The sequence below is a fragment of the Bufo bufo genome, chromosome 1, assembly GCF_905171765.1.
Source record: "Bufo bufo chromosome 1, aBufBuf1.1, whole genome shotgun sequence".
Taxonomy (NCBI): Eukaryota; Metazoa; Chordata; class Amphibia; order Anura; family Bufonidae; genus Bufo; species Bufo bufo.
The window spans coordinates 47,397,034-47,541,212 of NC_053389.1; the positions used below are offsets into that span (position 1 = coordinate 47,397,034).

The 144,179-nt window shown below is 47.0% G+C and overlaps 1 protein-coding gene across 6 annotated transcripts; it reads left to right on the forward strand.

The window, feature by feature from the left end:
* The first annotated feature begins 6,289 nt into the window (after positions 1-6,289).
* ARHGEF10L (Rho guanine nucleotide exchange factor 10 like) lies at positions 6,290-110,226 on the forward strand. 6 transcript variants are annotated; one of them, XM_040423074.1, is made up of 28 exons: positions 9,210-9,322; positions 40,328-40,384; positions 44,952-45,146; positions 51,587-51,614; positions 62,515-62,606; positions 70,196-70,276; positions 71,213-71,385; positions 77,644-77,760; positions 81,816-81,924; positions 83,146-83,258; positions 83,333-83,410; positions 83,828-84,007; positions 84,830-84,946; positions 85,079-85,171; positions 85,253-85,426; positions 88,553-88,698; positions 88,805-88,983; positions 89,054-89,169; positions 91,264-91,397; positions 92,237-92,337; positions 95,768-95,889; positions 99,422-99,508; positions 100,685-100,899; positions 101,347-101,501; positions 102,798-102,940; positions 105,472-105,640; positions 106,713-106,835; positions 108,318-110,226. In XM_040423074.1, exons 2-28 carry the CDS (start codon positions 40,345-40,347, stop codon positions 108,848-108,850), a joined length of 3,813 nt encoding a protein of 1,270 aa, XP_040279008.1. In that variant the 5' UTR covers positions 9,210-9,322; positions 40,328-40,344; the 3' UTR covers positions 108,851-110,226. The 6 variants fall into 6 exon arrangements, with proteins under 6 accessions (XP_040278962.1, XP_040278979.1, XP_040279008.1 ...); XM_040423028.1 differs by lacking the exons at positions 9,210-9,322; positions 77,644-77,760 and adding an exon at positions 6,290-6,414 and having other exon boundaries at positions 108,318-108,850; XM_040423045.1 differs by lacking the exon at positions 77,644-77,760 and having other exon boundaries at positions 9,209-9,326; positions 108,318-108,850.
* Positions 110,227-144,179: the final 33,953 nt, after the last annotated feature.

The window sequence follows — 144,179 nt, forward strand, 5'->3', positions numbered from 1 at the left end:
TACTATAATACTGCCTCCTATATACAAGAATATAACTACTATAATACTGCTCCTATTTACAAGAATATAACTACTATAATACTGCCTCCTATGTACAAGAATATAACTACTATAATACTGCCTCCTATATACAAGGATATAACTACTATAATACTGCTCCTATGTACAAGAATATAACTACTATAATACTGCTCCTGTGTACAAGAATATAACTACTATAATACTGCCTCCTACGTACAAGAATATAACTACTATAATACTGCTCCTATGTACAAGAATATAACTACTATAATACTGCCTCCTATGTACAAGAATATAACTACTATAATACCGCTCCTATGTACAAGAATATAACTACTATAATACAGCTCCTATGTACAAGAATATAACTACTATAATACTGCCTCCTGTGTACAAGAATATAACTACTATAATACTGCCTCCTATGTACAAGAATATAACTACTATAATACTGCCTCCTATGTACAAGAATATTACTACTATAATACTGCCTCCTATGTACAAGAATATAACTACTATAATACTGCCTCCTATGTACAAGAATATAACTACTATAATACTGTCTCCTATGTACAAGAATATAACTACTATAATATTGCTCCTATATACAAGAATATAACTACTATAATACTGCCCTCCTATGTACAAGAATATAACTACTATAATATTGCTCCTATGTACAAGAATATTGTAACGGACCGTTTCAGCAGACAAGGGGTTTAAAATCCGTTTAGGCGATATGCCCCTTTCTGAGAGACAGGCACAGCTACTGCAGGATACACCAAACTCCTGAACTGGATACAAAGTAGCACTCCAAACTGGAACCTCACGAATAGCTGCTAGCAGACGAACAGGAAAAGCATACAATCCTGGCAATCGGTCCTCTAACAGCATACAGTGAATCCCCCCAATAACGAGACAAGGCTCCGTGTTGAGGGTCAAACAGTGGTCTGACTGTACTTCACGTACAGCCTCTTTTATTCACAAAAAACAAACATAGTACTGCCCACAGGGGTTTGAAATACAACCAATCAGTATATTACAAGACATACAATGTAACTACAGCAACCAATCGTTCACGCCCCCAGAGGACCAGAATGAAGACTGTGACATAGGACAACATATCCCCACAATGCATCATGGTTTCCTCCTCTCTGTCCCGGAGACAACCTGAGGAGCAATCCAATTATCTCTGAGGACAAAGGGAGATCGCCAATACACATGTGAGGACAACAGAACAGACATCACCATTTTAAACACACAATGGGACAATAGAAACACACCCAGCATATTCCCTCCCCTTATCCTGAGAGGAGACTCAATTATACATACAGTTAAACATACTTTCTACCCAACTTTCATAACTCTAAAACCATACATCACATTCACATAAAAATTACATATTCACAATCAATCCATTCAGGGGAACAACATATTAAAAAATGGCATGAATCAGACCAGGGGTTCAAAAGTTAGTATATGGCCCATAATCCAGGGGCAAGAGGCCAGCAGCCAGTCCTCTCCAAAGCCCAGTGGCGAGGTTGGTTTCGCCACACATCTCCCCCCCCCCTAGGGAAGACTAACCAGGTACCTCACCTCACGCCGGTCGGTACCTGAGTTAGTCTGGCAGCCCACCCACAACCCAATACTGGACCTGTTGCATTTAGTAGCCTGTCTCTGTCCAGTGAGTCCACCAAGGTTATGTTGGAAGCTGGTACTCCCGGTCTCTGTGTTGCTCCCTGGCTTGGAATGGAGGTTGCTTTGTGGGCAGGGATCAGCGGTACTCTGCCCTGGTGCCAGCGCTACCACGGAAGAAGCCTGGTTGGAGCCTGGTTGTTGGAGGGGGAGACCGACCGTCTCCCCTTTGGATACCCAGCTCTGCTGCTGGAGGGGGAGACCGACTATCTCTACCCCCTGTGCTGTAAGTGCAGAGACCACGGTCCCATCTGCACTGTTGTGGGGCTTACTGTCTCCCCCTGGTGCGTTAAGCTGCCGCTGGGGAGAGGGGCTAACGAGCTCCTCTCCTATACATACTTCCAGCCGCTGGGGAGGGCGACTGACCGTCTCCGCTCCCAATAAAGTGTCCTGTTGCTGGGGAAAGGAGACTGGGCTCTCTATTCCCTGCTGGACACTCTGCCGCTGGGGGACAGGACCAACTGTCTCTGCCCCCTGTAACTCCGCCTGCCGCTGGGGAATGGAGACTGGGCTCCCAATTCCCAATAATTCATACGGCCTCTGGGAAATGGAGACTGGGCTCTCTATTCCCTGCTGGACACTCTGCCGCTGGGGAATGGAGACTGGGCTCCCAATTCCCAAAAAAATCATGCTGCTGCTGGGGGATGGGGACTGGATCTAGGTCCGTCACCTTAATGTTCTGCTGAGCCTTCTCACTGGCGTGGAACAGCTGCTGGTAGCCCTGTTCTAGCTCCATCTCCCGGGTCACCAGGTGGACCAGGTCCTGCTCAATCTCATGAGTGTCGTCCCAGTCATACCTGCTCTCCCTCCATTCCAAGAGATCATGGAACCGGGCTTGTGTAGGGCTCCCAAACTCCAGCTCTGAAAAAGTCTCCCATAACAAGCCAGGACCATCAAACTCCTCTCCCTCCGGCTTGTCATGCTCAGCTGTCCTGGGTAGGTACTGTGCCCCATACCACCAGAGCGCCTGGTAGGCATCTTCCAGCCACAGCTCCTGCCATGCTAGGAGTTCCAATTCCTTTACCCATTCCTCCCGGGGCTGCTCTCCCAGGAAGGGCATCCGCAGGGCTACTCGCTTCTGCAACCGCTGGTCTTCCGTGGGGAGTCTCTCGTCCCACATATACTCCACAATACCCAGTACCTGGTACCAGATGCCTTTGCGGACTGCATCTCGGTTATCCATGACACCCTCATCGTACTCCACTGCTGTTTCCATTCTGGTGCTGTCAGGGTCGCTGTACTGGGACATGCGTTGCCCTCAAATTGTAATTCCAGGGAATGATGTTTCTTTGTAGCTGTCCTTCTGGGCTGTGGGAACGATCCCGCTGCTTGCCACCAATGTAACGGACCGTTTCAGCAGACAAGGGGTTTAAAATCCGTTTAGGCGATATCCCCTTTCTGAGAGACAGGCACAGCTACTGCAGGATACACCAAACTCCTGAACTGGATACAAAGTAGCACTCCAAACTGGAACCTCACGAATAGCTGCTAGCAGACGAACAGGAAAAGCATACAATCCTGGCAATCGGTCCTCTAACAGCATACAGTGAATCCCCCCAATAACGAGACAAGGCTCCGTGTTGAGGGTCAAACAGTGGTCTGACTGTACTTCAAGTACAGCCTCTTTTATTCACAAAAAACAAACATAGTACTGCCCACAGGGGTTTGAAATACAACCAATCAGTATATTACAAGACATACAATGTAACTACAGCAACCAATCGTTCACGCCCCCAGAGGACCAGAATGAAGACTGTGACATAGGACAACATATCCCCACAATGCATCATGGTCTCCTCCTCTCTGTCCCGGAGACAACCTGAGGAGCAATCCAATTATCTCCGAGGACAAAGGGAGATCGCCAATACACATGTGAGGACAACAGAACAGACATCACCATTTTAAACACACAATGGGACAATAGAAACACACCCAGCATATTCCCTCCCCTTATCCTGAGAGGAGACTCAATTATACATACAGTTAAACATACTTTCTACCCAACTTTCATAACTCTAAAACCATACATCACATTCACATAAAAAATTACATATTCGCAATCAATCCATTCAGGGGAACAACATATTTAAAAATGGCATGAATCAGACCAGGGGTTCAAAAGTTAGTATATGGCCCATAATCCAGGGGCAAGAGGCCAGCAGCCAGTCCTCTCCAAAGCCCAGTGGCGAGGTTGGTTTCGCCACAAATATAACTACTATAATACTGCTCCTATGTACAAGAATATAACTACTATAATACTGCTCCTATGTACAAGAATATAACTACTATAATACTGCTCCTATGTACAGGAATATAACTACTATAATACTGCCTCTTCTATGTACAAGAATATAACTACTATAATACTGCTCCTATATACAAGAATTCAACTACTATAATACTGCCCTCCTATGTACAAGAATATAACTACTATAATATTGCTCCTATGTACAAGAATATAACTACTATAATACTGCTCCTGTGTACAAGAATATAACTACTATAATACTGCTCCTATGTACAAGAATATAACTACTATAATACTGCTCCTATGTACAAGAATATAACTACTATAATACTGCCTCCTACGTACAAGAATATAACTACTATAATACTGCTCCTATGTAGAAGAATATAACTACTATAATACTGCTCCTATGTACAAGAATATAACTACTATAATACTGCCTCCTATGTACAAGAATATAACTACTATAATACTGCTCCTATGTACAAGAATATAACTACTATAATACTGCTCCTATGTACAAGAATATAACTACTATAATACTGCTCCTATGTACAAGAATATAACTACTATAATACTGCCTCCTATGTACAAGAATATAACTACTATAATACTGCTCCTATGTACAAGAATATAACTACTATAATACTGCTCCTATGTACAAGAATATAACTATTATAATACTGCTCCTATGTACAAGAATATAACTACTATAATACTGCCTCCTATATACAAGAATATAACTACTATAATAATGCCTCCTATGTACAAGAATAAAACTACTATAATACTGCTTCTATATACAAGAATATAACTACTATAATACTGCCTCCTATGTACAAGAATATAGCTACTATAATACTGCTCCTATGTACAAGAATATAACTACTATAATACTGCTCCTATGTACAAGAATATAACTACTATAATACCGCTCCTATGTACAAGAATATAACTACTATAATACTGCCTCCTATGTACAAGAATATAACTACTATAATACTGCCCCCTATGTACAAGAATATAACTACTATAATACTGCCTCCTATGTACAAGAATATAACTACTATAATACTGCCTCCTATATACAAGAATATAACTACTATAATACTGCTCCTATGTACAAGAATATAACTACTATAATACTGCTCCTATGTACAAGAATATAACTATTATAATACTGCTCCTATGTACAAGAATATAACTACTATAATACTGCCTCCTATGTACAAGAATATAACTACTATAATAATGCCTCCTATGTACAAGAATATAACTACTATAATACTGCTTCTATATACAAGAATATAGCTACTATAATACTGCTCCTATGTACAAGAATATAACTACTATAATACTGCTCCTATGTACAAGAATATAACTACTATAATACCGCTCCTATGTACAAGAATATAACTACTATAATACTGCCTCCTATGTACAAGAATATAACTACTATAATACTGCCCCCTATGTACAAGAATATAACTACTATAATACTGCCTCCTATGTACAAGAATATAACTACTATAATACTGCCTCCTATGTACAAGAATATAACTACTATAATACTGCTCCTATGTACAAGAATATAACTACTATAATACTGCTCATATGTACAAGAATATAACTACTATAATACTGCTCCTATGTAGAAGAATATAACTACTATAATACTGCCTCCTGTGTACAAGAATACAACTACTATAATACTGCCTCCTATATACAAGAATATAACTACTATAATACTGCTCCTATGTACAAGAATATAACTACTATAATACTGCTCCTATGTACAAGAATATAACTACTATAATACTGCTCCTATGTACAGGAATATAACTACTATAATACTGCTCCTATGTACAAGAATATAACTACTATAATACTGCCTCCTATGTACAAGAATATAACTACTATAATACTACTCCTATGTACAAGAATATAACTACTATAATACTGCTCCTATGTACAAGAATATAACTACTATAATACTGCTCCTATGTACAAGAATATAACTACTATAATACTGCTCCTGAGTACAAGAATATAACTACTATAATACTGCTCCTATGTACAAGAATATAACTACTATAGTACTGCCTCCTATGTACAAGAATACAACTACTATAATACTGCTCCTATGTACAAGAATATAACTACTATAATACTGCCTCCTGTGTACAAGAATATAACTGCGTCTATGGATTTCCTCTTTCATTATTATAGGTTCAGTTCTCTTTTCAGGGTTTCATAACCGGTTTTCGTTGCCAGGATGAGTAAATCATCTGAACCTGCTGTCAGCGGATCTCAGGTGGTGACAGGCGCTGCGGCTGTCAGTTCCTGCCTGGTCTTGTCCTGTGTACAGTCAGGTAGTAGATCTGTGATCTGGAATCATCGCCTCTCTGGATTGTGTGACGAATTCTGATGGTGGGAAACACACCAGGACTGTGAGTAGGGGGCTGCCGGCATGTTGGGGGGCGGCACGGCAATCTGCTGGGTGGTCACTGATGGGTAACTTTGCTTCCATGGATAATAACAGGAAATGAGTATTGGAAATGAAATATTTTCTGTAATTTCGCATGCTGAAATCTATAATTTTTGGCCGTGCACACAAGCAGGCTTCTATGGTTTCTGCGCAGCCCTGGGATACATTCAGTGTACATGTCAGGCCTCGTGCACACAGCCTTGTCCGTAGTGCGGTCCTAAAAAAAAAACGGATCTGTGAAATACAGATACCTTCAACATGCATGCCGTATCACTCTTACTTCCATCCATAGAAAGAGATATTCTCATCTGCAATACGGACAGGAGTGGGACACGTCCTGTAATCTGTGGAACAGATAAAAATCACTAGTGTGTGCATAGTCCCGTAGAAATGAGTCAGTGCGCCGTCCGCAAAATGAGCAGAAATGAAAAGTATATGACAAGGACAAAGGTGGCATCCAACAATACTAAACTGGTGTATCTAAGCTTATCATATGTCATACTATCTTCTGAGCCGCTGTATCTAATTCTGTCTTGTGTGATATCTTGTGTGATCCTGTATGTTGAGCTGCTGTATCTAATCCTATCGTTTGCAAGAGTGTCTTCTGAGCTCCTTTATCTAATTCTATCATGTGTGATACTGTATGCTGAGATGCTGTATCTAATCCTATTATGTGTGATACTGTCTTCTGAACTCCTTTATCTAATTCTATCATGTGTGATACTGTCTGCCGAGGTATCTAATCCTACAATGTGTGATACTGTCTGCTGAGGTATCTAATCCTATCATGTGTGATACTGTCTGCTGAGCTCCTTTATCTAATTCTATCATGTGTGATACTGTCTGCTGAGGTATCTAATCTTATCATGTGTGATACTGTGCTGAGATGCTGTATCTAATTCTATCATGTGTGATACTGTCTGCTGAGGTATCTAATCCTATCATGTGTGATACTGTCTGCTGAGGTATCTAATCTTATCATGTGTGATACTGTGCTGAGATGCTGTATCTAATTCTATCATGTGTGATACTGTCTGCTGAGGTATCTAATCCTATCATGTGTGATACTGTCTGCTGAGATGCTGTATCTAATTCTATCATGTGTGATACTGTCTGCCGAGGTATCTAATCCTATCATGTGTGATACTGTCTGCTGAGGTATCTAATCCTATCATGTGTGATACTGTCTGCTGAGCTGCTGTATCTAATCATATCATGTGTGATACTGTCTGCTGAGCTCTGTATCTAATCCTATCATGTGTGATACTGTCTGCTGAGCTGCTGTATCTAATTCTATCACGTGTGATACAGTCTGCTGAGATGCTGTATCTAATTCTATCACGTGTGATACTGTCTTCTGAGGTATCTAATCCTATCATGTGTGATACTGTGTTCTGAGCTCCTGTATCTAATTCTATCATGTGTGATACTGTTTGCTGAGGTATCTAATTCTACCATGTGTGATACTGTCTGCCGAGGTATCTAATCCTATCATGTGTGATACTGTCTGCTGAGGTATCTAATCCTATCATGTGTGATACTGTCTGCTGAGATGCTGTATCTAATTCTATCATGTGTGATACTGTCTGCTGAGCTCCTTTATCTAATTATATCATGTGTGATACTGTCTGCCGAGGTATCTAATCCTATCATGTGTGATACTGTATGCTGTATCTAATTCTATCATGTGTGATACTGTATGCTGAGATGCTGTATCTAAGCCTATCACGTGTGATACTGTCTACTACCCTGGCCCAATAATTCCCCAACTTCAAGCCGATTGAGCACATGAGCGACCACCTCCATCCTCCCCCACGCCCCCTCCAGCAGCTGTGGGACAACCTACCAGGACCTTATGGAGTCACTCCCGGCCCGTCTAGCTGCGAACGGCGGGTAATAAAAAAAAATATTCACGTTTTCTGCCATCCTTCTGCGCTCCATCCCCCATAATGACTGTGAGAACAGATTGTTAGAAATCTTTGCTAATTTATTGAAAAGGAAAGGCTATAATCTTGCACCGACATAAGTATTCACACCCTTTACCCAGGACTCAGTTGAAGCCCCTTTGGCAGTGATTACAGCCTCCAGTCTTCTAGGCGATGATGCCACAAGGTCTGCACCCCTGGATTTGGGGATTTTCTGCCATTCTTCTCTGTAGACCCTCTCAAGCTCTGTCAGGTTGGATGAGGACCGTCGGTGGACAGACATTTTCAGGTGTCTCCAGAGATGATTGGTTGGGCCACTCATGGACATTCACAGAGTTGTCTCTAAGCCGCTCTTGTGTTGTCTTGGCCGTGTGCTGAGGGCCACTGTCTTGTTAGAAGGTGAACCTTCTGAAGACTTTCGGAATGCATTGTATCTAAGCCTTTCATATGTGATACTGTCTGGTGAGTTGCTCTATCCAATCCTCTCATGTGCGATACAATCTGCTGAGCTGCTGTATCTAATCCTCTCATGTGCGATACTGTCTGCCGAGCCACTGTATCTCAGCCTGATATGTCATACAGTTTCAGAGAACCACATGGCACTACTTCCCCCATCATGGACTGTCCCTTGAGATCTGTAACAGCTGGTTGAATGAGCGCAGCTCTGGACAGACAGACTGGTGACGTCTGGCTGGGCAACCTGAGCTGCGGATATTTGCAGGGCAGACCCTGGACGTGCGGGGTGGGCGGCCGGGGTGGTGTGATTGGTCACCCTGGATGCTGAGAATAGAAGAGGCCGCCTCGCTGTCATTGATCGTGCACAGTCAGGAGGGCGGCCCGGGGCAGGCGTGCTCCGTGTCTGACACTGGCAGGTGCGTAGTCCATGCGAGAGCGAGAACACGATGGGCGGCAGGAGAGCCAGGGCTGGATATAACAAAGGCTGAGGTAGGTAAGTGCCCGCGTGGAGTGTCTGCTGCTATCAGCTTGCCTTTCAATTAGCTTCTCCCCCCCCCCCCCCACCCCCATAAATCCCATCCCATGCCATAATAGAGCGGGCTCCGTATCCTGGTAACGGGGGTCCGGCTACACAATAGTCAGCGCCAGGGACAGCAGAAGGGGGGTGAGCAGGACCGACAAATCCCCTTCTTCACACATTGTGCGGAACTGCAGAGCTTTGTTCTGTTCACAGTCCCTTTGTTTTGAGTTTTGTGTAGCTGCTGAAAGGTAAACTGCTCTGCGCACACCCGGCACTGCTACAGCGCCATACAGAAGTGTGCAGATGGAAGTGGCACTAGAAGGTGATGTCACTATGAGTTGTCGTATGGTTGTCACTGTGTCTCCCAGGCTCTTTAGAGAGGTTTATACAGGAGGTTACAGCTTTATATAGGGTTCATGACATTCACAGTCTGTAATATTGCTGCGGACCGGTGTAAATAAACACCGCCATCCTCCCTGCATGTTAGTACATGTGGAGGTTTTGTCAGGGTCACAAAATCTAACCCAGAATGGCTTCTGTGGCATAATGTAAATAGGATACGGCCAGCATGTAACACGTGATCATGGGAGCATCTGGAAAGTTGTGACTACATTTCCCCTTTATCTGCTTTTCAGGCTCCTATATAACCAAATCTCCTACATAATGTTTGGGTTTGTGTGTTGTTTGCCATTTGCATGTCAATAAAGTTTATTGAACAGAGCACAGGAAGTGCTGAAATACGGATCATAGGCTGGGTATCGTGGCAACCAATCAGATTTCAGATTTCATTCACTGTAGAGCTGGTTGGAAAGTGGAAGCAGTGATCTGATTGGTTGCTATGGGCAACTTTCTGTTTGAGGCCTTGTGTGTGATTCCATAGTTACCAATACTATAGTTTTTGGTAAATAGGGCCCACCTCAAATTGGACCAAGCACCCACTTCTGAGTGGGACTTATATATCTTCACCTATTTTTGGCCGCCGACAGCCTGAATTTGCCGGGACAGTCTCTGCAAATTTGGGACTGTTGACTCATGTTAGAGGCCACAGCTACAGGGGCCAGTGTGTTTGCTCTTATTGTGTGTGTTATTGTAAATAAAAGAGCCCTTGCGATTCAGCGAAGGGCAAGAGAGCGCATCGGAGCATGAAATGCTCCGATGCTAACGTCAGGGGGGCTGCCTGGGTGAAAATATGGATATGTCCGGGTTAAGCTCTGAACCCGGACAACCCTCTTAAAGGGAGTCTGTCACCACGTTTGTCCGTAGTATTACATGAGTAGTACTGCAGATAAAGGTAGGTTCACACTTGTGTTAAATGGATCTGGCAGGCTGTACAGCCTGCGAGAGTTCACCGGATCCAGCCCAGCTGGATACTGCCCTTCGCCACTAGACCCCATTGACTATTATGGGATCCGGAAACTGTCCGGATCCCATTATATTCAAGAGGGTCGGTCGGTGAACAGCAGTATCCAGCTCGACCGGATCCAGTGAAATCCCACAGGCTCTTTTGTGCCAGACCAGCCTGCCAGATCCATTTAACACAAGTGTGAACCTGCCCTAAGGAGTCCATTTGCCATTTTTTATTTTTGTACTGATACCTATTCCCCGCTGACACTGCTTAAAGAAACACTGAAATACACAGTCCAGACTGCTGTGCCGTGCTAACATATCAGAGAGGACTCTTGTGCGCAGCAGTCCTGACAATGTATTTCAGCACAGCTTTAAATGCTGACAGCAGGGGAATGTGGGGCAGTAGGAAAATAAAATATTGTGACCTAGAATCCTTATCCGCAGCACTACTCATGTATTGCAGCAGATACTAGTGACAGATTCCCTTTAGGACTCATTTATTAGCCTATTGCGCCATTTTTCCTATCACTAACTGACGCCACATATTTATACATACAGTCAGGTCCATAAATATTGGGACATCGACACAATTCTAAAATTTTTGCCTCTATACACCACCACAATGGATTTGAAATGAAACAAACAAGATGTGCTTTAACTGCAGACTGTCAGCTTTAGGCCTCATGCACACGGCCGTGTTCCGCAGCTGAGAGCGGTCCGTGGTAACCCGGCCGGGATTCCTTCTGACAGCAGGAGCGCACGGCGTCATTGGTTGCTATGACGCCGTGCGCTTCATGCCGCCGCTGCTGTACAGTGATACACTCGTGTGATCTATACGAGTGTATCACTGTACAGCAGCGGCGGCATGAAGCGCACAGCGTCATAGCAACCAATGACGCCGTGCGCTCCTGCTGTCAGAAGGAATCCCGGCCGGGTTACCACGGACCGCTCTGCATGTGCATGAGGCCTTAATTTGAGGGTATTTACATCCAAATCCGGTGAACGGTGTAGGAATTACAACAATTTGCATATGTGCCTCCCACTTGTTAAGGGACCAAAAGTAATGGGACAATTGGCTGCTCAGCTGTTCCATGGCCAGGTGTGTGTTATTCCCTCATTATACCAATTACAATAAGCAGATAAAAGGTCCAGAGGTCATTTCCAGTCTTCTATTTGCATTTGGAATCTGTTGCTGTCAACTCTCAAGATGAGATCCAAAGAGCTGTGACTATCAGTGAAGCAAGCCATCATTAGGCTGAAAAAACACAACAAACCCATCAGAGAAATAGCAAAAACATTAGGTGTGGTCAAAACAACTGTTTGGAACATTCTTAAAAAGAAGGAACGCGCCAGTGAGCTCAGCAACACCGGAAGACCAGGGAATACAACTGTGGTAGATGACCGAAGAAAACACCCTTCAGAACAGTTGTCCAGATCAAGAACACTCTCCAGGAGGTAGGTGTATGTGTGTCAAAGTCAACAATCAAGAGAAGACTTCACCAGAGTGAATACAGAGGGTTCACCACAAGATGTAAACCATTGGTGAGCCTCAAAAACAGGAAGGCCAGATTAGAGTTTGCCAAACGACATCTAAAAAAGCCTTCACAGTTCTGGAACAACATCCTATGGACAGATGAGACCAAGATCAACTTGTACCAGAGTGATGGGAAGAGAAGAGTATGGAGAAGGAAAGGAACTGCTCATGATCCTAATCATACCACCTCATCAGTGAAGCATGGTGGTGGTAGTGTCATGGCGTGGGCATGTATGGCTGCCAATGGAACTGGTTCTCTTGTATTTATTGATGATGTGACTGCTGACAAAAGCAGCAGGATGAATTCTGAAGTGTTTCGGGCAATATTATCTGCTCAAATTCAGCCAAATGCTTCAGAACTCATTGGACGGCGCTTCACAGTGCAGATGGACAATGACCCAAAGCATACTGCAAAAGCAACCAAAGAGTTTTTTTAGGGAAAGAAGTGGAATATTATGCAATGGCCAAGTCCATCTCCTGACCTGAATCCGATTGAGCATGCATTTCACTTGCTGAAGACAAAACTGAAGGAAAAATGCCCCAAGAACAAGCAGGAACTGAAGACAGTTGCAGTAGAGGCCTGGCAGAGCATCACCAGTGATGAAGCCCAGCGTCTGGTGATGTCTATGCGTTCCAGACTTCAGGCTGTAATTGACTGCAAAGGATTTGCAACCAAGTATTAAAAAGTGAAAGTTTGATTTATAATTATTATTCTGTCCCATTACTTTTGGTCCCATAACAAGTGGGAGGCACATATGCAAACTGTTGTAATTCCTGCACCGTTCACCTAATTTGGATGTAAATACCCTCAAATTAAAGCTACTGTCCGCAGTTAAAGCACATCTTGTTCGTTTAATTTCCAATCCATTCTGGTGGTGTATAGAGGCAAAAATGTTAGAATTGTGTCGATGTCCCAATATTTATGGACCTGACTGTATAAGGCAAAAATGGCGCAACGTGAGATTGTAACTTGCGCAGCCACACTGCTTTTTAAAGGGAGAAACGCTGCAGTGTCTGTAAACATGGAGCGCTCTAAAAGTCTTGATTGCAGTCCTGCGAGCACTGCCGTCTATAACTGTCAGCCGCCTCGGGATCTGGCGCTATATTTAAGCATCGGTTATTTTCATCTAGGACATTGAGATCTGCAGAAAATTTCTATTATTCATGCAGAAAACTAAAATACCTCACGAGAAGCGCAGAGTCCTGTGTACAGTGAGGATAGGCCATCATCATCAAAATCCTGGATGACCCCTTTAAACCTATCCACAGGATAGGGGATAAGTGGGGATCTGACCGTTGGGACTGCCAGCGATCATGAGAAAGTGGGTATGTCCCCTCCTATGAATGATGCAGCCGTTTATCAAGATCACTGCTGCCCCATTCATCTCTATGGGAATGCCAAAGAGAAGCCAAGTACAGCGCTCCTATCTCCGGCAGTCCCATAAAGAAGAAAGGAGCAATGGCATGCATGCTTAACACGAGGGCACAGAAGACCCCGTTCAACTAATTGGTGAGGGTACTAGTGGTCGGACCCCTACTGATCACACATTTATTCCCTATCCTGGGGATATGGGGCAAGTCTAAATCTTGGGACAACCCTTTAAGTAGCTTTCCATCCCGTCCAGCTCCTCTTGCTGATGTCCTGCCTGTGTGTCAGTCTCTACTGTAGCGCTGGCATTTGTTGATGAATCGGGAAGCTCAGGATGAACACAACTTTAGGTTCCTGTGCATTATTGAGTCCCTGCTGTTGTATTTTTGCAGCGGTTTTATGTTGAGAGTAGAAACAATGTACCTCTGTGTGTTAGAGGACTTGCCAACTCTCCTGGAACATCCGTGAGGCTCCTGTTAAAAGGAAAGACCTCCTGGACGAGGTGGCACATTTCTGAGGTATAGCGTGGCGGGACGCTTTCTCCCATAAAGCAGCCCTTCATGTTCAGTAAATGTATGTGCCGCCATCTTTGGGGGGAGGCATCATAACAAAGTGGGGCAGGGCATTGCACAAAAAGGGGTGGGGTACTATACAAAGTTTGGCGGGGTGACATGCAAAAGGGGCACGGTTCCTTGCAAAGGGGGCATGTCTACACCTGGAAAATGTCTGACAGCGTGCTTTTCACGCCGCACTATTCACTCTCCCACAAACCAACTTTCAACTGTTGGCAAGTATGTTTCTTAGAATTCTGTGTTGTTTCGTTCCTCTATTATTCCTTCCAGAAATGTATTTCTTCATTGACAACTGGGCATTACCAATACGATGTCCGACATAACCGGTAATTATGACATGTGCAGATAACCTGTGGATGACTGCTATCAGAGATTTTGATAATTGACTGAGAATGATATTTGCATCGCGTTAAATTATTATCATAGCGAAATACGTGTGCAAATAACAGGACGCTCCCGGGGTCTCGGCATCAGGGGGCCTGTACATGGTGCGGTCTGGCCACAGGGTCCTTATGCGGATTATCCCTCATTGCCAGGCTAGACCTTTACGTCAGCTGGCAAGTACCGTATTAGCAATAAGTCACATGCGGATCCGGTGATCGGGCTGCGCCGTCTACACAGTGTCACATTTCATTTTCTGCACAGTATGTATCTGGGCCTGAGGCAGCGCTGACACTTTACACCCCCCCACTCCTGGTACGATTCGTAGTAATGAATTTCATCGAAACCATTCAGCCCCCAGGACGCTGTGCATGAAAAAGAAAGTGCATGAGCTGCGCAGTACCTGACACAGGGTTTGTCAGACGAGTCTGTGGGGTTAGCGGCTCCACAGACAGAACAAAACCTGATCTCACGTTCAGAGACATAGGCAGACACAGGGGTCCGAGATCTCGAGACAGGGGGCTTCACACACTCACTGTAAGGTAAGTGTATAGGAGTAAATATAGGAATGTATATACTGTACACTGACAGGTATGATCTGCCTCACCCGGTCGTGTAGATAGATATGTGTATACCGTACACTGTTACTAGGGAAGTGGATTACAGATATACCATAACCTACCTCCACTGGTCACAACCTTGGAGGTGCGTAGAACAGGTTAAAAGAGCCAGACTTGATTTTCGGGAGCGGGTGATCCACCACGACAGAGAAGATCCTCAGACAGCACGCTGACATGTATCATACCCCGCACTCACCACACTACCTGCATGCAGCTGTTCTTCCACACTACTTTCACGCTACCTGCATACACTAAGCGCGCTTGGCTATTTTCGGAAGTCCCACAGCAAAGAATAGAGAAAGCCGCGCATGAGCGGTGTGCTCTCCATTCACAGTGGAGTCCCATTCGTGAGATCGAAGGTGGGACCTGCACCTATTGATGGTGTTAAATGCTATTTACCTTATTTTTAGTAAGTGGATCATTGGTATGATTATTCGTCCCCATACAGGTTGCATTGGCATTTATAAGTACCTGGGTGCACTCCTCAATAATAAGCTGGACTGGGCAGATAACATGGACGCACTACACAGAATAGGCTTTACCTGCTTAGGAGGCTGAGAGATTTTGGGGTGCAGAGGGCACTTCTTAAGGCCTTTTTTTTCAACTCTGTGGTGGCATCAGCCATCTTCTTCGGAGTGGCTTGCTGGAGTAGCAGCATCTCAACCAGGGTGAGGAAGAGACTTGACAGTGCAGGTGGTAGGTGAGAGAAGGATACTATCTACGTTGATCGCCATGCTGGAGAATAACTTCCATCCCATGCATGAGACAGTGATAGCATTGGGCAGTACCGTCAGCAACCGACTGCCTCACCCTATGGGCTCATGCACACCAACATATTTTCTTTCCCGTGTCTGTTCTGTATTTTTTTTTTCACGGACCGTATGCAGAACCATTCATTTCAATGGGTTTGCAAAAAAAAAAAAAAAAACGGTTACCCTGAGTGCATTCCATTTCCATATGTCCTATTATTACCCACATTATGGACTGTTCTATTAGGGGCCAGCTGTTCCGTTCTGCAAAATACGGAATGCAGGGATGCCCAACCTGCGGCCCTCCAGCTGTTGCAAAACTACAATTACCAGCATGCCTGGATAGCCTACAGCAAGGCATGATGGGAGTTGTAGTTTTACAACAGCTGGATGCCCGCAGGTTGAGCATGCCTGGCCTAGGCCATCAATATTTGATCGGAGGGGGCCTGACACCTAGGACCCCTGCCTATCAGCTGTTTAAAGAGGACGTAGTGCTCCGCTGAGTGTTGTGGCCTCCTCACAGCTTAAGCACACCGTATAGTGGCTGTGTTTGGTATTGCAGCTCAGGTCCATTCTTTTGAATGGGTATGAGCAGCACGTTGGCCACGTGGCTGACGAACGTGACATCTCTGGCCTAGGGAGAGGCTGCAGCACTCACCGGAGCATCGCGGCCTCTTTAAACAGCTGATCGTCAGGGGTGCCGGGTGTCGGACACTAACCAATTAGATGCTGATGGCCTATCCCGAGCCTTAAGTTTATAGGGACAAATTTTGTGGTGTTAGGGCCCTAGGGGCAAAGATGCACCTTTTATATACCTGTAGGTGTTCTGTGATTATACTTGTGTGAAATTGGCCTTGTTAGGAATAGAACAGGCAGACCGCCTTGTAAGGCAGTGTGTAGCAACAATATATGTATAGAGAAGTTTGAAAACTTGGAGGAATCTTGCTAATCTTTTAAAGTTGCATGCTAGACACCACAATCAGTCGTGTATGTAAAGCCGCAGCCATCTTCCCTAGATCCTGGAGGGCCCCAAAATGCAGAAGAGGGGCTACCCTTTTCTTGTAGTAACAGCAGATTGGTGAATGTGAATTACTAGATTCCCTTCATCAGGTACAGTGTGACATATCTATTTAGCATATTTGTAGCATATGGATTTCATATACAGTAGCTCCTCTTGTGTATACAAGTAATAATACAAAGGAAAGGGGGGAAACTGAGAAAATTCTAAACCCTTAATGACTAAAGGTTCTATTACACGTTTGCTCATTCATCGGGTAATCGGCAGCAGTATTACACTGTAAGGTGATCACTAACAAGCGCTGCAACGAACACTCGTTAGCGATCATTTTAGCGATTATCTGTTGGTGTAATAGGGCTATGTACACCTTTGGGGGCATTTTTTTACTATTGCATTGTACTTATTTTGAGCTGTTCTGGTCTTTATTAAAAATATGGAGTCCTTTTTTGTGTACAGAACTGAGATGCTCTAGTAGCTGCCTGTGGATTTTCTGTCTTCAGTCATCTGGGGAGCTGACGGGCTCCTTATCTCTGCTCTCTGACATTATAAACTCTCATTATAGCTCAGTTCTTATCTTACTGATAAGAATGTGGGTTATATAAGTGTTTATGACCTTTTAGTAGTTTAGAGATAAGGGTTATTAGATGACAGGCACAAAGTTGAAAGTAGGATGCACATAGCTAGAAAAACAGTTAACCCTTTGTGACAGAATGGCTCAATATTTTTAATAAAGGCCAATTGAAAATTTTATTTTTTAGCTAAAAATGAGTAAAATGCAATCATAAACAAAAATTGCCTCCAAAAGTGTACACAAATAGCCTTTAAGAATTGGCTCAGGTACATGATACAAGAGCAAAACGAGTATGTGTCATGTCACATCACTACTTCACTTGTAATCTGTGTTAGGGCTCATTCAGACGGCCGTATGCTGTCCGCAAAAATACTGAATGCTATCCGTTTTTTTGCGGATCCGCAAAAAAACGGATCTGCAAAAGAACGGATAGCATTCAGTATTTTTGCGGACCCATAGACTTCAATGGGGCCATGTCCTGATTTTCACGGACAAGTATAGGACATGTTTCATTTTTTTTGCGGATCCGCAAAAAAACGGATAGCATTCAGTATTTTTGCGGACAGCATACGGCCGTCTGAATGAGCCCTTAGAGTAATGTGATGTCATAGCTCTCCTGATAGAACATATATTTTAATCATGCAATGTCCCAGCTCTCCAGATGAAAAAAAATTATATGCGGAGTGAAAAAAACAAAAAAAAAACAATTCCACCATTTTTTATTTATTTATCATTTTAGGATTCATATGATTTTTTGATCACTTTCAATTCAATTTTTATTTTGGAGGGGAGGGGTGAAAAGTGACTATAAAAAACTGCAAATTGTTACAGTGTAAAATTCTGATGAGGTATCCTTAGGAGAGGGCATCAGATCACATCATCGGGATTGAAGGGCACGAGATGAGCTGCAGCCTCTTCATTACCAGGCATAACGCAATTTTTCAGTGGCTGTGAGTGGTACTGATCGGTGGGGGTGTCAGGTGTCGGACTCTCATCAATCGGATATTAATGAACTATCCCCAGGATAGGTCATCAATATCAGCAGCTTGGAAACCCCTTTAAGAAAGAATTTTGACATCCACGGTCAGCTGTGAAAATGTAAGGGAATGCTGGAGGTTATACTCTCTCTATTACAGAAGCCAGACAATCTTTCCTTTCTTACTAGCCAAAGTCTGTACCACAGGACATTTCCCAATTTAGAAAGTTAGTCATAAACTGGCTGGGCAAGCAATGGGGCGTACCAGTATCTGTTACACCCTGCAGCATTAACCCTGAGCCAAGAGGGGGCAGGGAGCACCGTACAGAATTATATGTCATTTCTGTGACCGTCATGTATGACAAAGCAGCTTCGCTGGGCAAAGGTGACGTCACTGGACAATCAGTATTTATAGATGTGAGAACTCGAAGCAGCAACATTCCTGACTGTCCTGCCTAGATAATTCATAAATTAATTGTACTGCACAGTACCACTTCTCCTGTCCTGTATACTGGGTGCAATCCTCAGTATCTGCTCTTATTCTGTACAGTACAGACCAAAAGTTTGGACACACCTTCTCATTCAAAGAGTTTTCTTTATTTTCATGACTATGAAGGCATCAAAACTATGAATTAACACATGTGGAATTATATACATAACAAACAAGTGTGAAACAACTGAAATTATGTCATATTCTAGGTTCTTCAAAGTAGCCACCTTTTGCTTTGATTACTGCTTTGCACACTCTTGGCATTCTCTTGATGAGCTTCAAGAGGTAGTCCCTTGAAATGGTCTTCCAACAGTCTTGAAGGAGTTCCCAGAGATGCTTAGCACTTGTTGGCCCTTTTGCCTTCACTCTGCGGTCCAGCTCACTCCAAACCATCTCGATTGGGTTCAGGTCGGGTGACTGTGGAGGCCAGGTCATCTGGCGCAGCACCCCATCACTCTCCTTCATGGTCAAATAGCCCTTACTTTCAAAGTTTTCCCAATTTTTGGGCAGACTGACTGACCTTCATTTCTTAAAGTAATGATGGCCACTCGTTTTTCTTCACTTAGCTGCTTTTTTCTTGCCATAATACAAATTCTAACAGTCTATTCAGTAGGACTATCAGCTGTGTATCCACCTGACTTCTCCTCAACGCAACTGATGGTCCCAACCCCATTTATAAGGCAAAAAATCCCACTTATTAAACCTGACAGGGCACACCTGTGAAGTGAAAACCATTTCAGGGGACTACCTCTTGAAGCTCATCAAGAGAATGCCAAGAGTGTGTGTAACGGACCGTTCAGCACACAACTCCGTTCCGACGATATTCCCCTTTCCATGCACAGGCAGCTACTGCAAGCACCAGTCTGCCGAACTGCAAACTACACGAATCCTGGAAACCGCGGAACAGGAAAAGCATACAATCGGCTTACACTCCTGGCAATCAGCATACAATCCAATTCCCCCAAGAACGAGACGACACTTCGCTTGAGGGTTAAGCAGAGCTCTTTAATGGGTTATTTTCCAGCCTTTTATGCAGGTCTCCTAGCAAGGGACACTTTGAAGGAGAAGGTAGACCGGCCGCACAGCCTAAATCTGTGGAACTGTTTTGGGCAGGAAAGCCATGCTTGCGGTGGGTCAAATGTGACTTCTATGGAATTTAGGAACCCCTGCTTGGATCTGGGTGATTTCTGGATATGTTGTTCACCTAGATCAGAGCTATCCAGGGATGTATAATTTATGTGGATATGTGGGGCTTCGGGGTGTTTTCTGTGTTTTGGGGAAAAATGTGTGTTTTTCTGCCTGTGAGTGATTAAGTTAGCCCATTGTGTTTGGTAATTGTATCACAGGCAGAGCCCATTGTGTTGATTGATTGTATCAAATGTGTGTGTTTTCTGCCTGTAACTGCATGTGATTGGTTTATGTATAAACTGTCTCAGTCTTCCACAAGGTCCCCATGGGGAGTGTCTCTTGCTGGAAGACCTGCATAAAAGGCTGGCATGTAGCCTCATTAAAGTGTCCTGTTCTACCCTTCAGGAAGTCTGGCCTCATGTTTGGGGGATTGGAGAACTACACTGGGGATTGCTATAATCATTATACTCTCCAGAGTATAATCCCTAGCTCTTGTAAGAGCTTGTTCCTGCATCGCTCTCTGAAAGAAGTGAGGGTCACCCACTGGAACCTGGAAACCTTGTCGTAGGTCCAGGGTCCAGAAGACAACAAGATCCCAACCAAGCTACAGTGGTTCGTGGGGTCGGCAGTGCTTACGGTGTCGAGCGGAGTGCTTGGAGCCGATGTGGAAGCACTAGGAACATCGATCAATGGAGGTACCCAGTCTGGGTGCTAGGAGATCCGTTACAGTAGTCCTTGGTATTAAGGACTACTATTACACCGCCTTTGTCCGCCAGTTTGATAGTGATGTCTTGATTGTTCTGGAGATTCTTTATTGCTTGTCTTTCAATCACCGTAAGGTTATTCCGAGTGGGATAGTAACTGCGTTTGTAGTCGGTGACAATTTTATTAATGTCTCTGTGCATAAGTTCAACCACGGTTTCTGTGGCATGATAGGTTTTAGGTGGAATAAAGTTACTTGGTTTGCAGAGCCCAAGTGTAACGGTCACGTACACACACAAACACACACACACACACAGGGGGGAGGATAGTGACCACTGCGCTCCACCCTCACCCCTGGCCCTGCCTACTTGCCTCATGAGTCCTGATGACAGGGGACAACTGGACTGCAGTCTCTAACTTAGGATACGTGCGGGAAGGACAGACAAGACAAATAACGGATAGTGAACGGACCTGGTCAAAACCAAGAGGACAACGCAGTACAGAGGGATAAGCAAAGAATGGTCAGGAGAAGCCGGGTCATAAATACCAGGAGAGTCAAGAAGTACCAAAGGAGTCTGCAAAGAATAGTCAGGTGGAAGCCGAGGTCAAAATACCAGGAGGGATGCGCAGTACAGGAGGAGCAGGCAAAGGATCGTCAGGGAACAGGATCAGGTAAGTATACAGGTATCCAACAAACGCCAGGAACCTAAATTAACAGGCAACCTGTGGCCAGCAGGCTGCCTGTATTTATAGTGGGGAGTGAGGGTCATGTGACGTGGCCAGCGTCACATGACCGACAGACCGACCAGTCGAGCACCGAGTGATCAGCTCGGCGGTCAAGGCAGACCTAGGAGCAGGGAGACTCCCAGCTAGAAAAGCCGCCCTGGGAATGAGGTCAAACACAGATCCTCGCTCCCGAAGCTAAGCAGCAGGTCTGCGGCTGATGGGAGACTGAGTGCGCCTTCGGCACCCCGTTACACCAAGTTGCTCAATGGAAATAGACGGCTGGGTGGATGTATCCGTATTGGAGGTTGAAAAATTGGCTACAGAGTTCTCCGGATTACCGAAGTATGTTTTGAGTCTTAATGTACGATAGAAATGTTGGAGTTCCTGTTCTAACAGGAAATCATTAAGTTGCGTTGTGGGGCAGAAGGTAAGACCTTTTTGTAATGTTGTAAGTTCAGTGGGTGTGAGAGTGTAAGGTGAGATGTTGATTACTAAATTGGAAGTCCTACCTGTTGTAAGGGATCGTCTCTTATTCGGGGGTCATTCTCACAAGAATAGTCTTCAGGACACCAGGTTTCATGTCCAAACAGTGCATTTATTGTGCCTCAGCAAACCAAACATAAATAATACAAAATAAACACCTGCCCGGCTGGGCTCTAACTAAACATGAAGTTCCTGACTCACCTAAGTTACAGTTCACACCCTGTGAACCCATGCGGCTTGGTCAGCCAATGTCCCACAGCCTCCTGGCTGTACAGAGCACAGTACGCCCACTGCCTCCAGACCAGTGTCTCTTGTGGGGGATTGGGGCTTAGTAGTCCGTCTGACTATAGCCCTGCGACCCTCCCAGGCGTCGCTTCGTCACCCAACTCCAGGCTATCTCCGAGCCTTGTGGTACCTCAACCTTGCCCGGCTGAGACCACACAGACAGAGCCTCCAGGCCTCTGTCCACAGGTAACACACTACCCCCTTGCTGACACCCTGGGAGGTGCTTTGTGCCAGCCTTATTACCTCCAGCTGGTCTCGCCTGTGGTGGAATAGGGGTGTGGACCGAACTATCCACCCCTTCCTTGCCTCTAACCTGTGTGAGACCTGTCACTGTCTCACACTGTGAACGGGTCTGGATCCGAGTCTCCGGATTGACGTTTTGGTTTTTTGCGGCCCCTCCTCGTCGGTTTGGTCGGCGGGCCTCATTGTCCTAAAAAACGTTGGCCGGATCTTTAAAAGGAAGCATCGCTGCGGAAGAAATGTTGACCGAAGTCCGAAAGTTTGGTTTTAGATTCAAGCCATTCAGTGGTAGAAAGTATGGATGTTAGCTAATGTTCTATAGCTGTAATCTTTGTTTTGAGGTCGTTGGTGGATTTTTGCAGAAATTTAATTGTCAGTAGTATTAGATCTAGAGAACACTTGTTTAGTATATTCTGGAATTTGCAACAATATTCTGGGTCATCATGAAAAAGAGTAGGTTTGAGGTTGCTTCTGAGGCCACGTGGAATGCTGTTAAGCCTGTGGTACTCAGCTCAGGTTGCACTATGTAGCTCATGTGCAATCTGTTTTTTGGTAATTTTTTTATATTCAAGGAGATTTAGCTCCTGGAATGGAATATGTAGAAATTCTCTTGGCGTTGTAACTTGGGACAAAATATTAGAGGCCACATTGGCGGCATTCGTGTTGGTGCAAAGAACCCAGCTGGTTATATAAACTTGATAATTTGGGGATGCACTCAGTGTCCAAAGGATGGGGTGCTTCGGTGGAGTGGATATGATCCAAACATAAATTAAAAAGACAACCACCGCACACTCAGGGATTATATTCAAGTCCTCCAAAAGATGCAAAATTACAAAGAACAATTACAATAACTAGAATGTGACTGTTTTCTTGACGTTTCGGTCACAAACGGACCTTGGTCACAAGAGTCACTGAAAGAAAAAAGAACACATTAATGATGAGGGAAGATAGTGGGATTAAAGTAGAGAGCAATAATGTGGAAAACCAATGTATAAAAACCACCAATATACTATCCATTATATTACTATCTGTATATGGCTGTTCATCACCAATATACAGGTGAAACTCGAAAAATTTGAATATCGTGCAACGTTCATTTATTTCAGTAATGCAACTTAAAAGGTGAAACTAACATATGAGACTCATTACAGGCAAAGCGAGATATTCCAAGCCTTTATTTGTTATAATTTGGAGGATTATGGTTTACAGATTATGAAACCCCAAAGTCACAATGTTGAGGTCCCCTTTGCTCAGGGGGTATGGATTAATTATCTGACTAGAGTGCGACACTTTGAGCCTAGAATATTGAACCTTTTCACAAAATTCTAATTTTAAGCTGCATTAATGCAATTCCTTTTAATTTGCATTACTGAAATAAATGGACTTTTGCACGATATTACATTTTTTCGAGTTTCACCTGTATTACTGCTCCCGTGACAGGTGCCAGGAGATCAGATAGACTGGCAAAACGTGGGTTATCTGACTGGTTCCTTGTGGATCAGTTGTGTCTGGGTTGTTTTGGTAATGACCACACCTCTGGCAGGTGTTGTTGGTTTGGTCATTTAACTTCCCCTATTTATTACTGCTTACCCCTTCTAGGGGTGCGGTTTATAGCTTTAGTTTATGGACTCTGGGCTAGCTGGTTGTTGGATCTCGGTTGAGCTCATCATTAATGTGTTCTTTTTTTCTTTCAGTGACTCTTGTGACCAAGGTCCGTTTGTGACCGAAACGTCAAGAAAACAGTCACATTCTAATTATTGGCAATTGTTCTTTGTAGTTTTGCTTCTTTTGGAGGACTTGTCAAAATAAATAACCATTTTTTTGCATATAATCCCTGAGTGTGCGGTGGTTCTCTTTTTCATTTATGAGGGCACTATAGGGGCATTATAACTGCTGATGGCACTATAGGGGCATTATAACTGCTGATGGCACTATAGGGGCATTATAACTGCTGATGGCACTATAGGGGCATTATAACTATTGAGGGCACTATAGGGACATTATAACTACTGAGGGCACTATAGGGGCATTATAACTGCTGAGGGCACTATAGGGGCATTATAACTGCTGAGGGCACTATAGGGGCATTATAACTGCTGAGGGCACTATAGGGGCATTATAACTGCTGAGGGCACTATAGGGGCATTATAACTATTGAGGGCACTATAGGGGCATTATAACTGTTGAGGGCCTATAGGTTTATTATAACTGTTGAGTGCCTATAGGTTTGTTATAACTGCTGAGGGCACTATAGGGTCATTATAACTGTTGAGGGCACTATAGGGGCATTATAACTGTTGAGGGCCTATAGGTTTATTATAACTGTTGAGGGCCTATAGGTTTATTATAACTGCTGAGGGCACTATAGGGGCATTATAACTGCTGAGGGCACTATAGGGGCATTATAACTGCTGAGGGCACTATAGGGGCATTATAACTGCTGAGGGCACTATAGGGGCATTATAACAGTTGAGGGCACTATAGGGGCATTATAACTGTTGAGGGCACTATAGGGTCATTATAACTACTGGGCACACTATAGGGATATTATAACTTCTGGGGCACTATAGGGGCATTATAACTGTTGAGGGCACTATAGGGGCATTATAACTGTTGAGGGCACTATAGGGGCATTATAACTGCTGAGGGCACTATAGGGGCATTATAACTACTGGGCGCACTATAGGGGCATTATAACTACTGGGCACACTATAGGGATATTATAACTTCTGGGGCACTATAGGGGCATTATAACTGTTGAGGGCACTATATGGGCATTATAACTGCTGAGGGCACTATAGGGGCATTATAACTGCTGAGGGCACTATAGGGGCATTATAACTACTGGGCGCACTATAGGGGCATTATAACTACTGAGCACACTATAGGGATATTATAACTTCTGGGGCACTATAGGGGCATTATAACTGCTGAGGGCATTATAGGGGCATTATAACTGCTGAGGGCACTATAGGGGCATTATAACTGTTGAGGGCACTATATGGGAATTATAACTGTTGAGGGCACTTTAAGAGCATTATAACTACTGGGCGCACTATAGGGATATTATAACTTCTGTGGCACTATAGGGGCATTATAACTGTTGAGGGCACTATAGGGGCATTATAACTGCTGAGGGCACTATAGGGGCATTATAACTACTGGGCGCACTATAGGGGCATTATAACTACTGGGCACACTATAGGGATATTATAACTTCTGGGGCACTATAGGGGCATTATAATTCCTGGGGCACTATAGGGGCATTATAACTGCTGAGGGCACTATAGGGAGGCCTGATTTTTCTGGGGGTGTTATCACTTCCAGGCGCATTATCACTACTGTGGTGAATATTATTATTATTGGGCACAGTATGGAAGGCATTACTACGAACAGGGGCAGTCTTGGGGACCATTATCACTGTAGGGGCAGTATTACTAATGAGGACACTCTGGGAGATATTTATTATTATTGGTGGGACTTTTGGGAGCAATATTTCTATGGGAAGACTGTATGGCAATATTATTTCTGCATTGTAGCATTTAGGGGCACTGGGGAGAACAGTGGGCAGAGTATTAGGGAAGGTAGCAGGGTAATAACTTCATAAATTAATCTGTACTGTAAAAAAACATTTCCCAAACTCGGGTTCGGTTATAAGCGGTACCTTGGAACCGAACCGGAGTTCGGGAAATGTTTTTTTACAGTACAAATTAATTTATGAAGTTATTATGCGAAGTCTCGCGAGACTTCGCAAAGTAATAACTTCGGTTCATCGGAGCCAATACATTCTAATACTGTACGGAGCTCCTGCTCCATACAGTAAGGGAACAAAGTTTTGTGCGAATCGACTTCGGATGCTTCATCCGAAGTCGATTCGCTCATCCCTAGCTACTTTGTTATATCTGTTACTGGGAAAGCTGGGTGACAGCCAATATGGCCTCCATTGTACCTCCAGCTGAGGCTGCCACTTAGGTTTCATGAACTCCAAATGGTAAATCTGCTGCATTATATGGTAGTAAGTGGAGGATTATGGCGAATTACTGCAGATTTGTCATTTAGGAGTTTGGAAAAGCTGGGTGACTTCAATTGTGGGAGATGTAATGCTGGCTTATCACGTGTCCTTGTTATCTTCACCCAATTTAATGCAGGAGTGAAGTGCTGGAGAGCAGATGGTTCTCGCTGAGGCTAATGTTTACCACCTGACTCAACCGGTTTAATTATTAAAAGGTAACGCCACCCAAAACTCATAATCACCGGCTGCTGGGTTCTCACCGGCATCACCTGTACTGCTGGCATAGAGGACGCCGAGGTGAATTAAATGAAGGCGTCCTTGACTGCAGAATGGAAGGGGTTAAGAAAAAAAGCAGGCTGGCAGCTTGGGGAGAGTGGTGCAGTCCGCAGGGGTGTTCGTGGCAGCAGACAAGATATCCCCACAGTTAATTACCTCCCCCCACCCCTCTATCCTGGTTGTCCAAATGGGATGGTAGGGGCCGTAGGAATAAAAGAGGTGCAGGGCCTGAGGACGGCCTCTTTCTCCGGCACCTCTTGAGATCCTTATAACTTCTACTACAGAAACCGCTACTCATTTATTCAGGTCTACCTGCCTGTATATCATGTCTGAGAGGTTGTCACAGCCCCGCCCCCTGTCACTGACATCACTGATATAATATAATTACATTGTGATCAGACATGAGATCCTCACACCTTATACTACAGGAGCAGCTATTCATCCATTACTGCTGACAACCTGCCTGTATATCATGTCTGAGAGGTTGTCACAGCCCCGCCCCCTGTCACTGACATCACTGATATAATATCATTACATTGTGATCAGACATGAGATCCTCACACCTTATACTACAGGAGCAGCTACTCATCTATTACTGCTGACAACCAGCCTCGATATCATGTCTGAGAGGTTGTCACAGCCCCGCCCCCTGTTACTGACATCACTGATATAATATAATTACATTGTGATCAGACATGAGATCCTCACACCTTATACTACAGGAACAGCTATTCATCTATTACTGCTGACAACCTGCCTGTATATCATGTCTGAGAGGTTGTCACAGCCCCGCCCCCTGTTAGTGACATCACTGATATAATATAATTACATTGTGATCAGACATGAGATCCTCACACCTTATACTACAGGAACAGCTATTCATCTATTACTGCTGACAACCTGCCCCTATATCATGTCTGAGAGGTTGTCACAGCCCCGCCCCCTGTCACTGACATCACTGATATAATATAATTACATTGTGATCAGACATGAGATCCTCACACCTTATACTACAGGAGCAGCTATTCATCCATTACTGCTGACAACCTGCCTGTATATCATGTCTGAGAGGTTGTCACAGCCCCGCCCCCTGCTACTGACATCACTGATATAATATCATTACATTGTGATCAGACATGAGATCCTCACACCTTATACTACAGGAGCAGCTATTCATCTATTACTGCTGACAACCAGCCTGTATATCATGTCTGAGAGGTTGTCACAGCCCCGCCCCTGTCACTGACATCACTGATATAATATCATTACATTGTGATCAGACATGAGATCCTCACACCTTATACTACAGGAGCAGCTATTCATCTATTACTGCTGACAACCAGCCTGTATATCATGTCTGAGAGGTTGTCACAGCCCCGCCCCCTGTCACTGACATCACTGATATAATATCATTACATTGTGATCAGACATGAGATCCTCACACCTTATACTACAGGAGCAGCTATTCATCTATTACTGCTGACAACCAGCCTGTATATCATGTCTGAGAGGTTGTCACAGCCCCGCCCCCTGTCACTGACATCACTGATATAATATCATTACATTGTGATCAGACATGAGATCCTCACACCTTATACTACAGGAGCAGCTATTCATCTATTACTGCTGACAACCTGCCTGTATATCATGTGTGAGAGGTTGTCACAGCCCCGCCCCCTGTCACTGACATCACTGATATAATATAATTACATTGTGATCAGACATGAGATCCTCACACCTTATACTACAGGAGCAGCTATTCATCTATTACTGCTGACAACCAGCCTGTATATCATGTCTGAGAGGTTGTCACAGCCCCGCCCCCTGTTAGTGACATCACTGATATAATATAATTACATTGTGATCAGACATGAGATCCTCACACCTTATACTACAGGAGCAGCTATTCATCTATTACTGCTGACAACCAGCCTGTATATCATGTCTGAGAGGTTGTCACAGCCCCGCCCCCTTTTTTGGGAACATCACTTTTTGGTTGTGTAATCTGCTGTCATCTTTATGTAACAATAAAATAATTGTATATTTAAAGGGTAACTCCACCCCTGGACTATTACATGACAGTTTACGGACACTGAACACTTGTTTTCCTGCTACTTCACATTCCGGTCAGGTCCCCGCCGCACACAGGACCCGGGAATTCCTGCAGAACCTGATTTTTCGGCTGCAGTTACATGTATTTTCGCTGTTTCACCTCCAACTGCTCAGAACGGCTGGAAACAAGTCAGTGAAATCCCATGATTCACCGGGCTACTTCTAGTGTAAATTCTCCCGCACCTCCCTGGTCACGTTCCTGCATAAGGGGCCACTGTTCTGGTTCACTCTGTATGTAATGCTGAGTAACTGTGAACTGTGGACTACATCTTATACTCCAGTCACATCAAGAGCTGCAGTCAGAATTCTGATAAAGTCTGTTTGAAATCTGTGTCGTCATTTGCTCTGATTTTGTTACAAAAGTCACAAGTCCCTTGATAAATCACCCCTATAGTATGTACTCAGTGGGGGTCATTTATCAAAGGACTTGCGACTGTTTTAGTCCATTTTTTGGCTGGTAATATTTAGTCGCACAGTCGGTCTTACACAATTTTTGACAGTTGGACGGCAAGATGGCGGCGCGGGCAATTTTTTTTACCATTTACTCCTGGGGCTGGGGTAGTTTTTATGCCAGGTGCACGGACTGGCGTAGATGGACCTAATTGATGAGGAGAAACACGCCTCCTCATAAGGGCTCATTCACACAACTGCGGACAAGAACCCGCAAAAAATGCAGTTCGGATGCGGACCAAAAACATGGTTGCGTATAAGTGAAAGTTAGCGTAGCTGGGATATCATAAATCATGGCGCTGATTACGAAACTGTGGCAGATACTGCCCTTGGCCCTACAGTTTCAGTCATTTAGCTGCCGCGTAACACAAGAATGTAGCGAGTGCTGCCGCTAGTGATCAGCAGCTCAGGGGTTAAATACCCTGTGTGTGTGTGTGTGTGTGTATATATACACGCCGGGCATACAGTATGGATAGCTTTCGTCTGAATGCATGTTTGGTTAACTGTTGACCCTTGACTCGGCTGAGTATGGATGTGCTCTAAATAGAGAAAAACAGTAGTCCCAACCAGAGCTGCATTCACACTTGTAGTTTCCTGGCAGACACATCCCTAACGTCTCAGCTAAACTCCCATGAGGCCTCTTGCACACGAACGTTGTGCATCCGTTCCGTTTCCCAATAAACAGGCAGCGGCCGGGACGGATCGAGACCCATTCAACTTGAATGGGTCGCTGATCCGTCCGCACCGCAAAAACTCTGTGACGGACTTTATCTACTGTCAAAAATAACAGATCTTAGATGGAACTGACTAAAGCGGATGCAAAATAAACATAATGGATGCTCAAAATAAGGGAGCAGATCAGAAGAACGAAAAAACTAATAGTGATATGAACCCGGCCTAAGGCCACTTGCACATGATCCGGATTACACGCGGTTATTAATCGCGGATTCTTGTGCGGGAAAAAAACGCAGTGTAGTACAATAACAGCAAAGTGTATGAGAGTACGCAAATCACATTGTATACTGTTAAAAAAAATAATTTCCGTGCGGAAATAGACTTGCCGTGGGGATTTCCAAAGTTTTAGCTGCGGATTTCACCCTTTCCATTTAGAAATTGCCAATTTTGGTGCGGATATTTTGCAGAAACGCACAGAAACCCGCACAGAGATCTTATGGGGCCTAGCAGTGTCCAGTCGGACCCTCCAGCTTGGAAGCTAGTAGAAAATAAGCAGAATTGTGATCGCTGCAGCTCTGGATGTGCATGGAGTAGTAGACATGTTGTAAAGTAGTGTTGTATGGAGATGTATCCTGCTCCCTGGTTGTAACCGCGCAGCATTATAGGCCGCATCCCTCCGCGCTCGTTACAGCGGCTGTGCCTGTTTTAGCCTTTTTATTGAGTTTAACCCTTTTTTTATTACACTTCTCTAAACACATCTGGAATGTCTGAGCCTCGCCCTCTTCTCTCTCGCCCCCTTTAGGCTAGGGCTACACGGCAACTTCTTGTCGCTGAAAAGTTGCACATTTTATGCAATGGTGTTGCACTGCGACGTTGGATTTTTGTGCGTTGCAGTGGCAGTATTTCGCAGTGCGACACCATTGACTATTATTACACAAAATGTCGCTGTGTAGCCCTAGCCTTAGGGTGCTCGACAATATATCTCATGTTGCTTCTCACTGCAATCAGGAACCTTAGATTCTCACATAAATCCTCTGTGCTGCTGTTATCCATGGAAGTTTAGTATGGGTGATGGTTTTCATTGAATACACATATAGCTGATTTTGCTAAAAATACTCTGTACTGCTGAGAATCGGATAGCGGGGATGTCTAGATCTATGCTAGAGAGTATGATTGGGGTATCCCTGCATAATATGACCGGCGGAGGAAGAACCCCCAGTCGTTTGATATTATGAAGCCTCTCAACCCTCCAGCAACCATTTGGCATTAGTAAAAAGACTGTCGACTTGCTGCCCCCCTACCTTCAGTCATCTTGAGTATTAGCTCTGCTGTCCAGCATAATCCTTGCCATGCAAAGTGACTTTAATAATGAGCCCCCTATCAGGCGCTGTACTTAAAAGCGTTAGAGGGATTTTGGCGCCCCCTATGTGTGTCTGCTGTATTGCAGGAGAGGGAGCAATGACTCTGGAGTGACTCTATATTTGCATATCTCTCTCTCTATCTCCCCTCATGTAGATATAGGATTTGGGGAGACAGAAAGCTGTCATAGTCCACAGCAGGACTCACCCCAGGACTGACCAATCCCCCTGTAGTGACCCCAAGAGCAGCAGTATCTCCTCCATAGCAGAGGTATCGCTCAGGCTCCATTACATCTGACAGCGCATTATACCCAGTATACAGTACAGGAGAAGTGGTACTGTGCAGAGTCCATATATACAGAATAAGAGCAGATACTGAGGATTACACCCAGTATACAGGACAGGAGAAGTGGTACTGTGCAGTGTATATATATACAGAATAAGATCAGATACTGAGGAACTCTTTTTAATTTTATACAAAAATACAAAAACTTTGCCATAAAATTTCCAAACAATATATAAATCAAGGTATAAAGTATATACACTTACCCTACTGGCCCAGCTACATGCATACTATCTCATTCATACCTACTAAATAGAGAAAACGAAAAGAGAAAAAGAAACCTAGCCTAAACATCCGATCCAGCTGAACCCTGACTATATACAAATAGTTTATAACTGAAAATAAATGACAACTTATTACAAAAAATAATCAACACAAATTAAATAATCATAATAGAAATATCAAATAACCTTTTTTTTTTTTTTTTTTAATACACACACACACACACACACACACATTTATGAGAAAACCTATACTATCCCTACCAATCTATCTATCCCATCACCTTCACCCAGGGCCAACCTCCGCCTCTTGTCCCTCCATGAGGCCAGCCCTTCCACCACCACCCACACCCAGCCCCTCGCCTCATGTCCTCCTATGTCCGCATAGTCCAGGGCTGGATGCAGGTCTCCCCACACAAAAATATGAACCCCCCCACCCCATCCCACCCAACCTAACTACACCCCACTTACCCTATCATACAATATATACATCTTATAACAACCATATCAATCTATACAAACCAATATTAAAATCCACCCGAAGGCCCAAGTTCAGTCATTTGCAAACCTTTCTTCAAAAACTCATCTTAAATACAAAACAAAAACCTAATGTGAAAGCCTCAGCCCAACACCAGGAAAAGTGCTACTGAGGCTAAGGCACATCAAAGGTGAAGCCTCTCCAGAGGTAAGAGACCCCATCCGTACCCACCTTCTCGCACTCAAGAGACTGAACCTTCGCCAGGTCACCTAGAATGTTCCTACACACCTCTTCCACAGGGAGGACTTTCTGCTGGGTTGAAACTAAACACCGTGCGTTCCATGTGAAGTACCTGATCACTATGCTAACTATAAAAGCTGTGCATGGGTCCCTTCTTCCCAAACCTTTGAATGCTCCATAAGCCCATTCCGCATAGGAGAGGTTGGCTAGCCTAGGCCAGCCAATGGATGCACCCACCCGTTTGTATACCTCTGTATTAAAGGGACACTGAAGCAGGAAGTGCTCCATACTTTCCAGTATGTCGCCACACTCCTCCCGGGGACAACCCCTTTCATCAGAGTTCCTGTACTTCAAGTTGTCCCTTACATACAGCTTCCCGTGAAAGCAGCGCCAAGCCAAGTCCCAAAACTTCAAGGGGATCCTTGCCGAATTTAACAACTGTAACCCCTTGTCTAGATCCCGGCTTGGGCAATCCTTAAGGGCCAGGGGCTTCCAGAAGTGGGTCAACAAGACCCTCTCGTCAAGGGATCTCCTTGACTGGGTCTTGATTTCCCTCACTCCCAAACCCCACTGGCGGATCACCTTCAGAATCGGGGTGACATAAGCCGGAAGATATCCGTGAGGTGTACGCAAATCCTTCACTTGCCCTCCTGTCTCCCACTCCTGGAAGAAAGGCCGAAACCAACCCCTGCAAGAGACTACCCACGGAGGAGCCCTCTCTTTGCAGAGGTTTGCCAGGTTGATCTTAACAAAGGTGTTCACAAGGAACACCACTGGGTTGACCATACCCAACCCCCCTAATCTCCTCGTACGGTATGTCACCTCTCTCTTGACTAGGTTCAGCCTATTCCCCCATAACAGTTGAAAGAACAGACTGTAAACCCGAGTCCAGAGAGGTTCTGGCAAGACACATACACTGGCCAAATAGATAAGCAAAGGGAGAAGGTAAGTCTTGATCAGGTTCACCCTTTCCCTGAGGGTCAAAGACCAACCCTTCCACTGGTCAACCTTCTGAGCGGCGATCGTGAGCCTGCTGTCCCAATTTTGGGTGGGATAATCCCCATGGCCGAATTGAACGCCTAGGACTTTGGCTGACGACTGGGGCTCTGGGAGGGTGTCCGGGAGACCGAAAGATGGATCACCCCCTCCCAGCCAGAGACTCTCACACTTATCCCGGTTAATCATGGACCCGGAGACTTCCGAGTAGCGTTCTACCTCCGACATCACGTATTCCGCCTCCCCTCCCGAGGACACGAAAACAGTGACGTCATCGGCATACGCCACCACCCTCAGAGTGGCTTCTGGCTCCTCCAGACTCATCCTGACTCCCGCTAACGGTCCCCGATCAATCCTCCTAATAAAAGGATCAATCGCAAACACGTATAAGAGCGGGCTCAATGGACAACCCTGGCGGACTCCAGACCCGACCTCAAAAGGGCTGCCAGACCAACCGTTCACCAGCGGGAAACTCTCTGCCCCTGCATACAAGATCTTTAACCAATCGACAAACCCTCCCGGCAGGCCATATTTCAGAAGGACTGCCCAGAGGTACTCGTGGTTAACCCGATCAAAAGCCTTTGCCTGATCTAAAGCCAGCATGTACCCCTTCCAGTTACCCGCCCTACTCTGCTCCACTGCCTCTCGGACACCGAGCACAGCACTAAACGTGCTTCGGCCTGGAACTGAGCAATGTTGGGTCTCCGAAAGGAGCCGGGGCGCAAACTGCACCAACCGTTTAAACAGTATCTTGGCCAGGATCTTTCTGTCCGTATTGAGAAGCGCTATGGGACGCCAATTCTCAATACGGCTCGGATCTTTACCCTTTGATATAAGGATCAGAGCTGACCTCCTCATTGACTTCGGCAGAGTACCTGAGGAAAGGCACTCATTGAATACCTTAGTCAAGAGGGGAACCAAGGAGTCCTTAAAGGTCTTATAAAACTCGGATGTTAAGCCATCCGGGCCTGGCGACTTCTTTAGGGCAAGCCCTTCGATCGCCAGGCTGACTTCCTCTTCTCTGATTTCTTCTATCAAAACGCCAAGAGAGAGGTCTACTCTTGACTCAGGGATGGTTTCAGCCAGGAAAGCCGAAATCCTGTCCCGATTCAGATCCTTCTTCCTCAAGAGGCACGAGTAGAAGGACTTGACGATTTCCAAGATCCCTGATCTGGACCTATCCAGAGATCCCGTACCATCGACCAGTCCCGTCACCAACTTACTTTTCACTGACATCTTACAGTTTCTGTAAGGGTCGGGCGAGCGGTACTTCCCGAAATCCCTCTCAAAAACCAAAGATGTGTGCCTATCGTACTGGCACCTCTTAAGCAAAGATTTCACCCTGGAGATATCCTCTCGGCTACCTCCAGTCGAGACCAGTTGTTCGAGTTTCCTCCTCAGACCCTGATACGAGCGGTACCTGTCCAGGGACCTGAGGCTCGAGAGCTGGCGGAAGAATTTTGCCACCCGATCTTTGAATATCTCCCACCACTCAGACTTAGTGTCACAAAGATCCAGCAACTCTACCTGACTCTGAAGGAAGTCCTTAAAGGATTGTCTCACCTCTGCTTCCTCCAGGAGGGCCGAATTTAGCTTCCAATAGCCTCTTCCCATTTGGGGGGATTCTGCAACATTCAAAGAGAACATAATTAGACAGTGATCGGAGAATTCCACCTCTAAAGGTGAAAAAGTAGTCTCCTCCTTTAAATAAAACCTGTCTATTCTAGACCTAATCTGACTACCTCTATAATAAGTGAAACCACCGTGGCCTGGGGTGTGCCTAATGTGGACATCCACCAGGCGAGCCTCGCTAGCTATGCTATTCAGGGATACACTATCATAAGCCAGCCGGTTTCTGGCGCCTCCCCGGTCTTGGGACCTTGTGACTGTATTAAAGTCCCCGCCAAAGACCACCTGCCGACTCGTAAAAAGGAAAGGTTTGATCCTCATAAAGAGACGCTTCCGATCCCACCTGGTTTGGGGACCATAGATGTTTATCAGGCGAAGCTCTTGACCCTTCATGAGGACATCTAAAATCAAACACCTCCCCATTTCTAACTCAATCACTCGTCGGCTTTCTACTGGTGCGGTAAAAAGAACCGCCACTCCGCTATACGGCTCAGCCGCAAGAAACCAATATGATGGACCACACCTCCACTCCTTTTTTGCTTTATACACAGCCGCCAAATCTGGCAGCCTGGTCTCTTGCAAAAATAAAATGTCAGCTTCAACCCGGCTGAGAAAATCAAAGGCTGCAAACCTAGCCGCATCCGATTTAATACTGGCGACATTAATGGTCGCCAGCGTCAACTGAGTGAGTGCCGCCATACAGAGTGATTAAGTTAGACGGCCTTCTTCCTTCCCTTCCCCTTCTTGTTCTTCTTCTTACCCCTCTTGGGGCTACCCCCTAAGGTGGCACGATCTCTTTTGAGAGAGACAGTGGTGTCCATCTCATTAGTCACCACCGCCTCCCCCTTCGCACCACCCTTGTCATTCCCATTCCCAGTGTCTGGACCCGCCCCACCTCCTGAGGACCTTGCATCCTCACCGGAGGGAGGCGCGGGCCCTTCCAGAGGCTCCTTCTCTTGCCCCTCCGGCTCCCCACCTTGAACCTCCTCCCCGGAAGAAGAGGAGGCGGAGATCTCATCCAAGGTGAGGTACCGGTTGGAAAGATCCAGGGGAAGAGAGTCAGGATTAGAGAGGTCCAGGGGGGAGCTGGCTTTGCCTTCCACAGGCACTCTAGATCTTTTTTTGGTCAGACGTTTCCTTCTTATTCTTTTAGACTCTGTCTCACTCCCCTCTGTTGCACTCTCGTAGCAAGAGGACAGAGTCACCTCGGAACGGTCTAGTCTCCTGAGTTCCTCATTCCCCTCGATATCCCCCAGGGTCTCAGCTCTAGGAGAGGCATTCTCTTGGGAGGGCACAGGCATCACCCCAGGACGGGGTTCCACCTGCCCCCTCTCCATCTGACGCCTCTCCCTCCGTCTCTGCTGGGACGGGCCGTCTTTTCTCTTCATCGACCCCACTGTCCTGTCGCCTTCGCCAGCACTCGCCTCGGCGGTGGGGGCCTCCCGGCTCGCCTCCGCGCGTGCACGAGCCACGTTGGCGACAGAGCGAGGGCAACGACTGAACGGGTGCCCTAGCTCACCACACAGGTTGCATCTAATCTGCCCACAAGATGCAGCTAGATGGCCTTCACCCCCGCACAACGCGCACCTCTGCACTTGGCAGCTGGCGCTGAAGTGCGAAGGGCTGCCGCACTTGTAACACAGCTTAGGCTGCCCCCTGTAGAACACCATGATCCTATCCCGACCAAGGAAAGCAGATGATGGTATGTGGGAAACCGACCCCCCTGAATGTTTCAACTTAATCTGAAACGTCCAGGCACCCGACCAGATGCCAAACTCATCCAGGTTCTTGCTAGGAAGACCCTGGACGTCCCCGTACCTGCTCAACCAGGTCAAGATGTCAACACAAGAAAGTGACTCGTTACGGGTGAGAACGGTCACCTTCTTGACCTCATTCTGGCGGGTTATCGCTTGCACAAAAAACCCCTGCCAGTCCGGCTGGTCTTTTGCCAGTTCATACCCAGACCAGAAAAGTTCAAGACCCTCTGGCCGGGCAAAACTGACATCAAACTTCCGGGTGCCATACGGATGTATCAGGGCAAAGATGTCACATGCCCTGATGCCCATCCGAAAGAGAAGCTCTGCCACCCTCTTTCTGGTAGGGCACGCTTCATTGCCTCTCCACTTCAGACAGACAACATTCCGCCTGGTTGACCCGGGGCCGGTTGTGGGTGAGGACCAGGTGGTCTCGCCCCCGCCTTGCTCTCGGAAGGCACGCAGGCCATGCCTGTCTATCCAGAAGGATAGATCCACCTGCTGCCCCCCTACTGTAATGGAATTCTCCCCTCTCCTAAGAGCCTCTAGAAGTTGCCGCTGCAAGTTACCGTCACCAGACATTGGTAATGGGGAGGACAATGGGGACCGCCCCTCCCCCCCTGCGCCGGCAACCACACCAGCATAACTTCTGCCAGGCGTAACCGACGCAGGAGGGGCAGCCGGACCGGGCCCACCCCCACCCCCCCCAGACCTATCTACAGCAGGTGCCACTCCAGACCCCTCTGAAGGGGCTACATGAGGCGCACCGGCCACTTGTACAGTGGGCGGCCGACCTCCAACATTCACCCCTCCATCAGGGCCCAGGGCAACACCAACACCACTAACAAAAACTGTATTTACACAAGTGACCACTTCTTCAGTGGCCACTACCACACTCTCCCCTCCCCCCACACACACTGCTGGGCCAGAGGGGACCGAGGTCACATTATTTGTTTTGTCCAGCATCTCCTTGCTGGACACATTTTTAACAGTCTTTTCTGATTTTTCAGTCTTTCCTGATTTTTTCGGGCCGGCGGGCTGTAGAACCACTGGTCCCAGCCACGCCGGCCTTATCCACTTGACGGACAGTGCAGGAGGGAGGGGCGGTGCGCACCACACTCGCATCAGGACCGCCCCCTCCCTCTCTGCCTACACACACACTGCTCTGAGCTCTTTTCTGGACATCCGAAGCCCCACCCCCTCCACCCCTGACCACTCCCACTGCGCCTCCACTCCCCGCCGCCACGACAATACCAGCGGAAGGGACTGAAGCGGAGCAGACCGGGGCAGAGGAGACGCACCGATCCCACAGCAGAGACCGGGCCAGGGAGGATGGTGGGGTTCGTGCCCTGAGCTGGCTTTGCAGCTGGCCCAGGGCACGCAGGGTGGGTCACATAGATATACCTCACCTCTGGCTTTAATGTCTTTGCCTTTCTCTTTTTTCCTATTGGCTCATCTTCAAGCAATTCGTCACCAAAGCAAATGTCCTCACTAATTTTGGGGGACTCCAGGTGGCGTATTTCGGCCATAAGCTGCCCCCCAACTCCGCTGTTCTCACTGTACTCACCATCCTCGTCAGAACTAGTGGGGGGCAGGCATACCTGCTCTGCGGTGATGCCAGTTTCCGCAGGCTGCCCCCCCATGTCCGACTCTTCCTCCTCACTAGAGGAGTCATCTTCCTGCTGCTTTAGGTTTCCAGCCATTTCATTAAACCTTTGATCGTTCATGAGCTTTTCCTTGAAGGGACCACTGTTTTCCAGAATGGCCCCCATTCTTTCCTGCAGCTCTTTAATGACTTCTTTTAAGATTTTTATTTTTCTTGATATTTCTGGCCTGTTTTTTCTTTCCGCTTTGTCCACCTTCCCCCTCTCAAGCTTCAGGTTCTCCCTCACCTTCTTGAGGGTCCTATTCGCTTCCTCGTACTCCCGGAGATAGGCCGTGATCCGGGAGCTGTAAACGGCGATTAGTTCCCGGGGCTTCATGTTGCCCCAGTCAGCCTCAACCGGAACCGTCCCATCCCCAGGAGCACTCCGCGTACCTCTTGGAGGGCTACTGTCCGCCCTCCTGGAACTGCCGGCGATGGACACGGCTTCACCTCCGGGGGCTGCAGGGGCCGCTGCACCACGACTCCTGCTGGATCTTCTGACCCCCGAGGCGAGAGATGGAACTGAGGCCGGTAGCTCACCTCCCCTACCTCCCGCCGGCCTACCCCGGGAAGTAGGATCCTGGGTCTTCAGTCGCTTCATTGCCCAGGACCCCACCACCTCCCTGGGGAGAGAGGCAGGGCCTGGGCTGGGATAGATGGAAAAATCCCTGGAAGCGGCTGGACAATCAGCAGGAGCTCCTCCAAACACGACCACACCCGTCCACTGACTCCTGCACACACGACCACACCCGTCCACTGGCTCCTGCACACTGAGGATTACACCCAGTATACAGGACATAAGAAGTGGTACTGTGCAGTGTCCATATATACAGAATAAGAGCAGATACTGAGGATTACACCCAGTATACAGGACAGGAGAAGTGGTACTGTGCAGTGTCCATATATACAGAATAAGAGCAGATACTGAGGATTACACCCAGTATACAGGACGGGAGAAGTGGTACTGTGCAGTGTATATATATATACAGAATAAGAGCAGATACTGAGGATTACACCCAGTATACAGGACAGGAGAAGTGGTACTGTGCAGTGTCCGTATATACAGAATAAGAGCAGATACTGAGGATTACACCCAGTATACAGAGGTGGTACTGTGCAGTGTACATATATATACAGGATAAGAGCAGATACTGAGGATTACACCCAGTATACAGGACAGAAGAAGTGGTACTGTGCAGTGTATATATATACAGGATAAGAGCAGATACTGAGGATTACACCCAGTATACAGGACAGAAGAAGTGGTACTGTGCAGTGTCCATATATACAGAATAAGAGCAGGTTGAGGAATTCGATGTACATTGTCCTTATATTCAGATACTGAGAATGACGGGATGGCTCTGGTTACAAGGTGACAGACGGTTGGTGCACAGGAAGGGGGCGGACGGGTAGGTAGTGCCGCTGTGCAGGGTGAGGTGTGTACTTTGTGGATGTTATATTGGTGATTATTATTGTTTCATGAACGGTTGTGTGCTGTAATTTGGTTACGGGGCAGGTACCTGGGGTGTGGACATCTGGGAGGTCAGGCTATGTGAGTCAGGGGGCAAGTGCTTAGTCTGTCCCTGTATTTCAGGTCCAAGCACAGGAAAAATGGATTCTGCAGAGAGCCGATTTCACTTCCAGTCATTAGGTACAGTACCTGCGCATTCCCCCTCCCCTCCCCGGCATTAATACCCTGTGTGCTGCTCCCTAACATCAAGCACAGCTACCTGCAACCCCCAGGGGTGTGACCTCCTGAACCCCCAGTGTGTGATGTGTAATAACTGTGGCCCCCAGTGTGTGATGTGTAATAACTGTGACCCCTGTGTGTGATGTGTAATAACTGTGAACCCCCAGTGTGTGATGTGTAATAACTGGGCCCCCAGTGTGTGATGTGTAATAACTGTGGCCCCCCCAGTGTGATGTGTAATAACTGTGGCCCCCCCAGTGTGTGATGTGTAATAACTGTGAACCCCCAGTGTGTGATGTGTAATAATTGTGAACCCCCAGTGTGTGATGTGTAATAACTGTGGCCCCCAGTGTGTGATGTGTAATAACTGTGAACCTCCAGTGTATGATGTGTAATAATTGTGACCCCCCCAGTGTGTGATGTGTAATTATTGTGGCCCCCAGTGTGTGATGTGTAATAACTGTGGCCCCCAGTGTGTGATGTGTAATATCTGTGAACCCCCAGTGTGTGACGTGTAATAACTGTGAACCTCCAGTGTGTGATGTGTAATAATTGTGAACCCCCAGTGTGTGATGTGTAATAACTGTGGCCCCCAGTGTGTGATGTGTAATAACTGTGAACCTCCAGTTTGTGATGTGTAATAATTGTGAACCCCCAGTGTGTGATGTGTAATAACTGTGGCCCCCAGTGTGTGATGTGTAATAACTGGGCCCCCAGTGTGTGATGTGTAATAACTGTGGCCCCCCCAGTGTGATGTGTAATAACTGTGGCCCCCCCAGTGTGTGACGTGTAATAACTGTGAACCTCCAGTGTGTGATGTGTAATAATTGTGAACCCCCAGTGTGTGATGTGTAATATCTGTGAACCCCCAGTGTGTGATGTGTAATAACTGTGAACCCCCAGTGTGTGATGTGTAATAACTGTGGCCCCCAGTGTGTGATGTGTAATAACTGGGCCCCCAGTGTGTGATGTGTAATAACTGTGGCCCCCCCAGTGTGATGTGTAATAACTGTGCCCCCCCCCCAGTGTGTGATGTGTAATAACTGTGAACCCCCAGTGTGTGATGTGTAATAATTGTGAACCCCCAGTGTGTGATGTGTAATAACTGTGGCCCCCAGTGTGTGATGTGTAATAACTGTGGCCCCCCAGTGTGTGATGTGTAATAACTGTGAACCTCCAGTGTGTGATGTGTAATAATTGTGACCCCCCCAGTGTGTGATGTGTAATAACTGTGGCCCCCAGTGTGTGATGTGTAATAACTGTGGCCCCCCCAGTGTGTGACGTGTAATAACTGTGGCCCCCCGTGTGTGACGTGCAATAATTGTGAACCCCCAGTGTGTGATGTCTAATATCTGTGAACCCCCAGTGTGTGATGTGTAATAATTGTGAACCCCCCAATGTGTGATGTGTAATAACTGTGGCCCCCAGTGTGTGATGTGTAATAACTGTGGCCCCCAGTGTGTGATGTGTAATAACTGTGAACCCCAGTGTATGATGTGTAATAACTGTGGCCCCCAGTGTGTGATGTGTAATAACTGTGGCCCCCCCAGTGTGTGATGTGTAATAACTGTGAACCCCAGTGTGTGATGTGTAATAACTGTGGCCCCCAGTGTGTGATGTGTACTAACTGTGGCCCCCAGTGTGTGACGTGTAATAATTGTGAACCCCCAGTGTGTGATGTGTAATATCTGTGAACCCCCAGTGTGTGATGTGTAATAACTGTGGCCCCCAGTGTGTGATGTGTAATAACTGTGGCCCCCCCAGTGTGTGATGTGTAATAACTGTGGCCCCCAGTGTGTGATGTGTAATAACTGTGGCCCCCAGTGTGTGATGTGTAATAACTGTGGCCCCCCCAGTGTGTGATGTGTAATAACTGTGGCCCCCCAGTGTGTGATGTGTAATAACTGTGAACCTCCAGTGTGTGATGTGTAATAATTGTGACCCCCCCAGTGTGTGATGTGTAATAACTGTGGCCCCCAGTGTGTGATGTGTAATAACTGTGCCCCCCCCAGTGTGTGACGTGTAATATCTGTGAACCCCAGTGTGTGATGTGTAATATCTGTGAACCCCCAGTGTGTGATGTGTAATATCTGTGAACCCCCAGTGTGTGATGTGTAATAACTGTGGCCCCCAGAGTGTGATGTGTAATAACTGTGGCCCCCCCAGTGTGTGATGTGTAATAACTGTGACCCCCCAGTGTGTGATGTGTAATAACTGTAACCCCCCTGTGTGTGATGTGTAATAACTGTGACCCCCAGTGTGTGATGTGTAATAACTGTGGCCCCCCCAGTGTGTGATGTGTAATAACTGTGACCCCCCCAGTGTGTGATGTGTAATAACTGTGGCCCCCCCCAGTGTGTGATGTGTAATAACTGTGGCCCCCCCAGTGTGTGATGTGTAATAACTGTGACCCCCCAGTGTGTGATGTGTAATAACTGTGGCCCCCCCAGTGTGTGATGTGTAATAACTGTGACCCCCCAGTGTGTGATGTGTAATAACTGTGACCCCGCAGTGTGTGATGTGTAATAACTGTGGCCCCCCAAGTGTGTGATGTGTAATAACTGTGGCCCCCTAGTGTGTGATGTGTAATAACTGTGACCCCCCCAGTGTGTGATGTGTAATAACTGTGGCCCCCAGTGTGTGATGTGTAATAACTGTGGCCCCCAGTGTGTGATGTGTAATAACTGTGGCCCCCCAGTGTGTGATGTGTAATAACTGTGACCCCCCAGTGTGTGATGTGTAATAACTGTGACCCCCCAGTGTGTGATGTGTAATAACTGTGGCCCCCAGTGTGTAATGTGTAATAACTGTGGCCCCCAGTGTGTAATGTGTAATAACTGTGGCCCCCAGTGTGTGATGTGTAATAACTGTGGCCCCTCCAGTGTGTGATGTGTAATAACTGTGGCCCCCAGTGTGTGATGTGTAATAACTGTGACCCCCCCAGTGTGTGATGTGTAATAACTGTGGCCCCCAGTGTGTAATAACTGTGGCCCCTCCAGTGTGTGATGTGTAATAACTGTGGCCCCCAGTGTGTGATGTGTAATAACTGTGACCCCTCCAGTGTGTGATGTGTAATAACTGTGGCCCCCAGTGTGTAATAACTGTGGCCCCCCCAGTGTGTGATGTGTAATAACTGTGAACCCCCAGTGTGTGATGTGTAATAACTGTGGCCCCCAGTGTGTGATGTGTAATAACTGTGGCCCCCAGTGTGTGATGTGTAATAACTGTGACCCCCCAGTGTGTGATGTGTAATAATTGTAACCCCCCAGTGTGTGATGTGTAATAACTGTGGCCCCCAGTGTGTAATAACTGTGGCCCCCCCAGTGTGTGATGTGTAATAACTGTGACCCCCCAGTGTGTGATGTGTAATAACTGTGGCCCCCACAGTGTGTGATGTGTAATAACTGTGGCCCCCAGTGTGTGATGAGTAATAACTGTGGCCCCCCAGTGTGTGATGTGTAATAACTGTGACCCCCCCAGTGTGTGATGTGTAATAACTGTGGCCCCCAGTGTGTGATGAGTAATAACTGTGGCCCCCCAGTGTGTGATGTGTAATAACTGTGACCCCCCCAGTGTGTGATGTGTAATAACTGTGGCCCCCAGTGTGTGATGTGTAATAACTGTGGCCCCCAGTGTGTGATGTGTAATAACTGTGGCCCCCCCAGTGTGTGATGTGTAATAACTGTGACCCCCCAGTGTGTGATGTGTAATAACTGTGACCCCCCAGTGTGTGATGTGTAATAACTGTGGCCCCCAGTGTGTAATGTGTAATAACTGTGGCCCCCAGTGTGTGATGTGTAATAACTGTGGCCCCTCCAGTGTGTGATGTGTAATAACTGTGGCCCCCAGTGTGTGATGTGTAATAACTGTGACCCCTCCAGTGTGTGATGTGTAATAACTGTGGCCCCCAGTGTGTGATAACTGTGGCCCCTCCAGTGTGTGATGTGTAATAACTGTGGCCCCCAGTGTGTGATGTGTAATAACTGTGACCCCCCAGTGTGTGATGTGTAATAACTGTGGCCCCCAGTGTGTAATAACTGTGGCCCCCCTAGTGTGTGATGTGTAATAACTGTGAACCCCCAGTGTGTGATGTGTAATAACTGTGGCCCCCAGTGTGTGATGTGTAATAACTGTGGCCCCCAGTGTGTGATGTGTAATAACTGTGACCCCCCAGTGTGTGATGTGTAATAATTGTGACCCCCCAGTGTGTGATGTGTAATAACTGTGGCCCCCAGTGTGTAATAACTGTGGCCCCCCCAGTGTGTGATGTGTAATAACTGTGGCCCCCCAGTGTGTGATGTGTAATAACTGTGGCCCCCAGTGTGTGATGAGTAATAACTGTGGCCCCCCAGTGTGTGATGTGTAATAACTGTGACCCCCCCAGTGTGTGATGTGTAATAACTGTGGCCCCCAGTGTGTGATGTGTAATAACTGTGGCCCCCAGTGTGTGATGTGTAATAACTACATAGATATTATTACAGGTATGTGATCAGTAATGTAACATGTATATAACCTACTGTTTTGTCAGATAATGTCCCCTTGGAGAGTACTGGCAGCAGCCCCAAGGAGGAAGATGCTGATGATGAGGGGGAGTTCTTTGATTTTGACAGTGATGGGGAATGTGAGGACCCTGACTCTTGCAAAGGGTTAAATTCCCGGCATTCGTTATTTACTAGTCTCTCTGATACTGGTCCTTCTCAGGAGAACGCCACTCCCAGCACAGGTAACTACCACTCTCATCCTCCCTCACAGCAGTGATGCAGGTAGTGTCACTGTAATTGTAATGTGACGTTAACTGGGTGCATGAAACATTACTGCAGCATGTGTCATTTACTGAGTGTCATCTGAGCGGGCACAATCCAGCGGGCTCCAGACTGGCACCAAAACATCTATAAGTGTAGATCTGCATGTACTACACCCAACAGTCATACAGAGTCATGCAGAGGATAGTAAAGGGCCTTCAAAGCCATGTTAAGCGTAGTAAAGACCCCCAGAGCCACATAGAGGATAGTGAAGGACCCCCAGAGCCATCAAGAGGATAGTAAAGGACTCCCAGAGCCATGCAGAGGATAATAAAGACCCCCAGGGCCAAAAAGAGTATAGTAAAGACCCTCAGAGCCATCCAGAGGATAGCAAAGACCCCCAGAGCCATCCAGAGGATAGCAAAGACCCCCAGAGCCATTCTGAGGATAGCAAAGAACCCCCAGAGCATTCAGAGGATAGCAAAGACCCCCAGGGCCATGTAGAGGATAGTAAAGACCCCCAGACCCATCCAGAGTATAGTAAAGACCCTCAGAGCCATGCAGAGGATGGTAAAGGACCTGCAGAGCCATTTAGAGGATGGTAAAGGACCCCTAGAGCCATTTAGAGGACAGTAAAGACCCTCAGAGCCATGGAGAAAAGGGTAAAGGATCCCCACGGCCATACAGAGGATAGTAAAGACCCCCAAACCCATACAAAGCCATGCAGAGTATAGTAAAGTACCCTCAGAGCCATGTAGAGGATAGTAAAGGACCCCGGAGCCATGTAGAGGATAGTAAAGGACCCCGGAGCCATGTAGAGGATAGTAAAGGACCCCGGAGCCATGTAGAGGATAGTAAAGGACCTTCAGAGCCATGTAGAGGATAGTAAAGTAGTAATAATAATGGCTGGTTCACAGTAATTTGCACACAATTCCACCATTTATTATATACCACAATACATTAAAAACTATCTCTACATTTATATTATCTAAAAAACACAATTCATATCGTCTATTTCATGATCGAGGTCCCTTTGAATGCGGAGCTCACGCATGTATCAAAAAATAAAAAATAGAAATAAAAACACGGTTTCCTTATTTGTTTCTTCCCTCTGGACGTGCGGTTAGTAATATTATCTGTTATACTGCTTGAATGTGCAGCGCCGGTTCTCAATGAGCTCATTCCTTATGCACATATATTAGCAGCATATTATTATTGATCCACGATTGGTTTCCACAGCATTCGCTGTATATGTTCCTCACGCTCTTGTTACAGTCTACGCTGCTTTACCTCCAACCCGCCTCGGATCGTGATGGCTTGTATCACTCCTTGCTGGGCGTCTTCCTACGCATGCGTGTTGGACTTGCCGGGACGCCAAGCAATTAGCTGAAGTTGCGCTATGCCAAAATTCTTTATGAATGACAATCCACACTGTCCGTTCAGAAACCGCCACCAGACGCGTTTCGGGAACTAGTAGTTCCTTCCTCAGTGGTGAAAAGGCAATGAATGGCCGCCGGAACCTAACAGCCGAGTTATAAACCATTCCGGGTCAATTTCAAATTCCGGACCGGATCATGATGGGAACAACCTGGTTCATAGGTGTCAATACATATTATACCTTTAACTATCGCATTCGTTTATATTAATAATATTAGTAGATGTTTGACTACCACGAATATTCATAGGTGTCAATACACATTATACAATAGACTACTGCATTATATATTTGTGTCAATACACCTTATACAATATTGATATATGTTACTCTATCTTTTGTATAACCATTGATACCGCATGGTTCATAGATGTCAATACACATTGTGCGTTTAATTGCCGCATTAAATGACATTGATAATACAGTCCTGATCATGAAGTTTAAGACCACTTGAAAAATGGCAGAAAATCCTATGTATCATGGCTGGATCTTAACAAGGTTCCCAGTAGAGCTTCAACATGCAACAAGAAGAAATGGGAGTGAGACAAAACATTTTTTGAGCATTCAATTTAATGAAAACAACGATTAAACTGAAACAGGCTGTTTTTCAACTGATCAGAAGTTTAGGACCACACCTCCAAAAAAAAACTAAACCCCCACAAAACAGAAATCCAACTTCCAAACATGAACTCAGTAATGAGTAGCTCCGCCGTTATTGTTTCGGCATGCTTGATGCAAGCGTTTCCATGAGGTGAGTGGGAACATTTCTCCAAGTGGTGAAAACGGCCGCACGAAGGCCATCTACTGTCTGGAGCTGTTGTCCATGTTTGTAAACTTCCCTTGCCATCCATCCCCAAAGGTTCCCAATTGGATTTAGATCAGGGGAACACGCAGGATGGGCCAAAAGAGTGATGTTATTCTCCTGGAAGAAGTCCCTTGTCCTGCGGGCCTTGTGTACTGTAGTCTTGTCCTGTTGAAAACCCAGTCGTTACCACACAGACGAGGGCCCTCAGTCGTGAGGAATGCTCTCTGCAACATCTGGACATAGCCAGCGGCCGTTTGACGCCCCTGCACTTCCTGAAGCTCCATTGTTCCACTGAAGGAAATAGCCCCCCAGATCATTATGGCGTCCCCTCCACTGTGGCGCGTAGAAAACATCTCAGGTGGGATCTGCTTGTCCTGCCAGTAACGTTGGAAACCATCAGGACCATCAAGGTTACATTTTTTCTCATCAGACAATAAAACTTTCTTCCACCTTTGAATGTCCCATGTTTGCTGCTCTCTTGCAAAGTCCAAACGAGCAGTTCTGTGGTGTTCAAGGAGACGAGGTCTTTGAAGATGTTTTTTGTTTTTGAAGCCCTTCAGTTTCAGATGCCGTCTGAATGTTACGGGGCTGCAGTCAGCACCAGTAAGGGCCTTAATTTGGGTCGAGGATCGTCCAGTGTCTTGACGGACAGCCAATTGGATCCTCCGGCTCAGTGCTGATGACATTTTTCCACTTGACTTTTTTGTTCCATAACCCTCAGGATCATTTAAGAAATTCCAAATGACTGTCTTACTGCGTCCCACCTCAGCAGCGATGGCGGCTGTGAGAGACCCTGCTTATGCAGTTCAACAACCCGACCACGTTCAAAAAGGGAGAGTTTTTTTGCCTTTGCCATCACAACGTGTGACTACCTGACAGAAAATGACAATGAATCCACATCTTTGCACAGATTTGGCCTTTTAAAGACATGTGGTCCTAAACTTCTGATCAGTTGAAAAACAGTCTGTTTCAGTTTAATCGTTGTTTTCATTAAATTGAATACTCAAAAAATGTTTTGTCTCACTCCCATTTCTTCTTGTTGCATGTTGAAGCTCTACTTGGAACCTTGTTAAGATCCAACAATGTAAAATATGATTTTTCCAGTGGTCTTAAACTTTTGATCAGGACTGTATTAGTAGATGTAATTAGGATTACGTCTACTAATATTATCAATGTCATTTAATGCGGTAATTAAACGCACAATGTGTATTGACATCTATGAACCATGCGGTATCAATGGTTATACAAAAGATAGAGTAACATCTATCAATATTGTATAAGGTGTATTGACACAAATATATAATGCAGTAGTCTATTGTATAATGTGTATTGACACCTATGAATATTCGTGGTAGTCAAATAGTGTGCATTGACACCTGGCATTTATGGTATAAAAGATAGGATAACATCTACTAATATTATTAATATAAACGAATGCGGTAGTTAAAGGTATAATATGTATTGACACCTATGAACCAGGTTGTTCCCATCATGATCCGGTCCGGAATTTGAAATTCACCCAGAATGGTTTATAACTCGGCTGTTAGGTTCCGGCGGCCATTCATTGCCTTTTCACCACTGAGGAAGGAACTACTAGTTCCGAAACGCGTCTGGTGGCGGTTTCTGAACGGACAGTGTGGATTGTCATTCATAAAGAATTTTGGCATAGCGCAACTTCAGCTAATTGCTTGGCGTCCCGGCAAGTCCAACACGCATGCGTGGGAAGACGCCCAGCAAGGAGTGATACAAGCCATCACGATCCGAGGCTGGTTGGAAGTAAAGCAGCGTAGACTGTAACAAGAGCGCGAGGAACATATACAGCGAATGCTGTGGAAACCCATCGGGGATCAATAATAATATGCTGCTAATATATGTGCATAAGGAATGAGCTCATTGAGAACCGGCGCTGCACATTAAAGCAGTATAGCAGATAATATTACTAACCGCACGTCCAGAGGGAAGAAACAAATAAGGAAACCGTGTTTTTATTTCTATTTTTTATTTTTTGATACATGCGTGAGCTCCGCATTCAAAGGGACCTTGATCATGAAATAGACGATATGAATTGTGTTTTTTAGATAATATAAATGTAGAGATAGTTTTTAATGTATTGTGGTATATAATAAATGGTGGAATTGTGTGCAAATTACTGTGAGCCAGCCATTATTATTACTACTTTACTATCCTCTACATGGCTCCGGGGTCCTTTACTATCCTCTGCATGGCTCCGGGGTCCTTTACTATCCTCTGCATGGCTCCGGGGTCCTTTACTATCCTCTACATGGCTCCGGGGTCCTTTACTATCCTCTGCATGGCTCTGAGGGTCTTATTATTACTATTATCTTGGTTACAGCAATTCTGGGGGGTGGTCAGTGGGCTCGGCCCCAGGGTAACTGGTGAGCTTCCTCTACCGTATTGGTAACTTTGCAATATAGTAAAGTACCCTCAGAGGATAGTAAAGGACCTCGGAGCCATGTAGAGGATAGTAAAGGACCCCGGAGCCATGTAGAGGATAGTAAAGGACCCCGGAGCCATGTAGAGGATAGTAAAGGACCTTCAGAGCCATGTAGAGGATATTAAAGGACCCCGGAGCCATGTAGAGAATAGTAAAGGACCTTCAGAGCCATGTAGAGGATATTAAAGGACCCCGGAGCCATGTAGAGGATAGTAAAGGACCCCGGAGCCATGTAGAGGATAGTAAAGGACCCCCGAGCCATGTAGAGGATAGTAAAGGACCCCGGAGCCATGTAGAGGATAGTAAAGGACCTCGGAGACATGTAGAGGATAGTAAAGGACCTTCAGAGCCATGTAGAGGATAGTAAAGGACCCTGGAGCCATGTAGAGGATAATAAAGGACCCCGGAGCCATGTAGAGGATAGTAAAGGACCCCGGAGACATGTAGAGGATAGTAAAGGACCCCGGAGACATGTAGAGGATAGTAAAGGACCCTGGAGCAATGTAGAAGATAGTAAAGGACCCCGGAGCCATGTAGAGGATAGTAAAGGACCCCGGAGCCAGGGAGAATATAGTAAAGTACCCTCAGAGCCATGTAGAGGATAGTAAAGGACCTCGGAGACATGTAGAGGATAGTAAAGGACCTTCAGAGCCATGTAGAGGATAGTAAAGGACCCTGGAGCCATGTAGAGGATAATAAAGGACCCCGGAGCCATGTAGAGGATAGTAAAGGACCCCGGAGACATGTAGAGGATAGTAAAGGACCCCGGAGACATGTAGAGGATAGTAAAGGACCCTGGAGCAATGTAGAAGATAGTAAAGGACCCCGGAGCCATGTAGAGGATAGTAAAGGACCCCGGAGCCAGGGAGAATATAGTAAAGTACCCTCAGAGCCATGTAGAGGATAGTAATGGTCCCCTACATCGATGTGGAAGAAAGTAGCAACCCCCCAGAGCCGTCTAGAGGAAACTAAATACCATCTGGAGCCACGTAGAGGAAAGTAATGTCCCCTACATCCATGTGGAAGAAAGTAAAGCCCCCCTCCCCCCTTCCAAAGCCATGTGAAGAGAAATAAAGAACTGCCATGTCAGGGGGAATTTGACATATGAGGATCAGAAAGGAGCAATGAGGAAATCCAGTAAAACCAGGAGATGTGAATAATCTCTAACCATCTGATAATCTGGCCACTAAATGCCAGATTAAAGGAATTGTACAAGGAGAGGTGCGCATTGATTATCGGTTTATGTGCTTTTTACTTGTCGGTCTATGGGCAGAAACTCTTTGCAGAATGGGGAGATAAACCCACTCCTCCTGCAGTGAAATCCTGCCAGACCGTTCACCAGGCAGCGCGGCCTCCGATACAGGACCGGCCTTATATTATGCCAGGAAATATTACTGTATATTACTATTGAGAAGGAAATCAATGATCTCATGGTCATGTGACCCTCTGGGAGTGACCAGAGCCGTCCTATATAGACAATGGTGGCATTGATAACAGTGACGAACGGAGCCCCTGCTGCTGTGTGTGACATAATGACCTCCGCTCAGCAGTGCGGGGGCCCCTCCCTGTACTCTGCTATAATACTGAGCTGTGATGTCACTCATGATGTCATCATCTGTCCGATAGAAAGCTAATCCCAGGGCAGGTTCATGATGATGGGGAGTAGATGGTGGAGATTTCCTGTCGTAAATAAATTGTAGGATTCACTTTTTTTTTCTTTTTGCAGAACCAACTGCTCCGGCGCGACCATCAAAGTAAGTAAAGAGCTCGGAGCTGTCCTGTCCCTGCATGCTGGACACGTATAGAGTGATATCAACCCTATTCACATACAGATACATTGCAGTTCTGCATCTCTGGCCTCCTTAAAATGTTCACCCCTTAACCCGCTTCCTCCAAAATCAGGGGCTCCATGTGAAAAGATCTAGTCTGGCCTCACTGTGCACAAAACCATTACCAGCGCGTGGGGTGCCCATAGACCTCGTCTGACCGATAGCTATTCTTCCCGACAACCTCATACACGTGCATGCTGGTTGTCAACATGGAGAAAGACAGAGGCAAAAACAAAGGGTCAGACGGAAAAAAAAATTGACTCAGTTTGCTCGCTCCTCTGTCGGCCAGTCCCGCGGAGAGTGGCAAGTTCAGCCGATAATACACTAAGGCATCACGACCGTGGTGCCGCCATGTCAGGGAACTGGGACCCGCACCTGTCAGACATTGGAGCCATATTCTAGCGTATGAGATGATACAACCCCTTTAAAGGGGTATTCCCATCTTAATGATCACTGTCAAATCTGTTAATGATTTGACAGTGATCATTTTTCTAAATACATTTTATTACCCAATTCCTACCCTTTTTGAGAAAATAAGTCCCCTCTTACTTGATTGTTGTCTTTCGTCTCCCCTGGTTTACGGCCACCTCTCCTGTCGAATCCCGCCGGGCCGCGCTTGCGCAGAAGCTTGAAGATTCTCTCCCGGCCGGGCCGCGCAATGTCCTGAACGCACACACTGCCTGCATGCGCCATGATGACTACTATACACGCCAGGAATAAGTCACCATGGCGCATGCGCGGCGGTGTGCGCGTTCAGGACATTGCGTGGCCCGGCTGGGAGAAAAACTTCAGTCTTCTGCGCAAGCGTGGCCCGGCCAGGAGAAGACGTCAATCAAGCCCAGCCGAATCCAGGAAGTGAACGTCGCGCTGGACGAAGGTAAGTATGAAAACTGAAGATGGGAATACCCCTTTAAGGAGATTTAGCACCCTGCCTAAACCACTTCCAAGGCATCACACTCAGCCAGCCAGAATCCTACTCTGTACCGACGAGGCGAAAGCCCCCCCCCGAAACAGCTGTCTACAGATGGATATCTGGCTTGGCTATTTTCCCTTGTCAAATCCAAAGGCTTGTTGGAAAATCTGATTTTGACTCATAGGGAGCCACTTCCACAAGATGGCGCTAGCGAGATGGTTCTCTTCCTTCGGAGATGCCTCTTTGCATGTTGTTTTCCCATGGAGCATTGCCAATAAGTCTCCATACACAGCCTGCACACCCCACCTAAACCCCCTCCATTGCAAAGGGTAAAATCCATGGTCTAAATTGACATGCTGCAGATTTCAAATCCGCACCGGATATGTAGCATGTGGATGGCATTTCATGGATTTGCTTTTGGTGCGGCAAATGTACGGCAGCAAATTTGTGGCGTATCCGCCACGTATGAACCTACCTGCACACGATGCATGTTACGTGTATTTTTTTGTGTGCCGCAAATCTGCAATGTAATACAGTATCAGATAAGTAGACGAGATTGTACGTCTCTTGATTACACGAGCAGAAATGCTCAGCGTGTAAATGGACCGGCGGCGCGGATTTTTTAATCTGTAATGTGTCAGTTCTTTGTGCAGCTTTTCATTGTGGATTTTATCCTTTGCAATGCAAAGAATAAAATCTGGGGCAAATCCGCATGAAAAATTCACCGAAAATACATTCATTGTGCGCAGGTAGGCCAACTTGACCAGAAATGTGCCTTAATCCATGGGGGTCAATTACTAAGGCTACTTTCACACTTGCGTTGTGAGTATCCGGCAGGCAGTTCCGTCGCCTGAACTGCCTGCCGGATCCGGCAATCTGTATGCAAACGGATACCATTTGTAGACAGATCCGGATGCGGATCTGTCTTACAAATCCATTGCAATACCGGATCCGACTCTCCAGTTGTCATCCAGAAAAACGGATCCGGTATTTATCTTTTTCACATTTTTAAAGGTCGGCGCATGCGCAGACCGCAAAACCGGATCCGTTTTTCCGGAACACTTGGGCATTAATGCATTTTAATGGAAAATAATGCCGGATCCGGCATGCCGGCAAGTGTTCCGGAATTTTGGACGGAGGAAAATCCGCAGCATGCTGCGGTATTTTCTCCGTCCAAAAACCGTACAGTGACTGAACTGAAGACATCCTGAACGGATTGCTCTCCATTCAGAATGCCTTAAGATAAAACTGATCAGTTTTTTTCCGGTATTGAGCCCCTAGGACGGAACTCAATACCGGAAAAGTTTAACACAAGTGTGAAAGTACCCTTAGACTGTCATTTTTTGGTGGTCCTTTTAGTTCATTTTGCATCGTTGTTGATGCCGGAAGATGCGGCTAATTTATAAATAAGGGCTCATGCACACGGACATATTTTTTTCCATATCCGTTCTGATTTTTTTAAGCGGCCCGTATGCGGAACCATTCACTTCAATGGGACTGAAAAAAAAAAAAACCGGAAATTTATCCATGTGCATTCTGTTTCTATAAGTCCATTCAGCTAAAAAAAATAGAACATGTCCTATTATTGTCCGCATTACGGACAAGGATAGTACTGTTCTATTAGGGGCCGGCTGTTCCGTTTTCCAAAATACGGAATGCACATGGCCAGTATCCGTGTTTTGCGGATCCACAACTTTACATACTGCAAAACATCCAATGGTCTTGTGCTTGAGCCCTTAGGTAGTCTTTGCTGGCGTAGTTTTACACCTGTCTTTTACGCCTTTTTCTTTTTGGTACATTTCCCGGGGCCAGGACTCCCTTGACACTGCTATTTGTTTAACACGGTGCAAAAACCCCCATGTAGCAAAATATTGTCGCATGGGCATTCAAAAAGTTGCAAAAAGGGGGTTGTGCAACAGTATAACACTAAATAAAACGGGCATAAAAATATTCAGAAATAAACCCCAAGTTTTCACCATTGACGCCTGTGGGAGCCGCAGTGCACAGGATTTCAAGGGGTATTCCTTCATTCACCGATAAAGAGTGAACAGGGCGCAAGACCATCCCTAAATTCACTCAAAGGACCCTGTCCTGGTGATCTGTGGTGGTCCCCAGTCAGGCCCCCAAATATCAGATACTTATCCCCTATCCCGTGGTATCCTGCGGGATGTACTTGTACAGTTCACATTTATGACGCGGTCAGTCCGTTATTTGAGGCCACCATCTGAAGGGCCTGAGAGTGAGGTTAGAGCGATGTCCTGGGAGCTGGACGCTGAAAAGTAAGAAAACAAAGATATTTCAGAATGAGATATTTTTGGACAGGTCTCTGGGGAGTCTGCGATCAGGCTGAGCGCGGCGTGCACTAATCCCTGAAACATCCCACTGGTTCTGCTCTTATAAGGAATTATCCGGAATGTGGAATTGTGACTGGAGGAACTTCCGGATTATCAGTGGTCCAATACACACAGCTCAGAATGTATCAGAGGTCCAATATGGACGATTAGCTCTCTGTTGGAGGGGCCACAGGTGTAATAATCCCCAGAATACATCACAATGTATCTGTCAGGAGGTAGAGAGGATAGAGCAATGTTCTGCAGATCTCCACAGAGGTCAGTGGTGTAATCAGGGCCGGTGTTAGGGGGGCGCAAACGGGGCAATTGCCCAGGGCCCCCATCCCTAAATGGGGCCCCCTGCTGAGCTGCCCAGACAGATGTGGAAGAGAGCTGAGGACAGCACAGCAAGGAGCGCTGGTCTCGGGCTCCACAGCCGTCAGGAGGACCTGGCCCCGCCCCCTCACCGGAGGCCCTGCACTGTGACGGTGGTGGTGAGGTCAGAATGTCGCCCTCTAGTGACCGGACATATGTGCTGCCCCTCTGTAAATGACAAGGGCTGCTTGTTGGCAGACATAACCTGATAGGCGCAGGAGGGGAGGGGGCAGCCTGCAGAGAATATACAGGACCTGTCCTCTGCACCCCCCCCCCCCCCCCCTGTAGCTGTTTTAACTATTTGCTGCCTGGAACACAGTTGTCTAAATATAATGTGATCTCATATCTATCTATCTATCTATTATCTATTATCTATCTCCTATCTCCTATCTATCTCATTATCTGTCTATCTATCTATCTTGGAAAACGAAGATGCAGCACACTCTCTTGTTCGGGTGCAAGTCAGGCCGGTAGAGGACCAGCACCACGGTCCAATTCAGTAAGACGAAAAAAAGCCAGCAGCACACCATAAATTTCAAAAGGAACACATGCAGTATATTCACCCAGTGTCATGTAGCAGCGACGTTTCAACCGCTTGTTGCGGTCTTTCTCAGGCTATGTGCACATGTGTTACAATCACACAATATATAGGTGTATCAATCAAAGATGTAATCAAATCAATCAAATATAAAAGTGAACAAAATTCATGATATCAACATTTAAAATATATAAGAAAATCTCATTATCAGTATCCAAAGTACATAAGTGCAGTCCTTTCACAGTGTTCCGTGATCAATTACATAGTGTACCGTGAACATACATAATACAGTGTAATTACTCATTATAAGGTGCAAGTGTACCCTGTTACATAGTGTAACTTAAAAAACTCACAATCAGCTGATATGTAACAGGGTACACTTGCACCTTATAATGAGTAATTACACTGTATTATGTATGTTCACGGTACACTATGTAATTGATCACGGAACACTGTGAAAGGACTGCACTTATGTACTTTGGATACTGATAATGAGATTTGCTTATATATTTTATACAGAGCACTGGTAACAGGGACTATTTTCAGGTGTTTTCTGATTATTTAAAGGGAACCTGTCACCTCATTTACATATGAATAAAACTCAGTTTTTGCCCCTGGTGAACATCCAGACAAAAAGACTGAGGTACCATTTGACTGATCTATAGTTATGTTACAGGGCTAGGTAAGTGGTCTATAAGGGCAAATTGTGGTGACAGACTCCCTTTAAAGGGAACCTGTCACCGGGATTTTGGGTATAGAGCTGAGGACATGGGTTGCTAGATGGCCGCTAGCACATCCGCAATACCCAGTCCCCATAGCTCTGTGTGCTTTTATTGTGTAAAAAAAACTATTTGATACATATGCTAATTAACATAAGAGTCATATCTTACTTGTGTGACCAGAGAAGAGTCATATTTTCAAGCTCTGACACATCTCAGGTTAATTTGCATATGTATCAAATCATTTTTTTTACACAATAAAAGCACACAGAGCTATGGGGACTGGATATTGCGGATGTGCTAGCGGCCATCTAGCAATCCATGTCCTCAGCTCTATACACAAAATCCAGGTGACAGGTTCCCTTTAAAGGGAGTCTGTCACCACAATTTGCCCTTATAGACCACTTACCTAGCCCTGTAACATAACTATAGATCAGTCAAATGGTACCTCAGTCTTTTTGTCTGGATGTTCACCAGGGGCAAAAACTGAGTTTTATTCATATGTAAATGAGGGCCCGCCCTGTAAGCCTCTTACGTCACCCAGTGTACTGGCCGATATCCCGCCCGCGCATGCGCACTGCATGGAATGATGCTGCTGCCCACATCGGTCATCACAGTGCGCATGCGCCATCGAGATATCGGCCAGTACACTGGATGACGTAAGAGGCTTACAGGGCGGGCCAAGCAACAGGCTGGGGAGGGGTTATAACGGATGCAGACGGTTGTATTATCAGTAACGGAAGCGTTTTTGCTGATCCATGACGGATCTGCAAAAAACGCTAGTGTGAAAGTAGCCTAAGAGAGTTAAGCAAGTCTCCTGGCAAACTTGCTAAGGGAAGCACACTTAGGGCTCATGCACACAAACGTGTGCCAGCCGTTCCAATGCGGGGGCACCATCCGTGCGGTTGCTGCAGATGGAAACAGATCCATTCAACTTAAATGAGTCCATGATCCGTCCACACCGCAAAAACATAGAACATGTTTTTTTTTTTTGCGGTGCGGAGGCACGGAGAGTAACCCCACGAAAGGACTCCTCCCTTCCACACTGTGGCTTTTGGATTGCGGACCCATTGATATGAATGGATCCGTATCCGCGATGGGGGGAGGGGGCACACGGTCGGTGCCCACATATTGCAGACGAGCGACGGCCGTCTGCACGAGCCCTAAGGCCTCTTGCACACGACCGTATGGCTTTTTCAGTATATTGCTGTCCGCAAAAAACAGATCCGCAAAAAAATACGTATGTCTCTAGAGAGGTGAGTGGTGTAATAATCTGCAGAATATATCACTATGTACCTGTCAGGAGTTAGAGGGGACAGAGCGATGTTCTGCAGATCTCTAGAGAGGTGAGTGGTGTAATAATCTGCAGAATATATCACTATGTATCTGTCAGGAGGTAGAGAGGACAGAGCGATGTTCTGCAGATTTCTAGAGAGGTGAGTGGTGTAATAATCTGCAGAATATATCACCATGTACCTGTCAGGAGGTAGAGAAGACAGATAAATGTTCTGCAGATCTCTAGAGAGGTGAGTGGTGTAATAATCTGCAGGATATCTCACTACGTATCTGTCAGGAGTTAGAGGGGACAGAGCAATGTTCTGCAGGTCTTTAGAGAGGTGAGTGGTGTAATAATCTGCAGGATATATCACTATGTATCTGTCAGGAGGTAGAGAGGACAGAGCAATGTTCTGCAGATCTCTAGAGAGGTGAGTGGTGTAATAATCTGCAGAATATATCACTATGCATCTGTCAGGAGTTAGAGATGACAGAGCGATGTTCTGCAGATATCTAGAGAGGTGAGTGATGTAATAATCTGCAGAATATATCACTATGTATCTGTCAGGAGGTAGAGAGGACAGAGCAATGTTCTGCAGATCTCTAGAGAGGTGAGTGGTGTAATAATCTGCAGAATATATCACTATGCATCTGTCAGGAGTTAGAGATGACAGAGCGATGTTCTGCAGATATCTAGAGAGGTGAGTGATGTAATAATCTGCAGAATATATCACTATGTATCTGTCAGGAGTTAGAGGTGACAGAGCGATGTTCTGCAGATATCTAGAGAGGTGAGTGATGTAACAATCTGCAGGATATATCACTATGTATCTGTCAGGAGGTAGAGAGGACAGAGCAATGTTCTGCAGGTCTCTAGAGAGGTGAGTGGTGTAATAATCTGCAGAATATATCACTATGTACCTGTCAGGAGGTAGAGAGGACAGAGCGATGTTCTGCAGATCTCTAGAGAGGTGAGTGGTGTAATAATCTGCAGGATATATCACTATGTATCTGTCAGGAGGTAGAGAGGACAGAGCGATGTTCTGCAGGTCTTTAGAGAGGTGAGTGGTGTAATAATCTGCAGAATATATCACTATGCATCTGTCAGGAGGTAGAGATGACAGAGCGATGTTCTGCAGATATCTAGAGAGGTGAGTGATGTAATAATCTGCAGAATATATCACTATGTATCTGTCAGGAGTTAGAGGTGACAGAGCGATGTTCTGCAGATATCTAGAGAGGTGAGTGGTGTAATAATCTGCAGGATATATCACTATGTATCTGTCAGGAGGTAGAGAGGACAGAGCAATGTTCTGCAGGTCTCTAGAGAGGTGAGTGGTGTAATAATCTGCAGAATATATCACTATGTATCTGTCAGGAGTTAGAGGTGACAGAGCGATGTTCTGCAGATATCTAGAGAGGTGAGTGGTGTAATAATCTGCAGGATATATCACTATGTATCTGTCAGGAGGTAGAGAGGACAGAGCAATGTTCTGCAGATCTCTAGAGAGGTGAGTGGTGTAATAATCTGCAGAATATATCACTATGTACCTGTCAGGAGGTAGAGAGGACAGAGCAATGATCTGCAGTTCTATCAGAAGGTGAGTGGTGTAATAATCTGCAGAATATATCACTATGTGTCTGTCAGGAGGTAGAGAGGAGAGAGCAATGCTCTGCAGATCTCTGGAGAGGCGAGTGGTGTAATAATCTGCAGAATATATCACTATGCATCTGTCAGGAGTTAGAGAGGACAGAGTAATGTTCTGCAGATCTCTGGAGAGGTGAGTGGTGTAATAATCTGCAGGATATATCACTATGCATCTGTCAGGAGGTAGAGGGGACAGAGCAATGTTCTGCAGATCTCTAGAGAGGCGACTGGTGTAATAATCTGCAGAATATATCACTATGTATCTGTCAGGAGTTAGAGGGGACAGAGCAATGTTCTGCAGATCTCTAGAGAGGCGAGTGGTGTAATAATCTGCAGAATATATCACTATGTATCTGTCAGGAGTTAGAGGGGACAGAGCAATGTTCTGCAGATCTCTAGAGAGGCGAGTGGTGTAATAATCTGCAGAATATATCACTATGTATCTGTCAGGAGTTAGAGGGGACAGAGCAATGTTCTGCAGATCTCTAGAGAGGCGAGTGGTGTAATAATCTGCAGAATATATCACTATGTATCTGTCAGGAGTTAGAGGGGACAGAGCAATGTTCTGCAGATCTCTAGAGAGGCGAGTGGTGTAATAATCTGCAGAATATATCACTATGTATCTGTCAGGAGTTAGAGGGGACAGAGCAATGTTCTGCAGATCTCTAGAGAGGTCAGTGGTGTAATAATCTGCAGAATAGATCACTATGTATCTGTCAGGAGTTAGAGGGGACAGAGCCCCAGCGGCGCCCCCTGCACCATTGCCCTCGCTGGTTGTCCGTGTACTGGGAAGTATCTATGAGGAACGTTCCGTTATTGTGACAGCTTCTCTCGGGCTGGGATCTCCCTCCTTTTCCGCCTGCAGGAGACGGTTCCTTATTCATCTCATTTACATTTCCTAGAAAACAAGCCATTAATGCAAGGATTAGAAGTCCCAGCACGAGGCAGGTAAAAGCATGCTGGGATTTCTAGTTCTGCACGGATCTGTGTCTTGTGCTAAAGCAGACAGAAGGAAATGTTTTGCCCGTCCACCACTCCCAGCCCACCTTCCCTCCAGGACTCCCTGGCTGTTCTTGAACCTGATGGACAAGATGACCCGCAACGATGAGGTGGTCAGTAATAATAGCACTGATATTCTGCATCCATCAACTCATCACAGCTGAGGGTTTGCTACAATTGTATCCAGTCTAGACAATCCACCTGGGCAGCACTCTGCAGTCTTGACAGTTTGATACAATGTATCAGTCTGCTCTAGAACGGATACATTGTAACTCACTGTCAGCCGTGAGCAGCATCAGGTCAGGACAGAATTTTGGATTTCAAGGGGGTTGTCCCATCTGAGACATGGGTGGCACATCTCTTGGATATATCCCCAATGTCATATAGGTGTGGGTCCCACCTCTTGGACCAGCACCTATCTCCAGAACGGGACCTCCAAAGTGAGCAGAGAGCAGCTGCGTATGTGCCGCCACCCTCCATTCATTGCTATGGGACTGCTGAAAATGGCCGAGCGCTGACAGCCCCATAGAAGTGGATGGAGCGGTGGCCATGCTGCTCTCCATTAATTTTTATGGGACTTCTGAAAATAGTCGAGTGCCCCCGCTCGACTAATTGCAAAGCTGCTATAGAAATGAATGGAGAGCGCGTTGCACATGCGTGGTGCCATGTCCTTTACTTTTGGGGGGGGGAACATTCTGGACCCCCCACTTCTTTGACATAGGAATATACCACCAATGTCTATGATGAGACAATCAGTTCAAATGAATGTTTCCATTCACTGACATGTGTGGTGTATTCTCCTTCACTTTTTTTTGGTGGGGGGGGGGGGGCATTCTAGAGATAGGTGCGGGTCCTCACCTACCTGACATTGGTGGCAGAGAGCCTAGCCATATGGCATGCCACCAATGTCTACGATGAGACAACCCGTTCAAATGAATGTTTCCATTCACTGACATGCGCGGTGTATTCTCCTTCACTTTTTTTGGTGGGGGGGGGGGGCATTCTAGAGATAGGTGCGGGTCCTCACCTACCTGACATTGGTGGCAGAGAGCCTAGCCATATGGCATGCCACCAATGTCTACGATGAGACAACCCCTTTAAATGAATGTTTCCATTCACTGACAGCAATCAGAGATCTTGTAAAAGGTGACGATATTAGAAAATCGCCTAAAACCAGGAGAAAACATGTTTTGTTTTTTTCCGCCATCGCAGGTCGGTCGGTCAGCGCCAGCTCTGGAGGTTTCCAGGAGGCTCCTGGCAGCCAGACTGAGCGCACATTCTGCCGGCCGCTCCCGTCGGACATGATATCATGCGGCCTCCATGTCTTCCCCGCTGTTCTCAGCCGGCACAGACCATTGACATGCAGATTGTTGTGAGAATGTCACCCTGTAGCCCCAGTTCTGGGAGAGGCAGACATAGGAGAAGGAGGAGGAGAGGGGGGGAGGGGGCAATGGTGAGAGCGAGGCCCGGGATGTAAGACTGGAGTCTGAAGCTTTCATCCACTTCCTGCTGGACACATTCATGGCAGCGGAGGGATTTGCTGGGCTGTGAGGGGTTAAGCGCAGGTAACTGCAGGCAGGGATGTGGTCAGACTAAATGGGACTGTTATAGGGGCACCCTACCCTCACGCTAATGGTTCCCGCAGGACGTGTCTGTACGCTGTAACCTTCTAACACAACAGCCTGTAATCCGCAATGAATGATGAGACCGGGGGAAATGTTTGCTACTTTCTGGGGTGTAGCCCATGAGCGTACGGCTCTGCACAGACTTCCCCGAAATAATTCGAGACAGCTGAATCCCAGAGACCTCGGCCACAGGAGACAGAGCTCCCATTGTGTGGCCCCCATGTGTTTCCCCCAAACTCTTGCAGCAATGTCAGAGTAATTCTGAGAAGTGGAGAGTTCCTCCTCCGAGAGGTTATGTATAGATAGAGGATAACAGTACTGATACTCCCTGCACCTGATGTAACTGTGTGCCCTGGAGGTACCCCAATATTCCTGACACCTTTATACCCTCTTTTCTTTCCAGGTCCCCCTCTACTCTCAGTAATGAAGAGCGTGGGGGGCAGCAGAGGCTGGGACTCCATACATACAGCATCAAGAAGCATCTAAGCCAGAAACGTGAGTACTGACAATGATGGGAGTGCAGGCTGCTCCGTCATATGGCGGCTCTGTGTATATCATGAGAATGTATGAGGGCCGGTCCTGTTCCTTGTAGTGTGTGTAAACGCATTTTACAAGAAAGCCTGATGTATGTATCCATGTCTGTCTGCTAGAGGTCCTCGTCCTATGTATATGGGGGAAGGGTCCTCATCCTATGTATATAGGGGATGGGTCCTCATCCTATGTATATAGGGGACGGGTCCTCGTCCTATGTATATAGGGGACATGTATGTCAGGACAGGTCCTCATCCTATGTATATAGGGGATGGGTCCTCATCCTATGTATATAGGGGATGGGTCCTCATTCTATGTATATAGGGGATGGGTCCTCATTCTATGTGTATAGGGGACGGGTCCTCATTCTATGTATATAGGGGACATGTATGTCAGGACGGGTCCTCATCCTATGTATATAGGGGACATGTATGTCAGGACGGGTCCTCATCCTATGTATATAGGGGATGGGTCCTCATCCTATGTATATAGGGGGATGGGTCCTCATCCTATGTATATAGGGGATGGGTCCTCATCTTATGTATATAGGGGATGGGTCCTCATCCTATGTATATAGGGGACGGGTCCTCGTCCTATGTATATAGGGGACATGTATGTCAGGACGGGTCCTCATCCTATGTATATAGGGGACATGTATGTCAGGACGGGTCCTCATCCTATGTATATAGGGGACATGTATGTCAGGACGGGTCCTCATCCTATGTATATAGGGGATGGGTCCTCATCCTATGTATATAGGGGGATGGGTCCTCATCCTATGTATATAGGGGGATGGGTCCTCATCCTATGTATATAGGGGATGGGTCCTCATCTTATGTATATAGGGGATGGGTCCTCATTCTATGTATATAGGGGATGGGTCCTCATTCTATGTATATAGGGGACGGGTCCTCATTCTATGTATATAGGGGACGGGTCCTCATTCTATGTATATAGGGGACGGGTCCTCATCCTATGTATATAGGGGACATGTATGTCAGGACGGGTCCTCATCCTATGTATATAGGGGACATGTATGTCAGGACGGGTCCTCATCCTATGTATATAGGGGACATGTATGTCAGGACGGGTCCTCATCCTATGTATATAGGGGACGTGTATGTCAGGACGAGTTCTCATCCTATGTATATAGGGGACGTGTATGTCAGGACGGGTCCTCATACTATGTATATAGGGGACGTGTATGTCAGGACGGGTCCTCATCCTATGTATATAGGGGACATGTATGTCAGGACGGGTCCTCATCTTATGTATATAGGGGATGGGTCCTCATCTTATGTATATAGGGGATGGGTTCTCATTCTATGTATATAGGGGACATGTATATAGGGGATGGGTCCTCATTCTATGTATATAGGGGACATGTATGTCAGGACGGGTCCTCATCCTATGTATATAGGGGATGGGTCCTCATCCTATGTATATAGGGGACGTGTATGTCTGGACGGGTCCTCATCCTATGTATATAGGGGTCATAGTAACATAGTACATAAGGCCGAAAAAAGACATTTGTCCATCCAGTTCGGCCTCTCATCCTTTAAGTTGATCCAGAGGAAGGCAAAAAAAACCCTGTGAGGTAGAAGACAATTTCCCCCACTTTAGGGGAATAAAAAATTCCTTCCCGGCTCCAATCAGGCAATCAGAATAACTCCCTGGATCAACGACCCCTCTCTAGTAGCTATAGCCTGTAATATTATTACACTCCAGAAATACATCCAGGCCCCTCTTGAATTCCTTTATTGTACTCACCATCACCACCTCCTCAGGCAGAGAGCTCCATAGTCTCACTGCTCTTACCGTAAAGAATCCTCTTCTATGTTTGTGTACAAACCTTCTTTCCTCCAGATGCAGAGGATGTCCCCTCGTCACAGTCACAGTCCTGGGGATAAAGAGATGATGGGAGTGATCTCTGTACTGCCCCCTGATATATTTATACATAGTAATTAGATCTCCCCTCAGTCGTCTTTTTTCTAAAGTGAATAACCCTAATTTTGATAATCTTTCAGGGTACTGTAGTTGCCCCATTCCAGTTATTACTTTAGTTGCCCTCCTCTGAACCCTCTCTAGCTCTGCTATGTCTGCCTTGTTTACAGGAGCCCAGAACTGTACACAGTACTCCATGTGTGGTCTGACTAGTGATGTGTAAAGTGGTAGGACTATGTTCTCATCACGGGCATCTATGCCCCTTCTGATGCAACCCATTATCTTATTGGCCTTGGCAGCAGCTGCCTGACACTGGTTTTTGCAGCTTAGTTTGCTGTTCACTAAAATTCCTAGATCCTTTTCCATGTCAGTGTTACCGAGTGTTTTACCATTTAGTATGTACGGGTGACTTTCATTATTCCTTCCCATGTGCATAACTTTACATTTGTCAGTGTTAAACCTCATCTGCCACTTATCTGCCCGAGCCTCCAATCTATCCAGGATGTATATAGGGGACGTGTATGTCAGGACGGGTCCTCATCCTATGTATATAGGGGACATGTCCTCATCCTATGTATATAGGGGACGTGTATGTCAGGACGGTTCCTCATCCTATGTATATAGGGGACGTGTATGTCAGGACGGGTCCTCATCCTATGTATATAGGGGACATGTCCTCATCCTATGTATATAGGGGACGTGTATGTCAGGACGGTTCCTCATCCTATGTATATAGGGGACGTGTATGTCAGGACGGGTCCTCATCCTATGTATATAGGGGACATGTCCTCATCCTATGTATATAGGGGACGTGTATGTCAGGACGGTTCCTCATCCTATGTATATAGGGGACGTGTATGTCAGGACGGGTCCTCATCCTATGTATATAGGGGACGTGTATGTCAGGACGGTTCCTCATCCTATGTATATAGGGGACGTGTATGTCAGGACGGTTCCTCATCCTATGTATATAGGGGACGTGTATGTCAGGACGGGTCCTCATCCTATGTATATAGGGGACTTGTATGTCAGGACAGGTCCTCATCCTATGTATATAGGGGACTTGTCCTCATTCTATGTATATAGGGGATGTATATAGGGGACGGGTCCTCATCCTATGTATATAGGGGACGGGTCCTCATCCTATGTATATAGGGGACGTGTATGTCAGGATGGGTTCTCATCCTATGTATATAGGGGACATGTCCTCATCCTATGTATATAGGGGACGTGTATGTCAGGACGGGTCCTCATCCTATGTATATAGGGGACGTGTATGTCAGGACGGGTCCTCATCCTATGTATATAGGGGACGTGTATGTCAGGACAGGTCCTCATCCTATGTATATAGGGGACGTGTATGTCAGGACGGGTCCTCATCCTATGTATATAGGGGACGTGTATGTCAGGACGGGTCCTCATCCTATGTATATAGGGGACGTGTATGTCAGCACAGGTTCCTCATCCTGTGTATATAGGGGATGTGTATGTCAGGATAGGTCCTCATCTTGTGTATAAAGGGGATGTGTATGTCAGGATGGGTCCTCATCCTGTGTATATAGGGGACGTGTATGTCTGGACGGTTCCTCATCCTGTGTATATAGGGGACGTGTATGTCAGGACGGGTCCTCATCCTATGTATATAGGGGAGGTGTATGTCAGGACGGGTCCTCATCCTATGTATATAGGGGAGGTGTATGTCAGCACAGGTTCCTCATCCTGTGTATGTCAGGATGGGTCCTCATCCTGTGTATATAGGGGACGTGTATGTCAGGACGGTTCCTCATCCTGTGTATATAGGGGACGTGTATGTCAGGACGGGTCCTCATCCTGTGTATATAGGGGACGTGTATGTCAGGACGGGTCCTCATCCTATGTATATAGGGGACGTGTATGTCAGGACGGGTCCTCATCCTATGTATATAGGGGACGTGTATGTCAGGACGGGTCCTCATCCTATGTATATAGGGGACGTGTATGTCAGGACGGGTCCTCATCCTATGTATATAGGGGACGTGTATGTCAGGACGGGTCCTCATCCTATGTATATAGGGGAGGTGTATGTCAGGACGGGTCCTCATCCTATGTATATAGGGGAGGTGTATGTCAGGACGGGTCCTCATCCTATGTATATAGGGGAGGTGTATGTCAGGACGGGTCCTCATCCTATGTATATAGGGGAGGTGTATGTCAGGACGGGTCCTCATCCTATGTATATAGGGGACGTGTATGTCAGGACGGGTCCTCATTAGTGTTGAGCGAACTGTTTTAAGTTCTGCGTCCAAAGTTCGGGTTATCGAAGAATCCAATTATGGATTCCACTACCACGGATCATAACGGATTTTGGAATCCATAATGGGATTCTTCGATAACCGTAACCTGAACTTTGGACGCTGAACTTAAACCACAAGTTCGCTCAACACTAGTCCTCATCCTATGTATGTATAGGATGTGTATGTCAGGATAGGTCCTCATCTTGTGTATAAAGGGGACATGTATGTCAGGACGGGTCCTCATCTACCTTCATATAGGGGATGTGTATGTCAGGACGGGTCCTCATCTACCTTCATATAGGGGATGTGTATGTCAGGACAGGTCTTCATTCACCTGTGTATAGGGGATGTTTATGTTGGGACAGGTTTTTGTTCATCCACCTGTATATAAGGGACATACACTGCGTGCAGAATTATTAGGCAAATGAGTATTTTGACCACATCATCCTCTTTATGCATGTTGTCTTACTCCAAGCTGTATAGGCTCGAAAGCCTACTACCAATTAAGCATATTAGGTGATGTGCATCTCTGTAATGAGAAGGGGTGTGGTCTAATGACATCAACACCCTATATCAGGTGTGCATAATTATTAGGCAACTTCCTTTCCTTTGGCAAAATGGGTCAAAAGAAGGACTTGACAGGCTCAGAAAAGTCAAAAATAGTGAGATATCTTGCAGAGGGATGCAGCACTCTTAAAATTGCAAAGCTTCTGAAGCGTGATCATCGAACAATCAAGCGTTTCATTCAAAATAGTCAACAGGGTCGCAAGAAGCGTGTGGAAAAACCAAGGCGCAAAATAACTGCCCATGAACTGAGAAAAGTCAAGCGTGCAGCTGCCAAGATGCCACTTGCCACCAGTTTGGCCATATTTCAGAGCTGCAACATCACTGGAGTGCCCAAAAGCACAAGGTGTGCAATACTCAGAGACATGGCCAAGGTAAGAAAGGCTGAAAGACGACCACCACTGAACAAGACACACAAGCTGAAACGTCAAGACTGGGCCAAGAAATATCTCAAGACTGAGTTTTCTAAGGTTTTATGGACTGATGAAATGAGAGTGAGTCTTGATGGGCCAGATGGATGGGCCCGTGGCTGGATTGGTAAAGGGCAGAGAGCTCCAGTCCGACTCAGATGCCAGCAAGGTGGAGGTGGAGTACTGGTTTGGGCTGGTATCATCAAAGATGAGCTTGTGGGGCCTTTTCGGGTTGAGGATGGAGTCAAGTTCAACTCCCAGTCCTACTGCCAGTTTCTGGAAGACACCTTCTTCAAGCAGTGGTACAGGAAGAAGTCTGCATCCTTCAAGAAAAACATGATTTTCATGCAGGACAATGCTCCATCACACGCGTCCAAGTACTCCACAGCGTGGCTGGCAAGAAAGGGTATAAAAGAAGAAAATCTAATGACATGGCCTCCTTGTTCACCTGATCTGAACCCCATTGAGAACCTGTGGTCCATCATCAAATGTGAGATTTACAAGGAGGGAAAACAGTACACCTCTCTGAACAGTGTCTGGGAGGCTGTGGTTGCTGCTGCACGCAATGTTGATGGTGAACAGATCAAAACACTGACAGAATCCATGGATGGCAGGCTTTTGAGTGTCCTTGCAAAGAAAGGTGGCTATATTGGTCACTGATTTGTTTTTGTTTTGTTTTTGAATGTCAGAAATGTATATTTGTGAATGTTGAGATGTTATATTGGTTTCACTGGTAAAAATAAATAATTGAAATGGGTATATATTTGTTTTTTGTTAAGTTGCCTAATAATTATGCACAGTAATAGTCACCTGCACACACAGATATCCCCCTAAAATAGCTAAAACTAAAAACAAACTAAAAACTACTTCCAAAAATATTCAGCTTTGATATTAATGAGTTTTTTGGGTTCATTGAGAACATGGTTGTTGTTCAATAATAAAATTAATCCTCAAAAATACAACTTGCCTAATAATTCTGCACTCCCTGTATATGTCACGACGGGTCCTCATCTACATGTATATAGAGGATGTGTAAATCGGGACGGGTCTTCATCCACCTGTATGTAGGGGACTTAAGTCAGAACAGATCTTCATCCAACTTTATAAAGGGGACATATATGTCATACTTGTCATATTGTCATGGACAATGAATGGGGACAAAACGGAAGCGTTTTTTTTCCGGTATTGAGACCCTATGACGGATCTCGATACCGGAAAATATTAACACTAGTGTAAAAGTAGCCTAAGATGATTGATTATGGGGGCCTTGTGTAGTGACGTGGAGAGAGCAAGTCCCTGGAGCAAGAGGATGCAGGATGAGTCCTTGTCCTCCTGTATATAGGGGATGTGTATGTCAGGACGGGTCCTCACCCTTCTGTATATAGGGGATATGTATGTCAGGATGAGCCCTTGTCCTCCTGTATATAGGAGATGTGTATGTCAGGACGGGTCCTCATCCTCCTGTATATAGAGGATGTGTATGTCAGGATGAGCCCTTGTCCTCCTGTATACATGGGATGTGTATGTCAGGACGGGTCCTCATCCTCTTGCATATCAGGATGAGTCCTTGTCCTCCTGTATACAGGGGATGTGTATGTCAGGACGGGTACTTGTCCTCCTGTATATAGGGGATGTGTATGTCAGGACGGGTCCTCCTCCTCCTGTATATAGGGGATGTGTCTGTCAGGACGGGTCCTCCTCCTGTATATAGGGGATGTGTCTGTCAGGACGGGTCCTCCTCCTCCTGTATATAGGGGATGTGTCTGTCAGGACGGGTCCTCCTCCTCCTGTATATAGGGGATGTGTCTGTCAGGACGGGTCCTCCTCCTCCTGTATATAGGGGATGTGTCTGTCAGGACGAGTCCTCCTCCTCCTGTATATAGGGGATGTGTCTGTCAGGATGGGTCCTCCTCCTCCTGTATATAGGGGATGTGTCTGTCAGGACGGGTCCTCCTCCTCCTGTATATAGGGGATGTGTCTGTCAGGACGGGTCCTCCTCCTCCTGTATATAGGGGATGTGTCTGTCAGGACGGGTCCTCCTCCTCCTGTATATAGGGGATGTGTCTGTCAGGACAGGTCCTCCTCCTCCTGTATATAGGGGATGTGTCTGTCAGGACGGGTCCTCCTCCTCCTGTATATAGGGGATGTGTCTGTCAGGACGGGTCCTCCTCCTCCTGTATATAGGGGATGTGTCTGTCAGGACGGGTCCTCCTCCTCTTGTATATAGGGGATGTGTCTGTCAGGACAAGTCTTCACTCTGCGGCATATAGTGGATGCATCCTGGTCTTGTATGTATGCGACATGTCATATATGTTGATGAATCCTCATTTATATTAATTTCTGCTTGATTTTTATATTGTAGGTTTTTCATCCGGCTCGCACAGCACTGAAGACGGTATTATTTACGACGACGTACCTTGTGAACATGGCGGCACCAAGGATGGTGAGAAACCTCAGCATAATAATCCCAAATGATGGTGTATGATCCTAAGGACCCTCCACCCAGTCATGGGGTTAATAAGATGTCCAGAAAATGTCCTTTAATCTGGCATCACAGGAGCGAGTAAGATTATTAAAGGGATATTCCGGTTGTGACAGGTTATTCCTTATGCAAAGGATAGGAAATAACTATTCGATTTGTGGGGGACCCCCACCTATGACAAGAAAGGGGACCCCGTGCCCCTCTGCACCCCCCCCCCCCCCCCCGGAAATGAACAGAGTGACAGAGAGGCGGCAAAATCCAGCACTCCCGCCATTTCCAGAACTCCCATAGAGATCTCATAGGTGTCACATCCGGAATACCCCTTTAAACATCAGGACGGTGTACAGAAGAACCACCCCTGAGGACTACAGCTATCATTAGATAGCGTTGGATTAAAATATAATGGGTTTTGGATTAAAGGGGTTTCTGGGATTTAAATATCGATGACCTGTCCTTAGGATAGGTCATCAGTATCTGATCGGTGGGGGTCTGACTCCTTGCACCCCCACCAGCCAGCTGTTTGAAGGACCTGTGGTGCTCGGATAAGTACATTGGCCTCTTCATAGTATGGCAAGCACAGCGCCATACTTTGTATAGTGGCCGTGCATGGTATTGCAGCTCAGTTCCATTTACGTCATTGGAAGTGAGCTGCACAAAGATCATGTGAGTGATGGATGGGACATCATAGGTAGCGGAGGAGACTGCAGCGCTCACCCTCACAACTGGGGGCCAGGAGTCAGACCCCCATTGATCTGAGGAATTTGTGCACAGATGTGACCAGATAACGGAGGCTATGATGACATCATTAGGAGGTTGACGAACCCTCATGTCGCCTTGGATCCAGTCGTAGAAACCCCACTACCCTCTGCTGGTACATATATGTTCATTGTCTTGCAGGGCTGGGACAAAACCTGATCTACGAGAACATTGAACGTGACGGCTGCGCGGGCGACTTCGAGGACATCGGCTGGAGCTCCAGTGAATTTGAGAGTTATAGCGAAGATTCGGAGGCGGAAACAGCGGAGAGGAAAGTGAAACCCGCAAAACCATTTGTAGCCTTTCAGCCTAAGGTACTGTAAGACGAAATCTATTGCTACAAGCCCCGCCGCTTGTTTTATTTCCGTAGGTTTCCGTAGGTCCTGTCTATGATAACGGTACATTATAGCAGCGTATAAGGAAAGATCCCCTGGTCATGATAGGCCCCTACCGTTAGTGCCTTGGGTATACTCCCCCACCCCATTCTTGGGTCTCTCTAGTGTGAACGTGCTGGGACTCACAATGGTGATTTCTGGGCCACATCAGCCTCATTAGGGAGGTGAAGCCAGGGGCTCGTCAGGCTGCCGCCTCGTCATATGTCTCAGTATCTGTACTGATTGATACAATCCCTGCTGCCTCATCTCTACATAGGGCCCCATGCACGCGACCATATCTGCTTTGCGGTCCGCAAAATACAGATGTGGTCCGTGTTGCATCCACCTTTTTTTGGGGGGACCCATTGTTTTCAGTGGGTCTATGGTCCACATTTTCTTTTTGCGGATGATCCGTGTGATTTCCACATCCGTACGTCCGTTACGCAAAAAAATATAGAACAGGCCCTATTCTCGGCCTTAAAAATGCAGACCACGGACCCATTGCAGTCAATGGGCCTGCAAAAATGGCGGATGCAACGCAGACGGTATCTGTATTTAGCGGATCTGCAAATTGAGGACCGTAAAATACATACGGACGTGTGCTTGAGGCCCTAGGCAGATAGAAACTTTGGTGACAAGCCCTGTAGCAGCCATATTGCTTGTCACTGGTGGGGGTCCAGGTGTTGAGACCCCCATGATTATCTGAGCACTGTACCCCGATGGTCTCCGCTCTCCACTAAGAGGCAAGCATGTGGTGCACAGATCCATAGCTAGAACATAAGAGTCGGTACACTGCTCGCTCTACTGTCCGAGAGCTGAGCCGATCGTAGACAAAGGGTCACAGTCCTTCAGTGGTTGATGGTGGTCTCCGCACTGTGTCTTCTGACATATCACTGTGAATTGTCAAAAGTTTTACGGAACAAAATAACAGTACGCAGTGACTTAAAGGGGTTTTCTGGGATTTCAATATTGATGACTTATCCTCAGGATAGGCCATCTTTATCTGTTCGGCGGGGGTCAGACACCCCGCACCCCGGCCGATCAACACTTTCAGAGTAGCTCTGAAACTACAACTACAAAGCTCCGTCCATTGTGCAGTATTCACTTCAGTGGGAGCAGCGCCAGGGGTGAGATTCAAATTTTTAACAACAGGTTCCCTACTCAACGGCGGACACGTGGCGTCACGACACGCGTTTACATATACGTACACCATATATATGCAACACACATAAATACACCATATACATGGTACACACACATAAATACACCATATTATACACAACACACACAGACCACCCAACTTTTAAAAAGCCTAAGGAGCTAAACTATGGAATGGAAGCGCTCATCTCCTGCTGCCACTGTAATTTTAACAATCGCATCTGGAGAACCAGGGCCGTCTTTAAAGGGTTTCTGTCACCCCATTAAACCGTTTTTTTTTTTTTTTCTTTAATAATATTCCCTATAGTGCGATCTCATGATACATAATCAAATTAATAATTTTGGTTCAGTAGATTTTGCTAAAAAAGATTTTTAAAATATGCTAATTACCTTGCTACCAGCAAGTAGGGCGGCTACTTGCTGGTAGCAGCCGCATCCTCCGATGGTAATGACGCCCCCTCGGCATGCTGATTGACAGGGCCAGGGAAGGTAATCCTTATCTGCTGGCGCTGTTAGAATTTGAAATCTCGCGCCTGCGCCGTACCTGGCTTCAATCGGCGCAGGCGCACTGAGAGGCGGCCGCTCTGCTCGACCGCGCCATCCTCAATGCGCCTGCGTCGATGACGTCATCGCATACACCCGGAAGAGAATGACTGTAAATACTTCCAGTTCTGAAGACTCCAGCGGCTCAGGATCAGTGCTCTGGGCAGCTGGGCTCAGGCTGGAGGTGGGCACCGCTCTGCAGGAAGGAGACCAGAGCTCGGCTCACCCTAGTGTTACAGTGCACCCCAGCACCCCACAGTATGCAGTATAGCACCCTATAGTATACAGCAACCCACAGTATACAGTACAGCAGTATAGCACTCCACAATATACAGCCCCACACAGTATACAGCAGTATAGCACTCCACAATATACAGTACCCACAGTATACAGTATACAGCCCCCACAGTATACAGTACAGCAGTATAGCACTCCACAATATACAGGCCCCCACAGTATACAGCCCCCCACAGTATACAGCAGTATAGCACTCCACAATATACAGCATCCACAGTATACAGTATACAGCCCCCCACAGTATACAGCCCCCCACAGTATACAGTACAGCAGTATAGCACTCCACAATATACAGCACCCACAGTATACAGCCCCCCACAGTATACAGCAGTATAGCACTCCACAATATACAGCATCCACAGTATACAGCCCCCCAAAGTATACAGTACAGCAGTATAGCACTCCACAATATACAGCCCCCCACAGTATACAGTACAGCAGTATAGCACTCCACAATATACAGCACCCACAGTATACAGCCCCCCACAGTATACAGTACAGCAGTATAGCACTCCACAATATAGAGTATGCAGGCCCCCACTATACCGTTGTTTACAGTATATTAGCATAACAGCCCCTGTCATCTTTTTCTGATGTAATCTTCACAAAAAAAGCTCCACAGTTAAGGCAAACTTCTACAGCAACACTCCTGGTAGAAAGGACCTTGATGACCTCATAGCCATGTGACCAGTAATATTGCTAGGTTACTGGTCACATGGTGATGATGTCATCTAAGATCCTAGAGAATCGCAGCTCTCACAGTACGCTGCCTGGAGTGCGGGCAGGCATGGCATGGCAGCACCCCCTGTGTAGCTGACAGCCTGACACCCGGGGCAGTGGCTAGCAGGGCTCAAGAGGCAGCTGCCCCTTTTGCCCCTTGTTAAAGACTGCCCTGTGGAGAACCTGAGGGAACCAGCTGAATCCCATGTCTGAGCTGTGCACACTAGTGCTGTCCAGGACCGAGTTGTAAAGTCCCTGATCAGCGGGGGTATGGGGGTGTCGGACCGCCGCTGATAAGATATTGATGGCCTATGCTCTGGATAGGCCATCAATATTAAAGTTCGGTTCAGGAGCTGACTGGGGCACAGGACTGATTTGCAGTTTCTGAAACCTCACCTTTAGGCTCCATTCACAAGTCTGCAATTTCGTTCTGCAATTTGCCGAACAGAATTGCGGACCCATTAATTTCTATGCGCGCTTCCGGGTCCCCATTTCCGTTCCCGAAAAAAATAGAACATGTCCTATTCTTGTCTGCAATTGCGGACAAGAATAGGCATATTCTATTAGTGCCGGCAATGTGCGGTCCGCAAAATGCGGATCGCACATTGCCGGTGTCTGTGTTTTGCGGATCCGCAAAACACACTACGGACGTGTGAATGGACCCTTATATTAGGCAATTGCCTAGTAAGCAATCCCCTAATAAATTGCTGTTCATCTGTCCGTAGAGAAGTTGTAAGCGCAGGCAGCACATCACTAAGACCCCTATTCTTCTCTCCATTCAGAGAATGCAGGTGCCGTGTACTACATGGTCTACTGTGGTTTAACCCCTCATGTAGGGATTTTGTAGATGCCCTAATTTAAAGGGGTCTGTGCTCAGGACAAAGCCAAGGACAATCCACTGTAGTAGGGCGCGTTCGCAGTAGACCGTGCTGTGTAATGTCGTCACCTCCTTCTTTGACTGTAATCGTACGGTCAACATCATGAGGTTGACAGTAACCAGACCCAGTGCCTCCCCCATGTTCAGAACGGCATCTATCCTATATACGGTAATGCAGCCAGCCTCCATACATCCCTGGGCAGAAGTGGGGGTTTTCCGCCCCATATAATGCACTATTCTAATGGAGAGTCTCATCCTCTCCTCTTTCGAGACCTCTGCTTGCTGTGACCTGAGTGACGGAAAACATTCCTACCGACATCCAGCGGTTGAAAAACACAGTATTTCTGATCCTTCCCACAGCTGAGGGTTTGCTCCAATGGTATTCATTCTAGACAATCCTGGACTCAAGACTGATACATTTTATCTTGCATGCACTGAAACATTGTAACAAACATTTTAACAAGGGCTAGATTTGTGCTGCTGATGTCTGCACATAATCCTTTCCCTGGAGTAAGTACCTCCTACTATTCGCCGCATGAAGCTGTATCTTAAAGGTTGGCTGCTGGAGTTGGCACAGGAGGGATGCACATAGTGCTTGGGCATGTGGAGGTGTCATTTATAATTAATGGAGAGCTGTTACCCTCAGCATGCTCACTCATTGTCCTTTAATTGCCCTTTGCATCCTTGCCTTGCATAGGATATGTTAAGGCTGCAGTTCCGGTAACCACCAGCAGGTGGTGGAGTGGCATTGCCTTGCCTAGGAAATTAAATGGCTGCAGTTCAGGGAACCACCAGCAGGGGTCAGGTTTCACCTGTTGCTCTGACCATGACAGACCAGGGTGCATTAAGTGTCTCAGGTGCTGAATGACATTTTCCCTGGGTGTCAGGCAGGTGTGGACATACCATATGTGCACAGGGGCCCAGGAGGTAGGGGGGTCCACTGTCACCTTAAAAGCTGCTATCTGATGCCTGTATATAATGGACTGAATTTAATTTTCAGAGATCTGTGCATGGCTAGAGATCCATTGAGGGGCTCTATAGTGAGCGGTTTGAGAGCAAGGGGCCCCTTTGCTGGTCTTGCACAGGGGCCCTCTCCTGTCTGTGTCCGCTCTTGGTGTTAGGTTGGAGTCTGATTGTAATCCAGATTCCTCCATTTGGCTCAGGTGATGGCCTCAGATTTGCAGGAACCTTTGACTGAGTTATCACATTATTACAGCTATGACCCATGGACATTCCTTGGCTCTGTGTGTGAGTACAGAACGTGGGCGCCCCCTAGTGGCAGATAGTCATACTTACTTCTCTGCCTGACATTATCAGGTGGTGCTGTATGACAGACCTGCTTTTCACTGCTGTACATGCGCTTTACTCCCTGGGGATGGCACATGCACACCTGTACCTGAAGATGGCGCTCATGCACATAATCCCAGACACTGCCAGGTAATGAACCAGTCAAGACCGGTCAAGTCCTTGCTGGCACCAGTGCATAATAATAGTGTGCGGTACTCAATTCCTACAACTCGACTGCACCAAAAAACTGTCAGCCAGGGAAACGGTGGAGCTGAAGGCACGCGTTGGAAGAGGCTTCAGCCAACCAGGGACCATGGGACTGAGGCCGAAATTCTCGACTGTCCCCATGGATCTGGGATAGTTTGAGAGGCATGGTTCATTAGACCTATGGTTGGGTCGGGGCTCTTAGCTATAATATGGGCACCCATAATACTCTCGTGTGAAAGCAGCTGTAAGACTCCCATTAAGACAACTTATTTACAGTGGTTAAGTTGCTGACCACTGGGGCCCCCGCCGATCTTGAGAACGGGGGCCCGCGAGTACATGCTCTCGGCCATCTCTGCCAGCCCGATAAGCTGAATAGAGCAAATGCGTGACCGACTCTAAATGGGGAGAACGGGCCCCCATTCTGGTTATCAGCAGGGGGCCCCAGTGGTCAGACCCCGATGATCAAACACTTATTCCTATGGTTTTCATGGGACTGTGATGGCTAACCGCCGGCAACCCAGCTGTGGTAAAACTGCAACTCCCAAGATGTACACTGGCTTAGCTGTTCTCAGAACTCTATAGAAATAAATGGAGCATGCTGGGAGTTGTAGTTTCACCACACCTGGAGTGCTGGAGGTTAGCCATCACTGTCATAGGACAACCCCTTTAAGACATGAGATATTGGGGTTCCTTGAGGACTGGTTTGGTTGCTTCATACCTCGTCGTTATGTAACACCACCTACAGGCTGATCCTGGGTACTACAGGCCAGAACTTTTAGGACAAGACTCCATCCCAACTATTGTGAGCGACTGATTTTGGCCCCTGGTTCCCATCTCCCAAGGGCCCCTTCTCTTACTGCCCCTGAACTACGGGGAAGCATATATTAGGGTGTCCTTGTTTTTTGTATAACTTTATATGTTCTGTGTTCTTTACATGTTACATGTTGCCGGTAAGTTGGGTGTGTGCATGTCGTTACTGTGTAGCACTGGGGTTAACTCTTTACTAACTGCGGGGTGTTGCTGCTGCTGCTCTGTGCTCACCGCTCGGCTTACGCTGCACTCTCTCTCTCTTTCCCTGTCTTCCTGCTTGTCTTGCTTTCCGTCTGCAGCTTTCACCAGATCTTAATAGACTAAAGGAGAGGTATAGCCAGACTAAGAGAGACCTCCTGGCTCTTAGGGTCAGGAAAAGAGACGTCCGAGAACTGAAACACAGATACGACAGCAAGGTACAATCTCCATCCTCCATTCTGCTAAAAGAGGCTTCATATGTTTCATCCAACCCATTACTCTGCCAGCGGAACCCCAAAAATACAGGTCAACCTGCTGGTATAACCTGGGTATCTCCTGTATATAACTATATATGTACAGCTGGTATAAGTTATACATCTTCTTGTATATAGTGATATGGACCATGCTGGTATAACCTGGGCATCTCCGGTATATAATTATATATGTACAGCTGGTATAAGTTATACATCTTCTTGCATATAGTGATGTGGACCATGCTGGTATAACCTGGGCATCTCCTGTATATAATTATATATGTACAGCTGGTATAAGTTATACATCTTCTTGTATATAGTGATATGGAGCATGCTGGTATAACCTGGGCATCTCCTGTATATAATTATATATGTACAGCTGGTATAAGTTATACACCTTCTTGTATATAGTGATATAGACCATGCTGGTATAGCCTGGGCATCTCCTGTATATAATTATATATATGTACAGCTGGTATAAGTTATACATCTTCTTGTATATAGTGATATGGACCATGCTGGTATAACCTGGGTATCTCCTGTATATAATTATATATGTACAGCTGGTATAAGTTATACATCTTCTTGTATATAGTGATATGGACCATGCTGGTATAACCTGGGTATCTCCTGTATATAATTATATATGTACAGCTGGTATAAGTTATACATCTTCTTGTATATAGTGATATGGACCATGCTGGTATAACCTGGGTATCTCCTGTATATAACTATATATGTACAGCTGGTATAAGTTATACATCTTCTTGTATATAGTGATATGGACCATGCTGGTATAACCTGGGCATCTCCGGTATATAATTATATATGTACAGCTGGTATAAGTTATACATCTTCTTGCATATAGTGATGTGGACCATGCTGGTATAACCTGGGCATCTCCTGTATATAATTATATATGTACAGCTGGTATAAGTTATACATCTTCTTGTATATAGTGATATGGAGCATGCTGGTATAACCTGGGCATCTCCTGTATATAATTATATATGTACAGCTGGTATAAGTTATACATCTTCTTGTATATAGTGATATGGACCATGCTGGTATAACCTGGGTATCTCCTGTATATAATTATATATGTACAGCTGGTATAAGTTATACATCTTCTTGTATATAGTGATATGGACCATGCTGGTATAACCTGGGTATCTCCTGTATATAACTATATATGTACAGCTGGTATAAGTTATACATCTTCTTGTATATAGTGATATGGACCATGCTGGTATAACCTGGGTATCTCCTGTATATAATTATATATGTACAGCTGGTATAAGTTATACATCTTCTTGTATATATTGATATGGACCATGCTGGTATAGCCTGGGTATCTCCTGTATATAATTATATATGTACAGCTGGTATAAGTTATACATCTTCTTGTATATAGTGATATGGACCATGCTGGTATAACCTGGGCATCTCCTGTATATGATTATATATGTACAGCTGGTATAAGTTATACATCTTCTTGTATATAGTGATATGGACCATGCTGGTATAACCTGGGTATCGCCTGTATATAATTATATATGTACAGCTGGTATAAGTTATACATCTTCTTGTATATAGTGATATGGACCATGCTGGTATAACCTGGGCATCTCCTGTATATGATTATATATGTACAGCTGGTATAAGTTATACATCCTCTTGTATATAGTGATATGGACCATGCTGGTATAACCTGGGCATCTCCTGTATATAATTATAGATGTACAGCTGGTATAAGTTATACATCTTCTTGTATATAGTGATATGGACCATGCTGGTATAACCTGGGTATCGCCTGTATATAATTATATATGTACAGCTGGTATAAGTTATACATCTTCTTGTATATAGTGATATGGACCATGCTGGTATAACCTGGGCATCTCCTGTATATGATTATATATGTACAGCTGGTATAAGTTATACATCCTCTTGTATATAGTGATATGGACCATGCTGGTATAACCTGGGTATCTCCTGTATATAATTATAGATGTACAGCTGGTATAAGTTATACATCTTCTTGTATATAGTGGTATGGACCATGCTGGTATAACCTGGGCATCTCCTGTATATAATTATATAGGTACAGCTGGTATAAGTTATATATTCTCTTGTATATAGTGATATGGACCATGCTGGTATAACCTGGGCATCTCCTGTATATGATTATATATGTACAGCTGGTATAAGTTATACATCTTCTTGTATATAGTGATATGGAGCATGCTGGTATAACCTGGGCATCTCCTGTATATAACTATATATGTACAACTGGTATAGGTTATACATCTTCTTGTATATAGTGATATGGACCATGCTGGTATAACCTGGGCATCTCCTGTATATGATTATATATGTACAGCTGGTATAAGTTATACATCTTCTTGTATATAGTGATATGGACCATGCTGGTATAACCTGGGCATCTCCTGTATATAATTATATATGTACAGCTGGTATAAGTTATACATCTTCTTGTATATAGTGATATGGACCGTGCTGGTATAACCTGGGCATCTCCTGTATATAATTATATATGTACAGCTGGTATAAGTTATACATCTTCTTGCATATAGTGATATGGACCATGCTGGTATAACCTGGGCATCTCCTGTATATAATTATATATGTACAGCTGGTATAAGTTATACATCTTCTTGTATATAGTGATATGGACCATGCTGGTATAACCTGGGCATCTCCTGTATATAATTATATATGTACAGCTGGTATAACTTATACATCTTCTTGTATATAGTAATATGGACCATGCTGGTATAACCTGGGCATCTCCTGTATATAATTATATATGTACAGCTGGTATAAGTTATACATCTTCTTGTATATAGTGATATGGACCATGCTGGTATAACCTGGGCATCTCCTGTATATAATTATATATGTACAGCTGGTATAAGTTATACATCTTCTTATATATAGTGATATGGACCATGCTGGTATAACCTGGGCATCTCCTGTATATAATTATATATGTACAGCTGGTATAAGTTATACATCTTCTTGTATATAGTGATATGGACCATGCTGGTATAACCTGGGTATCTCCTGTATATAATTATATATGTACAGCTGGTATAAGTTATACATCTACTTGTATATAGCGATATATGGACCATGCTGGTATAACCTGGGCATCTTATGGTCTCATCCACTCTTCGTCCCTGGTCTACAGTGCGATGTATTGCTTGGACTTGCTTACTACGCCCTGTCCTGTCTGTATGATCTGAAATGCCCCCATAAACAGTGACCATAAAACTCTATGTCGTTGTTATAAATTCTGGGTGACCATCGATATGACCGCCATGACGGCTCCCATGGGGGTTGTTGTCCAGCTTTCCATCAATCTGCAGTGATACAGGGGTGAGGGATATGCCGCTGTATATCTAGGATTTCTCAGTCAAGAGTGTAGGAAATCTGGGTGAGGACCCTTGTGGGAGCTGTAGTGGCGGCCATATTGGTTGTCACCCAGCTTTCCCAAAAAACGGATATAACAAAGAAATGTCCAAAAAGAATATAGCTCCACTTTCAGCAGAGGACGGAGGATTAACATTTAGGTGGAAAATGTGTTTTTAATGCCTGCTACTAACAACACTGTGGGGGAGGGAGCTCGGATATTGGGGTGCATGGTGGAGCGCCGTGCCTTCTGCATCCTGTGTATTGTGTAGTGTTGGCTCAGCGCTGGGCGGCCGCGGCTCCGCTCGCAGCTCTTTATTATATCTGACAAGTGAAACCTAATTTAATGATTTAATGATCCATCACTGATAGGCTGTAACGTTAATAGCGGACCTGGGAGAGACGCGTCCCCCCTCACAGCATATGCGCTGCCCCCCCCAGAGTCACATATATTAATGTACCGTGTCATGTTCCTGTGATCATACGTGTGTATTGTGTCCTGTTATCGTACATCACCCCCGACTCGTCCTGTCACAGTGATAGATCACTGCCAGCATGCAGATGGAGTATTTTCTGTCCTGCAGATGACGCAGTTGATGAGAGCAGCTCGTAGCGGCACTAAGGACGGACTGGAGAAGACGCGGATCGCCGTCATGCGCAAAGTCACCTTCCTACAGCGCAAAGAGACAACTGGTACGAGGAGGTTTTAAACTCAGCTCTACTTGTATTGCAGTTTCACAGCTTAAATCTCTATATAAAGCTGAGCAACTGCACATAACCTATGCTTTATGTCATGTGTTATACTCCAGTCACATCCAGAGCTGCATTCCCAATGCTGCTGTTAGACATGGTACACTCCAGTTGCATTCGGAGCTGCATTCACAATGCTGCTGTCACATCCAGAGCTGCATTTGCAATACTGCTGTTATATTTCCTATTGTCCAATCACATCCAAAGCTTCACTCACAAATCTGCTGTTACATATCGTACACTCTAGTTGCATTCAGAGCTGCATTCCCAATGCTGCTGTTAGACATGGTACACTCTAGTTGCATTCAGAGCTGCATTCCCAATGCTGCTGTTAGACATGGTACACTCCAGTTGCATTCGGAGCTGCATTCACAATGCTGCTGTCACATCCAGAGCTGCATTTGCAATACTGCTGTTATATTTCCTATTGTCCAATCACATCCAAAGCTTCACTCACAAATCTGCTGTTACATATCGTATACTCCAGTTGAATTCAGAGCTGCATTCCCAATGCTGCTGTCACGTGCTCTACTGTAGTTACATCCAGAGCTGCATTCGCAATACCGTTGGTATAAGCTTGTATATGATTGTGTTGAAGCTGCTTCTACAAAACGAATGTTGCAAAATTCTGGGGAGGAAGTTCTCTGTATCACTGTAAAATCCATAGAATCCTACGTCTTCTAGAATGCAGAGCCCTATGGCGCTTGCGGAGTGCAGCTCTGGATGTGACTGGAGTGTAAAAGATGGGTAAAGTATTATAGGATATCTCTAATAAGTCCAGGGAAGCAGGGTGGGGCCCCTTGAGATGGCGGCACATTGTATTCTGAAGAGGGAAGTGATACATGAGTCATGGTGGAAAGCTCCAGTGTCAGCACCCGGGACGCCACCTCCTGCTCTCCCTCCCCTGGTCCTCAATCAGTGAAGCCCTCACGCCCGGCCATGTACGCCGAGTCCCACACCAGTAGCATGGCCCTGAGGCTCGGCCTGGGCCGGGGGATGGTCAGACCCAGCAGGTGGTTCCGGAAGTCGCTTCCTAAAAAGCACCTGTCAGAGAGCGACCTCAGTACAGACGAGAGCACCTCCTCGGGTAACCGCCCCCCTCGCCCAACTCCTCCGCTCCCCTCGACCTCCTCCTGCTCCTTCACGCCATTTTTCTTCTTGCAGGAGACTCCGAGGAGGAGGAGATGGGGTTCATGGAGGTGAGCGGTCTGGAGCTGGACATGACCGCCCCGCCATCAGAGCTGGGGCCGATGCCAGAGGGGCTCAGTGCCCAGCAGGTAAGAGCGATATCATGGTGGTCGTGCCGGGCTCTGTGCTAGACGCAGGTGACGCAGCATTGTGCATCTTCCAGGTCCTGCGGCGTCACATCCTGTCCTCCATCATGCAGAGCGAGCGGAGTTACGTGGAGTCCTTGCAGCGTGTTTTACAGGTGAGTCCTGGCGCCACATGTTCGCTCAGGAATGTGTTCATCCTGGACTTTCTGGTGCTGCGAATAGAATGCCATATCCACAGTGAAGACTGACACTCTTGAGAAGTAAAAGAGAAAGACCTTAGATGACGGAAGACTAGACGTCTGTCCTGATCAGGGGCTGTGGGAAGCTGGGTGGTGACCCCTCTGGGGACTGTAGTCGGCAGTAGTCACCCGTGTAGGAGACCAGGACGACTTGAAGACTTATATGACGGGATACGGGGAGGGGGGTGAGTCGGTGTGGAGCATTATATGACATGTGGCGTAATAGCAGAAGTGAAAATGTCTGCAGTCAGCAGTTACAGGAGGAGTGATCCAGAGTGTGGGCCAGGGTGTCCTGCTCCATGGACTACTCTCATCATCCTCCTCATCTTCCAGGATTACCGCAACCCCCTGCTGGAGATGGAGCCCAAACTGCTGAGCGCCCGGAAGTGTCAGCTGGTCTTCTCCCGGGTGAAGGAGATCCTGCACTGCCATTCCGTCTTCCAGATCGCGCTGTCCTCCCGCGTCGCAGAATGGGACTCCTCGGAGAAGATCGGGGACCTGTTCGTGGCCTCCGTGAGTGGCAAGGGGGGGGTGCTCCAAGAGAGCGTGCCACATGAGCTTAGATACAGCACCACCTCGGATAGTATCACACATGATAGGATTAGATACAGCAGCTCAGCAGACAGTATCACACATGATAGGATTAGATACAGCAGCTCAGCAGACAGGACTACACATAATAGACTTAGATAGATCACCTCATCAGACAGTATCTATCACACATGATAGGCTTAGATACAACAGCTCAGCAGACAGTATCACACATAAGCTTAGATACATCAGTTCAGCAGACAGTATCACACATAATAAGTTTAGATACATCAATGCAGCCGACAGTGATAGGCTTACAGCAGCTCAGCAGATGGTATCACACATGATAGGTTTAGATACATCAGTGTGGTGGACAGTATCACACATTAGAGGCTTAGATACAATGGGTGAGAAGACAGTATAACACATGATAGGCTTAGATACAGCAGCAGACAGTATCATACATGACAGGCTTAGTTACAGCAGCTCAGCAGACAGTATCGCACATAAGCTTAGATACAGCAGCTCAGCAGACAGTATCACACATAAGCTTAGATTCAGCAGCTTAGCAGGCAGTATCACACGTGATAGGTTTAGATACATCAATGCAGCGGACAGTGATAGGCTTAGATACAGCAGTTCAGTTTCCACAATCGGCAGATTTTCCGGACTGTTGAATTGGTTAGTCACCCGGACCTTCTCTTAGAACGGTTCCTGGTTCGTCTCTTCTCTTGCCGTCTCTCAGTCGCTCTCCTGTCTGTTCTCTGCTCCTCGTCTTGTTTCTCACCTTCCTTCCTCTTCCAGTTCTCCAAGTCCATGGTGCTCGATGTCTACAGCGACTACGTCAACAACTTCACCAACGCCATGACTCTAATCAAGAAGGCCTGTCTCACCAAGCCGGCCTTCCTGGAGTTCCTGAAGGTGAGAGCTGCCCTCATTTCTGTAATCTCAAGGTCTTATGGCCAGGAGATGCTGGGAGTTGTAGTTTCCCAATGCCCGGAGAAGCCCAAGTTTCCAGTACTGTAGACTGACCCCCATGTCTGTCTCTTATAGAAGAAGCAGGCGGCCAGTCTGGACAGGGTGACCCTCTACGGGCTGATGGTGAAACCCATCCAGCGCTTTCCTCAGTTCATTCTACTTTTGCAGGTAAGCTGGTTGTCCCCATTTCCCCAGCTCCCTTACCCCCACCCCCCTCCCCGATCTGTCACTGATGGCCATGTGCTGCAGGACATGTTAAAGAACACACCGCGGGGTCACCCGGACCGCCTGTCCCTTCAGCTGGCGCTCACAGAACTGGAAACCCTGGCGGAGAAGCTCAACGAGCAGAAACGACTTGCAGACCAAGTGGCCGAGATCCAGCAGCTGTGCAAGAGTATAAATGACCGCAGCACCCTGTACAAGGTGAGACGCGGGGGGGGTGTGCAAGCCCAAAAATGGGGGGGGGGTCCTTCCTGTTCGTATCATTACCTCCATCCTGGGACCGTAGGCCCTGGTGAACCTGATTCCCGTGAGGAGAACACCATCACTCCCACTTGCACTTGATTGACAGGATCAGGTGGCGGGGGAGTGTCCAGGTAAGCAGAGGACTTAAGTTGCACCAAGTGACTAGGGCTGTCCCTCAGTGCACTTAAGCCCTAAATTGCATATCTTTAAAACCACTTTAAAACCACAGGCATTGTGGCTGGTTTGGTAGGGTTGATCTTGCTGACAGGTGAACTTTTAATCTCATGTTAATCTTTTTTTTATTAGTTTTTGACAGTATAAACAGTAACAAACAGTTTTGTTGTGTCATACAGTAATGAAACGCACTAGCGTCGTCAAGTAGGTGGAGCTTGTCATCTACGGTACTAGTAAGCTAGTACGAAATCGTATCTAGGCTAGAATATTACAATAGGTGCATGTCATTAGATAGCATTGTAGAATAAATAAACGGGAAAAGTTCAACATAAAGAATTAAAAACGTGTAGGAATGCAACACTAGTCAAAATACAAAGGAAAAAAAAAAGAAAAGAAAAGGGGTAGGGATAAGTTTGGGGAACTTCTGTTCTGCTCTATCTAGGTGAATCTGAGCATCCGATTTGAGGGTAAGCTGCGGTTCGAGTGCCAGACCCTAGAGGGGAAAACCTACGCCATCTTTCCCATTGCTTCACATATATATGATGGCAGTGATTTCTGTGAGCTACTAACTTTTCAAACATGCAGGTGGCGTGTACCCTGTTGGGAATTTCAGCCATTGAGGGGATAGTTGTACTTTTCCGGTATTTGGTAATGGATTATAATTTTGTAGCAAGAAACAGGTGGGCTATGGGGGTTCTGTAAGGTGCTGGTATATCTTGTATTCCCCCCCCCCCCCCCCCCCCATAAAGAAGAGCGCCCCTAAAACTGATTTCTCAATGTGTAGCCCGCTAAATCTAGAGGCGAGATAGACCACAGTGGGTTTACTTTCGGGCATGACCACAAAGTATGCAGCAATGTTCCTCTTCCTCCGCAGTTGTGCCAACATAGCGAGGCTGTGTTTGGGTACATATGGCTAAGCCTATCTGGTGTGTAGTACCAGCGAAGACATGTTTTGATTGCAGCCTCGTGATTAGTGTTGAGCGAACTTCTGTTTTAAGTTCGGCTTCCGGTTAGCGGAGAATCCCGATATGGATTCCGAATTCCGTTGTGGTCCGTGGTAGCGGAATCAATAATTGGCCATTATTGATTCCGCTACCACGGACCACAGCAGAATTCGGAATCCACATCGGGATTCTCCGCTAACCGAACTTTAGACGCCGAACTTAAAACAGAAGTTCGCTCAACACTACTCGTAATATGTGGCGCACATGAATGTGGAAACGGTCCATTTTTCCGCTGGTATCGTTATTTCTAGTTCTCTATCCCAGCTCAATAACTGGGTGTTTTTTTTGTTTTTTTTCACCCAATATCATGTAAAAAGGCCTCAACTTTTGCTTACTAGTCTCGTAGTGAGGTTTAGACCAGAATTCAAATGTATGCTGTCACCTGGTATGGGTTCTTATGATCCAATAAATGCCCAATCTGTCTGTCCTTGGCATACTGAGCTCCGTTTGCAGGGTGTCAAATGGTTTCAGGCGGTTGTCTGATAGCAACTGAGATCTATAGCTTATGCCCTTGTTCTTCCAGGTGGAGGGAGGTCCAGTTCAGTTAGTTGGATGGGTGTTACTTGTGCTAATGGGAAGCTTCCCGGAAATTGACGCTTGTACGGGGGACAGTAGCGAGGCAATGTCTTTATGAATAGATTGGCTGAACGCAACGAACATCTCCTTAAGGAGTGTGCTGGAGGCCGGTTGTTCTGAGGTGGAAAAGTTATCCAGCAAAGTAGCATTACTGTTAGGCTCGCCTGTTTGTTGTGTGGAGCTGTTGTGCAGTTGTGCAGCGGTGTGCATTTTAGGCCTCTCTTTTTCAGGGCTCTGAGTCGGTGAGAAAGATGGCGGCGAGCCCTCCGGGGAGGCCGCATGGTGCGCAGTCGTTCGGGGAGAACCTTTTGTCTGTCCGCTTATGCTTCCCGGGGTTAAGTGGAGATGCAGGGGATTCTGCTCCTGTTCCCGACTTCGGAGAGCGGGATGGAGTGGAGGATTGAGAAAGTAGCGGGGAGCTTGCAGCTGCACTAGGCCCCGTCTCACCCTTGTCCAGGTCTCTGTCGATATGCAGGTCTAATTTTTCCTGTTTTTGGTGTTGTCTCTTCCCCCGGGGACATCATAGGGACTTCTTGAAGAGGATATACCGTCGATTAATAAAGAGGAGATAGCTGTAAAATACTCAAAGGGTAACTGTCAGATTTTTTTTTTTATTTGCTAGTTTATTAGAGCTAGGCATGTATACCTGAGTGAGTCTGTCAATGATTGTCAAAAGATCTGTAATTACCTTATAATAACAGCTTTCATTAATGTCCTCTGTCCCTTTCCACTGCTCCCTTAAAAGACAGTTGCTATGGCTTGTCTGTCTGTGGCTAAGAAGACGGGAAGACAGAGGGGCGGTCCTTCACACTGCATGCCTGCATTAGGCTTCAGAGTGAGGAGGCGTGTCTCTCAGTAATCCAATCTGATTGGCTGGCAGGGAGCTGCTGGGTACAACAAGTGTGTATGGGAAGTGAGGGAAAGCAGTTTTGGCCTCAGAACTGGGAAGCCATCTTGAGAAGGTCCTCATATTGTAAATGTTTAAACAGCTGTTACTAAGGGATAAACTCAAGGAAAACAGTGGTATGGGAAGAAACTAAAGATCGCTTTATGGTAATGGTGCTGCAGCAGTAACATATGCTAAAATAGATTTTTATATTTTTATGAAAATATGACAGTTACCCTTTAAATCAGTTGCTGTGTGCCATAGCTAACGACTCAGGCTGCTATTCAGCTCTGCTGCCAGATCATGCCCTGTGAACTTTTAATCTCAGTGGCCTTCATAAATATGATTTCTCGAGGACTCCTATTCCCAGGGGGATTTTATTTTTACTTTGTGGCGTCCTTTCCTCTGTGCTGCTGTGGACTCAGGTGACTGTTTGTCTTGCAGAGTCTGAGCTCAGATCAGCACCAGCTCCTCCTGTGTGAGACTCTCACCGAGATGGTGTACGGTGAGAAGGGGCAGCTGCTGAAATCCAAGGAGCGCAAGCTATTCCTGCTCAATGACGTCCTAGTATGCGCCAACATCAACTTCAAGTGAGTGTGTCCGGGGGCCTGGCTGCAATTGGGGGCCCGATTTGTGTCGGGTGCCGTATTAGGGTCCAAATCATTCCTAATTTCTCAGGGCCTTTCTCTCTACCAGGGGACAGCCGGATATTGGGAACCTTGTTCCTCTCGGGCCTCGCTATGTGCTAAAGTGGAACACGCCGTTAACCCAGCTCCAAGTGGCGGAATTTGGACAGGAAGGAAATGCATATGAAAAAGAAGCCACCGGGGGGCAGCAGTCCGTCAGCAAGAAGCAGTCGCCCTCTGCAGGACAAAGTGAGTTCTGTGAATCTGAGGGGAGCCTGTGTATGACAAGGCAAGGTTGTAATCCTGTTCCCCCTCCTAGATAAAGTGTCTCTGGGCTCCCCGCGCCTCTACCAGGAACTGCAGGACATTAAGAAAGACCTGGACGTGGTGGAGCACATCACGCAGCTCATCAGCACCCTGCACGGCTCCTATCAGGTGAGACCGGGACCAGAACAACGGTGTTATTGGGGCATACTGAAACGTGTGGTGCTTTACCCCACTCAGTCTATTCCCCTCTCATCTGCTCTTAAAGGGGAGTTCTCATCTTATAAAGTGATGGCATGTAGCCAGGAGATCTCATCACTTTGTGATTGGCGGATGACCGATCTCTGGAACCCAAACCGATCCCGAGAACAAAGAGAACGCAACACTGATTAAGAGCTCCTACACTGCACAATGGTGCTCCAAACCAGTCCGCTACACAGGGAACTGCAGCACAGTCTCAAGTGAATAATACCACTTGAATTACAGCAGTTATATTCTTGTACATAGTAGCAGTATTATAGTAGTTATATTCTTGTACATAGGAGCAGTATTATAGTAGTGATATTCTTGCACATAGGAGGCAGTATTATAGTAGTTATATTCTTGTACATAGGAATCAGTATTATAGCAGTTATATTCCTGTACATAGGAGCAGTATTATAGTAGTTATATTCTTGTACATAGGAATCAGTATTATAGTAGTTATATTCTTGTACATAAGAAGCACTTTTATAGTAGTTATATTCTTGTACATAGGAGCAGTATTATAGTAGTTATATTCTTGTACATAGGAGCAGTATTATAGTAGTTATATTCTTGTACACAGGAGCAGTATTATAGTAGTTATATTCTTGTACATAGGAGGCAGTATTATAGTAGTTATATTCTTGTACACAGGAGCAGTATTATAGTAGTTATATTCTTATACATAGGAGCAGTATTATAGTAGTTATATTCTTGTACATAGGAGCAGTATTATAGTAGTTATAATCTTGTACATAGGAGCAGTATTATAGTAGTTATATTCTTGTACATAGGAGCAGTATTATAGTAGTTATATTCCTGTACATAGGAGCAGTATTATAGTAGTTATATTCTTGTACATAGGAGCAGTATTATAGTAGTTATATTCTTGTACATAGGAGCAGTATTATAGTAGTTATAGTCTTGTACATAAGAGCAGTATTATAGTAGTTATATTCTTGTACATAGGAGCAGTATTATAGTAGTTATATTCTTGTACATAGGATCAGTATTATAGTAGTTATATTCTTGTACATAGGAGCAGTATTATAGTAGTGATATTCTTGTACATAGGAGGCAGTATTATAGTAGTTATATTCTTGTACATAGGAGGCAGTATTATAGTAGTGATATTCTTGTACATAGGAGGCAGTATTATAGCAGTTATATTCTTGTACATAGGAGGCAGTATTATAGCAGTTATATTCTTGTACATAATAGCAGTATTATAGTAGTTATATTCTTGTACATAGGAGCAGTATTATAGTAGCTATATTCTTGTACATAGGAGGCAGTATTATAGTAGTTATATTCTTGTACATAGGAGCAGTATTATAGTAGTTATATTCTTGTACATAGGAGGCAGTATTATAGTAGCTATATTCTTGTACATAGGAGGCAGTATTATAGTAGCTATATTCTTGTACATAGGAGCAGTATTATAGTAGTGATATTCTTGTACATAGGAGGTAGTATTATAGCAGTTATATTCTTGTACATAGGAGGCAGTATTATAGTAGTTATATTCTTGTACATAGGAGGCAGTATTATAGTAGTTATATTCTTGTACATAGGAGGCAGTATTATAGTAGTTATATTCTTGTACATAGGAGCAGTATTATAGTAGTTATATTCTTGTACATAGGAGCAGTATTATAGTACTTATATTCTTGTACATAGGAGCAGTATTATAGTAGTTATATTCTTGTACATAGGAGCAGTATTATAGTAGTTATATTCTTGTACATAGGAGCAGTATTATATTAGTCAGCTATAGTAGTTAGTAGTAGCTTTATTACTGAGAAACCACTGGCATTTGCTCTTTTTCTGGCACTGGGTGAAAAAGTCCAACGTATTCCCTAGATATAATGCTACTACCATTCCACCCTTAGCTTGTGGTGGACATTTTCTCCCTATAGCCAGTATTAAGCAGTGTTTTATGTCCCTGACCCCTCACATAGGCAGATTCCCTATATTTTAGCACTCTGCATCTGACGGCGTCACCCTCTCCCCCTCTTCTAGAATCTGAACATGACGGTGGCTCAGGATTGGTGTTTAGGTTTACAGAGACTCATCCGGCTGAAAGAAGAGGAGATTCAGTCGGCTAATAAATGTCATCTGCGTCTCCAGCTCCAAATGCCAAGAAAATCTGACAAGTGAGTCTGGGGCAAGTGATGGAGGCTACATGGGTTGCTGATGAGGATGCTGATTTGGTTGGTTTACTAAGTGGGACGATCACTTGTAGATCCACCTATAGGAGAGTAGGAGTACTGCAGGCCAATTATACTGCTAGCAAAAGCATGTCAAATGAGGTCACTTAAAGGATGCCTATACAATGTGACTATTTGGGGGTTTTCTTTGCTGCCAGTGTATTCAACGGTTGCAGTCTCACCTCCTAGTTTATCATTATTATTCCACACACCCATATCTACAACGTATCATGGTCTGTGGCACTAGGTGGCGCTGTCCACTCTTTTTTTCATTCTTCTTCTTCTCCTGTATAGTAATGGCCCATACATTCCATTCTTCACTCTTTGCTTTCATTGAATGCATTTTTCTTAGGCTCAGTTCACACCTGAGCGTTCTGAAAGGAGCGCTCTGTATGCGCGATTGTACGGGCGTTTACAAGCGCGCATACAGAGACAAGTGTACACACAGTGTCGCGCGTTCCCGAAAGTCTATGTACGGGAACGCGCGACAAGCGCCCAAAAAAACGCTCCTGTACTTGTGTGAGCGTCGGGCGTTTTACAGCGCGATCGTACGCGCTGTAAAACGCCCAGGTGAGAACCATTCCCATAGGGAAGCATTGGTTTCTCCTTGTTGAGCGTTTTACAGCGCGTAGGAACGCGCTGTAAAACGCTCAGGTGTGAACTGAGCCTTACAGTGCAGAGACGTTAGTGAAACTTCTCATCCCAACATTTCGTCTCAAGGCTTCGTATATATCTTATGGTTGATGCCGTCTGATCCTTCTCCATTTTTCTCCTCTACTCTTCAGGTCTGGCCGTCCAATGAGTATCATGGCGCTTTTTCTCACCCCTAATCCCTTGAGCAAGATTTCCTGGGTGAACCGATTGCACTTGGCCAAAATCGCTCTCAGTAAGTGGAACTGACTACCATGCAGATGGTTAACGAGGAGCTGTCACCTCTCCTGAGATGTCTCTTTGTGTAATTATGTGTATTCCAATTCTGCAGCATTTTCTTAGAGCTCTGCAGTGTGCTGTTCCTCTGTTATTCCTCCTAGAAACCAATTAATAAATTAACAGCTGGTTGTTACTATTCTCCTTGTCAAAGGGGTGTGTCCCTACACAGTCCGCACTGATTGGACTCTGCCAGACAGAATAGTGATGAACCCCCGACTGGTAACAACCAGTTGTCAAATTATTCCTAAATTTCCAGGAGGAATAACAGAGAAACAAAAGCTACAACTAGCCTTGTACCTCACATAGATCCATTCATTGCTCCAATTGCTCTGTCCTAGTTCTTACCCTATCACAGCTCAGGATGTGTGTCCTTTCTGCTGCAGCTCTCTCCCTATCCCAGCACAGGGGTTGTGTCCTTTCTGCTGCAGCTCTCTCCCTGTCCCAGCACAGGGGTTGTGTCATTTCTGCTGCAGCTTTCTCCCTATCCCAGCACAGGGGTTGTGTCCTTTTTGCTGCAGCTCTCTCCCTATCCCAGCACAGGGGTTGTGTCCTTTCTGCTGCAGCTCTCTCCCTATCCCAGCACAGGGGTTGTGTCCTTTCTGCTGCAGCTCTCTCCCTATCCCAGCACAGGGGTTGTGTCCTTTCTGCTGCAGCTCTCTCCCTATCCCAGCACAGGGGTTGTGTCCTTTCTGCTGCAGCTCTCTCCCTATCCCAGCACAGGGGTTGTGTCCTTTCTGCTGCAGCTCTCTCCCTATCCCAGCACAGGGGTTGTGTCCTTTCTGCTGCAGCTCTCTCCCTATCCCAGCACAGGGGTTGTGTCCTTTCTGCTGCAGCTCTCTCCCTATCCCAGCACAGGGGTTGTGTCCTTTCTGCTGCAGCTCTCTCCCTCGAACTGTCTCAGCTTCTAACAGTAGATGGGCTGGTGGCAGTTAAAGGATAGAACTGAAACTAAAATATGGAAACGAACAAACAGCAGGTGGCGCTATAAAGATACGTTTTATTAAATAAGTCAGTGGATATACTAAATTTTTGACCACATGCAATTGCAAAAATATTCAGATCCAGGTGCTGGTTTTAAAATTGTAGGATATTTCTTTCTTGTAGGATGTTCATTAAAGCTGTAAATGCATTAAGTGACCAACCAGAAGAGCGCATGCAAGCCTATGGGTCGGTAAAGGGAATAGATTGTGAAGGGAAGACCTTTTTATAAAAAAAATTAATAAATAAATAAACAAAATAAAATAAAAATCTATCGCTTTGACCATCACCTGCACCCTCTATCTAGACTTCGGGGGAAGCTCGTACAATGACACCACTACACAACTTGTCCCCCTCTGGTTGCATCTGGGGGTGTAGTGCTACTGGAAAGCTTTGAGGGAAGCGCTGTCCAGTACTGAGCCCCTAGTATTGGCATTTGGCAATACCAAAATCAGAGCCTGCTGTCTAACACAATGCTAGGTGACAATGTAATGGCGCTCCTCTACCTTTAAAGGGGTTGCATCACGAAACATATTCAATGTTTTTCCAACCAGCACCCGGATCTGAATACTTTTGTAATTGCATGTCATTAAAAATGTAGTATAGCTAGTGAGCTATTCAATAAAATGTATCTGTATGGCGCCACCTGCTGTTTGCTCTTTCCCTTATATTTTTGTCCATCTCGCTGAGCTGGTCGAACGTGCTCAGCTTATAATTGTCACCAGCCCTATGTTCTGTTAGAAGCTGTGGCAGTTACAGGGACAGAGCTGCAGCAGAAAGGACACACCCACTGAGCTGCGATAGGGACAGAGCTGCAGCAGAAAGGACACACCCACTGAGCTGCGATAGGGACAGAGCTGCAGCAGAAAGGGCACACCCACTGAGCTGCGATAGGGACAGAGCTGCAGCAGAAAGGACGCACCCCCTGAGCTTCCCAGATGAAAACAATGTAGCGGAGCAATGGGAATAATGAATGTGGAAATCTCTGGACCCATGTGAGGTACAGGGCCGGTTCTAGCTTTATTAGAAAGAGATTGTCATGTACTATATGATGTCCGTTTTTTTTTTTTTTTACATCAGTCATGGCGTCACCCCTTTAAGAAACCATCCATTATACCTGTTCTAGGGTTTTAGAGGCCTCTGGGTTGAAGCTAGTGACTGTTTGCGAATGGCATTCCTTGCTGCAATCTCGGTCGCTGGGGGCAGTTCAGGACATCTTCCGAGCAAGATCTCCCCTTTAAATAACTTGCCCCGAGGGCTCCTGGGAAAGTAATCATATATATTTTTTTTCTCTTTCTTTATTTTGCCGTCATAATCTCAAGTAGGTGGCTTGTTCTCTCTCTTCAAAAGACCCTTCAGAAAGGAGAGAGGAGTCGGAGGCTTCTCTTGAAAATTGCAGGGACAAAGAGGTTTTCAACTGTGAAAGTATTTTAGCGTTTAGCCAGCGTGCACATCCACAATAACGAGCGGCCTATAGAGAAACGCGTCAGCGTTCTGAATGGGCCCTCTCCTGCGCTCCTCGCTCCCCTGCCTCATCAGGGCTTTTTAGAAGAATTCGGCCCCGTACGTCTCATCGTTATCTTCTTCTTGGCTCTCGCAGCCGCCGCTGAGAAGCGAAATGGCAGGAAATTTGTTTTAAATCATCCTGGAAAACGCACTTCTTTAATGCCCCCGATGTCTCAGCGTCAGATGATTGCGTTTCATGGTCTAAACGCCTTCTTTTTTTTTTTTTTTTTTATCTTCAAAGCCTGAGGGAAGAGAAGTGTAACTCGTTAAAAAGACCATTCAGCTCTAATGGGAAGAAATTACTTTTTTTCTGCTTGATTGGTAACTGCACATAGAGGCACCCACCTCCGTTCAGGCGCTCAGCGGGTTAATTGCACCTACGTCACCTTCCTCCGCTCTTCCCTCTACCTGACCAGGTTATTTTTACTTCTTTTCTTACTTTACTTTTCTTATTTTACTACTTTACTTCTTACATCTTTTGGATGGTTTTCGTCAGTCTGGATTTGCAAATTTTATTTTTTTTCTTTTTAAGGAGAAATGACTCGACAAAGCAGTTCATTAACAAACGTCTCCGAATTTTTCCCCTGGAGATGGAGGAATCGCATTATGCTTCTGCTGAGCCTGATGTACACGGTCAGGACTTCTCTGCGCAGGCGTTGTAGTATGCAGAGGCCTCTTAAGCAGGTCAACCGCAGAGCACGTCGCAGCCGCCAGGTCCTAACCTAAGTGACAGCTGTCATTGGCTGACAAGTTCTCCCGTAACCGCAGCGCAATAGAAAAGGCAGATGAGAAATGCGTAGTTGTCATGTGACGACCATATTGGTTAGGGTTGGTCACAGCAGGGTGTAATATGCACATCATTTTATATTCTCCTCTAATTGATTCTTCTTACCTGTTCCCAGGAGAGGAAAACCTTCCGGGTTGGCTGTGTCCCGAGGAGGAGAAAAAAATGAAAATTCCATTCTGGTCTCCAACTATGGTTTGTCGCCTCCCTGCCTTCTCCACAAAAGCCTCCGACTTACAGGTGAGTTACAGGTGCAGACTGCAGCCTGAATTTCACAGTTCCTATGGTCTTGTATGACAGCATGTCACCCCTTGTCTCCCCAGGCCATTCCTCATCTATCTTGACGGACCTTTCTTCCTCCGTCTCGATGGGCCATTCACCTCATCTCTCTCCAGGCCATTTGCCCGCCCTGTCTTTTCAGGCCATTTGCCCGCCGTGTCTTTTCAGGCCATTTGCCCGCCGTGTCTTTTCAGGCCATTTGCCCGCCCTGTCTTTTCAGGCCATTTGCCCGCCCTGTCTTTTCAGGCCATTTGCCCGCCCTGTCTTTTCAGGCCATTTGCCCGCCCTGTCTTTTCAGGCCATTTGCCCGCCCTGTCTTTTCAGGCCATTTGCCCGCCCTGTCTTTTCAGGCCATTTGCCCGCCCTGTCTTTTCAGGCCATTTGCCCGCCCTGTCTTTTCAGGCCATTTGCCCGCCCTGTCTTTTCAGGCCATTTGCCCGCCCTGTCTTTTCAGGCCATTTGCCCGCCCTGTCTTTTCAGGCCATTTGCCCGCCCTGTCTTTTCAGGCCATTTGCCCGCCCTGTCTTTTCAGGCCATTTGCCCGCCCTGTCTTTTCAGGCCATTTGCCCGCCCTGTCTTTTCAGGCCATTTGCCCGCCCTGTCTTTTCAGGCCATTTGCCCGCCCTGTCTTTTCAGGCCATTTGCCCGCCCTGTCTTTTCAGGCCATTTGCCCGCCCTGTCTTTTCAGGCCATTTGCCCGCCCTGTCTTTTCAGGCCATTTGCCCGCCCTGTCTTTTCAGGCCATTTGCCCGCCCTGTCTTTTCAGGCCATTTGCCCGCCCTGTCTTTTCAGGCCATTTGCCCGCCCTGTCTTTTCAGGCCATTTGCCCGCCCTGTCTTTTCAGGCCATTTGCCCGCCCTGTCTTTTCAGGCCATTTGCCCGCCCTGTCTTTTCAGGCCATTTGCCCGCCCTGTCTTTTCAGGCCATTTGCCCGCCCTGTCTTTTCAGGCCATTTGCCCGCCCTGTCTTTTCAGGCCATTTGCCCGCCCTGTCTTTTCAGGCCATTTGCCCGCCCTGTCTTTTCAGGCCATTTGCCCGCCCTGTCTTTTCAGGCCATTTGCCCGCCCTGTCTTTTCAGGCCATTTGCCCGCCCTGTCTTTTCAGGCCATTTGCCCGCCCTGTCTTTTCAGGCCATTTGCCCGCCCTGTCTTTTCAGGCCATTTGCCCGCCCTGTCTTTTCAGGCCATTCGCCCCCGCCCCGTCTTTTCAGGCCATTCGCCCCCGCCCCGTCTTTTCAGGCCATTCGCCCCCGCCCCGTCTTTTCAGGCCATTCGCCCCCGCCCCGTCTTTTCAGGCCATTCGCCCCCGCCCCGTCTGCTGTCCAGGCTCAATATTTCAGCAGGTCCTTGTCACAGTCTTCAAATTTTTCTAAAATAATAAACAAACAGGGAGACTATTTCCATTCATTACATTAGTCTATTCTATGGAGAATTGGGGTACAGACAAGACATGCCCTGCTTTAGTACAGTCATGCGGCGGTGACATTGACTGAGGATTGATTTTGACTTCCATCACGCTTCAGGATTTCCAGGTTCACATCCTGACAAGGTTAAATCTGTCTCTCATTTTCTTAAGAGGGGTAAAATTAATGCAAATTGTAATTACTCGACAGCGGCCAATCTGATGTAATGTGCAGTAAATGAGATGGAAGAAGATGAATAAATGTCTGGAAGCAGCCTGAGGATCTAGCCTGGTGTAATAGCCAGTGGGGGCTGGAGATTCAGGCAGGATAGTAGTATTATATTCCCCACCTACTGCACTTAACATTGAAATTCAGCTTATCTGGTGCCTCCTGCCTCATTCTGTGTCTCTAGATATGTTGTTGTGCTTCCTGCTTTTGTCCTTGGGCCTGCTTATTTTTGCCCTTGCACCTGCTGCATCTCCCCCTGTGCCTCCTGTATTTGCACTTGGGCCCCCTGCTTCTGTCCTTGGGCCCCCTGCTTCTGTCCTTGGGCCCCCTGCTTCTGTCCTTGGGCCCCCTGCTTCTGTCCTTGGGCCCCCTGCTTCTGTCCTTGGGCCCCCTGCTTCTGTCCTTGGGCCCCCTGCTTCTGTCCTTGGGCCCCCTGCTTCTGTCCTTGGGCCCCCTGCTTCTGTCCTTGCGCCCCCTGCTTCTGTCCTTGCGCCCCCTGCTTCTGTCCTTGCGCCCCCTGCTTCTGTCCTTGCGCCCCCTGCTTCTGTCCTTGCGCCCCCTGCTTCTGTCCTTGCGCCCCCTGCTTCTGTCCTTGCGCCCCCTGCTTCTGTCCTTGCGCCCCCTGCTTCTGTCCTTGCGCCCCCTGCTTCTGTCCTTGCGCCCCCTGCTTCTGTCCTTGCGCCCCCTGCTTCTGTCCTTGCGCCCCCTGCTTCTGTCCTTGCGCCCCCTGCTTCTGTCCTTGCGCCCCCTGCTTCTGTCCTTGCGCCCCCTGCTTCTGTCCTTGCGCCCCCTGCTTCTGTCCTTGCGCCCCCTGCTTCTGTCCTTGCGCCCCCCGCTTCTGTCCTTGCGCCCCCCGCTTCTGTCCTTGCGCCCCCCGCTTCTGTCCTTGCGCCCCCCGCTTCTGTCCTTGCGCCCCCCGCTTCTGTCCTTGCGCCCCCCGCTTCTGTCCTTGCGCCCCCCGCTTCTGTCCTTGCGCCCCCCGCTTCTGTCCTTGCGCCCCCTGCTTCATCTCTGTAGGCTCTGGAGTGCAGCCGGTTTCAGACAGCTTTCTGCAGGACATGGCTTCATTATTATGTCAGTCCTGTATTATTAACCCCTTTGGCTGCAGTGATAGTATTACCCTTTTGGATTCTGCCCTGTGTTTCCCGACCATTGAGTCCACTCTGTGGGTGCAGTAACATCCAGATTAGTTGAGGTCCAATATGTCATTTATAGAAAGCTCTTGATGAAGACTCCTGGCTGAACTGTGGAGATGGTTCCCTCCGCCGCCCCCTCTCCAGTAACAGCTGGGATGTGACAGGTCATTTGGAGATCTTCCGATGCCGGGCAGCCCAGCGCAGGTCCGCTGGGAGCGCCAGGCTCGCTGCCCCTGTCCGCACATCACACTTGTTTATGCTAATTAAAACAAATGTGATTTCTCATCCCGACCGTCGTTGCCTCCACATCCCCAGCGACAAGCAGAGACCTTTCATGCAGTCAAATAAGGATGCCTGGAAACTTTTAACTTTTTTTTTTCTTCCTGCCCAGAAGCAATGACTGAGAAGGACGCCAGCAGCTGCATGGCACAGTGACGGGCGCAAGCTGAAAACACGGCATTTCCCGTCGTCACTTTGATCATTTATTTATAAGCTGGTAACATATTGTGCAGCTCAGAGGAGACCCAGCTGCTCGTGCCTCCATCCAGTCCGCTCCTGGCCGGCCAAATTCCCTCCCTGCGCTCCTGGTATTCGCTGTGATAAGTGACTGATACCAGCCGCTCCTCTTATAATGCTCCAGCACTGTCATAGGCACTGACGTCTGTTAGTGGCCCTTTAAGATTGATATGACTTTATATCTTCTTATTTTTTCATTTTGTTTTTGCAGCTAGGTGGCGCTATTCACACTCCGGTACAGAACTCCCTTCTGGGCTTGTCCTCTGTCAGCACCTCGCTGCCTCAGGGATACTTATGGGTAAGTTTTCCTTGTCTTTTTCTATAAGATAACCTTATGATATGCAGATTTTATTCCTGTGTCCTGGCATCTTCCAAGTCTTATGTCGGCGGAGGGAGAAAACTGCTGCAGAGGACCAGATGTGTGAACCTTCATGATGCATCTCCATGAAATTCATGGCATTAAAGGGGTTGTCCCATCTGGGACATTGATGGCACCTGCGTCCAGAACGGGGCACACCATGCATGCGCAGCTTGCTTTCCATTCACTACTATGGGACTTCCAAAAATAGTCGAGCTAGCACTTGGTTATTTTGGGAATTCCCATAGTGGTGAACAGAAGCTCTGATTGCGCATCCGCGGTGCACTTTCCTTCACTTCAAGGGCCCCATTCTACAGGTGGGACCCACACGTCTCTGACATTGATGGCGTATTCTAGTGATGTGCCATTAATGTCCCAGATAGGAATACCCCTTTAATTATCATGACTTCTACTCCAGTCACTTCAAGAGCTGAATTCACAATTCTGCCCCATCTTGTGCTAAGATACAACCCCTAAGAAATAATCCATCAGGACAACCTTTTATCACTGGATAAATGTATAGCGGGCCATTGCAGGGGTAGTATGGCATGGTGCCCATCCAGATGATACTGTGACTGTACATGGTGACATTGAGCCCTCAGACCTCTGAAGCAGCTCTCTGACTGAGCAGGGTTCTGTAGAGGAGAACCACCACCAGTGATGGTCAACCGCTGGGACCCCCACGATCAGGAGGACATGTGGTTGCACAATTCCATTCAACTGTATGGGATTGGTAGAGCGGCATTGGACATGCGTGATGAGTCTGACCACTCCATTTGAATAGGGGAACCTGGGACTCTTGTGACCAGTGGTGGTCCTAGTGGTCGGACCCCTTTGATCTAACCACAGTATTGTTTGTGGGAACCCCCCCAATGCCATCGCACACATAAAAATACAAACCTACAACAACATAAATTAGCAATGCACCACAGCATGTCCTGTACAGAGACTGGACAGCAGGGGGCAGCAGAGAGATGAGACCAGGGTAAACAGGAAACCAGCAGAATTGTGAATGCAGCTCTGCATGTGACTGGATCATTGCCAGGTAAGTACAGCGAAGTACTGTATGTAGATTTAACCCGTATGATAACTTCACAGTCTTGTCTCTGCTTCCAGGTTGGCGGGGGTCAGGAGGATGGTCCCGGTCAGATCCAGATCTTCTCCTTGAACCATACCTCTCCACGGATGCTGAAGGCCTTCCCGCTGCCGTCTCGCGTGCTGTGTGTGGAGAACGTGTGCGGTAAAGTGAATGATGAGGGCTGCGAGAATGAGGAGGACTACGTGTCTGCTCCGGTGCAGCCGGCCGTGTGCGTGGGGCTCCAGGATGGCAGGTGAGGGGACGCTGAGAGGTGTGATGTGGGGTGCAACACCCTCCAACCTCAGGGCCTCATTCTCACATCATTCCAGCAGGGCATATGGTGACGCGGTTATTTGATCGCTGGTAATCCCACTAACCCCTCCATGCAAATGACGTAAATGTAGCATAGCACGATGTTGGCTCTTTACATAGGACATTTTGGGTTTATGGGATAATGCACCTGAATCCAGAGAGGACGAGGAGCACTCTGCAGCAGAACGAGTGTGACCGGCTGATCCAGTGGAGCTGTACTTGCAGCCTCCTGACACCATAATCTTGTCTCATGGTATATAATGAAGATGCACCTATGACTTATAGATAAGCAGCTTTGCAGCGCCTGACGTTGGCACACTTACCAGCAGCTATTACTGGGGTTGTCACACTTCCGGCATTAACTTTTTTTATTGCCTTTTCTCTGCAGTATAATGGTGTACAGCAGCGTGGACACTGGCTCCACCTGTCTGATGGCGCTAAGGAGTCCTGACCTGCAGCCCGTTCTCTGTCTCCGTCATAGCCCCAGTCACCTGTGTGCAGGACTGCAAGATGGCACTTTAGCACTGTACCCCCAAAACCAAGGTAAGATATCGGCACTCTCTATTCTAACACATACGCCCGTGCTATCTACCAATAACAGGTCTAAATAACGGTGAAATTACTGTGGGGTCCCCGGTGCAATGACACACTGATTTGGGGTACAGAAAATTGACACTCTAACACTTGGGGTACAAGGTAATGATGCAGTGATATTTTCTGTAGAGGACAATGACACACTGACACATGGGGTACAGGATAATGACACACTGACACTTGGGGTACAGGATAATGACACACTGACACTTGGGGTACAGGATAATGACACTGACACTTGGGGTACAGGATAATGACTCGCTGACACTTGGGGTACAGGATAATGACTCGCTGACACTTGGGGTACAGGATAATGACTCGCTGACACTTGGGGTACAGGATAATGACTCGCTGACACTTGGGGTACAGGATAATGACTCGCTGACACTTGGGGTACAGGATAATGACACGCTGACACTTGGGGTACAGGATAATGACACGCTGACACTTGGGGTACAGGATAATGACTCGCTGACACTTGGGGTACAGGATAATGACTCGCTGACACTTGGGGTACAGGATAATGACTCGCTGACACTTGGGGTACAGGATAATGACTCGCTGACACTTGGGGTACAGGATAATGACTCGCTGACACTTGGGGTACAGGATAATGACTCGCTGACACTTGGGGTACAGGATAATGACTCGCTGACACTTGGGGTACAGGATAATGACACACTGAGGCTACTTTCACACTAGCGTTTGGGGCTCCGCTTGTGAGTTCCGTTTGAAGGCTCTCACGAGCCGCCCCGAACGGATCCGTCCAGCCCTAATGCATTCTGAGTGGATGCGGATCCGCTCAGAATGCATCAGTCTGGCAGCGTTCAGCCTCCGCTCCGCTCAGCAAGCGGACACCTGAACGCAGCTTGCAGCGTTCGGGTGTCCGCCTGGCCGTGCGGAGGCAAACGGATCCGTCCAGACTTACAATGTAAGTCAATGGGGACGGATCCGTTTGAAGTTGACACAGTATGGCTCAATTTTCAAACGGATCCGTCCCCCATTGACTTTCAATGTAAAGTCAAAACGGATCCGTTTGCATTATCATGAAAAAAATAAAAAATAAATAAAAATATATATATATTTTTTTTTTGTTCATGCTAATGCAAACGGATCCGTTCTGAACGGATCTAAGCGTTTGCATTATAGGTGCGGATCGGTCTGTGCAGATACCAGACGGATCCGCACCTAACGCAGGTGTTAAAGTAGCCTGACCTGTAATGAGCTCTTCCCTCTCTTCATCAGGTGGTCTTTGGGACCCTGAAAACCCTTCCACTGTGCGTGTTGGTACCAGCCCGGTCCGGGCTTTGTTGGCCCTTGATGATTGCTTGTGGGCAAGCTGCCGGAACCGGGTGACTGTGTTGGAAACGGATCCTCTGAAAGCACAGGTAAGACGTGGCCATCGCGGTCAGTGAGATCACATGTCCTGAGGCCGCCATCAGTGAAGGAGTTAAGGCTGTGTACGGTCGGTCCCCCTCCCGGGGCCCGCTGCTCAGCTGCCGTTTGCTCTATTATTTACTCCGTTCTACACTTCGCATATTTTAACGTCCAAACTAAGTTTGCATCTATTAAAGCTCATAACTCAGCTGCTGGCGCCTCCTGATGAATAATACATCGGCAGCGCAGCGTTATCGAAGGCGCGCACACACTGACCGCCGCCGTAAAATATGCAGATGGCGCAGAGAATGGCGGGTAAAGGAAGATATGTAAATTGTCGCTTGCTTGGCCTATCTGTAATAAATGGCGCCCAGGGCGCTCCAGATAGCGGGGCCGGCGGAGCTCTGGAGCATAGGGGGAATAGTAAGAAGCAGCACTACAACTCCCAAGGCGAGACCCCCAACAGTGCGCTTCACGGAAGGAAACCCCAAATATTAGATCAGTTGTCTAAACTGGACAGCCCTTGAAACCACAGGTGGTTTAGCCTGGGTGATTATTCCAGAAGGGGGCGCCACTGGCTTATCAAGACTGGGTAAACACAGGGCGGAAAGTAGTTTTTTACTGATATCTGATCCTCCACATCCCACAGGTTGTCACCCAGCTTTCCCAGACTACCGCCTACTTCTGCTGCACTACGCTCTCCTCTTAGGGTCCATTCACACGTTCGCAATTTCGTTCCGCATTTTGCGGAACGGAATTGCGGACCCATTCATTTCTATGGGGCAGCACGATGTGCTGCCCGGATCCGGAATTGCGGATCCACACTTCCGGGTCCGCAATTCCAATCGCCAAAAAAATAAAAGATGTCCTATTCTTGTCCGCAATTGCGGACAAGAATAGGCATTTTCTGTTAAGTGCCGGCGATGTGCGGTCCGCAAAATGAGGAACGCACATCGCTGATGTCCGGATCCGCAAAACACACGCGGACGTGTGAATGGACCCTTACTGCTATGTTTCCCACCCAAAAAACTAGGAAAGCTGCATGTCGACCCCTGTGGGAGAGCTAATAGCTCTTGGATTGTCACCCAGCTTTCCGGCCTCTTTATGTAGTAGTATACCTCCTATTCAGGACTGTAGAAAAGCTGGGTGACATCGCTTTTGTTAGAGCACCATCTGTTCATACCAGTTGTCACCCAACTTTCCCAGACTCCTGAACAGCAAAACTGCCTATTTATGCAGCTGTACAGCCGCCTATTCAGAAAAAGCTGGGTGACTGCGCCTATGTCGGAGCCCTAACAGTGTCCATAGCAGTTGTCACCCAGCTTTCCAAGACCCTTGAACAGAAAATCTGCAACAGTACAGACACCTTTTCAGGACTGTATAAAAAAAAACAGGTGACAGCCCTGGGGTGGGAGGTCTATGAGGGTCACTAATGGTGGTCACCCAACTTTCCCAGACTCCTGAACACGAAATCTGCCTATTTTGGCAACAGTACAGCGGCCTATTCAGGACTATAGAAAAGCTGGGTGACAGCACTTATGTTGGAGCTGGTGTCCATAGTGGTTGTCACCCAGCTTTCCTAGACTCCTGAACAGCAAATCTGCCTATTTATGCCACATATTCAGGACTGTAGAAAACCTGGGCTGTAGTGGTTGTGTTGGAGCTTTGTCCATGGTGGTTGTCACCCAGCTTTCCAACATGCTTTAACACCTGGGACTTTTTGTCATTTATTTCTTTTTTTTGGGGGGGGGGGTGCGCTATAATACCGTTCCCCCCCCCCTCCATGCAAATAATCTGCGTGCAACGACTTGAACATTTCCCCTTTAAATTCAGTTGACGCCTATAGACGGCTGGTGATTTTCCTGCATTTTCTCCGCACTCTGCAGAATAGCAGCAGCCGGCTGCACCCCCCCCCCCATCCCGCTCCCCCATGCTCTTTTGGGAAATTGGTTGTATCGCTAGCGTCATGCCTGGTAAGCGCACCAGGACTGGCGCTCTGCTCGATTGACTCTGGTCGTTGCATCCAGTGGTAATGACACGGTCACAGTTTACTGCAGGAACAATTGTAACCAGGATTTAATTATAACTATTGATTATCCCGGAGATGTGGGGGTGTAAATTAATTAGTCCTCGCCCGCAGTCTCTTCCTTGGTTCCTGATTCTGCCCCCCCTCCCGGGATGAGGAACACGGGCGGTTAAATGATCTCGTCTCATGTGGAGCAGTGAGTAAGAGAACACCCCCCCCCCCAGCTCTGGGGCAGGAGAGTGGGGACTGTCTTTATCATGATATCATCCATAGTCATGTTTTGGGCGGCCACGTTCATTTATTGGTTGGATTTGGGGGGGTGCATCTATTGCTAAATTGGTTTTACGGAAATGAAGCGTCATGATCACATAATGAGAAGTTCTGCAACTTTGCGGCCCGATTTTCTCATCATTTTCAAGATCTCTGCTTGCTGTCGTCTTAATATATGTTTTATTTGCAGAAGACTGGACCAGCCCTTTAAGTCTTTTGGTCATTTTTCTTTTTCTCCCCCTGCAGAGTTTTGAGGCCATACAAGACGAGGGGGTGAGCGTTACCCACATGATCCGAGCTGGCGGGGGGGTGTGGATGGCGTTTTCCGAGGGTTCATCTATTCGCCTCTTCCACACGGAGACTCTGGAACTATTGCAAGAAATTAATATTTCCACCCGGACTCTGCTGCTGCCAGGTGAGGAGATGCTGGCCTCCATCACGCTTCTGGGTGATGACGCTCCAGGTCGTTCCTTTCCGACAAAAAACGAAATCGGTTGTCACATTTTCGTCTCTGTTCACACCAGAGCTGCATCCAAAAATCTGCGCTCAAAGATCAGACATGGCTTAGACCTGCCGGATGACCAGAAAGCAGGGTTGTTGCTGCAGCTCTGGATGTGACTAGATTATAAGGTTATCCAACCCCTATAATGCCCCCAAAATGCCCGGGCACCGCATACAGGTTATACTTCCCCTGCTCCCCGGCAACCAAGTCGCTCCTGATGCACTTCCTTTGTGCGGATCAAAACTTCGGGGTCCACCGGCGATGCTAGGGAGGCGCATCTTCGCCACGGCCTGCTATTGGCTGCTCCCCCCGTCGTGAATAATTTTATCCATACGACGGGGAGATGCAGCGGCGGCCGTGCGGGCGTCAGGAGCGATGCGGCTGCCGGTGAGCGGGATAAGTATAACCTGTATGAGGTGCCCGGGCATTTTGGTTGGCAATATAGGGGTTGGATAACCCCTTTAAGTGGCGTTTTCCTTGGATGGTGGCAGCTGTCTGTGCAGGAAATGTTCGGTGCAGACCCCACAGCTCGCTGCTTGGAGGGTCTATGGTTATGGCTCTGCCGGGGGGGGACACGACCCCTCAGCTCTATTTGTGATAGTTGGCCAGTATGGAGAGGGTCGGCTGTCAGGTTAATGATCCCATATTGCGTCTCTCCTCCGGTGATGGTCCGAGGCCCCCGGTACTACCGTGCAGGAAGCAGATGCTTCGTGTCCATAATGAGCAGGGTTGTCGGAGTTCGGATGAGCGGGCACAGTGGTGTCTGTCCTGGGGTGGGCAACTGCCGGCCGTATGGAGAAGAAGCTAGCGATATATGGCACAGATTGGATGAAGCTCGTGGCCCCCGCCTCAGTGAACGGCGAGCTTAATCCGAGCTGACGCCCTCAACATGTTACTCACTGGTGCTGGGCGAGCGTCGTTTTGTCTGCTTTGGTATCTGTGAAGTAAGATGGTAACTAGAATCATTTTGAACGTCTCCCCACAGGACAGAAGAATCCTCGGGTCACCAGCCTGCTGATATGCCAGGGGTTACTGTGGGTGGGCACTCACCTGGGCATTCTCATCACCCTACCTGTGCCAAAGCTGGAGGGAATCCCCAAAATCACAGGTAGGAATGATTGGCGGGTTTCCCTACTATATATCCGCTCCAATGTTGTGCTGTATAAATCGCCCATAATGCACTTTTCTGTGACTCTCACCACCCATAATGCACTGCTCTGTGACTCTCACCACCCATAATGCACTGCTCTGTGACTCTCACCACCCATAATGCTCTGCTCTGTGACTCTCACCACCCATAATGCTCTGCTCTGTGACTCTCACCACCCATAATGCACTGCTCTGTGACTTACCACCCATAATGCACTGGTCTGTGACTCTCACCACCCATAATGCACTGCTCTGTGACTCTCACCACCCATAATGCTCTGCTCTGTGACTCTCACCACCCATAATGCACTGCTCTGTGACTCTCACCACCCATAATGCACTGCTCTGTGACTCTCACCACCCATAATGCACTGCTCTGTGACTCTCACCACCCATAATGCACTGCTCTGTGACTCTCACCACCCATAATGCACTGCTCTGTGACTCTCACCACCCATAATGCACTGGTCTGTGACTCTCACCACCCATAATGCTCTGGTCTGTGACTCTCACCACCCATAATGCACTGCTCTGTGACTCTCACCACCCATAATGCACTGCTCTGTGACTCTCCACACCCATAATGCACTGCTCTGTGACTCTCCACACCCATAATGCACTGCTCTGTGACTCTCACCACCCATAATGCACTGCTCTGTGACTCTCACCACCCATAATGCACTGCTCTGTGACTCTCACCACCCATAATGCACTGCTCTGTGACTCTCACCACCCATAATGCACTGCTCTGTGACTCTCACCACCCATAATGCACTGCTCTGTGACTCTCACCACCCATAATGCACTGCTCTGTGACTCTCACCACCCATAATGCACTGCTCTGTGACTCTCACCACCCATAATGCACTGGTCTGTGACTCTCACCACCCATAATGCACTGGTCTGTGACTCTCACTACCCATAATGCACTGCTCTGTGACTCTCCACACCCATAATGCACTGCTCTGTGACTCTCACCACCCATAATGCACTGCTCTGTGACTCTCACCACCCATAATGCACTGCTCTGTGACTCTCACCACCCATAATGCACTGGTCTGTGACTCTCACCACCCATAATGCACCGCTCTGTGACTCTCACCACCCATAATGCATTGCTCTGTGACTCTCCACACCCATAATGCATTGCTCTGTGACTCTCACCACCCATAATGCACTGCTGTAGGAGGCACCACTAACACACCACTGTGTGGACCACTTATAATGCACTGCTCCTATAGGACCCACCTATAAAACCCACTGTGTAGATTCATAGTGCACTTTTATTACACTGGTGGGTTATTCAGTTGTGCAGACCCCCACACTGCACTACTGCATATACGATTCATGCTGGGAGTTGTACTACAATGCAATGCCCCGAGTAGAGATCCCACACAATCCACTGCTCTTACATCTTCTACTTTCTCTTCTTTTCCACTAGGGAAAGGGATGGTCTCTCTCAACGGACATTGCGGGCCGGTGCAGTTCCTCACTGTGGCCTGGAGCACCATGGCTCCCCAAGCCCTTAGGACAGAGCAGGGATCATCAGAAGATGTACGGGAAAGTGATGGGGCAACAGAAGCGAGAGACGCTTCAGATGGTCAGTCCCAGGACCCCACTCCTAATAACCTCCCCCCTTCACGCCTGAAAGGGATCCTTCTCCAGTACCGGCTGCGCGGCACCTCTCACCTCCCCGGCCACCACCTCTCAGCCAGGGAAGGTTCCAGATCGGACAACGCTTCCCTAGAAACCACCGAGGAAGACGGCTCTATATACGAGATGACAGATGATCCCGACGTGTGGTTCAGAAGCCGACCTTGTGCCAAGGACACTAATCGTAAGGAGGTCACCTCAGTGGTGATTATATCAGGAGGACCCGGTTACCGGAACTTCAGTCCTTTCCACGCCAACGTCCAGGGCGGTGGTGAAACGGACAGCTCTCTGCTCATGTGGCAGCTGCCTCTCATCCTATAGCACAGGACGGACAGGATCGTTCCTGATGGGGGCGTCAGCACCGAGCCCCCCCCCCCCCCAAAATGCTGTTTTCTGGGGTTTGCTACCCTCTAATGTTTACACTCTTCTCTGATGAGGACGAGCGCCACAGCTGGAAGAGACGTCACAGTGAGAGGCAAGAAGAACGGGACCTCCTTAGGGTGACATGTGGATCAGTCCAATGGTGGTGATCTGTAGATGTGAGAAGGTTCTGGTTCGTTGGTGGCACTGAACCTGATATTTATTGACTCTATATACAGTATAGTTATGTGGAATTATCATAATCCCAGAACCTGGGGCTTGGATACACTCAGATGAACGTATCTAATGCTGTCTGCAAAAGGAAATGTAATAATGAACCCATCTGAATGGTCAGGAACAAGGCGCAGCCCCCCCATCCTCATCACAGGTCAACGCATGCATAGCGTATATGTCCGGAACCTGTGTAGTAAAAGCTCTATCCTCCAGTGCAGCGTATCTGACTAACATCACAGGATGATCCCTCCTGGCTGCCCCCATCAGCCTGTAGACCGCTATACGTGGCCACTTATAATTAGTACTCTTCTCCTCCACCTCTCCTGCTGCCGTAGATTAGGAAGGTGCCTACAGTTGGAGGGTTGTGCGGGATTTCTTGGCTCTCGGGCTGCCAGTGCCTTTACTGCTGGTTCAGTGTCTGCACCGTAGCGCGTAGCAATAGTGTTTACCGTTCTGATGTAGCAAAAATACATCAGACAATGCAGCTCTGGAGGTAACTGGAGTATGCATGATGTAGCTAAAGATCAGCATCTAGGTGACGTAAAATATTGCAGCGTTTCATGCTCGCGGTCAGCGGAAGTGCCTTACAGTAAAAAAAAATAAAAAAATGGAGGGACTTGATGGGTGGTAAGACCCAACTGGACCTTCATTGTAAACTGCTAGCAATTCATAACTTCTAGCAGGAATAATAAAGGAACGGCACAACATGGAGTCATAAGAATAGATGCTCCAAGTTCATTATTAAAGGGGAAATGCAAGTAGTTAATAAAATAGACATGTCCGGATTGGTGAGAGGTCCCCCCATAGTGCACAGCGAAGATTGGTACAAGGACAAGCTATGTATATAGGGAATCTGTGGATGACACGAGCAGGCTGTCAATGAAAGGGTTAGCCGTGAGGCGGCGACGGCGACATGTGACCCAGCGGGAGACTCGGCGAGAAAGAGAGACGCAATTAGCAGCTTGTCTGCAGATGTCATTGTACCGAGCAGCTGTTCTCCTATAATGTACATATGTGAGTGTAAATATACAGATTTCTAAGTGTACATGATGTATATATCATCAGCCCGAATAAACCGCCCGCCACCTACAAGGCTTACAATCCCTGGGAGTCCTGGTGCTTTGTACCCGTTATTGTGTCTTACGCCTTCTTCACACGAGCGTGACGGATTAGGTCCGGATGCGTTCAGTGAAACTCGCAGCATTTTGCAACCAAGTTCAGTCAGTTTTGTCTGCAATTTGCGTTCAGTTTTTTTTCCGCGCGAGTGCAATGCGTTTTGATGCGTTTTTCACTCGCGTGATAAAAAAAAAATAATGAAGGTTTATAAACATCTCCTAGCAATCATCAGTGAAAAACGCATTACATACGCACTTGTTTCCGGATGCAATGCGTTTTTCACTGAAGCCCCATTCATTTCTATGGGGCCGGGGCTGCGTGAAAAACGCAGAATACAGAACATGCTGCGTTTTTTTTCACGCGACTCAGGACTGAGGCGTGAAAAAAAACGCTCATGTACAAAGACCCATTGAAGTGAACGGGTCAGGATTCAGTGCGGGTGCTATGCCTTCACGTCACGCATTGCACCAGCGCGGAAAACTCGCTCGTGTGAAAGGGGCCTTTTATAGTAATTTTATATCGCAGCATGTTGATGCAGAGGCGCCATTCAGGAGCCTGGGAAAGCTGGAGCTGTAATGGCGGCCATAGTGGCTGATACCCAACTTTTCCAGAAACAGGAAAATCAAAGCTGAAAAAAGGCAATTATCGTGAAGTCATGTCGGAGATAAAACTTCAGCTGCCTGCTTCCCCCTCTAGAGTGTATGCTCTTCGGACAACTACTGGTATGCCCAGTCATATTTATAATTGTTCCCTGCTCCCTTAGTGGTCACTGCATTGTGCCCTCTGCATAAGGACATTGGACCCCCCGTCACTTCATCTATATCTCCCCCCCTCCACTTCGCAGCTATTGTTGAGACCTACAACCCTGCTCAGAGAGGTGCTGCCATCTATCCCATTATATCACCCTCTGAGGATGATGGGAGTGATGATTTACAATTTTACAGGAATCAAACGGTTAAATAAAATAAGCGCCGCTCTCCTTGGCTGTGCGGCCATTAGTCGTTTTTTACAGAGATGGTTTATTGATCGCCGTCAGCGCTTTCTGTGAGCCACCTCTGTGATTTACCATCTGTGCGTGGCCCTAATGCTCGAGCCGTGACCGACCCCCAATACCCGGGACGAGGACACATATAAGGATGTTATGTGTGACGAGCAATTCCTTAATTTGTTTAATTTCTGCTGACTCCTTCGTTCTGTATTGTACTGGGGGGGGGGGGGGGGGGAAGGAAGGCAGATATTGTTAGATGCCATTGATATGTGCGTCAGGTAGGTCCTCCTGTTGTTTTGTGTAATCTCTTTCTAAATTGCTCAGTGAGTTACCTGGAAGGCGTCCAAATTACTTTTTGCATCAATGTTTATGTTGCTTTGATTTAGCATAAGCTGTGCCTGCGCTGCCGCAGTCGCCTCCCTTAGTTTTGCATTGGGGGGGGAAATGTTCAGCTTCGCCCTGTGAGGCCTGGAGACTGAAAACAACCAAGGCCTGGTTGCTCTATAGAACATGCACTAATGTCGCAAGTCTGCCATGCCCCAATGTATCTAGGAAAGGATGGTAGAGCTGTGCCAAGATTAATCTACAAACCAACAGCTGGTACCAAGTGTAATGTGAAGATGAAGCTGGTGCCAAAATTGATCCACAAAAACCAACATCTGTTACCAGGAGTGATGTCATGTACCAAGAACATAGGTGGTGCTAGAAGATGGAGCCAAGACTAATCCAGAAACCAACATCTGTTCCCAGGAGTGATGTCATGTACCAATAACATAGGTGGTGCTTGAAGATGGAGCCAAGACTAATCCAGAAACCAACATCTGTTACCAGAAGTGATGTCATGTACCAATAACATAGGTGGTGCTTGAAGATGGAGCCAAGACTAATCCAGAAACCAACATCTGTTACCAGAAGTGATGTCATGTACCAAGAACATAGGTGGTGCTTGAAGATGGAGCCAAGACGAATCCAGAAACCAACATCTGTTACCAGAAGTAAAGTGCTATACAGAGAACATAGCTGGTGCCAAGACTAATCTACAGACCAACATTTTTGGTACTACAAGTAATGGGGAATACAGAGATGTAGCTGGTGTCAAGACATCCACAAATTAACATCTCGTACCATACAGAAAACATAGCTGGTGCCAAGACTAATCTACATGATACCAACATCTAGTGCTAGAAGTAATGTGATTTCCATAAATGAAGCCGGTGCAAAGATTGATCGGCAAACCAACATCTGTTACCAGGAGTAATGTCATGTACCTGGAACATAGCTGGTGCTAGAAAATCTAGCACTTTTCATCTGGTACCAGAAGTAAAGTGCTATTCAGAGAACAAGACTAATCTACAGACCGGCACCTGGTAAAATAAGATAGATAAGATAAGATGCCTTTATTGTCACTGTACAATACAATGTAATACAATGTACAATACAATGAAATGTTGTTTGGAGCAATCCTAGATGCCATGGACAGAGGAACAAGAACTGATATTTAAACTAAAGCATTACACTAGAAAAACAAAACATTGCACTAGAAAGCATTACTGTTCACAGTATATATATATATATATATATATATATATATATAGCAAGAGCAAGGTAGGAAGTGCTTATGAGTATATATACACACTGATAAGACACCACTGCAGACAAGAGATCATCATGGGTTCATAAATGCAGCAGTCACTTTCAGTCTGTGGTAGTTTTCTATCCTAGGAAGGGGCAATAATCTCCGAGCATTTAGGAGACTGATTGCTTTGGGGGTAAAAGCTGTTCTTCAGCCTAGTGGTGCGGGCGTGTAGGGCTCCAAGACGCCTACCAGAGGGTAGGGGAATGAAAAGGCTGTGGCCGGGGTGAGTTGGATCCCCGCAGATAATTTTTGCCCTGTTGCTGCAGCGAGCAGTGAAGATGTCCTCCAGTGATGGTAGCTGAGTACCAGTGATTCTTCCAGCCATTCTGATGATGCGCTTGAGGGTCTTCTTGTCCTCAGAAGAGCAGCCGGAGGACCACACTGTGATGCAGTATGTGATAACAGATTCTATGGTGCAGCTGTTTTGGGAGTTGTGCTTTCTTCAGACTCCTCAGAAAATGAAGCCTCTGAAGGCCTTTTTTGGTAATTTCTGTTGTGTTTTTTATCCATGACAGGTCCTGACTAATATGAACTCCCAAGAATCTGAAACTTTGAACTATCTCCACGTTTCCACCATTAATGCTAATGGGATGGTGTCCATTTCGTTTCTTCTTCCTAAAATCCAGAATCGGCTCCTTTTGTTTTCTTGGTATTGAGTATGAGGATGTTGTTCTTACTCCATCTCTCCAGGTTCTCAACCTCTTTCCTATAGGCTGTTTCATCATTGTTGGAGATTAGGCCCATCACGGTCGTGTCATCTGCAAATTTTATAATGGTGTTGGTATTGTGAATAGGTTTACAGTCATTTGTGAAGAGGGAGTAAAGGAGAGGGCTCAACACACAGCCTTGCGGTACCCCACGGTTTAGTGTTAAGGATGAAGAGAAGTGCTTGCCCATGCGTACGATTTGTGGTCTTTTTGTAAGAAAATCCAGTATCCAGTTGCACAGGTGTGAGCTGAGACCCAAGTTGTTCAGTTTCGTTGCCAACTTGTTGGGAGGGATGGTGTTAAAGGCCGAGCTGTAATCAATGAACAGCATCCGCACATAGCTGTCTCTTTGCTCCAATGTGACAGTGCAGTGTGAAGGGTAAGTGACACAGCATCCTCAGCCGGCCTATGTGCTCTGTAAGCAAACTGGTATTGGTCCATGGAGGTGCAGATCTTGCTCTTCATGTGCCTGAGGACAAGTTGTTCAAAGCACTTCATAGCAATAGGAGTGAGAGCCACCGGGCGATAATCACTTAAGGCATGGGTGTCAAACATGCGGCCCGCGGGCCGCATGCGGCCCGCAATGAATATCTTTGCGGCCCGGCAGTCTAGTATCTCTGAACATGAGCGCGCTGCTATCGGCGCGCTCATGTTCTCTCAGCAGCACGGGGAGAAGGAAGCTGTCCTCCCTCCCCCCTGTGCTGCTGCCGCTGCCACCAATGAGAAGAGAGGGGGGGAGGAGGGGCGGGCGCACTGCGCCACCAATGAGGAGAGAGGGGCAGAGGAGGGGCGGGCGCACTGAGCCACCAATGATAGGACTATTCCCATTTCCCACACAGAGCAGCGCCCAGCGATGTCTCAGCACTCAACATTAGTCCTGGGCGCCGCTCCGTTCGCCCGCAGTGCCCCATTACTGTCTCCTCTCCTGCTCCACATGCTGCTGATTACTATCGGAGCGATGGGAGGAGACATCAGCTTCACTAGTGGGCGTTCCTTCTCCCTGCGCTGCGATTGGACAGCGCTACAGCCAGGAAGAAGGAACGCCCACTAGTGAAGCTGATGTCTCCTCCCATCGCTCCGATAGTAATCAGCAGCATGTGGAGCAGGAGAGGAGACAGTAATGGAGCACTGCAGGCGAACGGAGCGGCGAACAGAACTAATGGTGAGTGCTGAGACATCGCTGGGCGCCGCTCTGTGTGGCCTGATAGTAAGAGTCAGTCTTTAACACAATACAGGAGGCGGGTGCCGGCAGCAGAATCGCATTGCCGGCACCCTGCCGCTGACAGGGAGCTGCGATCAGAGGCAGTTAACCCCTTAGGTGCCGCACCTGAGGGGTTAACTGCTGATCTGCCAGTACCAGCCTCCTGTATAAAGGGGAAATTTATCATTGGTGGTGCAGTGTGCCCCCCTCAACCCCCCATCCCATTAAAATCATTGGTGGCACAGTGCGCCAGCCCCTCTCAACCCCCCCAGTATTAAAATCATTGGTGGCAGTGGCCACAGGGACCTCTCCCCTCCCCCTCATTGGTGGTGCAGTGGCAGCTTCTGATCGGAGCCCCAGCTGTGTAAGCCTGGGGCTCCGATCAGTTACCATGGCAGCCAGGACGCTACAGAAGCCCTGGTTGCCATGGTAACATCCCTGATGCTGTGTGCACAAGGCACAGAGCAGCAGGGACAGTGTGAAGTCCTATTCACCCTAATAGAGCTGAATAGGACAAGGGATGAAAGATCCCAGGTTCTCGCCCCTAAGGCTACTTTCACACTTGCGTTCAGAGCGGATCCGTCTGAGACGGATCCGCTCATATAATGCAGACGGTGGATCCGTTCAGAACGGATCCGTCTGCATTATATTGTAAAAAAATTTTTTTTTTTTTGATGCGGCCCACATAAACTTAAATTATTTTTTTTTGGCCCATGTTAGCCTTTGAGTTTGACATGCTTGACTTAAGGTCTTCACCCCGGCCTGTTTTGGAATTGGGACAATTGTGGAGGACTTCAGGCAAGTGGGGACAATGGCCTGCTCTAGTGAGCTGTTAAACATACTGGTAAACACTGTTTTCAGCTGTTTAGCACAGTTTTTTAGGACTTTTTGGTACTGGAAGTAATAGAGAATACAGAGATGTAGCAGGTGCCAAGACGTATCCACAAATGAACATTTGGTACAAAGTAATGTGATGTACGTACAAAGAACCTAGCTGGTGCTATCAAGCCAAACGTTATGCAGAGATTAGGATGAAGCTGAGACTAACCAACAAACCAGGATCTACTTCCAAGGCTAATTTACCTGGTGCCAAGATTAATAAACAGGGCAACATCTGGTAGGAGAAGTAATGGAGAATACAGAGATGCAGCTGGTGCCAAGACTTATCCACAAATGAACATCTGGTTAGTGTTGGGGAAGCATGCTCGGCCGAAGACAAATTTTGCTCAAGTATCGCGATGCTCGGCACAGCGCGGTGTTCGGCCAAACACTGTGTGTGCTCGAGAGCCATGCTCGAGTCTCCTCCCCGCACGTTTGTTGGCTGCTACATAGCCAACAAACGTGCAGGTAAGTGCTGCCACTTACTGTAATGCTGTAGCCATGTTGGCTACTGGTATTACAGTGATTGGCTGGCTCGGAACGCGTCATCGGGTGCTATATAGCACCCAATGACACGTGTTCGGCTCAGTCTTAGTCAGGGAGAGCTGTGCTGAAGAAAGGACAGATAGTGTAGGGAGTGAAATACTAATATTTTTATTGGAAAAACTTGTTAGAGACCCAAAAGTCCTTTTAATGACTATTGTTATATCTGGCAGCAATATAATTATTGCGTGGAATTGTTAGAGACCCCCGAAAGTCCTTTTAAGGACTATAGTTGTATCTGGCATCAATATATATTTTTAGCGCAACCTGCGCTAAATAGCTTGCAATTGTTTAGACGCTGCAGATAGCGATATTATCTGCGCTACATCTCCTGTGTAACGTTTGCGCATCCTAAATATCTGTGACATTCCGTGTACTTTTATTTGCGCATACACTTACAAAACCTGCGCTACTGTACGTGTGACAGACTTGCAAGCATTTATACCATTTAATATGCGGAAGGCGAGCAGTAAGGGACGGGGAAGTGGCCGTGCTGCTGATGGTGCACGCAGAGGCCGTGGTCATGGTCGCGACTCCTGGATCCGCATGCAGTTGCTTGCGGTTTGGTCTGTTGTCAACCACATGGTGAGGGCTGCTGGTATGTTGCCTCACATGTGGTTGCCGCTGGCAACATGTTTGTACTTGGCAGTATAACAGCCTGAGCTGTTGCTAGGCAGCTTGCTGTCAAGTGCATGCGGTTACACCTGGAAACCTGTCTTTGTACAGGTGCCTTTTCTATGTCTGGTGTGCACGAGGTGTGTGTGTTTGTGTGCACTTTCCCTGTCTGGTGTGCACTGTGACATTTTCCCTTCACTGGTGGCTCCCCGTGGCAATGTGTGGTGTTGTACATGTGGTTGCAGTGTCTCGGCCTTCTGGCTGTTTCCCAGGACATGGTTGCCACGCATGTCGTTGCCTGTGGTAACAGCTGCAGTGTGATGTTTGTTTGGACACTTCCCCTTTAAGTGGCAGTCTTCCCTTGCCTGGTGTAGGAAGGGTTAACTCCCTTCTTTGTGTGTGAACACTGGGTGTGTGTGTGTGGGTGTGGCCACTTGGGGCTATTTAGCTCCTGCTGGATGCCAGACTCTGAGGGATACTTCAGCCATGCTTAGCTGAAGTCATCCTCCTGGTTATATACCATCTTCCAGTGAGGGCCACCCTTGTGGTCATACTGTCACGGCTGAGGATGGGGAAACCCTCAGCCGTGCGATGCCAGAAGATGTTAAGTCGCTGCTCGACCGAATTAGGGAGCAGGTCACCTCCTATCGCGTCCCTAATCTGACCCTGACTCCTAGCTGTATGAGCCGACCCTGATGGTAGGAGGGCTCATACTTCGGAACCTTGGAGTCCCTACTAGCCCTCAGGGTGGCCCTGAACTAGGAGCTGGGTAAGACGATCTGTTCCTCCTGGATACGGAGGAACAGGGGTCTCACTGGCCAAGCTGCAAGGAAGGGGAAACACATACAGGCATATGGATATGGCAGGTGAACAACACTAGTTCCAAACCTACCTGCCACAGCCTTGCTGACTGGAACCCATGCACCAGTACTGCTGTCCACACAAACACCAAGGAGACAGCACACCACAAAACACACAGGAAACCAGGGCATCCATATGCCTGTATGTGTTTCCCCTTCCTTGCAGCTTGGCCAGTGAGACCCCTGTTCCTCCGTATCCAGGAGGAACAAATCGTCTTACCCAGCTCCTAGTTCAGGGCCACCCTGAGGGCTACCGTAGTAGGGACTCCAAGGTTCCGGAGTATGAGCCCTCCTACCATCAGGGTCGGCTCATACAGCTAGGAGTCAGGGTCAGATTAGGGACGCGATAGGAGGTGACCTGCTCCCTAATTCTGTCGTCCTGGTCAAGCAGCGACTTAACATCTTCTGGCATCGCACGGCTGAGGGTTTCCCCATCCTCAGCCGTGACACCGTGGCCCTGGGCGCGGTGAAACTGTGCCTGCTGCCAGGGCACAAGAAACACACTCATCCACGATACTTAGCTTCATGTCCCAGTTTGCAGGGTGGTGCAGGACACCACTCTCGAAGTCAGACCAGTGTGACCAGGTGGTCGGTTGGATTGCAGCAGATAATGCTTCCAGTGCGTTAAGCACCACCCTGTCTTCCAAAGTCCAGTCTCAGTAGCCAAGAGTCTGGTCAACAGAATACTCACCCTAATACTCCTTCCTCCCACCATGGAGAGTCTGGATAAACAAGTGATCCCACACTCGGATATTCCGAGGAGCTCTTTTCATCGCCATTACTTGATTTGGGCCTCTCGACAAGCCCGCTTCAAGAGGGACATGAGGAGATATTGTGCCCTGATTCCCAAACTCTTGAGCATCAACAGTCACAAGAAGATGACGGTGGGGAACGGCAATTAGTGGTCCACGAGGTGGATGAGGATGAGGATGATGAGACACAGTTGCCAATAAGTCAACCGCAATTAGTGTCTCAAGAGGTTGATGATGAGGATGAGACACAGTTGTCAATAACTGAGGTTGTTAGGTCAACAAGTCAGGAGGATAACCAGAGTGAGGAAGTGGAAGAGGAGGTGGTGGACTATAAAGTCACTGACCCAACCTGGGAAGGTGGCAAGCCGTGCGAGGACAGCATTACAGAGGGGGAGGGATCCGCAGCACCGCAACAGGCTGGAAGAGGCAGTGGGGTGGCGTAAGGGAGAAGGTGGGCCACACCAAACAGGCCCGCAACTGTTCCCCAGAGCACCCCCTTGCGGCAATCTACCTTGCCAAGGGGTAGGTGTTCTGCAGTCTGGCTCTTTTTTTTCAGAAAAGTGTGGACGATAAAAGAATTGTCATTTGCAACCTGTGCTGAGCCAAAATGAGCCGGGGCGTGAACACTAGCAACCTCACCACCACCAGCATGATCCGCCACATGACATCAAAGCACCCTAATAGGTGGGCCGAATGCCTGGGTCCACAATCAGTGTCTGCGGGTCACACCACTACCTCCTCTTCCCCTGTCCAAGACGCAGGCCCGGATGCCTCCCGCCCTGCACCTGGACCTTCGCAAGCACCATCAGCTAGCACATCCACTTCTGTGTCCCAGCACAGCGTACAGATGTCATTACCCCAGGCCTTTGAACGAAAGCGCAAATGCCTAGCCACCCACCCACAGGCTATAGCACTAAATGCGCACCTTTCCAAATTGCTGGCCCCTTAGGCTTGTGGACACTGAGGCTTTCCGCAGCCTGATGGCGGTGGCCGTCCCGCATTTCTTTGTTCCCAGCCGCCAATATTTTCCACGGTGTGCAGTCCCAGCCATACACCAGCATGTGTACCATAGTATCACCCATGCCCTGACCAACGGAGTTATTGGGAAGGTCCACTTAACGACTGACACATGGACAAGTGCTTTTGGCTAGGGACGCTACATTTCCCTGACGGCACACTGGGTGAACGTTGTGGAGGCCGGAAGCGAGTCGTACCCTGGGATGGCACAGGTGCTACCAACGCCAAGGATTTCGGGCCCTACTTCCATCAGTGTTTCCGCCACCACCAATGTTAGTGGCTGCAACCCCCCCTTCTCCGCCTCCTCCTCCACTTCCACCTCTGATATATCATCTTGCAGCACCAGTCAGACATCAGTCGGTAGCTGGAAGCAGTGTAGCACTGCAGTGGGGAGCGGCAACAGGCTGAAGCTGATCTGCTTAGGGGACAAACAGCACACCGCCGCAGAGCTGTGGCAGGGTATAAGGGACAAGACTGAGCTGTGGCTCTCGCCACTCAACCTACAACCAGGCATGGTTGTGTCTGATAATGGCCGTAACTTGGTGTCGGCTTTGGAGCTCGGCAAGCTCACACACATCCCATGCCTAGCCCACGTGTTCAACTTAGTGGTTCAGCGGTTTCTCAAAACCTACCCCAATTTGCCTGAGCTACTGGTGAAGGTGCGCTGCGTGTGTGCCCATTTCCGCAAGTAATCGACAGCTTCCGTCGGTCTGGCAGCGCTTGCAATTGCCAGCCAACCGACTGTTGTGCGATGTGAGCATGTGCTGGAACTCCACATTCCACATGTTGGTCAGGCTTTGTGAGCAGCAGAGGGCAGTAGTGGAATACCAGCTGAAACACGGTCGTCACCTTTCCAGTCAGCTTCTGCTCTTCACAAGCGACGAGTAGGCATGGATGTCTGACCTCTGTGAGGTTGTTACGCAACTTTGAGGAATCAACACAGATGGTGAGCGGCGATAAAGCTATTATCAGCGTCACCATACCACTTCTGTGTCTACTCAAACGCTCGTAGCTCACAATTGAGGGGGACGCTTTGCATGTGGAAGAGGTGGAAATGGGGGAAGACAGTACACAGGGTGATAGCCAGACCACCCTCCGTTCGTCTTCTCAGCACGAATTGGATGATGATGATGATGAGGAGGAGGAGCAGGAGATGGTTGCTTCCGCTACAGAGGGTAGTACCCATGGACGTTTTATTCCATCTGTTCAGCGTGGATGGGTAGAAGAGGATGAGGATCATCGTCCTGATGAGGACAGCGAAGTCTTGTCTGTTGGGACTCTGGAACACGTCTGACTTCGTTATGCTGCCTTTCCCGTGACCCTTGTGTTGTACGCATTTTGGCCAACATCGATTACTGGTTGTTCACCTTTCTCAACCCCCACTACAAAGAACTTCTCATCTCTCATTCCTGTGGTGGAGAGGACGAGCAAAATGGTGCAATACCAGAAGGTCCTTGTGGAAAATTTTGTCCAAAAACTTCCAGCTGACAACGCTGGCGGCAGAGTACGTAGTTCCTTGGCCAACCGAGGAGGGGATATGAGGGGAACACACAGCAGTTCCAACAGAGGCAGGGCAACACTCTCCAAGGCCTGGGACAGTTTTAATACACCCCGCCAGCACCCTCAACCTGATGCGTGGCCTGGTGTCACAAGGAGGGAAACATTTTGGAAGATGGTGAAGGAGTACATAGCAGACCGTGTCAGCGTCCTCAGTGATCCCTCTGTGCCTTACATCTATTGGGTGTCCATGCTGGACACGTGGCACGAACTGGCGCTCTATGCCTTGAAGGTGCTGGCCTGCCCTGCCGCCAGCGTTTTGTCAGAGCGGGTATTTAGTGCTGCTGGGGGCATAATAACTGATAAGTGTATCCGACTTGCCCCTGACTTCTCTACTCCACCAGAGGAAAGCGGCTGAACATAAAGGCACTCTAAATGTGGCTTTTATGGTGTATTGAATACACTGTATTCCCATACACCTCTTCCACCACAAACAAGGGTATATGGTTCTATCTTCCTTTTTTCATCCTCCTCTTTCTCCATCATATCAACATGCTTATTAGGCTGCCCTAGCTCCGAATGTTTTAGAGGGTCAGCTCAGCAGCAGGCCCTCACCCATAATGTTTTAGAGGGTCACCAGCAGGCCCTTGCCCATAATGTTTTTGAGGGTCACCAGCAGGCCCTCCCCCATAATGTTTTTGAGGGTCACCAGCAGGCCCTCGCCCATAATGTTTTAGATGGTCAGATCAGCAGCAGGCACTCGCCCCTAATGTTTTAGAGGGTCACCAGCAGGCCCTTGCTCCTAATGTTTTTGAGGGTCACTAGCAGGTCATCAATCGTAATTTTTCAAGGGTGTGTATGATGCCCTCCTTTATGTGTAATAAAAGGTGTATTGGAGCGCCGGTTCCTTGTAATTTTTGGCAGCCCTTTCACTTAGTGCATAGGCTTTATGAGTGTAGGAGTCTCACTACCTGAACAGTTGTACCACAATGTGAATGAGGCCCTCCTTTATGTGATATACAGGTTGTATCGGAGTGCCTTTTCCTTGTAATTTTTGGCAGCACTTGCACTTTATATACAAGTAAATGTACAGGAAAGAATGTTTCCTAACAATTTTTCCTCTAAAATCAATTTTATCTTCGGTTTTCTTGCGTATTATTGTCAGTCTGTAAAAGTAGCGTACTACTCGGACAACATCGTTCCCAGCAGCGACCTGGGAGTCCAAGATGCATCCAGACATCCTCCCCATGCTGTTCCCGAACCATTTCAGTTGTGTTTCCATCAATTTCTGACCTTTTCCTGTGAACCAGACACCCTCCCCTCTTCAGCGCAGGGGGCGCCTGGTGTAATGCTCGGGTTCTCCCATTGACTTCCATTATACTCGGGTGCTCTGTAGAGCACCCGAGCATCCCAAGGTGTTCTACTCGAGCACCCGAGCACTTTGGTGCTCGACCAACCCTACATCTGGTAGTAGAAGTAATGGAGAATACAGAGATGCAGCTGGTGCCAAGACCTATCCACAAATGGACATATGGAACAAAGAGTAATGTGATGTAAAAAGAACATAGCTGGTGCTACCAAACCAAATGTTATGTAGAGATTAGGATGATGCAAAGAGTAAACCACAAACCAGCATCTACTTATAAGACCAATCTGATATACAGAGAACGTAGCAGGTGTCAAGATTACTCTGCAGACCAACATCTGATATGAAACCTTATGCAATGCGGAGAGATGTAGATAGTGCCATGTCCCCTAATCAGGGGAGCACCCAGCAATTTTGTCTAGGGGGGGTCCGAAAGGCAAAATAATGTGGCATGTGTAGTGCGGGGGGGGGGGGGCCTGTAGTATGTTGCGCTGATTCTTTTACTTGGCCATTTCTAAAAGCTCTGTAGGAATGGAACATTTTTTAGCCCCGCCCATTAATAAAAGCCCCTCCTACATATAATAGGCCACGCCCAACACACACTGTACAGCTGACATTCTATAGTTGCGGCCTGTCTCTACACACCATACGGAGAGGGGAGGCCTGTCCTGGCTGCACTGCCTGCTTATACAACAAGCTACAGCCAGGAGGCTCCTCCGCTCTCCTCCCTCCCCTGATCCTGCTCAAGGCCTGTGGTTCCCCCCACCATCTGCCACCCGCCCGTGGCCTGCTGCCCCCCTTGGCCGTCCTCACCCAGCTCTGAATCCTCCTTCTGCAAATGGCAGGGGGGGGGGGGAGCCTGGAGCATCTCCTCTCCTACATAGCGCCCCATACCTCTTACATCCTGTGATGTCACCTTTGTTCCCTTTCTTTATCTTCTCCATTCAGACCAGACCGCCATGATGATTTTTCAGCCATCTCCCATCTCTGCAGAGATTGACAAACAGACATTAGTTTCCCACACTTCCATCATCTTCTGAACACCCTTTCCTGCCACCCCCAATACTATACTGCAGAGAAAGTCCCCCTGGAAATACTACTACCACACAGATAGTGCCCCCAATACTGTGCCCGCTGTGCCCCCAATACTATACTGCAGAGAAAGTCCCCCTGGAAATACTACTACCACACAGATAGTGCCCCCTTCAACAATTATTGGCACACAGTGCTCTAAAAAATAACTGCGCCCAGACACTAATAGTATAAAGATAATGTCCACCAAAAATTATTGTGCTAAGCTGATACTGTGCCAGGGTGCCCCCCAAAGTAACAGTGCTCCCCAAAATCCCAACAATAGAAATAATTCTCTGCCAGAGCACACTTAGTAGTAATAATGCCCCTATAGTGCCCATACTAGTAATCATGTTCCTCATAGACCCCCAGTAGTAGTAAAGCTAATACCCGCTAGTAGTAATAATTCTCCCCATAATATGACAGTACATGAAATACCCCCGCTTAGTGCCCGCAGTTGAGCTAATGTCCCCATAATGTATGCCAGTATAAAATACCCCTATATAGTGCCCCAGTAAATTCCCTCATAGTGCTCCTCTCGCCCTTTCCCATAGTGTCCCCCATAATATGCCAGTAAAAAATGCCCCTTCTAAGTGCCACCATATGCCCCCATAGTGCCCCCAAATAATGCCCCATAGTGCCGCTCTCCCCTATAGTGCCTCCCATAATGTGCCAGTAAAAAATGCCCCCTTAGTGCCACCAGATGCCATAATGCCCCCCATAATGTGCCAGCAAGAAAAAAGGCCCCTTTAGAGCCCCCACTTCCCCATAGTGCCCCCAAATAATGCCCCTATAGTGCCACCAGATGCCCCATAGTGCCATTCTCCCCTATAGTGCCCCCCATAATGTGTCAATAAAAAAAAGCCCCTTTAGACCCCCCAGATGCCCCCATAGTGCTCCTCTCCCCCATGGTGCCCCCCATAATGTGCCAGTAAAAAATGCCCCTTCTAAGTGCCACCATATGCCCTAATAGTGCTCCACTCTCCCATAGTGCCGCTCTCCCCTATAGTGCCTCCCATAATGTGCCAGTAAAAAATGCCCCCTTAGTGCCACCAGATGCCATAATGCCCCCCATAATGTGCCAATAAGAAAAAAGGCCCCTTTAGAGCCCCCACTTCCCCATAGTGCCCCCAAATAATGCCCCCATAGTGCCCCCAAATAATGCCCCTATAGTGCCACCAGATGCCCCATAGTGCCGTTCTCCCCTATAGTGCCCCCCATAATGTGTCAATAAAAAAAAAGCCCCTTTAGACCCCCCCAGATGCCCCCATAGTGCTCCTCTCCCCCATGGTGCCCCCCCATAATGTGCCAGTAAAAAATGCCCCCTTAGTGCCACCAGATGCCATAATGCCCCCCATAATGTGCCAATAAGCAAAAAATGTCCCCTTTAGAATCCCCACTTCCCCCATAGTGCCCCCAAATAATGCCCCTATAGTGCCACCAGATGCCCCATAGTGCCGTTCTCTCCTATAGTGCCTCCCATAATGTGTCAATAAAAAAAAAGCCCCTTTAGAGCCCCCAGATGCCCCCCATAGTGCTCCTCTCCCCCATGGTGCCCCCCCTATAATGTGCCAGTAAAAAATGCCCCAAGAGTGCCACCCCCAAAAAAAATTAGGCTGTAAGAATTGTCAGATGCCCCCATAGTGCCAGTTCCCCCCTCCCCAGAAAAAAAAAAAATAGAAAACACTGATACTTACCTCCATCAGCAGCGATGTGATGCTGGCCTCTTCCGGCCTGTGTCCCTGCTGTGTGCTGCCCGGCTCAGGCGGCGCGATGATGATGTCATTGCGCCGCCTGAGCCGGCCTCTGATAGGCTGCAGGCATTAGTGCCACCACCGCCGCTGCTGCAATTACATCCAGGGCCGCGCCGCCTGTGGTGATCGGCGGTGCGGCCCTGAGGGATAAAAAAAATATATATATTGTCTGGTTGTTCTAGGGGGGGGGGGGGTCCAGACCCGCTGGACCCCCCTGTAGGTGCGCCACTGCCCCTAATCTACATACCAGAATATGGCATCATGAGCAATAGGAAGTACAGAGTTGTAGCTTGTGCCAGTACTTATCCCCATGTGAACACTGGGTACCAAACCTAATGTGATGAACACAGATGATGCTGGGGCCATATCTAATCCACAAACCAACATCTGGTACCAAGACTAATGTTGTATACAGAGAACATAGCTGGTGCCAAGATTAATCTATAGAGCAATATCTGGAACCAAACCAAATCCAATGTACAGAGATGGTGTCAAGACATATCTAAACACCAACATCTTCTTCTGGGAGAAATAGACTATACGGTTAATGGTACCGACTTATCTATGAATTATATCTGGTACCAGACCTAACATGATGACCACACACACAGAGCAGGTGCCAACGCTAATTAAATAGAAACATTACCTTTTCAGGATTAATGTGATATCCAGAGATGTAGCTGGTGCCAGGACTAATGTATGAACAAAGTCCAAGACTAATGTACAGCCCAACATGTACACAAACTTATGCAATGAACATGCTCTACCAAGAGTAATGTGATGGGCATAGTGCCAAGAATAATTGGTATTTATACGGGATATCAACATCAGATTCACCTTGCCAGGACTAATGTGATATACAGCTGGTGCCAGGACTGATCAGCCAAACACGTGGTACCAAGCCGTTTATTACATATATAAATGTTCATAGATGGTACCAAGGTTAGTGTTCTGGGAAATTCCAGTGCCAAGACTAAAATACAGATCAACATTGAGTAGCAAGACTTATAGGACTTTATAAAAAACATAGCTGGCGCCAAGACGTAATGTCATCTACAGAGAGGGTAACTGGCACCAATACTAATAAACTGATCCAAAGAATGTTACCAGGAGTAATGGAAATTACAGAGATGTAGCCAGTGCCAAGACTAATCTATGTACTGTATGGTACTAGGAGTAATGGGAAGTACAGATATGTAACTGGTGCCAAGAATAGTCTGCATACATCTGGTACTTGGAGTAATGATGTACCGGTTACTCTACAGATTACTCTACAGACGGACATCTGGTGGTCCTTGCCAGGACCAATGTGAAGTTCTTAGATTAAGGTACAAAGCAAAATCCAGTGCCAGGATTTTAGCTGATGCCAAGATCATGTTCCCAAGAATAATGATGTGCTGGTATAGAGTCGGCAGCAAAATGAATGTACAGATTAACATCTGATGCCAAGGTTATTGTGCAAATCTCCAATTCGTAGACCGTGAAAAATGTTGCTCCTCTGTCTGTGGAAACCCAATTCTATGAAGTGTCAGTGTGCCCGTCGCATAATTACTGCTCCTTTACATGCACCTGCTCACAAATCAGCAACCTTTTCCAGCCTTTAATTACAAGGCAATGTGAACTATTAATTCATGAAAAAGAATGTCAGCCTTAAAATACCTCACACAGGTGCGAAGAATGTCGTCTATATACCCTGGTATATAAAATACATTTAAAGGTCGTCAGACTCTTTCCTTTTTTTCAGCCTACAGTTGCAGCCTTGTGCTAAAATATATATTTAAAAAATAAAAAAATTTCCTCTGCAAAAATCATTCTGCACTCAGTGCCCCACAATGACTGTGAGAACAGAATGTTAGAAATCTGTACTCATTTATTGAAAAGGAAAAACTAAAATCTTGCATTGACATAAGTATTCAGACTCTTTACTCCGGACCCAGTGATTACAGCCTCCAGTCTTCTTGGAGTTGATGCCACAAGGTTTGTACACCTGGATTTGGGGATTTTCTGCCATTCTTCTCTGCAGATCCTCTCAAGCTCTGTCAGGTTGAATGGGGACCATCGGTGAATGACTGGGCCACTCAAGAACATTCGCAGAGTTGTCCCTAAGCCGCTCCTGTGTTGTCTTGGCCTTGTGCTTAGGGTCATTGTTTTGTTGGAAAGTGACCCTTCAGTCCAGTCTGAGGTCCAGAGCTCTGGGTCGGGGTTTCATAAAGAATATCTCAGTGCTTTGCTCCATTCAGCTTTTCCTCCCACCCTGACCAAGCTCCCCCCCCCCCCCCCCCCCCCCCCCAGCATGATGCTGCCCCCACCATGCTTCATCATACAGTACTGGGCAGGTGATGAGCAGAGCCTGGTTTCCTCCAGATATGTTACTTCGAATTGAGGCCAAAAAGTTAAATCTTGGTTTCATCACACCAGAGAATCTTGTTTCTCACAGTCTGAGAGTCCTTTAGATGCTTTTTTGAAAACTCCAGACGGCTTTCATGTGTTTTTAACCGATGACTGGAGAGGCTTCTTTCTGGCCACTCAGCCATAAAGATTGGTGGAAGCTGCAGTGATTGACCTTCTGGAAGTTTCTCCCATCTGCACACAGGATCTTTTGAGCTCAGCCAGAATGACCATTGGGTTCTTGTTCACCTCTCTTACTAAGGCCCTTCTCACCCGATTTCTTAGTTTGGTGGGGTGGCCAGCTCTAGGAAGAGTTCTGGATGTTCCAAACTTCTTCCATATAAGAATTATGGAGACCACTGTGCTATTGGGATCAAAAACAAAAACAGAAATGTTTTTGTCCCCTTATCCAGACATGTGCCTCCACACAATCCTGGCTCTGAGCTCTACAGGCAGTTCTTTCCTCCTCATGGCTTGGTTTTTGCTCTGATATGCATTGTCAGCTGTCAGATATGATATAGACAGGGCTGTGTCTTCCCAAATCATGTCCAATTAACTGAATTTACCACAGGCGACTCCAATCAAGGTGTAAAAATATCTAAAAAATGATCAAGAGAAATGGGAGGCTGCAGGGTACTTTCACACTTGCATTAAACTTTTCCGGTATTGAATTCCGTCATAGGGGCTCAATACCGGAAAAAAAAACTGATCCGTTTTATCCCAATGCATTCTGAATGGAGAGCAATCAGTTCAGGATGTCTTTAGTTTAGTCACTGTACGGTTTTCGGACGGAGAAAATGCCGCAGCATGCTGCGGTATTTTCTCCGTCCAAAGTTCCGAAACACTTGCCGGAATGCCGGATCTGGCATTATTTTCCATTGAAATGCATTAATGCGGAAAAACGCAGACCTTTAAAAATGTGACAAAGATAAATACCGGATCCGTTTTTCCGGATGACAGTTGGAGAGACAGATCCGGTATTGCAATGCATTTGTGAGACAGATCCGTCTACAAATGGTATCCGTTTGCATACAGATCCTGCCGGAATCCAATAAAGCAAGTGTGAAAGTACCCTAAATGTCAAGTGTCATATTAAAAGAGTCTTAAGACGAAAATTTAGACTTTTCCTTTTAAATAAATTTGTAAAAATTTCTAAAATTCTCTTTTCACTTTCTCATTATGGGGTATTGAGTGCATATTGGGGGGGACTTGATATATATATATATATATATTTTTTTTTTTTTCACAAGGAGCAACTTAAGAAATGTGGAGAAAGTGAAAGGGTCTGAAGACTTTCCAAATGCACTGTATGTGCCGGGATGCCTAGAAGAGTCACACATTGTGATCCATATACATCATGCACAAGTCACGTGATGCGAGGGTGTGCCCATATCACACCCATGCCTATATTTTATGCACTGGTGCGTCTATTTAAAGAGCCATAAACCTTGGCCACCAATCAGTACTTGACCAGAGGATGTGAATTACATTCATGGCTCTCAGCCCCTGTAAGGGCATTTTTTTTTTACAACCTCTTCTGGCTTCCATTCATGCAGTGACCCATACTGTTCAGTAGGTGGCGCTGAAGACTTTCCCATTACCAGGCTGCAGATCTCTGCCTCCTGCAAACAACATGACAGTCCACACGTCCAGCGATAATAATAAAGGCACTAAGCAAGTGGCCAAAGACACCGCCATCTTACCTCCCTCCATGGTCTGCCTCTCAAGATCTCTTGCAGGTGCCACCCATACATTTCTCCAGAGGTGACTGCTCCCTCCTCATCCTCCATATCTACACCCTTGATTGCAACATTGTTGCCTATAGGAACACATTTTATTGTAACTTTGTTTCTTCGTATTGTGTTATCACACAAATAACTTCTCCATGCTCAAAACACTGTTCATCCTGAAATTCCTGGTTCATATATATATATAAATATATGTATTGCCCTAGCTAGAGAACAGCTTGGGACAGCAATAGGAAGATCACAAAGTTATCGCGTCACCCCCACCCAATATGTTGCACAAGCCGAGAAGCGACAGCCCCAGCATCTCCTCATTGACTTGTTATAAATAATCCCTAATAACACAGTGTCAGCAGCAACAACGCTGCAATGTTTTCTCTTTCAGACGTTCCTCTCAGATTTTAACCCCTCCGCACCCAAATTCTCTCATATAGATCTGCGCCTTCCAGGATGGGAAGAGGAGGTTGGCCGACCAGGTGTCTAATTGTCAGCCTCTCCGCTCCGGTCTATTGTGTAATATTTGTGGAATATGAGTAATTGCAGGGTATCCGAGAACTGATGACATCTCCACCACCCTGCAAGGACTTAACACCCACCACCACCTCTCAGAGGGCGATACCTACATCCTGCCTGAAGAGGTGACTTCGAAGATGTCAGCTCTGTAACCAGGACACCAACATTGGGCTCTGGGGACAATCAGTCCTAATTCAGTCCGGCGTCATCTCACCATGTCCTATTTTCGTGCAACAGATTTGCATGTGATGTATCCGTTATGTAACTCATCCCCCATAGAATATAACAGAAAGTGCAAATACATGAGATCTGTAGAGATGTTCTGCAGCACTCTGCACAGGGCGGAACACTCTGCCACCATGGAGGTTCAGAATTTCAGTTTTATAGGAGTGAGATTTTCAGACTTTCATGTATATGTTCTGGTCAGCTTGGACCCATGGACAACGCCAATCTCTCCCAGGACTCTTGAGATAATCTAAGCCTTTTAGAACTATTTTGAGATACTGCAGACTTTCCTGTTACTCTACATTCCTGTTACTCTACATTCCTGTTACTCTACATTCTCATCACTCCAGGTTTCTGGAGACGTGGCCATCACTACCAGTCTCTGGAGTCATGACTCTTTGTGTCCGGAGACATTACCGTCACTCCTGGTCTCCGGAGATGTTCATGCCACTCCTGGTATCTGGAGATGTTCCCGTCACTACCAGTCTCTGGAGATGTTCCCGTCACTACCAGTCTCTGGGGATATTCCTATCACTCCTGGTCCCTTAAAATGTTCTCATCACTCCTTGTCTCTGGAGACATTCCCGTCACTCCTGGTTTCTTGAGATGTTTCCGTCACTACCAGTCTCTGGATGCACTTCCATCAATCTTGGTCTCTGGAGACATTCCCATCACTACCACTCTTTGGACACACTTCTGAAACTCCTGGTCTTTGGAGACATTCCCATAACTACCAGTCTCTGGAGACGAAACTCCTTGTTTCTGGAGATGTTCCCTGCACTCCCATTTTGTGGAGTGGTTCGTCTCACAATAGAAAAAAACTAAGTTACAATAAAATCTATGCCTATAGGCAACAATGTAGCAGCCTTGGCTGCAATCAGGAGGGTAGATATGGGGGTTGCAAAGGGAGTAGTCACCCCTGGATCTTGATGGGCCCTAAGGAACTTTGTTACATTAAAAAGACCCCATTATTATAAATGGCACCCTGTAGGTGGGGGGCATGTTACAGATATTTGGTTCCAATCCGGTTTCTGGACTGCTTTCATGTCACTCTTGGTCCCTGTAGATGTTCCTGTCACTCCTGGTTTCATGAGATATTTCCATCACCACCAGTCTCTGAAGGCATTTCCATCAATGCTGGTCCCTTAAGATGTTTCCGTCAATCCTTTTTTATGGAGACATTCCCATCACCACCAGTCTCTGAAGACACTCCTGAAACTTCTGGTCTTTAGAAACATTCCCATCACTCCCTGCCGCTGGAGACATACCCATGACTTCCAATCTCTGGAGGCATTCCCATCACTCCTTGTTTCTGGAGACATTCCTGTCATTCTAGGTCACTGGTGATCTCAGATTGAGAGGTTTAGTTTACATTACTGTTCTACCTTCCCCAGGTTCCCGTTGTTGGTGGCAGCCACTTGCAGTTATTCCTATGGACAGAATTCCCTTTGTCCCTGGACTTCTGCTCCTAAACAGAGCAGCCGGATGTTTAGTGGGAGCAGAACAGCCCTCCTCATAAATGCCAATACATCCCCTAATCAGTAGTGTACAGCGAGGACTCTTCAGGGACTCATTCTGAACCACAATATCCCCAATAAATAACCCGTATGATCCGGGCTCCTCGAGGCTCCTACATTCAGCTCCATCTCTTATGTATAATGTTGCACTTTCATCTTCTCTTCATTGTATTACATTATGCTCAGCAGCAAATAAATCCTCAGGTAGCGTTTTATGCTGCGCGTTTGATCTAAACAAGATATGGCCGCAATGATTAAACTCCTATTCCACGATTAAGGCGGTGTAACAATGCGCCGTCTGTGGCGCTGACCCCCGATGGAGCTCTGGATTTTCTGTCTGCCAGAGAAATAAGCTCTGAAAAAAGTCACATTTTAAAGGGGAAATATTCTCCATATGCCACAGTGCCTGGGGGTACAGGGACAGTTACCCCAACAGCATTGCATCATGGGGGCCCGAATGTTACGCTCCATGTATACTAATAGTAATATACAGTGATTCCACTTCCCTACACTGAGCCCCATCCATCGTATCACTCAAGGGTGTAGCTAAAGGCTCATGGGCCCTGGTGCAAGAGTTCAGCTTGGGCCCCCCTTCCCTCAGTGCTTTGTGGCAGGGGTGCATCTAGCCTTTCTGCTGCCTGAGGCAAAATTGAAACGGCGCCCCCCCCCCCCCCCAACCTAACCCCTTCCCTCCAGCCCTACTGTTAAAGACATTCTTGGAAATCATGACATACAGAGCTACAACTAATCCAGGGTAATACAGCGCCCCATACCTCTTACATCCAGTGACGTCTCCTCTGATGTAGATATTCTCTTTCCTTATCTTCTCCTTTCAGACCAGACCGCCTTGATGATTCCTTTCACCCATCTCTCGTCTCTGCAGAGTTTGACAAACGGACATCTTAGTTTCCTACTTTTCCATCATCCTCCCACCTTCTGAACATCCCATCCTGCCACCCGAAATACTGTGTCGGCTGTGCTCCCCAATACTACACTGTAGAAAATACTAGTACCCCAAAGATAGTGCCCCCTTCAATCATTATTGGCACACAGTGCCCTAAAAAATAACTAAAAAAAATAATGCTGCCAATACAAACCCTTATAATGAGCCCCAGTACAAAAACTACCTCTTATAATGTGTGCCAGTATAAAAATATCCCTTTATAAAGTGCGCCAGGACAAAGCAATACCCCCTTACCATATCAGATCAGAGGATCAGACCTCAAATCAGACCCCCATATGAAAAATCAGATCTGACCCCCATATCAGATCCTCAGGTGAGACCCCAACAGAACTCTATAATAGACCCCTATATCAGACCTCTGATCATACCCCCTTTAGACCTCCATGTTAGACCCTCATCAGACCTCAGATCAGACCCAAAATAATTAAGTCAACTTACCTCTTCTGCGCTGCTAGTACTTTCCCGGTCCGGCGGTCTCTTCAGGCATTCTCAGCTCCCTGATCTTCTCCGAACCCGCGCTGTCACCTGACTGCGTGCACCGTCAGGTCATAGTACGCGCACTACGTCCTGATGCTGTACGCATAAAGCAAAAAAAAACAGCAATTGGCTTAGGGGCTCGGTTGCAATTGTGACCACTGCTACCCCTATAGCAGCACCACTGGTATCACTGCTAACACTGGAACAAGAAGGCTAAGGAAGCCCTGGTTTTCAGGTTGTATAAAATTTTGCAAACATTTATTTGTGTGTATACAGCTTTAATACAGACGCATGTGTCTCCATGGAAACAGACTACAAACAAACCCTCTGCAGTCTGATCCTACAGTCCTTTGTTACGTATTCTGCCTTCCCTTCTTGATAATGGAGGAGAGTAACACATAACTGCAGGGTCAGACCACACAGTGATTGTATGCAGTGTCGGACTGGGGTACTTAGGGCCCAGCAGTGTAACTGATTCTGGGGGCCCAACTTAGGGCTGCTGCACACAAATTTTTTTTTTCCATGTCCGTACTGTCCCCTTCACTTCAATGGGGCCGCAAAAATAAATGACTCCGTGTGCATTCTGTGTCTGTGACAGACAGGATAGGACGGTTCTATCAGAGGCCGGCTGTTCTGTTCCACATAATGTGGAATGCACACACCCGGTATCCATGTTTTGCGGATCCGCAATTTGCAGACTGCAAAACATCCAACGGTCGTGTTCATGAGCCCTTACAGTGATAACAGAAATATTAAAGATGAAGTATGATGGCGGACAGTCACAGCAACATGCACAAACATACATGTGGCAGAAGTTACACATATATGGATATCCTAGTCAGAAACAAGACACATGCAGCGCACACCAATCACTCATTGGACAGATGTGGCGCACAAGACACTTATACGTGGCTCACATGCCACTGATGCATATGTCACATGCTGCACATACACCACTGATATATAGAACATATATAGCACACACCAATCACACATAGGAAACACGCAATGCACACACCAAGACATTTTGGACTAACCCTATTAAGTGTAGCAGACTTAAAGGTGTTAAAGGGGTCCTCTCACTTCAGCAATTGGCATTTATCATGTAGAGAAAGTTAATACAAGGCACTTACTAATGTATTGTGATTGTCCATATTGCCTCCTTTCCATCACATTATACACAGCGCGTATCCGTGGTTACGACCACTGTAATCCAGCAGCGGTGGCCGTGCTTGCACACTATAGGTAAAGGCGTTGGCCTATGCGCACTTCCAGCCTTTACCTATACACTGCGTGCAGAATTATTAGGCAAATGAGTATTTTGACCACATCATCCTCTTTATGCATGTTGTCTTACTCCAAGCTGTATAGGCTCGAAAGCCTACTACCAATTAAGCATATTAGGTGATGTGCATCTCTGTAATGAGAAGGGGTGTGGTCTAATAACATCAACACCCTATATCAGGTGTGCATAATTATTAGGCAACTTCCTTTCCTTTGGCAAAATGGGTCAAAAGAAGGACTTGACAGGCTCAGAAAAGTCAAAAATAGTGAGATATCTTGCAGAGGGATGCAGCACTCTTAAAATTGCAAAGCTTCTGAAGCGTGATCATCGAACAATCAAGCGTTTCATTCAAAATAGTCAACAGGGTCGCAAGAAGCGTGTGGAAAAACCAAGGCGCAAAATAACTGCCCATGAACTGAGAAAAGTCAAGCGTGCAGCTGCCAAGATGCCACTTGCCACCAGTTTGGCCATATTTCAGAGCTGCAACATCACTGGAGTGCCCAAAAGCATTAGGTGTGCAATACTCAGAGACATGGCCAAGGTAAGAAAGGCTGAAAGACGACCACCACTGAACAAGACACACAAGCTGAAACGTCAAGACTGGGCCAAGAAATATCTCAAGACTGATTTTTCTAAGGTTTTATGGACTGATGAAATGAGAGTGAGTCTTGATGGGCCAGATGGATGGGCCCGTGGCTGGATTGGTAAAGGGCAGAGAGCTCCAGTCAGACTCAGACGCCAGCAAGGTGGAGGTGGAGTACTGGTTTGGGCTGGTATCATCAAAGATGAGCTTGTGGGGCCTTTCCGGGTTGAGGATGGAGTCAAGCTCAACTCCCAGTCCTACTGCCAGTTTCTGGAAGACACCTTCTTCAAGCAGTGGTACAGGAAGAAGTCTGCATCCTTCAAGAAAAACATGATTTTCATGCAGGACAATGCTCCATCACACGCGTCCAAGTACTCCACAGCGTGGCTGGCAAGAGAGGGTATAAAAGAAGAAAATCTAATGACATGGCCTCCTTGTTCACCTGATCTGAACCCCATTGAGAACCTGTGGTTCATCATCAAATGTGAGATTTACAAGGAGGGAAAACAGTACACCTCTCTGAACAGTGTCTGGGAGGCTGTGGTTGCTGCTGCACGCAATGTTGATGGTGAACAGATCAAAACACTGACAGAATCCATGGATGGCAGGCTTTTGAGTGTCCTTGCAAAGAAAGGTGGCTATATTGGTCACCGATTTGTTTTTGTTTTGTTTTTGAATGTCAGAAATGTATATTTGTGAATGTTGAGATGTTATATTGGTTTCACTGGTAAAAATAAATAATTGAAATAGGTATATATTTGTTTTTTGTTAAGTTGCCTAATAATTATGCACAGTAATAGTCACCTGCACACACAGATATCCCCCTAAAATAGCTAAAACTAAAAACAAACTAAAAACTACTTCCAAAAATATTCAGCTTTGATATTAATGAGTTTTTTGGGTTCATTGAGAACATGGTTGTTGTTCAATAATAAAATTAATCCTCAAAAATACAACTTGCCTAATAATTCTGCACTCCCTGTAGTGTGTAAGCACGGCCACCACTGCTGGATTACACGGTGGTAATAACCACGGATACGTGCTGTGTATAATGTGATGGAAAGGAGGCAATATGGACAATCACAATACATTAGTAAGTGCCTTGTATTAACTGCATGATAAATGCCATTTACTGAAGTGAGACAAACCCTTTGACCCCTTTAAGCATAAATGTCTGGCATGAAATTTACCAAATCTTAACCTCCTCATATTCTACATAATCTACATTATAATTAAAAGGGTTGTCCTACCATAATAACCTATCGCCCATCTACAGGATCGGTGATAAATATCAGATTGCTGGGGTCTGACTGCTGGAACACCCACTGATCATCATTCAATTACATTACCGCCAATCTATGTACATAAGGGTCTTAAGACCACGTTCCCTTGATCATGGGGGTCCCAGCAGTCAGACCCACATCAATCAGACCCTTATCACCTTGTGTCATAACTGTTGGACATTTTCACATTCTCTATCCTTAAAGGTTTTCTTTGGGTGTAAAAAAATAAATTTAAATAAAAATTAAAAATCTGGCCAAAAATATGAAATGCTCACCTGTTAAAGGACCTGTGTCCACATCGGGGATAACTAAGTGATCTGTGGGGGTCTGAACGCTGGAGCCCCCACTGATCCCCCTTCTTGATTAAGTGGCAGGTCGCGCATATGCCCTGCCTCTCCATCCATTCTCTATGGGGTCGCTGGAGATGGCGGAGTACAGCGCTGGCTATTTCCAGTGGTCCCAAAGAGAATAAATGGAGCAGCAGGGCATATGTGTGGCCTGCCAGACCATCATAAAGGGGGAATAGGACCCATTCCTGGGATCAGTAGGGGTCGCAGAATCGGACCCCACTAATCATATAGTTATGCCCGCGGACCGGAAGATAGGGGTCGCGCTCCGGAAATGCAGATGTGGACAGCACACTGTGTGCTGTCCGCATCCATTCCTGCCCTATAGAGAAGGAATGGGTCCGCACCCGTTCCGCAGAATTGCGGATAGGGTGCGGACACATTCACGGACGTGTGAATGGACCCTAATAGTGGTGATCCTGGAGCAGAGATATTAGGGGGACAACTGGAGACGAGGCAATATTAGGGGTGCATTTAGAGTTGGGGCATCTGGAGCTGGGGCACTTATAAGGGTGCACCTAAAGCAGAGGCATTGGGGGGACCTAGGACAGAGTCCCCCCCCCCCAATGCCACTCTGAACTCTGCAGAGAGTAGCACACATACACAGATCTGAGTATGCTATAAACAAATCCCCTATTTCCCCCCTTACAGTCTCCTACAGCTCACTACTGTCACACAACCAAGAAATCAGCCCAGCACCGCAGAGGAGTCCTTCTCTCCAGCAGCCACAGTTTTCTGACAGCAGGGAGGGCAGGAGGATGGCCAGACATGTTCTCTCCTCCTTCACTGCCAGCAGCCCGGGAAGCTTAGAAGATACTGAGGGGCCTCCTGTACAATTTACACCAGTAGGAGGCTGTATCACTGTGCGATACTGCCACCTAGTGGCTACAATAATTATCTCTTCTGAGAAACAAGAGAAATGATTACTCCTCTGTCTTATCTCCGGGTGCAGGAGACAGGGGGCACACCGAGGAATCCCCCGCCTCCCCGGTGGGCCAGTCCGAGCCTGACTGTATGTAGTCGGTTACTATGGCGATCAATAGGTCTGCATAGGAGCTGTATACAGAAAACAGGTCATTGTAAATTTATTTCCATACCGTAGTTGCTTCATTTTTATTGAAGATGCACTGGTCTGCAACAAACCCTTTAAACCCATTTGATGCATGGAATTTCTGACTAAGATCGAGGAGGGAGCAGAGCAGCCAAATATGCAAACTACCCCAATGTAGCGGACACTACCTCAGCAGTCACACATGCAGGTATACACTGTATATATGGCTCCTGTTTTATTGCATAGGTGCTATCCGCTACACAGTCAGCAACCCCCCACCCCTTCTGATTGATGGTGGAGGATGGGAATTTTACAGAAGCTCCTCTAGCTGTGAACATGTTAAATTGTGATCACACGCAGACACCTATGTTTATTTAATTATGCATCTCCATCGTCTTTGCTGCGTACGTCTGCGGCAGCGACAGATCATCTATCTGCAACGTGCGTGCCGGCTGAGCCCACGGCTGCCACTCATTAATAATCATTTCTGGAAAAACTCAGCAAATTCCTGCACCGGGGACTCAGCTCAGAGGTTCTTATAGGAGGTCTTTGACCCTGCGGAAGAGGGAGGGGATCTGTGGTCGCTGTTCACACGGCGTGTTTTGTCTGCGGAATTGGGCACAGATTATGCAGGAATGTTTCAGCCGCGGTTTTGCTGTTTGAATGCGGCGGATAAGCTTGCAGCTTTAGTCCAGCTCAATCCCTAAGCAGACCCCCACCGGCAGTGTCTGCGCAGAGGCCACGCCTAGGGAGGACATGTCTTGGTGCGCTCACGTATCCATTGACTTTAATATGTGCATTCACATGTCAGTGGTTTTCCACAGACCACGAATCATTCCCTGTTCTCTCCGTGATTATACAACGGGCCCACTGGCCACGCCTGGGGTATCCCTTGCCTCTTGGGTGGTTTCTACGAAATATGTCCCTCTTATAGAGCAAGTAAACGTGACGCCAGTTGCGGTTAAGCAACGAGGACTTAAAGTCCCCTTTGTAGATGTAATGTTGGTACCCAGGGTAGTATTGCCAGAGTGGTGCAGGGATAACCTACGGTCTCTGTAGATGTTATATACACGTGTCACGGTGTTCCTACCTGGATATCTTTGGATCCCAGACGTGATGTGGTCCGAAGTATTGCAAAAAGGGGTAGGTGAATTTGGTTGATGAATAAGTAGAATAAATGGAGTCCAGACTTGTAGTAACGTTGAACAGTTGCTTTTACTTGGCATCAATGGTAAACTGTTTCCAAACGGTATCTTGGTCATCAGCAGGTATTGGCATAATCTGGCAGGCAATTACTTTTCTGCAACAATCCCAGCTCTGCTATGCTTGCTGGAGTAAATATGAACCATTCCTCTTCTGCTGGAACTTAATTTAGCTGTCTGTAGTCTGTCTCTTACTGTGATCCTAGGAACTTCTTGTCCTGGCTTTGGAGCACCTCATGTTCACTTATGCTTGGGTGTGCACAACCTCCAGTGATAAGGCTGGCGTAGGACTAATAGAACCTGTCCAGACAGGACCAGGCCTGCTGCCTTCCCATAGCAAGGGTTAAGGCAGACAAACTCCTCACACAACATTCCCCCACGAGGGGGTAGGGTAGACTGACCTACTCACTATCTAAACTCCTCCCTCTCTAGAGAGGGCTGGAATGGAACTAGGACGTTCCTCTCCAGGGAAATTAACCTTGCCAATGTTGCCGCCATCTGCTGGTAGACCAGGCAATTACATGAACATAACCAGTTTCATAAAGATAAATATGCACATTCTGAGAAGATGACATGAAGCACATTAGGTGATATAAATTAGCACATAGGAGAAAGTAGCAAGGCGCCAAAAGGAGTGGTAATGGCACTCCGGGACATTACAATTACGGATCCCTCACGCACATTATAGTCTATGGGTCTGTAAAAAACCACAGATCCAACATGGATGCCATCTGCGTTTGATCCGTGGTTTTTATGGACCATTCGTACGAGATGCTCTGAAAACTAATTTTGACCCTAGCTGTGTCCGTGGAATATGGATGACACCATACTTCCCAACCGTCCCAGATCCGGCAGGACAGTTCAGGATCCGGCGGGACAGTCCCGGATTTCGGTGGCTGTCCCGGTATGGGGGAGGTATGTCCCACTTTCAGGCAGCTGTCTCTGTGTCCATAGGAACCAGAGACAGTTGCCATCATAAAGCAGAGAGCCGGCATCAGCTTCCTGCTTCATCATCCCTCCCTCCTGCCGGCTCTTCAGACCTCTGGTCTGTGTGGGGGGGCGTGGCCGGCCAGCAGTCAGCCTCGGCTCCGCCTCCCCCACAGACCAGAGCAGCCGATGTCCTGCTGCTGCTGCTAGGAACAAGGTAAGTATGTGATGTTTATTTTTGATTTTTTACTTTCTGTGAAGGGCACAATGTGGGCATATTTCTGGGGGCACAATGTGGGCACATTGTGGGCATATTTCTGGGGGCACAATGTGGGCACATTGTGGGCATATTACTGGGGAGCACAATGTGGACATATTTCTGGGGGCACAATGTGGGCATATTACTGTGGGGCACGATATGGACATATTATTGGGTGGCACAATGTGGGTATATTACTAGGGAGCACAATGTGGACATGTTACTGGGGGGCACAATGTGGGCATATTACTGGGGAGCACAATGTGGGCATATTACTGGGGGCACAGCTGGGCATAATTCTGTGAAGACACAATGTGGGCATAAATACTGTGCAGTGGCATTAAGGGGACTGGGTGGGATTAGGTGTATAGTTATATTTTACGCGGAGTTAGAGGCGTGGCCTAGTGCGGAAAAAATTTGTCCCTCTTTGTTCCTTTACAAAGTTGGGACGTATGTGACACCTAAAGGACAAAAACGCAAATCCTTCACAGATGAACCACTGACCATCGTTTCACGAACGTCATCAAGGACATGGACACGTGAAAGAGGCCTAAGGGTGAATTTACACTTTGCAGCAATTTCGGAGACCGCCCCATTCGTCTGCATAAAGCTTGCCAGTTGCCACCAAAGCAATCGCATTCACATCAATGGACCCGATTTCTGCTACAAAACCTGCCGCATGTGAATATCCCCCCAAAGGCAAATGGCGGCGGGCGGATAACAAGCCGCCACACTGTACCTCTTGACTCCACCAGTTCTTCACCTTCCTGACGCTGACCATGCAGTGATCGCTCGCGACCCTGGGTCCGACCTCCGCTTTCTGAGGTGCAGGCCCGTCCCAGTCCACTGTATGTAGGAAGCAGAGGAAATTAAACATTTATGATACGACATTTCTTTCTGGCTTCTTCTTCCAGGAGAACAGCTGCCGCAGGGACGAGGGAAGGAAGCAAACAACACGATGAGTCCACACAGCTCACCACGCGTGATGACGCTCTGCTCAGTGCACAGAAATCGTCAAAAACAGACGCACTATGTCAATGCGCATGCAAACTGGAAACAATCAACAAGCGGGGCAGATGCTGCTAATGGATCTGTGAATGCTCAGAGTTGCTTGGCCTGGCCACCCTATGGGCCTTTACATCGTCCCACCGTAATCCATGCATGATGCTTGATGAGCCAGGCAGCTGGGAGGATTACGAAGAATAACTGATTCTATCAACAGCAGATTGCTGATGGTTTCCGTGTAGCAATATGAGATTTAATATTTCAAAATTAAAATGACTGCAAAAATATAGGATGTCTACAGCGCTATGATGCTAAAAGGCGGCAATAGCAGGGCGGCCCCTCAGCAGCTTACTAGGCTGCCTCCTTGGTACCTGCACCCTTAGCCAGTGAAATTTGGGGTCTGGGTCATGTATTTCACCTGATGATAAAAGGCGAGATTTTTGAGTTGGGGCCGAGTAGGGGGCCTAAAGCAGAGGGGGCCCAAGACGATCCTTGTTCGTGCCTCACGTCCCATCCCAGAGAAGGGCTGTAGCCCTCAGACTGACACAGGCAATAGCAGGGCGGCCCCTCAGCAGCTTCCTGGTACCTGCACACTTGGCCGGTGATGTTTGGGGTCACGGTTGTGTATTTCGCCTGCTCCTCCACCTCCCGGCACATGCTGCTTGCTGGCACGGCTCTGACAGCTGGCACCTCTCCTGCGGAAGGTTTTTGAGGTTTTCTTGGCAGACCTAGAGAAAGATTCCAAATTCAACATTAAAGAAGAAAACACAACAAAGCAGCTCCCGGACGAGCAATGGCGTGCGGCGGAGAGGACGCGGCTTTCCGTCGACCTTTGGAGGTTGAGCTCTTGGGATAAGTTCAGATCTTTTAAAACTACCTGCATCAAAAGGCGAGCGCGCTGCAACATGACGAGGCCGGCACACGACTCGTTCTGCGTAAAAGACTGGCGATAGCAGGAACTGTCCGCGACAAAGCAAGAGAAATCTGAGAGGACACGTCCCCGTGCAGCAGGCCTATAAATGCTGGGAGTTAGGGGGGGGGAGGGGCATTGCCTGCGCCCGTCTTCCACCGCTCAAATGTGCTTACCTGGAAATTCCTGCCACAGCGGCATCTCCTGCGCGTGATGGATGATCCCGGGCTCAACGCGCCCTCATTAAATCTCAATTAAAATGATAAATGAATTGAGAGACTTTACTCTCTCGTAATTATTCTGAATGGACGGACAGTGAGTGATAGACGGGTTGTCACAGCCCCTCCCCCCTCTGTGTTCTTACACCTGCTTCTACTTTCCAGGAGAACATAAAGCTGGCAATCGATAAGACCAAGTGGGAGTCGTCACCTGGGTGTCGGCCGGTCGGTCCCCCCAGAGCCTGTCAATCACGATAGATCCGCCACCGCAGGTCCAACCTCATGAAACAGATGTCACGTGACCGCTGCAGCCAATCACTGGCCACAATGTGACCTCAGGGGTGTCCACGTGTCACCATTACAGCCAGTGATTGGCTGCTGGACACCAGCGGGAAAAAGCTTCAGTGCAGGAGCCTCAGGGAATTTGAAAATGGAGCACTACTCCAGTTACATCGAAAGCTGCGGTCATAAGTCTGGTATAAATGCTACAACCGCAGGCTATGCTCAGTGCAGACACAGCCAGCAGGGGGCAGCTCTGTGCAGCCCTGTGAGCGGGACAGTCCTGCATGGATTGTAGCTGCAGCTCTGGATGTGACTGGAGTATAACCTAACCATGTGCACAATGACAGGGGATGTGGAGATTTTATCCTGTACAATGAAGAAAGTTAGAGACTGGGCATTGCGTTTTTATTGCCCCAAAAATTATTAAAATAAAGAAGCAGAAACTTGTTTTTTAAGGCATTGCCCGGCTTCGAAAATCCCATCGATCCGATCCTCCCGGCCACTATGACGTCATATTCCTGTGTAATGACATCATGTATGTGGCACGTGACTACTGAGACCAGTGATTGGCTTCGGCAGTCACATGTGGTATATATGGGCACGTCAGCGCTGCAGTCATGCAAACAAAGCCTGGCCGGGAGGACTGGAGCGGAGGCGATGGAGCAGAGCAGGTGTGAACCGGTGAGTATCATTTCTTTTAATATTTTTAACCCCTTCCCAACCCCTTGCCGTTTTTTGTCCACAGTCCTTATGCACCTTTGCTGTCTCTTGCCCTGCAGGACTTGGCACATCCCTATAGTTCACAGGCAGCCCAGTAATTTCAGTGTGCAATGCTATGTTTGACCTGCAGGGGCACTGCAGGGAAATAAGCTCTGATAAATCACAGCTGATCGCTGGGGATCTCAATCTTTGTGGTCTCCAACTACAGCAGGATGGCGCTCAGAGCCAAATTCCTACAAAACTCATCCAGACCCTTGAGGATATTGACCCCAGGAGCTGTGATCATGGAGAAGCTCACTGTATAGGCCAAGGATACAAACAACCCTCAGGTCCAGCGCTGAACGCCAGAGCTGCTCCATCTGCGTCGTCCGCGCCATTAATGCATATTTAAAAGGAGGCATCAAACAGAGCGCGGCGGCGAAGATGAAAGACACCGCCATGTGTCAGTGTAACCGCATAAGGGGCGATCACAATATCTTCATCTCACAGGGTACAAGGAAAGTCTGACCGTGAGGTGCCCTGCGCCAATGTCAAGGGGCACCACTGACGCTTCAGCCTTGTTTTCCTCCGATGTGGATCAATCTGGCCCAGTAAATACGTTGTTAGGGCTCCGAGCGTTCCCACAAACCAGGGTTAAATTCTGTGGAGGAGCGCGGCGGTATTACAAGACGCGTCTTCAAAGCTCTTCCCCGGGAACACTGAGCGTGCAGCAGGAGAGAGTTTATCCTTATGAAATATTCACATGTAGACTCTCGTCTCAGATGCGTTCAGTGCGGCACCAGGCACGTGCCCAAATCTGCAAGCTTCCAGATGGAGACGAGCGCAGCACCTGGGGTCCGAAACGCGTTAACCACTCACCTGCCGAGGGAACCCAGAATTCACCAGGAGCCCTCTAGGCATATGTTCATCAATAATACATCAGACACAGAAGCCTTTCATCTGTGCGTGTAGTGACTGTCCCTGGAAGTGCCATGTGTGCCTGCGGGTGGCACTGGGCGAGCGCCAATACCTGTGGGTCAACAGGCGCCAACCTGTATGGAGGGAACAGGCTTAGAATTATGGTAAATGCCTGATGATATATTCTGCAGAGCATTGCATCACTGACCCTAGACAGATCATTGCTCTATCCCTTATACCTCCTGACAGATACAGT

Excerpts from the sequence above, each read along its gene's own strand:
- ARHGEF10L (XM_040423074.1), top strand. The coding sequence starts at position 40,345 with ATGGATTCTGCAGAGAGCCGATTTCACTTCCAGTCATTAG. Across the intron at positions 88,699-88,804 it reads TGCGCCAACATCAACTTCAA|GGGACAGCCGGATATTGGGA; the intron begins GTGAGTGTGTCC and ends TCTCTCTACCAG. Across the intron at positions 95,890-99,421 it reads CAAAAGCCTCCGACTTACAG|CTAGGTGGCGCTATTCACAC; the intron begins GTGAGTTACAGG and ends TTGTTTTTGCAG.